Below are 106,874 nucleotides of genomic sequence, written 5' to 3'. Positions count from 1 at the left end.
TTTTATTAGAAGTAGGAGTTTTTAACAATTTTGCGCTTGGAAAGTACCTTCAACAATCCTTGTTCTTATTTTGGATGGCCTTCCAGGACCATGTATCATCCGATTCAGCCTGCCTAAGTATATATTATTGGGTTTGGTGTGGTTTCGAACTTGGATAGTTGGATTGATCAACAGTAACCAACTTCAGAATTCAGATGAACAGCAGGTGCATTGAGGCCATTCAACCTTGAAGCTCCCGAATCACCATTTCAGTGATCTGGGTAGTTCCCCTGTTTTGATGCTAAGTACCAAACCACTTAAATGTCCTGGTATGAGGATGGAGACCCGATCCAGGTCAGTATGGATTGGCTCAAGGATACTTCTATTATTGATTTAGACCTTTGAATTTGCACTATCACCAGGGAAGCGAAAGATTAAAAGAACTATTAGATTGGAATCCAATTGAAGCATTCACCTTTCTAACTGCACAAATGCACTTGCTCTGACAGAGCAGTTTCATTGTAAAAGAACTTGGATGTAGTAGCCACCTGGGGAAATCAGCTCCTCCCAGAATTAGGGAATGTATTATAGATTCTTACAAGTTACAATAAATGAGTTTATCAAAAAAAAAGTAGGACGTCGAAAGATTTGTCACTCACGAGCCACCGCGTTTGGTTGCGAAAATCTTTGGGAGCATGTATTGATTTTGAATGGGGATCTCTAGATGGATTTTTTGTGGATTCGTATTTCGGAAAAAATAAACTGTTTGGTTACCCTGATTCTGTGACATTATTTTTCCTGAAAAACTGTTTGATTACCCTGAGTTTGTCAGGTGGATTCATCTTGAATCTATCTGAAAAACTGTTTGGTTACCCTGATTCTGTCAGTTGCCAAATCTTAAATTTAAAAGTACAAGGTACTTTAATCAATAATTAAAAAATAATGTCATTACCATATTAATGTACCCAAATAGTTAATCATACTTATTTAACATCCAACGTAGTATAACCTAAAATTACAAATATGCCATTATTTACAAAAATCTCACATGTAGCCACAATATCCATCTGAAATATAAAATTCCACAAAAAATGATCATTTCTAATCTAAATCTTTCTCCTAGTCAGATTTGGAGTTTTGCTTTCAATATCTTTTCTTGTGTTAAAGCTCTATTTTGCCATATGTTGGAAATTTTCAAAATGAATAAGTGGGACTACGTGTCTATAGAGTTTTGAATGTGAATTAAGCGATCACATGGCAAGAAATAGTCCCATCAACCCATGCATTGTTGGATGTGGCCCCTCATCAATATGAGCCAAACTCCACAGGATTTTATCCATTATTTTTCCTGTTAGTAAGGTGGAGAAACGAACCAAGAATTCTCTTTCTTCATCATCAATTGGATCACAATTTGCAACCCAGAATTCTATTTCATCATCAATCCAATCACCATTCTTTTTTGTTTTATCCCTGGGAATAGTAAAAATTTCATACGTTTGATCATTTGTACCCGCTTCAAGCCCTAATGGAATGCACATTTTTCATTTTAGGTTTAATCCTTCCAAGTAATAGGCAAGGGGAAAGCATAACTATGTTTTTTGGTCAATTCCAAGTTTTAAATGTCAATTACTAAAGATAATGCTCATCCTCTTTCTAACCCTTTGTCTCCAATTGAATACCATGAGCTGCTTAAAGATGGATCTCATAGTATAATTTGTGGTGGGAGTCATATTAAGGAAACAAGTGCACTATATATGTTAGCATGTACATCTTAGATAATGAAGCCTCGTTCTCTTTGTCTCTGTTGCTGATTGGATTGCAATTTATGGATTGAGGCTTTCCTCAAGCCATGGTGAAAGAGCCTTCCCCGACGGCCATCGTTGGCCTTGGATGGGTGCCAGCAACAGTGAAGGGAAATTTTGGGGCAGAGATTAATAATGATCCTAGATTTGTAGGTTTTTCCTTCACCCAGAAAACTTTCTTCTAGATTGTTTTTTTGTTGCTGGAGTGGGTGGGTGGGGTCTTGAACCTGAATTATATAAAAAAACACACTCAAACTAAATAAACTAATCTAAGCCACGACCACCCGCCGTAATTTAGAGTCAACTTGTTATAATCCCACAAAACTGTGACTAAGCTCAAAAACTATAGAAATGGTCCAATATTCAAAATAGAACTCCAATATTCAAGAATAAAGGAATTTTTACACACACAATAGTTGTCAAGCATTAGTTTGTCAATTTCTGTAGGAATGCCAATCTACAGTCTCTGGAAGCCACCACTTAGAGCATATGTGAAATTTTGTTTTGGGGGGGGGGGGGGATAGAGCCACAAAATCACCAAAGATAAGCCATACATTTTGATTAATCAGTGGATTTGTGAAAAGAGTTTCACAAATATCAGATATTACTCTCTGATAGCATTGTTCTTGTAGTGATAGACTGTATGGCCACTGGGCAACATAAAATCCCCTTGGTATATGCATGCCTTGGTATATACCACCTTTATCCACATTGAACTGCAAATTCATCAAACAAAAAAAAGAGAAAAACAATTGTAGATAAAGCTAAATGGAATGATTAGGTAAAGTCAAACCATGCAAAATACCATCTTTATCCACATTGAACTACAAATTCATCAAAACACAATGCAAAGTATACTGTAATATAAAAATTGTTGATGAAAACAATTGTATATGAACAAGCATTTAAGAATGGACATCTCATGAGCAATACAATTTGATTTAAATTTAAAGGAAAACAAAATCTTTCTAGGTATATGAACAAGCATTTAAGTATACTACATCATCTTCAGCATCATCATCACTATAATGACAAGTGACATTCTTCCCCCACCCCCTGCTTTAAATTTTAAGGAAAACAGAATTTTTCAGCATCATCATCACTATTATGTTAATATGAAACACAGAAATTTAAAGTTTTACCCTTCCTAGCTATCTTAACCCCTTTGTTTTCTGTAGACACAAGGAAGATCATTACACCATTCCACCAGACAATGAGTAACCAGATCTCTTATTGATGTACAACTCACCTCAACTTGAAACTCTTGACCCATTTCATTACACCATTCCATAAAAAGAAATTAAAAATATGTATTAAAAATGAAGAAAGACCATTTAATAGTGTACACCAATGTCAAAAAGTGTCACCATGGACAATTAACAGGGATTTCCCATTCAAGCATGTTTACATATGTTTGAAGCATTAGATTGCTAAAAAGAACATCCAAAGTGATTATTTGGCTTTGGACCCTATGACATATGGCAACCATGTCATCCTAATGGGGACTATAGTCACTAAACAGTAAGCTAACAATCTAACCCAACGATAGGATCAATAGGACTGGTAAACAGCAAGGTAGGCTCTTTGTAATAGTAATAGATAGTAAACAGGCCTACCAGCAAGGATAATAGTTACGACTCTCACCACTAGGGTATCCCAAATAACAAGATCAATATGTTGTTCATAAAGGTGAAACAGCAAGTTGAGAACTCACTGCCAGCAGTAACAGATAGATCAGAAACTTAATGAACAAGTTACTCTCAAAATAGAAACTTAAGACAACAGTAATATCAACCCTAAAACAAACTATTGCAGCCTTCAATCCAGCAGTCTGATGGATTCCAGACCTGGATCAAAGGTAACAACAAGGGAGGGGAATAACATGCTTAAACTTGGCTTGATCTGGAATCAAAGACTAAAATTTAAGCAATGACGCTGTCAAAACAGGCCTATTGCAAACACTATTTGAACTGTTAAGGTTAGTTAACCAAAACTCCAAGATCAAGTTAACCAACTCCAATTTTGTAGAGAAGATCTCCCTGTTGGAAACCAATGAAACATGGTTTGGCTCTCGAGCTTGTTAAAGATGCTTGGATTTATTTAAGTGTACAAAAGTTTGTATATGAAAGTTGGGCGGTTGTTACAGAATGGGAATGCAGAAAATCATCACATGTTGTTTAGTCAAAATTTCAGTCATCCAATTAAAGATACAAGGAGAAGTTAGATGATATTTTTCCCCTCTAGTTTCCATGTTCAAAATATTCAAGGCCAAAACAAAGGCTTAAAAAGCCAATCCAAAGGGGGGAGGTTTAAATCAGTCCCCACTGAAGCAAGGATTTCACACAAATTTCCCATTAAAGAAGCAAGACAAAACAGAGTACTCACTGACAACAGAGTTGGTTATTTCCCTTTAAAATAAAGTAATTTCACCTGCATTGACTCAATCCAAGACAATACTAATTTATCATAGATAACAACTTAAAAATACTGCCCTAGAAAGTCACCTCCATACTCATTTATAGGGGAAATGGAAATGGCAATATAATCTGATGCTTTGGCTGAGTTGAGTTTGAGGGGGGGTTTTACCTGAGATTTAGGGCAAGAACAAAACCGTAGATTTAGGGTACACAAGAACAAAATCTAATGCTTTAGGGCAAAAAGAAATTCACAAGCTTGATTTGAAGGCCACAAGCTCAATTTGAAGGCCACGAACTCGATTTGTTCTTGAGCTTCAGTTTGAAGGTCACGAACTCCGTTTTTCATGGGGATGAAACGCTAGTTACAGGACAAAGATCCTGCAAAAAATGAAACAAATCTTAGAGGGATAGAGAGAGACAAAGCGCAGAGAGATAGAGGGACGGACAGAGAGAGCTAGAGAGCAGAGAGAGACAGACAGCGAGAGAGCGAGAGAGAGGAAGGAAGTACCTGCAGAAGATCTTCAAATGCAACTCTTCAGGTCTTGCTTGCAGAAGTTCTTCGAATGCAGTTCTTCAGGTCTTGCTTGCAGAAGATGAAGATCGCAGCTTTCAACCCTCACAATTTTTTCCCGAAATTTTGTAAATTTGAGATTTATGCCCTTTTATACCCTGCCCTAGATTTGTGTTTCAATTTTGATTTCACCTCATGAGGTGAACTCTCAAGATTTCACTTTTTACACTAAATTGATGATTCTCGAGAATTTTAAAATCTGTGGAAGGTCATTTGCCTTTTTCATCCAAACGATTTTTTAAAATGAGATTCATGTATCCGAAAAATTAAATCCCAAAGATTTACCCAACCAAATGCGGTGTTAGTAAATCAGGTGGGATTTCCCTTCCCCCCACCCCCTCTTTTTTTTTTTTTTTTTTTTTTACATAAGCAACAAGAAACAGAGGACTCTCATATCCATGATGATGAACTCATATCCCCCCTGATCATCACTTGTATGCTCTGCAAGAGCCTGCACAAGTAGTTAGCAGTCCACGATGCAAAATAACTTGAACTCGCTCTACATGAACGTGCTCTTTTTTTTTTGTGTGTGTGTGTGTGTGTGTGTGTGTGGGAAGAGAGAGCTGGAGTGCTGCCAATTCTCCCTTCAAGGAAGATGAAGGGAGGTTATGGTCACTCACTTTAGCTTTCATCATGCCACTCAGATTGCACAAAATGCTGCTCATACCCATCACTTCAGGATTCAATAAAATGGTTGCACCACTGTACAGAACCCAAAAACTAGGGGGAATAGGCTCAGAAGAAGTTTCATGCAATCTTGAGAAATGTGACTGACCTCCTTCAAAGAATCTTGCTGACCCATTTCTTAACAACATTGCTTTGGAGGATCAAAATTCACTCTAAATCACTACTCCCAAGATCTACCAAACAAGCCCTTAAAGTCTGCAGCCTGTATTTGGAACTAAGCCCAGCTAATTGGTCCAACTCAAATTAATGAGTTTAATATGAAAGACTAAACTAAATACCAATGTAGACAAAGCATGAAATGAACCAAAATCAATATCAATGCTATGATGGTATTATTATCAGCTGCCCTCTTGGTTCCACGTCATTTGACTACAATTCATTACGCCAAATAACATGAATCTAAATATTGAAAGCCGTTCATATTGAATATTCAAACCATTATTTAGAAAGCAAGACAAAATGACTCAATGACACTTAAAACTTCTAATCTATCTTCTGACAACCTCCATAGGAATAGGAATGAAAACAAATTAGTAACCAGAGTATGTCTCACCAGCAGGCCAGATGCTCCTGAAGATGGCAATGGCTAGCGGAAGAACACCCATCAGAGCAATCTGAAGTTGTTCCGAGCTACTTGTCCGAACCGTGATCTGCCCACTGAGTTTGTTGTTCAATCCAACACGAACAGCAACCTTAGAATTCCGCCCAATGGAGAACTGAGACTGCAGATTAGCCCCCAGGGCCAAGTCACCTCTCCACTTCATCAAAGAAAGCCCCAGCGTAGATTGATCCTGGTTGATTGGATAATCCTTATCTTTAAGGCGTGCCTCCAAGTTAGCTCCATAAGCAACATCACCTTGTGATCGGACAGCACCAGTACTACCAACAAAAACAAGGCGTTTTCCAATTGCTATCTGATCCTCAACTTTGAGTCCTGTGGCAACATTTTCACCTAGGAAAGTAACCGATACACCAGCAGCTGTCTTGTTCTTTTTAAAATTTTTGAATTTGGCTTCACCTTTGAGGATGTACGCAAGCTGCTTTCCAATGGTTTGGATGTCAAAACCAGCCAGTGTTGATCCATTATCCCCATGCCTAGCTGAAACAGATGAATCCAAGTGGATATTGAACTCCTTCTTATCTTTCGTCACCTGGACAGCAAACCCAGCTGGAAACCGGCCAGCTATTGCCAGATTCTCTTCAAGGCTGACACCATCATAACCACTATCATGGTCCCAACCATGGGTGTCCAAAACAGGCCTTGCCAGAAGCTGTGATGTTGGCTCCAAGAACCGGTACCTGTAAGCAGGATTATCTCCATCAAAAGAAGGGGGCAGGACCATGTCAGGTAAGGGAACTGGAACAGCCGCTGGAAGTCCATCTTCCTGATCAACATCTTCTCCCATGTAACCATAATCATCCTGACTATCCTTTCCCTTCTTTTTGGTCTCCTTCATTCTTTTCAACTCTTCTCTCCACTGTTTCTTCTGAAGGAGCTTCACCCGATAATCATACTCATCAAAATAAGCCTTTCTCTGCTCCTTGCTGAGCTTTGCAACCTGAGTCTTCCTTAGAGGTTTAAATGGTGGCAGCTGATCATACTCATCCTCCTCTTCTTCCCGGTCTGAATCTGATAAGTCCCCCAAGTCGATATCAGAGTCACCATTATCGCCACCCTGTTCGGTAGAGAGTTTTGGGTGTGCACGGGATTGCAACAGTGAAGACAATAAGTAGGGTAAAGGCGGTGAGCGAACACGGAAACCAAAGAGCTTTCGGTGGTCAAATGGGTCTTGAGGTTTCGACAGGGAACTAGCTTCAGATAGAATCTTCATAGAGTAGCACAAGAGCAATAACTGGGGTCTCCAACTCTGGCCATTGGGAAGAATTCTTTGGCCTTCTCTGTTCTTTCTGCATGAGGGATGGTTCTCAACAAGAGACACTGGATTCATCAGACTAGGATTCATCAGACGCATATCACCAACCGCTTGCCCAACACACTGCTGAACAACATGGGAGCGCTGAGCAACAAATACATCATAGCTTAAGGGTGACCCAGATGGTCCTTCTGGGGGTGCCGAAGCAGCATGAGTCAAAGTAACAATGGTACTACGCCAGATTGGAGAACCAAGTGTGCTGGTGATGGATCTTAATAATGGTAGATCATTAAGGTCTCTAGTCTGAGCATCCAGCCGATCAACATAAAGGACAATATCTGGCGGGAATTTCTTTGTGAATTTCTTTATGGATGATAAGACCTTCCTGTTGAAAGACTGTTCCATTGCAGACGGTCTGAGACCCGGTGTGTCTAGGAACCGGATTTTAACACCATCTATCACTCCAACGATCTCTTTTACAGTTGATGTGGCTGGCTCAAATGCATCGATCAGTGACTTCTCCTCGCCAAAAATGGAATTTATGGTAGCACTCTTGCCCACCCCAGTTTTCCCAAGGATCAGAATGTTCAGAGAGAAGTCCAAATCTTCTTTGCCTTCTGCTTCAAGCTGCATTGCTGTCTTTTTTGCACTTTCAAGGCTGAAAGCTTGATTGGTTTGCCTCCCAGCAACAAGGGCCAGCCGGTATAGAACCTGCGCGGCTATGGAGTCTTCAGGAGAATGGCCTAGCCTCTGAACAAGCCTCAAGAACTTCACTCTTGTAAGCTGTACATTCTCCAGCTTTTTCTTTTCTTCTTCACTCAGGTTGTTCTCTGATTCTTCCCCCACTGTGAGGTCTGAAGGAGCAAAAAGATTGGGACGGTTTGGTCTAGGAGCAGGTCTCATAGACCGGATTGAGGATCCTAAACCAGCTGGACGCTCAACAGAGAAAAGCCTTGAACCATCTGGAGATGTGATTGTGATGCTGCCACCATCTGATCCTGCATTAGTTGCTGCTTTCAGAAGAGCAGCCAATGCGGAAGAATCAAATAACTCCTTTCCATCTCCCTCCCCATCAGTGTCAGCTTCTTCATCAGAATCTGTGACAATCTGTCCATCAATTCTCTGAGAGAGGTCCTGAGAACTTTCAGCTCCCGAGTGAGAAGCTGATCCTTGTTCCAACTCCTTCATGATCTGCTTGGTGGTTTCAGAGCTTCCGAAGATCAGACCTTCAGCATCTTCATCTGAAATGGAAGCTCCATCATCATCATAATCATCTTCTTCTTCTTCATCATCATCATCTGGCTCTGGGTTAGCTTCATCATCAGCTTCCTGTTGTACTTCGGAGTCCACAAAGAAACTACGTACTACAGGTTCATGTTCCTCCAATTTGCTGGATATGCCATCCTCTAGTCCCCCACCATGAGCAGTTCCGCAAGCATCACCACTCTCTGAATTTTTGGACTCCCCAGCAACAATAAGCTGTGACTTTGCCTCCTCTGCTGAATCCAGTTCTGTAGATTTATTTTCCAGCTCAGGTCTAGCATAGTCCTTATCTTCACTGAGATAAACTCTTCCGTCAGCAGCACCACCATTGTTTCCTTCCTTCTGGCTATCTTCACAACCATCCACTATAGAATCAATAAAAGAAAATACTGCATCCGGATAGTCACCTTTCTCCCCTTCTGGAACTATAGGGTTCAACACCTGAGACCCTAATTTTTGTGCTTCAATGACAGAGTTTACAGTTTCAGGGTCCCTATCCAAACTGCTATGGTCTACAGAACCCCGCTCCTCTACCTCCACAACACCGGAATCCGCTTCAATGATTTGCAAGTTCCGAGGCTCTTCAATACAAGGGCTTGCTTGAACAGAACCAGTATCCAAACTCACGCTTTTCTCAACCTCCACTCGTTCAGTTTCCGAAGCCCTCTGCTCCTCAGGGTTCCCAGTGTTAGATTCCGAACTTGATAAAATTGGCTGTTCGGCTTCAACAACTGAATCACCTCCACTACCAGAATTTATGCCATCAGCATCCACAAGCTTTGGTTCATCAGGATCTTCAATGACAGAGGTTGTTTGATCGCCAAAAATTGAGCTCTCCTCCGCCATCTCAATAGATTCTTTAGCATCAACAACAGAATCTCCTTCCAAGGCAGGGTTCCCCTCAACAGCGTCATCACCAACCAGCACCTCACTCTTCTCCTCCACAACCTTGTCTTCCAACTCGGTCGCTTCCAGCTCCGAAGTTTTGATTGCAGCGCTTTCATGACATACATCCAGTTTCAGATTTTCAGGAAAAATATCCTGTTCGGTAGCCACTTTATCCTCGGCGGGAGACTCCGGGATGTTTTGGACTAATTCATTCAAAACTGGATTCCCGAGGGAATTCCTTTCAACAGAAGGCTCCTTTTCTTCAGAACCTGAAATTCCGTTTTCAGGTTTACGAATCTCTTCTTTGCTCATCTTAGAACTCTGCGTAGCAACCCACTGTGACTCAGGAATCCCGTCTTTCTCCCTTAAACCCGAACCCAACACCTCGCCAGGTGGTGAGTCCCCGTCTCCATGAGACTCCTCTTCTCCATCATCCCCCAGAACCCTAACTTGAGGAGCTTCTACCTCCTCCTCCACCCCACTGATCAACCCTTCGTCTCCAACAACATTATCCTCTTCATCGTCGACCCCTGACAACTGCGCAATAGGCCTCACAGTCTTGGAGGGCGAGAAAACCGAGGAATCCATAACAGGTTCGACAACAGGGACAATCTCGTCCTCCATGTCGCTTTTCCTTACGAATGGAACACCAATAACCTTCCTTTCAGTTGCAAAATCTCGGGTTTCTTCATCTGGGTCGGTAAAGAAAGGCCTCTCAGATGCGGTTACAAAATCTTCCTCACCACTCAAGAAGCCATCCGATTCGTAACTACCATCGGTACTATCAGTATTGTTGCCTTTCTTATGATTTTTTATAATGGGTTCAGTATCAGAATCAGAGGTAGGAGGAGCTCGGATAGGAAGAGAACCTGAAGAATTGGAAGGAGAAACCTTCAATGGGGATGATTGTTGTTGTCGAGACGCCTCCGTTGAAGCTGGGGTCGCTTGTGCTCCAAAAAGAGAGAGAAATGGGTTTGAATCCATGGAGTTAAGCTTTTGTTTCTTCTACGTAAAAAGATGCGAAGCTACAGTCGCTCTGGTGAGTGGTAAGAAGGATAGATTAGGGTTTCCCTCTCTTTCTTCCTTCTTTGGATAGGAATTTTGAAAGGCAGCAGCAAGGAGAGCCACTCACCACAGGGCTCTAAGGCCAGGGTTTTAGAGAGCAGGGGATAAGATAGGCAGTTTTTCTTGTTCCGCTATTCAGCTAAGACGACGGATTGTATGTGCAGGTAAAATGACGGCCACTGCCCTTCTATTAGATATTTCCCCATTTTCCATACCTTTGTCCTTTCTTTAATTAAAAATAAACCTTTTCCTGTAAAATATTATAATTATTATTTAAGTAAGGGAATATTAAAATAAGATAAATGTTTTTAAAGAATTTTTTTTCTAACATGAAAGAAATATTATATTCGTTTACCGAAAAAGTAAATATTATATTCAAGCCCCAACCATCTCCCTCCTCGATGAAGCCGGATCAAGTTCACGTACGAGAACCATTCTCGTATGCCTTTACGCGCACATATGGAATTTACTCACTCTCTTGGATTCCATTTGTGCGCCTAGGATGTACAAAAATGATTCTCATGCAAGAATCAGATCTGGACCCTTCTCTGATTGGAATAAGAGAGTTGAACCTATGACTTCTTGGGGATATCATCTAAAAACATCAGTATTCGATTACCAAAAAAAAAACAACAGTATTCGAGACTGTTGTCAATAAAAGAATCTCATTAACATTTCACCTAATTGTGTCACATGAAAGAGTGATTTGGCGGATTCAATTATTGTATATCTAAGAAGTAATTTATATGATCATCGCCAAATTTTATACTCAAATTTAATTTAATGCATCTTTTATTTTCATTTATCTTTGTATTTATAGTTGCCTATTTCTCTCCGATCATTTTCTAAATGGTGCATCTTGTTCTCACCAAAATGGTAAAGGGAGAAGTTATAACCTTCTTTTAATTGTCTTTTATCTTATTTCTAAAAGTTATTTAACGTACGAGTAAAACGGATTTTTAATGAAAATGAATTAATTGTCATCATGCCATTATTAAAAACTATAAAATTTTCAAGTATGTGAAATGATAGACTTTACGTTCATCGAAAACAAAAACTATGGTATCCTAAAAAGGCAAAAAACAAAGACTTAGGAATTTTTTTTTCACCCATCTTTGTTCCATCTTGATTTTCCCCTTTCTAAAAGTTCCATTTTTTTTAGTGAAATATTATTGTCACAAGGGTGTGTAAGTGTGTTCTCCCCCTCCACCCCCCCCCCCCCCCAAACAAGTCTCACATGACACATTCTACCACATGGATAAATATGTCCATTGTGACCGTTGGATAGAGAGAACATGGTCGAGATTAGTCACTTGTCGGATTTTTTAGTCTAATTCAATCAAATATCTCCCTCATAAATTGGCATGCTTTCCATGCATGTGTAGAGTGGACTGTAACCATTATCAAGCGTGCATTCTCCCAACTTCGATTAAGAACAAAAGATTTAGATATGAAACACCATAAAAACATTACAAATACTTGTGATACTAATAGCCACCCATTTTTTTCTCAATTTGAATTAAAAAACTTTATCTAATCGAAAATTTCATCAATTTTCACACCAGAAGACATGCGAGTAGGGGTCAATTTGTGCATGAAAGTTTGGCCTCATCCAATGCCTCTTTGATTGGATCATTAGATTTTAATTTTGATTTTTGTTCTAATTATGCAAAATAAATTTGAGAAACCAAATTATTATAAATTGAAATCAATTGGTTACTACTTACATAATTGACTCGAGAAAGAGAATAAATTTCATTGGAGTATTCACACAATGATTTTTTTGTGTGTGATAAGATATTTCATTTTTTTTCTTTATCTTTGGTGTGTGATAAGATATTTCATTGAGTTGGTACTTTGCAGGTGATGGTTGCTATCTTGCAGTTGAAGAAGCATCTCATTATTGAGTTAATAAACCTTGGTTACAAAACAAAACAAAAACAAAGGTTAGGTGTGCCTAGATTGACAAAGCTTAACTTTAGCTTTTAGCTGCATTGGGTTTGAGTTAGCATCAATCAAGGTACACCAATCAATAAGTTTCCTTAATGGATCTTGTGTCTGTGAGAATGGATCATGTATACTTTATACAAAATGACAATTATGACAATTATTGTTTGCTAATTGCTTAATCATGGGGATTAAAAATAAAATTTAGGTTATTTTCATTAGATGTAGTCTAAAAACTGATAAATCATCTAAAGATTATTAACTTAAGAATTCAACTCGAGAAAATCCAATTTATACTATGATTTGGCCACAAAAAATCCCATTGAAAGTTGAAATATGTTTATAGTGGTTTTATTAATAAATGTGTTTGGTTAAAGTAAAACGAGTGAAAATGGACAAAGCAAATGGGACATGAAGAAAACTTATGAAAATGAAAAGGAAACAAACACAACGATAGTGTGATTCATCCAACAAGAGCATCATTCAGAGCGAGGCACAAAACTATACATAAAAAAGCCGTTACTACAACAACAACAACTCAACTGTATCCCAACTAAAGGGGTCGGTTTATGGATCATTATCCTCCAATCAGTTCTAATCGATTTCATAGTTAATACAATGCCTAAGCTAAGCATGCCTTTTCTTACTACTTCTCCAAGGATCATTTTAGGTTGTGTCTTTGACTCTTGTAGTTCATTCAATTTGAATTAAAAAAATCATAAGTCTAGAATACTTTTTGAATGGACAATGGTGGCGAAATGGAGCGATGTTGGTTGATGGCAAATTACAGACAAAAATAATAGGTAGGCGCTTAGGTCTGCCACTCAGTAGATCATGCGGAACTGAAAATTTATGCACAAAGTAGAACACAAGGTCCTTTGTTTATATATCAAGCTTCAACTCAATCAAAATCAGCCATATTGCATGGAGTTGATGGAAGGGTGAATAATTGAAATTTGTGGTAGTAGATGGAGGGTCATAATGATCTTCTTACCCTTGCTCCGCGGAGAGGTTGTTTCCTAACTCGAACTCACGACTACTTGATCATAATAGAGCAATTTTACCGTGTCGTCAAGATCTGTTCTCCTCAAATTCAATTAAAAGTATAAAGGAGAGGAGTTCTCTAAGGAGGAGCATGGCCCCTCCATGCAGAGGGGCCAATGAAAGTGCACACAAAAGCTTCAACAGGGCATGCATTTTCGCCTTTAATGGGATGGGGCAGTCATTTCGCCCCCTCTATGTCTGGACGTAGATGGTATACTACCTCACAATAAATATTTCTTCTAAATATAATATTAAAAATAATTTCTCCATAATAAATAAATAAAATAAAAAAAAATACTCCTACAATCTTTAAAATGTGGGGGGCAATTTGGTGAAATGTAATCATAAGAAGGTGACCCTAAGTTGAAAGCCATAGAATGGGAGATCAAACGGTTAGTAGCTGCCGGATTTGAATTAAAGTTTTCTTGATTCTGAAGAAGTTTTGTCTGATTGTGTAAGATTAAAGATGGCAAAAGATTGTGTTTTGTCTTCTTTTGTTCGGAAGACAAATGTTATCTGTTCGTACACGCACTGTGTATCGTGTACGCACCGATTTCCTCATCTCAAACGCATGGTTAAAACTAACTCTTCCTTATCTTATCTTCAATTTCACGTTGCAATTTTCTTCTCACAATTTGAACCTAAATTTTGTGGTTCAAGCCCAAAAAAAAAAATGTTCAGTCTTAATTGGCCCAAAATTGCAAATTCAAATTGAAAAAAAAAATTATTCATTCAAAAATCGTTTATTAATTGTTTTCATTGAAATATTGGAACCGTTTAATAAATGTTTCGATTCTGATGTCTACCTTTCATACCTTAAACCGAATTAGAACTGAGGCAATTAACTAGAATCGAATCGAATTGAACCAAATCGAATTATACTCTCATGTTCAAATATTTCATATTTGGTTTCAATCTTAATTTTTCGTACTAATAAGAAGTTAGAATTGTACATGTTTGGCTTTGGTTATGGAAACTGAACATAATAGCCTAATTCTTCAATTATATGGATGCCCTAGAGAATAGTTTTGGAGATATGAAATTTGCAATTCTAGATAAAAAGAGAGATCAACATCATACACACCTTAGTTGTTAGTGGGGAGAGAGAGATGAATTTCGATAGTAAATGAAAATTCACATTAGTAAATGAAGAGTGAGAAGAGAGATTGTGAGGGAAATGTACATGCTTGCGTACCCGCCCGCCTTTTTTTCCTTCTTGCTACTATACGTTTTAGACATTTCATGTCCTCGGAGAGTGTTTATCTTGCTAGGTCACTGACATCTCCTTTTTTGTCTTTTTTTGGACCCCAATAATGGATTGGATCGAAACAACTTTCCTGTCGAACCCTTTTGTGCCTGTATGAATCTTTGATCACACTGAATTTCCATGGCCAATTTTCCATTTTTTATTTTGAAATCAGAGGGTGCCTTGTAAGGGTATTTATGTAATATCCCTTTATATGTTCTCATATAATCCTACTTGTATTAATGCCCAGGCTGTGAGGGGCAATCTAGTAATTAGCCCATCGACCTAAACCCTAGTTTTCCTATATATACTTTGTTTGGAAGCGTGATGCAGGTATTCCAAACTGATACTCGGGGTGTAATGCTTTAAGCAACCTTGTGCTTAAAACCCTAACCCTAACAATCTTAAAGCATTATGATTTTTATTTCTCTGTGATCTAGATCGACTTTGGATTTCGGATCAACATTCGGCTTTGGTGATTGATCGTTTTTATTTTGAGAGATCAACGTTAGTACATCTCACTTTTGGTTTGTTGATCGATTTGCGTGATCGGCTTCGGCTTTGATTTATCATTCACAAGTGACAGATGATCGATTTGGTCTCAGATTCATTGTTATGATCGTGCATTTGATCATGCGGGTTTGATCGATTTGTGTTTTCTTAGCCTGTGCTTTGAAAATCGGACCTGCAGAAGGTAATAAGAGTTTTGTATTCTCAAAACTTTTGATCGATTGATTTTATTTTAATAAAAAAAAAAAAAACCAAAAAGGTGGGAAAGCATTGATTGCTCTGGAAAGAGTTTTGTCATTATTCAAAGTTCATTAATTTCATTCAGAGTCCACTTCTCTCCTTGATTTGATTAATTATTAAAAAAAAAAAAAAAAGGAAAGGAGAAAGGGACAAGGAGACTTTGGATGAATGTTTCCGAATGTTTTTCACAAAGCACTGATTGTTACCAAAAAAAAAAAAAAAAAAGGAGCCAAGAAGGGAAAGTGCAATTCTTTGACTTCGGTTATCACAATCATACAAAGGGAGAGTACAGTTTTTTGCTTCGGTTATTATAACCGTACGGCATCATCAGTGATCAACACTTGTATCGACCAACATTAGTGTGCACGTTGTGAGCGTCGACACCACTGCAACTCCGCGATCTTTTTCTCCGTCATCTAAATCCAGGGTTCTCCATCTCTGGTGTGAATGTTCCTTGAGCATTTATTTTTTTTTATTTTATTTATTTGAACTTTTGTTTGGGCATATAAACAAATCACTTAATATGGAGAAACACGCTGTTCCAATTGAGATGATCAAATTGGAAAGTTTTAGTGGCTCTGAGTTCATTCTTGAAAAGGAAGACTCGGTTTGGGTGAAGTACCTTAATATTTTCTACACTGTAGTAAATACTTTTTCGATTGTACGGACTAAAGCCCAATGGATAAGTGATGAGGACTTTTGCAAAGACTACCTATTGAATGCGCATCGGATAAATTTGTGCAGAGACCTATAGTAAATATGAGTCTGCAAAGAGATTTGGAAAAACACAGAAGCCCAATTCAAAAAGGAGGAGGACCTATCAAAAACTCACTTGGTTGACAAGTTTATAGACTTCAAGTTTCAAGAAGATAAGGAGATACTTCCAAGTAACGACTTTGAGAACTTGAGAACAAAATTGAACCAAGAAAACATCCCGTTGTTGATGCATTCTTAGTGGGTGCAATTATCTTTAAGTTACCCTCTACCTGGCATTCCTTTAAAGCCGAGATGCACAGAAAGAAAACACAAGTGGGGCTGGATGATCTCAAACGGTTCATTAGAATCGAAGATGAGAACAGAGCCAGGAATAACTTGGAGATGGTGAAACAACAACAGGCATCCGCCAATTTGGTTTCACAACCCAAGAAATATCCTAGGCGAGTCCAAGCCACCTAAGAAAGAACCCCAGCATTGGAGGCCAAAAGCCTAATTTTAAAAAGAGGGGCAAGTGCATAATTGTGAAAGTGGGGTCACTATGCATCCGAGTATAGGGGTCCTAAGAAAGGGAACAACGACACACCACGAAAGGAAGTTCACATCTTTGGTGGACAAGACTGAGCCTACTAACTTTGTTGCCATGATTGGCAAGGGTAAGGGGTTGGCCAGTACATCTTCAGATTGGTGGTTAGACTCTGGAGCGACTTGTCATGTTTGCAATAGCAAGGACCGCTCACGATGTTGTTCAAGTAGCGGTATCCTCGCATTGCAAATGGAGACGTCGTGGAAGTGGCTCAACAAGGGACAATGAACCTGGTTCTCTCATCGAGTAAAATATTAACTTTGAAAAATGTTAAAATCTTTCCTGGTTTTGAAAAGAATTTAATTTCCATTGGAATTTTGCTTGATGCTGGCATGTCTATTACTTTTAGTAGTGGTAGAGTAACATTGTCTGTTAACTCCTTTTATTTTGGATGTGCTTATAATTTGAATGGTATGTTTAGGTTGAGTTTAGCTAATGAGACAATAAACCAGGTTAACCATAATTTACTTGATCCCAAAATACTACATTGTAGGTTAGGACATGTGAACTATAGGAAAATGCTCAAACTAGCTAAAACTCATAATTTACCATTAGACACTTCAATTAGATTTAACAGATGTGAAGTGTGTGCTCAAACTAAAATAACTAGAAAATCGTTCAGACCGATTTCTAGGAGCACTCAACTTCTTGAACTTATACATCCTGACATTTGTGACTTTAAAAGCTACACAACTAGAGGAGGTCGGAAGTATTTGATAACATTTATAGACGATTTTTCTAGATATTATCATTTATACCTGTTAAAATCTAAAGATGAAGTTTTGAAAAATTTAAAATTTTCAAGAATAGGGTAGAAAATCAGTTGAACTTGAAAATTAAAAGATTTAGAAGTGATAGGGGAGGAGAATACAAATTGAGAGTTCAAGGAATTACATGCCTCTGCGAGCATAATCCTTGAAACTCTTGTTCCTTACTCACCTCAATCAAATGGCATAGCTGAAAGAAAGAACAGGGCGTTAACGAGAGATGTTAAACTCCATGTTATTGACAGTGGTATGCCCTCTTGCTATTGGGGAGAAGCGATGTTATTGCAAATCACATTCTAAATAGACTACCATATTCAAAACGACTTCTACACCTTATGAACTATGGCATAATCATCCTGTAGATATGACACTCTTAAGGTTTGGGGCTGTGTAGCTTATGTTAGGATACAAGACCCTAGGAGACCTAAGGTGGGAACTAGAACAAACACTTGTGTATATCTTGGTTGTGCGAGAAGACAGTCTTTGCCAGATCGATTTTGGATCTATCAACCAATGTGGTGATAGAATCTAGGGATGCTATATTCTTTGAGGATAAATTCCTTAGAGATAAAGGCCTGACCTTGCCTGGTTTGGTAAGTGGTTACTGAGAATCACCTTTGGAATCTGAACTAATTGTTTCTGACACTACTCCCACAATGCTCCTTGAATCAGAATCTAGAAGAGTATCTACTAGAGATCGAGTACCCAAGAATTTTGGTGAGGATTTTGTGACCTACCATTTAGAGGCTGATCCATCCACCTATAAGGAAGCGATGAGATCTAGGGACTCCCTATTATGGAAAGAAGCCATTGATGAGGAAATGAGCTCTTTAATGCAGAATGAGACCTGGCACCTTGTTGATCTGCCTAGAGGGACCAAGACAATAGGGTGTAAGTGGGTACTGAAGAAGAAACTTAATCCGGATGGGTCTATAGCCAGGTATAAAGCACGATTAGTAGCTAAGGGCTATAAACAGGTGAGAGGGATAGATTATTTTGACATCTACTCCCCGGTCTGCCATTTGGCAACAATAAGGATTCTTCTTGCCATAGCATCTATTGAGCACTATGTTGTGCATCAAATGGATGTAAAACGGCTTTCCTTAATGGAGACCTAACGAAGAAATCTACATGAACCAACTTTGAAGGGTTTATCATGGAAGGTTACGAAAAAGAGTTTGTAAATTAAACAAATCTCTCTATGGTCTTAAACAAGCACCTAAATTGTGGCATGAGAAGTTTGACAAGACAGTAAAGAGCTTTGGTTTTCAAACCAGCAACTCGGATAAGTGCCTTTATTTTTTGTCTGAGTCAAACAAGGTTGCGATTATTTGCTTGTATGTAGACGACATGTTGATTCTAGGTTCTGATCTCTCTGTAGTGAGTGACATTAAAGAAACCTTGTCCAAAGAATTCAACATGAAAGATCTTGGTGTGGTAGACATCATTCTTGGGATGAGAGTAAGCTTCAGTGAGCAAGGGATCACCCTTAGTCAGACTCATTACATTGAGAAGCTACTTTCTAGTTGGGGATACAGTGATTGTAAACCGATTGAGACACCCTATGACTATAACAAACGGTTGAAACCTAACACAGGTGACACCATGAATCAGTTAGATTATTCTAAACTGATTGGTAGTCTCATGTATGCAATGAGTTGCACTAGGCCAGACATAGCCTTTACGGTAGGCATGCTGAGTCATTTCACTAGTAATCCTGGAAAAGAGCATTGGAATGCCCTATCGAGGCTGATGAGATACCTTAAAGGTACTCAAGGTTATGCTTTATGTTATAATGGACATCCTCCAACTTTGGAAGGATATTCGATGCATCTTGGTGCTCGATTTGGGAGACAGCAGATCCACCGGTGGTTATGTATTTACACTAGGAGGAGCAGGTAGCATGAAATCAAAAGACAGACTAGTATTGCTCTGTCATCTATGGAATTGGAACTTTATGCTCTAGCTGCGGGAGATGAAGCGAGTGGATAAAGGATCGATCATGGATATTCCATTGAGGAGTTTTAAGTTAAACTCTATATCTATATTCTGTGATAATCAAGCAACAAAGACGATTGTGAACAACTCACTCTTTAATGGTAAGAGGAGACACATCAGGTGAAACAGGCTATGCTTGAATTATAGAACGAACAAGGGATTATCACTTTGATTGATGTGAGATCGAAGGATAATACGGCGAGATGCCCTTACAAAGGGATTGAACAAAGATCGAACATTCAAAACTACGGGGAGATGGGGTTAAAGATCATTTAGTCGGTCTTAACCTAACCCAATATTATTTTGAATTATTCGAATCTCATCTAGCCTTAGTAAGCATTCGGGACGGTTTACATGTTTGAGATAACTTAGTTAGGTTACTAAGTATGGGGGTTTGTGAAACCATTCCAAACTTGATGGTGTAGCAAATTTTCATGTGAAGTCTCCTTACTTTGTTATTCCACAAAGGAATATGAAAAATGTCGATATGTTTCAATGATATTGTGCTAGTCTTTATGTCATTCCAAATTTGATGACATGTCTTTCATAGTATGGTGTACCATTCCAAATTTGATGATACAACATAAATCTATGCTGATATGACGAATCTGATATTCCAAATGGAAACATGGTATGGTCCTTATGATAGAGACTATATAGGATCGAGTTCTTGTAAAGAAACTTGATGATGATGCTTATTATTTTTGATTTACCTTCGACCATATATGAAATGTACTAAGTTCTTATTGTTGAACTAGATACTATTGTGCAAATGATTGAATTCATAATATCTTATGAAATTCATATTTGACAAATTACGAGAGAATGGCGAAGATGGAGGAGAACGGTTGAATCGGATCTCGATGAGGATGACTTACTTGATGAGTAAAGTCACATGGATTGCAAGGACTTTTTCTTTTGATTATTTCTTTTGGTTTAGCCACTTGCATGTGGAACTTGGATTTATTGTTGGGTTTAGTTTTGATCTAAAACCCTAGTTTTATTTCTTGAAGTCTACTTATTTCTTATTTGATTTATTGGATTATTGATATTCAATTTATATTGATTCAATTATTGATTGAACAATGGTTCCTATACATGTGTAATGGATATATGTAGAACATAGGAGGAGATTATAAGGGTATTTATGTAATATCCCTTTATATGTTCTCATATAATCCTACTTGTATTAATGCCCAGGCTGTGAGGGGCAATCTAGTAATTAGCCCATCTGACCTAAACCCTAGTTTTCCTATATATACTAGCTGGAGGCAGCAGTCTGGGTATTCCAAACTAGATACTCAGGGTGTAATGCTTTAAGCAACCTTGTGCTTAAAACCCTAACCCTAACATGCCTTTGGCACTACTCTTATTTCACATGATTTAGAAACTTCCATAACGCTGGTGTGATTCAATTTGAGCAATGGATCCTGATGTGAGACATCTTCATAATGAAAATAGAGTGAAAACATAAGTTGGCTTTTGTAGTATTTATAGAATGAAGACTATTTTTTATCTGCTTCAAAAAGATAGTGGTAAGAATGAAACTTCAATACGAAAGTCTGTCTTTAGTTTAAATTTGACCTCGAGGTTTTGGTTGACAATTTTTATTTTTTTAGTTGGAGTGCTCTTGAGAGGATAATGTTTTATTTGATTTAAATAACAATGCTATCGGGCTATAGTCTTTAACGATACAATTGTAAATAGAAGCATTTTCATCATTTAACCAATTAGAACATTGGAATTATAAAAATCTATAAAATTAAGTGTTTTTGTCATTGACCAAAGGAGAGGAGAAGGATATGCAAATAGTGCATTCAAAGGCAATTCTCCAATTTTGGACTTGGAGCTAGAATTACAATTTGAGAATTTTGCCCATAGGCAATGATAAGCACATTTATGTGTGAAATCTTAGGGCATAAATCATACATTTTACCACATTGGACAGAGTTACTCGGTGCTTTCTTGTGCTTTTCAGGTTTTAGGTGAATTCTTGAGAAAATGGAAGAGATGATGCTAAGGAAATGTTTTTAAGCTGTTTAAAGGTGTTAATGGCATGGATGCATAGCCCATCGAGTCAGCTTCGCAATGGTTCAAACGGCACTTAATTTCGAGTTGAAACGAAGAAGTTATGGCCGTTTCCGTAACGATGCGTGAAAATGGTCTGCAGGGGTTTATTTATAATTATTGACAGTCGAATGGGAACAAAGTGAAACGAAAGTTCGGATTTTAGGGGCCTTAATGAAATTATCAGAAGTTCCTGTAAAGATTCCATTTGGAAGGCTCTGGACAGTCCAACTTCAACTTGAGATATCTTGGGCTCCCCAACTCCGAATTGGATGAAATTTGGGTCTATTTTGTGTGATTTTTCGCAAGGAACACAATGGTGAGACCTATATAAGCACCCCATGCTCCACGTTTTCTGAAGGACAGAATGGGTATTTTATTTATTCTTGAAGGAATCCTAGTCATCACCCTTACTCTCTCTCTCCTCCAACTTCTCAAGGGCACTACGAAATTCTACTTGGGATAGATTTATATTTTCTCATCTATGGAAGGTTGAAAAATCAAAGATGCTTTGATTTTATTGCTTGGAAGATATCTACAAAGAAAAGGAACACTGTTAAAATTGGAAGTTTATTTTTCTAGAAATAGAAGCTCATGTAAACAATCTTCACTTCTTCTTCTTTCTATTTTTTCTTTTTCTTAGGATTCAGGCATTGTAAAGAGGAAAGAGAAGAGAATATTCTCTTTTCTTAGGAATATTTCTCCTACACTTCCATCTTCTCTCTTCTCCTCTCTTCCACCTATAAATACCCCCTACCTCTCTTGTAAAAATTTGCTCATTCACTTAGTGAAATTTCTTCTCTTCTTCTCCTTCTAATTTGTGATTTTTGGCTTTTCTAAGTTCTAGTTTGCTTTTATAATTTTTAGTTAATGCTTATAATAGGTTTAGTTTATGCTTTAATTTCAATTTAAGTCTTCAATTGGGTTGTAATTTCTTAATTCTAGTTTAGGTTTTAAGCCTTCTAGTCTAAGTTCTTAAGTTGATGACAAGACTTGAAGATTTAGAAGAGGAGGCCATGGTAAGTTTATGCAAGTATTCAAGCTTTTCATTTACATTCATGCAAGCACATCCAGGTTTTACTATCTAAACTCTCAATCTCATTCTCCATCTCCTATATCTCTCTCTATCTTCTTCTTCTTCCCCCTCTATTTCTTTTATTTTAATTTTATATGGTTGTGGTTTATGGATGCATTTTTATTCCCTTATTTCTTTTTATGTGGTTAGTATGTGTGGCTGTATTTTTATTCCTTTCAATTCGCTTTAGTTTGATAGGTTAGATGCTCATGTGTTAGGACGCCGATTTAATCCCTTAATTTTGTTAGATGCTTATGAGTTAGGATGCATTGATTTTCGTTAGTTTAATTAGTTTAATTTAACACTTTAATTTGGTTCATTTTGCATTACTTTTAAGTTAGTTAAATAGAGTGGCGTATATCTCCTCGTGTTCGACCTAGCTACAATTGACCGTACGCTTGCGGTTTATTTTAACTCAAACAAGTGTTTGGCGCCGTGCTTAGAGATTATTGTCCATTTTATTTATCCGATTTTTAGTAGTTCAAGTGTTTTAGTTTATTATTTTCTCTTTTTTTTTTTTTGTGAAAAAAAAAAAAAAATCAGTTTTTGCAAACCTCTTCTTGTTTCTCTTCTGTTTCAAATAGTGTGCGCCCAATCTAAAGTCCTTCATATGCTTCAACCCTCCATCTTTTGGTGTCCCTCATAGGATTAAGTTACCTATGACGCTACATCTTGACTTGGTTGGGTGGATTGACATGTGACTTATTCTTTGGAGGTGACCACTCTTGGTAACGAGAAAGCGACATAGTGAGAGTGTTGGAAACATAAACGTATAGTAGACCTCCATTCTACATCGAGAATCCATATTGGAGTCGCACGTAGGTGGCTATAGAAGACTATACGGGTTCCCTTCTTGCATCCCTATATGGCATCCTTACAGACTTTTGAACCATTGTTTCGATTTTTGAGGATAGAGATGCACTATCTACCTTGGGGTCCCTCTTGTTTCTAGTTTTTTTTTTTTTTTTTTAAGTGTTTTATTTTTCTTTAATTTTTCTAAAGGAGACCTCATCTATTTAGGTGGCTAAGGTGTGGACTCGTGATTCAAGTAATCGTCTTATTAGAAGACCACCTTCTCTACCACCTTTGACCATGGGTGACCAACAACCCAAGACTCTTAAGGATAGGTTTTACCCCACACCAGGGCTACACAACCCTCATGCATTAGTCTCGCCTTATTGTTACAGGGGAATAACTATGAACTCAAGACCAACTTCATCGACATGCTACCCCATTTCCATGGGATGGCTAATGAGGATGCATATCTCTTCCTTAGGGAATTTGAGGAGGTCCGTGTTCTAATTAAGGTCCAAATTTGATGATGATGCGATTAGGCTTAGGTTTATACCCTTTGCCCTGAAAGACTAGGCCAAGAAGTGGCTCTATGGACTGCCAACAAACTCCATTAATACATGGGATGAGTTCACCATTGTCTTTTTGAGAAAATTCTTCCCTCTTCACAAGACCAATAAGCTTAAAAGTGACATCCTCCGTTCAGCGAAACCACATGAGTCCTTTTCTAAATTCATGGAAAGATTCAAGGACCTCCTCTTAGAATGCCCTCACCATGGTTTTGACTTGTGGCGGCTATGCCAAATTATTTATGAGGGTATTGATTATCGACCAAGCAACTTGTAGAGTCTATGTGTCCAAGAGGCTTTACTTCTTTTACGAGGAGAATGATGCATGGACATTCTTAACCAACTTGGTGATAAGACTAGGGAATGAGAATCTTCCCAAGAGGCTGAAAGGACCACTAAGGGGTATCTCATTGAGGGTATGCCAGCCAAGGAGGCCAAACTTGATAGCCTCATAAAACGGTTGGAGTCCATAGTTCTTAAAGAGTCTATACCAGTTAATCCGGTCAACCAAGTCAACCATGTATCGGTATGCGATTGGTGCCAAACCCCTGGACACCTTTACGAGGAATGCCCCAACACCTTGGTGGGCAATTCCAAGACGAGAATGTAAGTGCTCTCTACCAAAATAACCCATATAGCAATACTTACAATCCAGGATGGAGAAATCACCCCAATTTCTCATGGAATCAAGGGAACCAAGCAGGCCCATCCAACTTTAACCATCAAGGCCAGGTTGGTGCCCAAAGGACCAACTATGCACCACAAAGCCAAGGAATGTCTCCTAACCCCTTTCCCCCTCGTCCTCATCCAGGACCTTCTATTAATTCTGCTAGGCCTCCTCTCCTTGCACCTTATCGGCAACCCCGTGGTTTACTAATATAGGAGAGGCAACAAGACTGAATGAGATGGACAACAAGATAGCTCTTCTCATGACAAGCCACAATAACATGGAAAAACAACTCACCCAGCTTGTCACAATCCTGCATGAGAGGGAAACAGGGAAGTTACCTAGCCACTGAGCCAAATCCTAGGCATCGGTTCATATTCAGACAGGTACCCAAGCTCCTCCAACCAATGTTGCACAAGGCCAACGACACCAAGGGCCCTCTAGATAGGTAAATGTTGTTTATGCTTTAAGGAGTGGCCGTGAGTATCAACAAGGCTAGTGCACCTCGGTCTTTATCATCTCATACCCTGTGACTCTCCCCTTCGAAGAGGCCATTGAAGTGCCTACGCTTCGGTTCGTCTGATGAACCTAAAGATATACCAGATGATTTGGTTGAGGAAACCAAAGAGGATTCGTTGAGGAAGTCAAAAAGACCAACCCTGAAAGAATTTATACCCCACCCGCCCCTTTCCCAAATAGGTTGGTTAGCAAGAAGTCTCCTTCTATGGAGAAGATATTGGATGTGTTCAAACGAGTTCGGTGAATATCCCCTTGTTGGATGCTATTGCCCAGATCCCCGCTTATGCTAAAGTCCTCAAAGACTTATGCACCCAAAAGCGGACCACCAATGTGCCCAAAAAGGCATTCTTGGTCGCTAACATTAGTTCTCTAATCTCACGCCAGATGTGCCAAGCATAAGGATCCGGAAGCCCCACCATCTCTTGCACTATAGGCCATACTACTATTGATCATGCCTTATTGGACCTTGGTGCAAGTGTGAACCTCTTACCCTTTCATGTCTAGCAACAACTGGGATTGGGAGAACTGAAACCGACCAAAATTACTCTTCAACTTGCAGATCGATCGGTTAAAGTTCCTAAGGGAATGATTGAGGATGTCCTGTTGAAGGTTGGGGACTTTATTTTTCCTGTAGATTTTATTGTTTTAGATACCCAACCTTGCCAACTTCAAGGACCAAATCCCAATCATATTGGGTAGACCATTCCTAGCTACCATAATGCTTTAATCAATTAGGGAATGGTCTCATGAAATTATCTTTTGGCAATACTTCGTTGACTTCAATGTGTTTAGGTTGGGCAAGCAGCCTGACATGGATGAAGAGGTGCATATGCTTCAAGGATTTCCCGATGATATTGATACGTTCTTTGAAATTGATTTTGATTCGGGATTTCAAGAATGTATGCAAGAATTGGAGGGTGTTGATGATACTCCCTTATCTGAGGTCTGGAGCATCCAACCACCTTTGGAGCCCCTTGGACCCCTATCCACTTCCATTCCCAAATCCTTTATTATTGAGCCCCCCACATTAGAGTTGAAGGCATTGCCCTCCAACCTCAAGTATGTCTTCTTAGGACATGATCATACTCTTCCTGATCATACTCTTCCTGTTATTATTGCTTCTGATTTGACTTCTATTCAGGAAGAAGAGTTGATTAAGCTTCTAAAGGATAATAAGGAAGCCATAGGTTGGACCATGTCTGACATCAAAGGTCTTAGCCCCTCCATTGTTCAACATCATATACATCTGATGGAGAGTTCCACACCTTCTAGGGAACCCCAAAGGAGGGCTAATCCTGTGATGAAAGAGGCAATCAAGAAAGAGATCCTAAAATGCTTGGATCATGGCATCATTTATCCTATTTCTGATAGCCAATGGGTGAGTCCTGTGCAGGTTGTGCCTAAGAAAGGAGGACTCACTGTAGTTGAGAATGCTAATAATGAGTTGATTCCAACCCGTATCCAAACAGGATGGAGAGTGTGCATTGACTATAGAAAATTGAATGCGGCAACTTGGAAGGACCACTTCCCCTTACCTTTTATTGATCAGATGTTAGAGAGACTAGCTGGCCATGAATATTATTGTTTTCTTGATGGTTATGCAGGCTATAACCAAATTCCTATTGCTCTAGAGGACTAACACAAGACCACTTTCACATGCCCTTATGGAACCTTTGCTTACCGGCGTATGCCTTTTGGGCTTTGCAATGCCCCTGCTACATTCCAAAGGTGCATGATGAGTATCTTTTCTGATATGGTAGAGCACTTCCTAGAGGTGTTTATGGATGATTTTTCTATTCATGGCTCTACTTTTTCTAATTGCTTGCATCATCTCTCTTTGGTTCTTAAAAGATGCATAGAAACGAACTTGGTCCTGAATTGGGAGAAGTGCCACTTCATGGTAAAGCAAGGTATAGTTCTTGGTCACATTGTGTCCAAAGAAGGGATCAAGGTTGATAGATCTAAGGTAGACCTTATAGCCAATTTACCACCACCCAAGAGTGTGAAGGACATTCGATCTTTTCTTGGCCATGCAGGTTTTTATAGAAGATTCATCAAGGACTTTAGCCAGATAGCTAGACCTCTCACCTCTCTTTTGGCAAAGGACTGCCCATTTGATTTCTCTTAAGTGTCATGATAGTTTTGAGCAATTGAAAAGAGCGCTGACTTCAGCCCCCATTATTCAAGCTCCAATTTGGACAGTTTCATTTGAACTTATGTGTGATGCCTCTGATTTTGCTATAGGGGCTGTTCTTGGGCAAAGAATCAATAAATTGCCTCATGTGATTTATTATGCAAGTAGGACTCTTAATGATGCACGACTTAATTATACCACCACCGGAAAGAATTTTTAGCGTTGTGTTTGCTTTAGAGAAGTTTAGGCCCTACTTGGTTGGATCACATGTGATTGTTTATACCTGACCATGCGGCTATCAAATATCTTGTGCGGAAGAAAGATGCCAAGGCTCGCCTCATTAGGTGGGTCCTTTTGTTACAAGAATTTGATCTTGAAATTAGGGATAAGAAAGGGTGTGAAAATTTGGTTGCGAGACCATCTATCCCTTGCCTAATTCCTTGATGTTGATTCTCCAGTCAACGAGAATTTTTCTCGATGAGTATCGATGGCGGTGTCTAGTGAACCTTGGTTTGTCGACATTGTTAATTATCTGGTTACGGGTGTGACACTGTACATTGGTCCACCCAAGATAAGAATCGTTTCTTTTCACAAGTTAAGTATTTCTTTTGGGATGATCCTTATCTTTTTAAGACTGCCCTGATCAAGTAATCCGGAGATGTGTCCCGATCATGAGCAACAATCATGTCTTATCTTTTTGCCATGATCGAGGCTTGTGGAGGCCATTTTGGGCCTAATAAGATGCGCCAAAGTTTTACAATGTGGATTTTATTGGCCTAGTCTGTTAAAGACGCTTTACTTATTGCGGGCATGTTCTTCATGCCAATCCTTAGGGCGTCTTACTAAGAGAAATATGATGCCCCTCAACCCAATTCTGGTGGTTGAGGTGTTTGATGTATGGGGTATTGATTTCATGGGGCCTTTCCTAACTCTTTTGGTAACTGTACATATTACTTCTGTGGACTATGTGTCCAAATGGATTGAGGCGATTGCTTGTAAGACCAATGACCACAAGGTGGTTGTGAAATTTACGAAGGAGAACATCTTCTCCCGTTTTGGTACTCCCCGGGCTCTCATTAGTGATCGGGGCAAGCATTTTGTAATTGACCTTTTGAGGCCCTCATGAAAAAGTATGGTGTCGTCCATAAGTTGGCCACACCCTACCATCCCAGACGGGCCGGTTGAGGTTTCAAATAGGCGAGATCAAGCAAATTCTTGAGAAAACCATCAACCCGAACCGTAAGGATTGGTCTAACCGATTGGTAGATGCGTTGTGGGCCCATAGGACAGCCTTCAAGACCGATCTTGATCAATCTCCGTACTGTCTGGTGTATGGAAAGGCATGTCACTTACCTGTAGAGATTGAGCACAAGGCCTTTTGGGCTATCAAGAAGCTTAACTTTGACCTACGCACTGCAGGTGCCCATAGGAAACTCCAACTATCTGAGTTGGAAGAGCTTAGAAATGAGGCATATGAGAATGCCCGAATTTACAAGAAAAAAACCAAGGCTTTCCATGATAGGCACATTTTGAGAAAATCTTTTGAGGTAGGCCAGAATGTTTTGTTGTACAATTCTCGTTTGCATATCTTTCCAGGTAAGCTACGTTCTAGATGGGATGGACCCTATATTGTTCAAAAAGTTTATCGTCATGGGGCTGTTGAAGTCCTCAATCCAAGTACAGGAGCTACTTTCAAGGTCAATGGCCAAAGATTGAAGCCGTACATAGAGATGCCTACTCCAGTTGACGAAGAGGTCATGCATCTCCATGAGCCTCTTTACCTTGACCCCTGATATCCTAGTATGTATCCCCTCCCTTGTCCTTATTCTTTCTTTTCTGCATGCATTGAGGACACTGCATGAATTAAGTGTGGGGGGGTGTGTTGGACTTTAATTGTGAATTTTGATTATGGCGATAGTTTTTGGGTATGTGCATAAGTCTCTTCAAATTACAAAGCAAGAGTGAGAGGGAATTAGGTGCCCTCCTAGCATGCGAAATAATAAAAAAATCCTTTTTCAAGGATGGTAGTTGGTTTGTATCCGGTGATGGGGATTGAGTTTGAAAATATGAGTGCTACTTCATGTGATGGTTAGATTCCTCTATGTGTTTTATGGACCCTTTGATCTTTTGGCTAGTAGTTGAGACCAATTTGTTTGTGGCAAGGCAAGGCATGAAAGTGGAAGTGAATGAAAAAAGAAAAAGAACAAAAACAAGGAACAAAAAGAAAGTGGAATTCCTTAGGACTAGACAGAGCACTGTGCCTCATGAAGCGGGGTGACTTGATCGAAACTCCTTGGAAGGAAACTCAAAAAAAAAAAAAAAAAAAAAAACTCTTGCATCAATGTCTCAATGTCTTATGGATATATGCAAAAAGCGAAGCTACCAAGTATTTGGGTGTCTGGTGTATGCTCCACCATGTCATTCAGAGAACAGTAGTGGAGTAGAAATCGAGTTTGTGGTTGAGAAAAAAAAACTTTTGCCTTAATGCCTGAAAAAAAAAAAAAAAGTATGGTCAACATTACTCAATGCCTAAGTCTTTGGTTCCATCGATGCTATGGGGGGTTTACTTGAAGGTGAGTAGTGTTCAGAAAATATGAGGAGATCCCTTGAACTTGATGCATGGTTGTTACTTGAATTGATGTGGGGTAATAAAATTCAAGTGTGGGGGAACCTTGGGCTCCTTGATCTTTAGTTGAGCACTTTTTGGGATTATGTGCACTGTCCTACTTATGCCATGATTAAAATTTACATCATTCATTTACAATTGAATTTTGGGTGTATATTCACTGCAAACACTCACGAGACACAACTCGTCCACTAGGGGTAACCTAGGGGTTAAAAGGCTTGTTGCACATGCTAAGTGCAACCGTGATTCCTACGAAAGTGAGTTAGGATTTTCTGCATTCTAGGTTAGTTTTTGTTTTTGCTTTACTTGAGGACAAGTAACATTCAAGTATGGGGGAATCTGATAAGCACATTTATGTGTGAAATCTTAGGGCATAAATCATACATTTTACCACATTGGACAGAGTTACTCGGTGCTTTCTTGTGCTTTTCAGGTTTTAGGTGAATTCTTGAGAAAATGGAAGAGATGATGCTAAGGAAACGTTTTTAAGCTGTTTAAAGGTGTTAATGGCATGGATGCATAGCCCATCGAGTCAGCTTCGCAATGGTTCAAACGGCACTTAATTCCGAGTTGAAACGAAGAAGTTATGGCCGTTTCCGTAACGATGCGTGAAAATGGTCTGTAGGGGTTTATTTATAATTATTGACAGTCGGATGGGAACAAAGTGAAACGAAAGTTCGGATTTTAGGGGCCTTAATGAAATTATCAGAAGTTCCTGTAAAGATTCCATTTGGAAGGCTCTGGACAGTCCAACTTCAACTTGAGATATCTTGGGCTCCCCAACTCCGAATTGGATGAAATTTGGGTCTATTTTGTGTGATTTTTCGCAAGGAACACAATGGTGAGACCTATATAAGCACCCCATGCTCCACGTTTTCTGAAGGACAGAATGGGTATTTTATTTATTCTTGAAGGAATCCTAGTCATCACCCTTACTCTCTCTCTCCTCCAACTTCTCAAGGGCACTTCTGAAATTCTACTTGGGATAGATTTATATTTTCTCATCTATGGAAGGTTGAAAAATCAAAGATGCTTTGATTTTATTGCTTGGAAAGATATCTACAAAAGAAAAGAAGCACTTGTTAAAATTGGAAGTTTATTTTTCTGAAATAGAAGTTCTATGTAAACAATCTTCACTTCTTCTTCTTTCTATTTTTTTCTTTTTCTTAGGATTCAGGCGTTGTAAAAGAGGAAAGAGAAGAGAATATTCTCTTTTCTTAGGGAATATTTCTCCTACACTTCCATCTTCTCTCTTCTCCTCTCTTCCACCTATAAATACCCCCTACCTCTCTTGTAAAAAATTTGCTCATTCACTTAGTGAAATTTCTTCTCTTCTTCTCCTTCTAATTTGTGATTTTTGGCTTTTCTAAGTTCTAGTTTGCTTTTATAATTTTTAGTTAATGCTTATAATAGGTTTAGTTTATGCTTTAATTTCAATTTAAGTCTTCAATTGGGTTGTAATTTCTTAATTCTAGTTTAGGTTTTAAGCCTTCTAGTCTAAGTTCTTAAGTTGATGACAAGACTTGAAGATTTAGAAGAGGAGGCCATGGTAAGTTTATGCAAGTATTCAAGCTTTTCATTTACATTCATGCAAGCACATCCAGGTTTTACTATCTAAACTCTCAATCTCATTCTCCATCTCCTATATCTCTCTCTATCTTCTTCTTCTTCCCCCTCTATTTCTTTTATTTTAATTTTATATGGTTGTGGTTTATGGATGCATTTTTATTCCCTTATTTCTTTTTATGTGGTTAGTATGTGTGGCTGTATTTTTATTCCTTTCAATTCGCTTTAGTTTGATAGGTTAGATGCTCATGTGTTAGGACGCCGATTTAATCCCTTAATTTTGTTAGATGCTTATGAGTTAGGATGCATTGATTTTCGTTAGTTTAATTAGTTTAATTTAACACTTTAATTTGGTTCATTTTGCATTACTTTTAAGTTAGTTAAATAGAGTGGCGTATATCTCCTCGTGTTCGACCCGTAGCTACAATTGACCCGTACGCTTGCGGTTTTATTTTAACTCAAACAGGCAATTCTCCAATTTTGGACTTGGAGTTAGAATTACAAATTTGAGAATTTTGCCCATAATTGATAGAAATTGAGAACTGTAATTGGATCTTAATGTGCCCTTCATCGTCATCGCTTTTGCTTTAGAGGGAATTAGACCTACTCACTCTAATAGGGGTTTGGCTCCTAGGAGCGTCCAAGGAGTGTCCAGTGAGGCATTCAATGACGTTAGGCTGCTAGGTGTGCGGGGATGTGTGCCTGTGTGGGGCAAACTCGCATCCCGACACACCCAACATCCTAGTGCTAATGGATGCCTCACCGGACACTCCCTGGGTGTTGGGATCATATGAGGAGCCTGATCCCTCTAATAGGACTTGCTTGTTGATTGTCATGGAACTTACTCCAAGCCACTAAATATGGTTGGGTCAAAATATGGACCCTATTGGGTACGGACTTGGAAAAGCTTAGTCGTCTTGGCCCAAACAAAGTGCCTTGTTGGCTTTCCTATACTTTTTCCTTCGAGAATGTGGAAAATAGTTGCAGAAGCGCTTGGTTTTTTAATGAAATTGAAAAAGGTTAAGATTTTAGGCAATGTTTGGTTGTAAGGAAAATTAAAGGAAAGGGAAGTGAAAATTTTTAAATCTAAAAAATAAACTTTTATAATCATTACTCGATGTGATTGTACAAACTACTTAAATTGTTTACTATATTTAGTAATGATACATTTTACATATAATATTTTTTTCACTTTTCAGATTAAAGGAATTTGGATGTAAAGTAAAGTGAAATAACCAAATATGGAATGCTTTAGAGTTAGTGATATGGTCACATGAGATGATGACTACAAAAGTTTCTTTTTTAGGTTTAAAAATTTTAGTTCTCTTCCCTCTAATTTCCCTTGCAATCAAGCGTAGCCTGAGGGAAAACGAAACTAACGACGTTAATGTATAGATTCATGCATAGATCCCTGTTGTGTCTCATCTGTGGACCCCTCACATTCTCTCATTAAACATCCCATATTGGATAATTCAATCACCCACCCCCTCATTAGTGGGAAACCACACTCTAACGTCGTGACAATCCATCCCATGCTTTAAAATCAAACGACATGTAGGCTTCATTTAGTTGCAAGGAAAATATAAATATTTCTCAAAAAAAAAAAAATGAAATATATTTTACAAGGAAAATTATTTCGGTTTTTAATTGTAAGAGAAATACAAATCTTTACCTAGGAAGTGAAATAGATTTTATATGAATTATAAATATTTTATTTATTTTTGTCGTGTAAACCGTGTATATGAGAGGGTGGGAGTTTCAAGGCATTAATTAATGGGTGAGTATTTATGACTTTTCCAACTTTTTGTGAGAGACCTTCTCATGTACATGATTTACACGATCGTGTACAAAACCTTTCCCCTTATTTTTTTTTATATTTCCTTTACAACCAAACAAAGCCATAGGGTTTTGGTTATTTACTACAACAGCTTTCTCGTAGTTTTTTATGACAAATTTTAGTTTTCAATAAAAGAGGAAAAAGAGGGAAAATGTACATGGTGGGCCATATTAAATGAGATGTGTATGGGGTTCTGTCAATTCAACAGTCAAAATACCAAAGCAAAATGGGGTAAGCATTGATGCTCATCAATCTGCTAGGAGGTAGAAGACCATATGCAGTCTTCATTCTACAATGTAATGGCACCTGAAATTGTTAATGAAGTAGTTGTACAAATCATAAGATGGGAATTTGATACTTCCAAGCTCAAACCTTATATGTTTTAAATGTCATTGTATAAATTTTGGGAGAGGGTTTTTGAGTGAGGCTATAAGGAAGCACATTAATGAGGTACAACAAAATGGTTTTATACATAAAAGGGCAATGAGATCATTTTGTGAGAGAGAGTGCTAGCAAAACTTTCCCCTAACAGCTCAAAGAAACTTATGAAAGAAACCTTTTGATCCTGATTATAGCATAGTTCAATTGAAATTTTAAGATTCACGCATCTGACCTATTCCGATTGAGTCGTAATCAAAATGGAACTTTGTGGAGGCCAATCCTGTTGTCAATTCCACTTACTCGAACCATGTGAGTGTCCTATAGAAAAAGTTTCACTGGCCTTAGCACTTATTAGTGTTTAAAAAAAAGGGATTTTCTTTGACAACCCTTGAGCTGATCCTGACTATTTTTTTTCTATTTTTTATATAACGTATTTTTTTAGTTGAGGATTTTTTGTTTTTTGGACTCTCCTACTCAAGGGCCCATAGGCCAACTACAAGCTAAGGGGAAGGCTAAGACAAGCCCACAATCTACAACTAGGGGGGGAGGGGGAGAAAGGTGCCTTTTTTTGGCACAATATGCAGTCCAGGAGAATCGATCCCTTGACCTCCTAGGGAGCATGCACCAACTTGTGCAATACAACGACAATTTGTGATGATGACATAACGATAAATCACTTTCAATTTATTTTTGAAAACCCTTTTGTATGCTGACTTAAAAAACTTTACAGAATATGACAAGGGACAATCAAATGAAGATATCAAGGTCTACATACAGTTGTAGATGTGTTATTTAGACAATCCCTTCAAAAAATCGAAATTGCGCTGAAAAATAGACCCAAGGAATTTTTTTTGGGTAGAATGGATCCAAGGATTTAAAATAGGGGATTGAATTAGTCCCAAAAACCCTATAATCGATCATCAGATCTGACAACTCAATGATTTTAGGGTTTTGGATCGAGAATCGATCAGATATGAGACTAGTCACAACCGATTCTGATCCAATATAATCAATTTCTAAAAATGATGAATGAACCGAACCCGGTTCGGTTTGCGCGTTCCAAATGGACCGATTCACATTACCGACCGCGGACGCTTTGAATCGGAACCACCCGTAACCCACCCGATTCCGATGCCGATTCTTGTTTTAAAACCCTGAACGCCCGGAGTCTCTAACAAGTACGAAAACGATGAAAGTTGGAAGGGACCGGCGACTCCTAACGGCTATACGATTCTCAGCCTCCCGCCAAATGCTCTGGTACTGTTAATGGAAAAATAAATGTAATTTCAAAGAAGAAGGTGGGTGACGTTATTGACTCTTCAACGCTGCTCAGCCCTAATCAGATCCAAAGAGCCTCAACGTGGATAAGTGATGAGATGAGGTGACGAAAACGACAACACTGTATCTCCCCACCTTGCCCAGCAATGGCGTGGGCGCTCTGCGCCTTCACCAACTTTCCCCCATCTGTTCACAAACCTATTACTATTACTAGTAAAACCCTAGCTTCTGTTTCTCTTCGCTCTCCATCAAAACGTGCGAAGAGAAAGAATCATTTACGCCCTAAGATTTTGAAAACCCTAACGAAGCCCTACAGCATAGAAATCCTCCGAGACCAGCAGCTTGAGTTTTACAATGAAGGGTTTTTCGAAGAGGTCTCACTCGATATGATTCGACAAGTAGAAGAAGAAAATGTTGAAATACAGTTGGAGTCACTCGTTTCTTGTGCTCCTCAGACTGCCGAAGCCGGAGTTTCTAATGCTATTGGTGTTGTTTCTTCAAGGTCAGTGCTTGAATTGGCATTTTATTTCCTCGGTCTTTTTATTTTTCAAACGGTATGTACTGTTTGGGTATTGGGCTCCGCTGATATGGGTCGGGAGACTGGAAATGGTGAAACGGAGGCTGAATCGTTGGTTTCTTTGCTGGAAATGCAGAACGGGAAGAGAAAGGACTTTTTGTTGAAAAGAATTGGCCAAAATTTTCTTGGCTCTAAACCTGGCGATGTAAATTATGTGGATAAGTCCCAATTCGAAGATAAAATAGTTGAAATTAGGGCTATGGCTAGGGAAGCTAAGGAATATGAAGCAAGGAAGTTGAGGGCCAATGGGGTGGACTCTTTTTTGGAAGATGCCTTGGGAAATGGTCTGGAGGAAGCTAAAAATAAAAATTCAATTCAAGAAGAAGTAAATGAGCGCTTGGTAAAGTTAGAAAAGAGGCAGGAGAAATTACCAATGGCATCCATTAGTTATTTGATTGGTTCAGTAAAGGTTGAAGATAGAAAAGATTCAGAGAAATCTGAAACAAAAGAGAAAGTTGGGGAACTTGTATTTAAGAAAAAACTCAAGTTCAGAAGCTCCCTGGCTGGCCATAAAAATAAAACAAAAGGTTTTAATGGTTCAAAGCACTCTAGTTTGCCTAATGATAATAGCAGAGGAGCTACAATAAGAGATCAATCTCCAATTGATGGAAATAATCGTAATAATGGTTTGGATTTATCAGGCCAAGAAAAGCAGCTAGACCTATCCCATAGTGATTCTTGGAAGACTGTGTCTCCAAAGATGGAGAAAGAGTTGCACTGCTTGACTAATGAGACATCGGGAGAAAATATGCGAGAGGGGCTTGAAACTAAGCAGAGGAGAAAAGAAACTCTAGTCAATGAGTTGGGTTCCTCCCAATCTGTTGGTAAGAAGTTGCAGAAAGAGGGGGGGAGTTCAAGAAGGGAGATTAGGAATGGAGTTGAGAATTCTGGAGCCGGGACTGGTAAGGTTCCTAAACCTTATTGAAGTGCTGAATGAGATCAGATCTGTTCAATTATCTTGTTGCTTATTCTGTTAATTTTTTACCCAATTAGCTTCCTTTAATGTTTTTCCTTAAAGTTATTTTGGTTACTCTTGTCTCAGTTTGCAAGTTGCTGTTGGCTATTGATTTCTTTCTTGAAACTTGATTAAACAGTCTCCATGTGAACTCATTGATAGAAAAGCTTGGGTAAACCTAAGAAGTCGTGTAGATAGAACAAATGGAGACATTATCCTACACTCTGTATTGTGTGAATCTTTATGGTTCAAAAATCTATTTTAAATTGATCAAATTTAGGAGAAGGATTAAAAATGCAGAGCAGACATAAATATTCAATAGTATGTTGTGAACGAATTGTTGGGCGAGTTACAAACATAAATAAATAAGTAAAGAGAAGTGCACACAAGCTTGTATTTGGTGATATAAGGTACATATTGTTCTCCCATTCTGTTACATTGCAATTATTTGTTTATTTATTTCTGCAATCGGAACGAGCTTCGGGGGCGGGGGTTATGGTTCTTATATCTGCTGTTATATTTTGGATGATCAATTCCAAATTAGGCTATTATAGTAAGACGCTCCAATGGTTATAAGAATGCAAGTGTCTTCTAACTCAAAAGCATGGTTGCACAAATGATTGTTTGAAGTTCTGCTTTCACTCCAATACATCATAGTTCCACATAAATTTGAAAATGATAAAATTGCTCATCTCATAAAGCTACTTGCTGTTGCTTCTGTCCTTATTTGGTAAGTAATTATAATTTGAGACTGATAGTCCATTGAGTTAAATGCCAGTAAACCTCTTTCCCGGGATTTCTCCCAATTGGCTGCTATATGCTTTATTGAGTTTATTCTCTTACAGAGTTACAGTCCATCTCATGATAATCCATATATTTTTGCATCCTTATCATTCACAGAGTTTGAAGAACTCAAAATATCACAATATTCTCAGTGGCTTCCGGTTACTTGTAAATTTTACAGGTGGCGTTCAAGAAACCAACTATGAAAAGCATTTCACTGGATTAACAAAACCAAGAGAATTGACTAAATTGAAGACACAAGCATCTCAAAGCTTAACAAAAGAAAACCAGAACATTTCCAGAGTGTGCTATAGCCGGGCTTCATTGAGTGGCAATGGCAATTCCAGTCTGCCTTCAGAAACTAGAGAAATTGAGAATGATTTTTGGTGGTTGAAGCTTCCTTATGCCCTAGTAAGTACACCACTGCTCCCCTGATCTGTTTTCCACCTTTTTTTATAATTAAATATTAAGTTACTCTTTGGGGGTTCTAGAAGGCTTCCTTATAATATTTCAGCTGTTATTTCTTCCAGGGTATTCTTTTAAATAGAGGTTCTGACTGTGAAGGACAAAGAGGACTTTATTCCCTAAAGATCAGTTCAAATCCACAGGACACAAGTTGCGCATCTTATACTGTTGCTTTTGAGGACCGCACTGATGCTACTAATTTTTCTTATCTACTGGAATCATTTTTTGAAGATCTCGGTGATTGCAGTGCCAACGTTGTTCCTTTATCAATAAAAGTGAGGATCTAAACTTGGTATTGCATTATAAATGCCAAAATTTTCTTGTCCATTTCATATCTTCACTCCCCGCAATTAGAACACTGCATTTGCTTGGTTGAAACATTATTGGACCCTGCCCAAACAAAGAAGGGCATTTTGGGGGGGGGGGGGTTATTACAGAGTGTTCGCATATGGGATTTCCTTGATCAATATCTGGAAACCCTCCCTTTTCTTTTTTATGGATTCAGGGGTTCAGTGAAATACTCCAAATATGCATTGTCTCGTTTGGATGTTATGCATTCCCAGGTGGACTTCTTTGCAAAAGAGTGAATTGCACTGCCCTACTTATCTGCCACTTTTTTTTGGCGCAGAATCCTCAAACTGCCCAACTGACCTATAGGTAGTAGGTACTCATGCATGTTAAGTTATCAAAGCACCAACTTACATCCCTTGTGAGAGAATCAAAATTTCTCTTATATCCTAACAAGAATGAACCCTAGAGAAATGAACGTGGGGCATATAGATTAATGCAACTCTCACCTAAGATTTCAGCTTGAGAGTCACTGGCCATACCATTACTCTTAATGCTTCATTGTAAAGGCAAACCAATCTATCCTTTGCTCTTGATTAATCTGAAACTCAATATCTATCTATCAATGCGCATGTGAATTTAGAGCCAACATGTGATCTGATAATTGGATTTCCTTTTTTTGAATACCTTTTCAGGAACTGAACGAGTCAGTCAAGTCAAATGTAAGGAAGGTTGTTGTTGTGAGGAAAGGACAAGTTAAGCTTTTTGCTGGGCAACCACTTGGTGAGGTTGAGATGGTTTTGCGTTCCTTAATACAGCGAACAGAAAGAGAAAGTGTTGATTGAGGGAGAGGGAGGGCAAGGGGAGCTGGGGAGATATATTACTCAGTTCCCTTTTTGCTGGGCCAGTTATCACTTCATGCTGACATAATCTCTTCATGAACATATTTCCCCTTTCTATGGGAAGTAGGGGTCTCTGAAGTGCCAATTGAATTCCCATCACTGGTGAGCTGTGAAACCACTTGTGTCACTACTTAAAAGAAATAACCCGAGTTCCATGATCTTGATAAGTTCACTCTGTGGTGACAACTGGCAAGTTTACTCTGGGTATTAATGTATGCTAGGATGAACTAATGCAGACAGGCTCGTTCTTGTAAGAGTGATCCTTGGATTGTATTTTGGAATTTATTTGTCTTCCATTTATATGTATACTTGAGCATTGTCTCTTCTTTTGGATGGTTCTTGGGTCTTTTGATGTAACATTGATGTCTTTATTAATAGCATGAAAAGAAAAACAACATAGACAATTTCAAGAAATAACCGAGACAACAGAAAGCATATTAGACTTAAGCACAAAAGGATATACACATTGCACAAACCCATTTGCCCCAGGAGGCTAAAGTTGCCAACTGAAATAAGTAGATAATTCCTGTGTATTTGCATTTTGCAGTAGCAGCTCAAGGTTTCCCATGGCCAATGGCTGTAGTTAACTCTGTCCTATAGTTAATGCTATGAACTTTTATCCTATAGTTCTACCTGACAGTTTAAAAAGATTATAGAACCACCACAAGAGAAAATGGGTTTGAAAATATAAGTCGGAAAAGGTTGCAAATTGAGACTTAAGTTGGAGCCGTTTCGATTGAAACACCTGGTTTTGCTACACGAACCACTCATATGTTCATTCTGGTTTTGCTGCATGAGCACTTAGAAGTTCAAAATGCAACCTTTGTAATTTTGGGCTACATGCAATTTTGGTGTTGGGAACTAATGAATTTTTAATGGAACAGGCTTGATTTGATACAATTTTTTAGTTCAATACCGGATTGATTTTTATAAAAAAAAAAATAGTTAACAAATAGATTTTTGGTCAAGAAATTAAAATTGTTTAGTTGTATTGATCTAAAATATTTCAAGAACAAGAAATCCATTTGGTACTTCAATTTCGGAGCATAAATTCTCTATATTTCTTTGGGAGAGGGTGGCGGCAGCGATGGTGGTGGGACTGGGAAAGGGGGGGGGGGGTGGCAGTGCGGGAGGGATGGTGGTAGTGAAACCATTATTATGATATACTTATATATATATATATATATATATATATACTTTGATGAACATATGATGATGGAATAAGAAGCCAAATACTATATGATATCATTTATTAGTTTCCCTATCCTGATAGCATATTTATGTTATTATATTTCCGCTGCGACTCTGATTACATCATACCATTGTGTTGGTATTCATGACACTGCAAAGAGTTGATCCTGGTGTTGGTGTGGAATACAAGAGTGTATTCCAGTCACATTGCCCGGTGTTAGGGAGTGGGGTGTGACAATACGTCTAACCATTGTTATTATTATATTCATGATTTGCTGCTCTTGCTCCTCTTATAAAAGGAACTATTGTTTCTCCTTCAAGTTTTGAATCATGGAAGGTTGTAAAGTTTTATCTTAATTTACTGAAACTATGGTCTCCTAACAGTGGTCTTTAGATACCACATAGGTGTCACAACAACAAAAATGACAAATATTACACTGGTTCATTTAGTCCGTTGAGTCTTGAGTCATGGGTAGTTGATAAATAAATTCATAGTTGATCTCTACTATACCATTGTTTTGTGGCAATTGTCTTCTGAGCATGAGGGAGCTCCACGCTGCTGCTGCTGTTGCTATAACTCTACTCGGAATAGCAGGGGTGCGAATGGGTACAAGAGTGAGTAGTTCCAGGGATGAGTGTTCAGTTGGATTCAGAGGCGTGGGTCTTCGAAATTCACAAAAAAATAGAGAGAAAGAGGGGTGGTGGAGAGACTAATCTTTGCCGGAGGGTGGCTGGACAAGGGAAGGTCCTTCGTCGGAGTTGGTGGATAGCAAAACCCTAAAAATCGATTTAGGGATTTTTGGTTTGGAGGAGGAGATGTAAATAAGGGTAAAATAGTATTTCATTTTAGTCACTAATGTAAAAAGAGTAAAACTGTCTTTTACCTTTCAAAACTAACACCTCGCTGACACAGCAAACCATCAGGGGGAAATAGGTAAAAGTTGAAATTGCAGGGTGTTTTGTTATTATTTGGAGCACCAGGGGTGCATGTAATTTGCTCTCTGGTTTTTGCTTTTGTTTTTTTTTTTTGTTTCAATTTGTTAGACAATTATTAAAAAGGTAAATTACATGTCACCCCTTGATTTTCAAACGAAACTCAGATCACCCTTGGTTTTTGAAAAAACTCAGATCACCCCCTCTATAGTATGGTGTTAGTCTGCCTGTTAGTTATTGGTGTGAAAAGATTATTTTACCCTTATATTAAAACATTAGAATTAAATTTACAATACTACTCTTCCTTCATCTTCAACATTGGTCGATGGTAGTTTAGAAATTTAAATTTATTTAATTGGCTGACATCATCACTTAACAGCATAAAACTAACGATAGGGATTAATTTGTCATATTGGGATATAAATCAAGAGGTGATTTGAGTTTTTTCAAAAACTACGGGATGATCTGAATTTCGTTTAAAAACCAGGAGGTGACGTATAATTTACCAAATCCGCGACACATTTGGATTTGATTTGGGATCAGAACTCTAATTCTGGTTTTCACCCACCTTGGAAACCATCCGAATTCCCTCCCCCCCCTGGTTATTACAAACCTATATATAACCCCTTCCTTCTCGTACTCTTCTTTTTTGTATTTTTTGTATTTTTTTGGTAAATCCTCTCGCTCTCTTCAAGATAAAGAACAGAAATCTCAGATAAAATTAAAATCGAAGCTCTATGTAACTTATGCCTCTTTAGGATCTTGAACTCCCATAGTATCTTCTCCATCTTCGTTTCTCTGCAACGAAATTCGGATCGAAGAAGGGAAGCCATGGTCGAGACTAGGCGAAGCTCAGCTACATCCAAACGTTCTCTTTCTACTTCAGGCACTTCTCCCCCACCTAACGGGAAACGCTCAAAGGTACGCTTTTCAGATTTTGGGTTAGGTATCGCCTTCTTCTCCGAGGGCGTGACGATAGATCATAGCCGCGAGGTGTTTGTACTGATTATTGTTGGAAGTCTAGGTGACGGAGGCGTCTTCAACAACAACCGAGGTTTCTTGTGCTTCGCCGGCGAAAATACTAGACTCGCCCAAAGACTCTGGGTCTGAATCTCATTACCCAGAAGTTCTCCCCTCTGATCTGTCGTCTACACTTGATCATTCCAGGGAATCCGATGCAAGTGATGCCACCGTGAAAGAGAAATCCCCAGAATTGGGCGGAGAATACAAGGCTCTGCCTTCATCTTCATCTCTAGGTGGTTGGCTTGGATCTTTATTCATGCATAGTTCACTGCGTGCACTGTAACTTGGTGTTTTTTTAACCTTTTTAGTTCTTATTGATTTGCTTCGTTGCTTCGTGGAGTTCAGACAGTCCCGATGCCGAGGCCGACAAGTTGGTGAAGTTAGTTGGCGAGGAATTGAATCGAGGGAGGAAAGGGTCTGCAAAGGGTCGTGCGAGTGTTCCATGGGGAAAGCTCCTCTCCTCGTGGTCGCAGGTGGGTTTAGATGTTCTATCTCATTTATGGGTTTTGGTACCTTGCCAAACATTATTTTTCTGTTTGGTCTTCTCAATGTTGATTTATTTGAGGCTACATTAGATTCTTTGGATATAAATGATTGGGCATTGTGGACCTCTGGTCTTGATGTCATTCCTACACGCTGAATGGTTTCTTGCTTCCCGCAGTGTTTATATAGTTTAACAAAAAGAGTGCGAGGCTATGTCAAGAACTAGGTTTCAACTGCAGACGAGGAGGCATAGTTGTTAGGATTACCAAAAGTGATGTCCTCTGTTGGTCCACTGTGTAGATAATGTGGGGCATATATGTGCTGCTATTGCCTATGGAAAATGATGGACTAGGATAAATATTTGCTCATAATCATTTGGATTACAATGAAGTATAATTTTTCCCTTTGAGGGAACACAATGAGAAGTACCAAGTATATATTTTCTTTTTTTTCTGGGAGGTGGGGTTGGGTATGGATTATTGGTTATGTTCATGTTAGGTTTGGAAGAAGACCCAATATTCTTGATATTTTACTGATTGGGTGGAGAGTACTTCATCATTGACAATAATAGTTTATGGGGAACTTGATCTTATATCTGAAGGAAAGCATGGGAACAAAGTCACCAATTCTTATGAATTCCATGGTTTTCGAAGACATGTTTTTGAGTCTTTTGACTTCTGGGAGTATCTTGATATTGAAAAATGGGAAATGATATTTTAATTGAATGGAGTGATTCAAAGGAGCAGGAGAACTTCTCACATGGTTTAAAATCGTTGTTGCAAAATTCCAAGAGTCAGAATGTCAAGGGTGCATTATTTGGAAAGCCTCGTAAGTGCAGATATCCGCAAGAATAAGATTAATTTAATATTAGTTATATGTGTGATCATCTCCCCTCCCTTTTGTCTATAAAGATGACTTATTATAATTGATGTTTTATACCTAGATATGATTTCTTCTGCCATCAGAACAAAGAAATGCTCTTGGATGTAATTATGAATTTGATAACAAAGATTGTGTGGTGCATTTTGTAAAATGGAAAAGTTTGAGTTAGACTTATGGATGGATTATTAGATAAGCTGGAGTAATGCATTTTTAGAAGATACATAAGTAGGCATAAGAGACAGTTAAAATCGATTGCAAAGAGATGGTCAATAGCAACCTTTTCATTGATTTGGCTTGATGGTTTGTGAGGAGAGAGAGACTAACAATGTTGCCCTAAGAATTAGAGCTAGGTTGATGAATTGTGGTGGTGCTGTTGATTTGTTGCATGATCAATGCATACCCCGATCAGATTCAGGGTGAAACCTTCTAGAACAGTTATAATACACACCATGCTCCATGGAAATAAAATGTTGGGGAATAAGAAATGACACTACAATGCTTCATAAAACGAGCATAACATAGAGGAGAATCTTGAGACAGATGAGTGGACAGATAAGTGCTCTTATCCATGGTATAAAGTTCATTGACGCAGAAGTAGTAGCTAGCAATTTATTGGATTCTAAACCAAGGAGTGAGCCAAGGATCTGATCTTTCTTAAGATAAGTTGAACAGGCATATTGTCATGTAATTTGCAATTTGCCTTTTATAATTGATATGGACTTTTTTGGAGCTAAATGGCGAGACTCGAGAGTGCATGAAAATTTGTATCCTGGTTGCCTTTTTTGTTGTCAGTAAATGGAGTGCCACTATGTCACCTGGATGTTTCCATATTCAAAGAGCTTTGAAACTGGGAGATCCTTTGTGTCCCTTCTTATTTGTCATCTTTACTGAGGTTCAGAGCCATCTCTATATGGAGGCAGAAAGTTTGTGGTTATTTATTATGAAACTCGGAATTCTTAGCTGTGTCCTGAATAGCTCTCATTTACTGTTTGTGGAGAAAATACTGATTCTTTGGTAGGCGTTGCTTGTGTAGATGAGAATTAGAGATTGATTTTGGATTATATTTATTGTTGTTTCTGGTCTCAGAGTAAATGCGGAGGTAGCATCTTGTTTGAGGTGCAGGATTGGGTTGGTTCAATATGCTTATTTAGGGCTTTCTTTGGTGATGTCTATCATGCAAAGCTTTATGGGTTCAGGTGTTGAAAAGTGTTAGAACTGTAGGGTTATACTAGTCATTATTTTTGTTTTTATGTGGTGTTTAGTCCTACATTGCTAATTTGTATTTTTTTCCTTTCTATTCAATATTATAAATAGAAGAGCCTTGGATGGTCATAGATCATTCAAGCATTATTCTCCAAGACTGTTTTGTTAACATGGTATTAGAGTCAACTCTGATCTAAGTTATTAAAACCTCCCACCCTCCCATTGAATTTTTTTTTCTTTCCTCCTCTTTTCTCTCTTCCATCGTTTTTTCTCCTTGGTTCTCCCTCTTCCCTAAGGGCAGCACTACAAGAGGTGGTCGTATGATCTAGTTGCTGCCCCTCCCTACCTCTTTTCCTTTTTTTTTTCTCGTGAATTAATACCTGCTCGATAGCTGCTGGACATCACTTGCCGTATTGAAGCTTTCAAGTTTTTTTGGGAGATCAGCCCCTACCATTATTGCAAGCTGTTTTCACTTATTGGAGCTTCTTCAGCACCCTTTCCAGCATCTATCCAGCCTTTTTTCTCATTGATTGAAGACCCCCACTCCCAATTGATCTCCATCTTCAGGTTTTTTTTCCAAAACCCTGACAATTGTCGACTTTGGGTGTGGGGCTGCTTGTTGCTGCTATTTTTTGGAGGAAGTTTCTTCATCGAAGAGGCCTCTAATAACTACTGGACAACAGATTTATTGCTCTACCTGCAGATTTATTTTTGAGGCACAAATCCCATCATCGATCTCCACTTTCAGGTTTTTTTTTTCAAAACCCTAACATTATCGATTTTTGGGAACAGGTTCTTCTTTGTTTCTGATTTTTTTGGAGGTGTCTTCCCCTTCCAAAAAGGGCCACTCGACCTTGCTTTCAGCCCCTGTTTTGGAGTTTTAGTGGGGTTTCTCTTCACAGTCAGCCCTTCCCTGCCATAATGGGTGATTCTACGACTTCTACTGCAACTTCTGATCAAGATGGTGCAGGCAAATCTGAATATCATACTTTTCTTCCAAATTCCATCAAATTAGATGGCACAAACTACCTACTATGGTCTAGGTCTGCTTCTTTTGCCATTGCTGGCCGGGGCCTTACTGGCCATATTGATGGCACAAGTCTTAAGCCAACTGCCCCTGGTGCTTCCCAGACTCGATGGCTTGCCAATAATGGAGTTCTCATGTCATATTTGGTTGGTTCTATGAATTCAGACCTTGCACATGGTTTTTTGCTGTTTGATACAGCGTTTCAGATTTGGACAGCTTGCAAAGAGACATATGGGCAGCTTGGTAATGATGCTCAGGTTTATGAACTGCAGCAGAAGGTTCTTCATACCATTCAGGGGGACTTATCAATCTCTAAGTATTATGCTACTTTGCGCAGCCTTTGGCAATAGTTGGACCACTTCTCTGATTACCAACCTGATAATCCCACTAACCTGGCTGCCTATAAGAAACATATTGACAAGATCAGGGTCTATGATTTTTTGGCCGGGTTGAATGTTGAGTATGACCAGATTCGTGTTCAGGTGTTGGGCCATTCTCCTTTTCCCACACTTGAACAATCCTATGCCTTGGTCTCCTTTGAAGAAAACCGCCGGGCTGCTATGTTATACCCTACTGTTCCTGACAGGTCAGCCCTCCAGACTGCTGCCCAGGCCCCTCCTACAGCTGTTGGAACTCTCTCTGTTGGTAGTACTACTGCAGGCACTATTACTTGTGAGCACTGTCACAAACCTTATCACACCAAGGACAAATGTTGGAAACTCCATGGGAAGCCTGCCGACTTTGAGGCTAAACGGGCTGCCAAGAAGAAGCCGAAAAATAAGGCCAATCACTCTGAGTCTGTTACTACAGCCCTTACTAATGACATTGGCTTATCTCAGGAGGATCTACAGACATTCCTACGTGTGTTCCGGTCTTCCGCTGCCGCTGCCTCTACAACATCCGCTACTGCCACTTCGTCTACTCCCTCAGGTTCACACCTTGCTCGGTCAGGTATTTCGTTTGGTGGTCATTGTGCCTCTGTAGCTTCCCATCCTTGGATCATTGATTCTGGAGCTACAGATCACATGACCGGGTCCTCTAGCCTCTTCTATCATTATTCTCCTACCTCTGGAAAAGACAAGGTCAAGGTGGCTGATGATTCCCTTTCCTCCATCTCTGGAAAATGAATCATCAACTGCACTTCTTCCCTTCCTTTGTCAAATGTTTTACATATTCCGAATTTTACTACTAACCTTCTTTTTATTAGTAGTCTAACTCGTGATCTTAACAGGAAAGTAGCATTTTTTCCTTCCCATTGTGTTTTTCAGGATCTGGACTCTGGGAAGACTATTGGATTGGGTAAAGTGCATGGTGGCCCGTACCTGCTTGACGATGGTCGTCTTACTCCACCTCCATTACCACCACTACATCAAAACTCCTTAGTATCTTCTGAACTTTATCAATGGCACTCTAAATTAAGTCACCCTCCCTTAGGCATCTTAGCATCCTTACTTCCTGCTTTGGTCAAACCTTTTGATAAGATTGATTTTTTTTGTGAGACTTGTGTTTTGGCCAAACATACACGTTCAACTTATTCTGTTTCTAATAAAAGGAGTTCTTTACTTTTTCAATTAGTACATTCTGATGTTTGGGGTCCCAGTCGTAAGACTTCGGTTTTCGGTCACCGTTGGTTTGTCTCTTTTATTGATTCTCATTCTCGACACACATGGGTTTATCTTTTACACACCAAAAGTCAAGTTTTTTCTTGTTTTCAGCATTTTCATAACATGGTCAAAACTCAGTTCAATGCTACTCTCAAAATCTTGAGAAGTGATAATGGGACTGAGTATACAGAGACTCAATTTCAGAAATACCTTGTTGATAATGGGATTGTTCATCAGACAAGTTGTGTTGATACCCCAGCCCAGAATGGTGTGGCTGAACGGAAGAACCGACACTTGTTAGACGTGGCCAGGGCGTTGATGTTTTCGCGCCATGTTCCCTCTCAATATTGGGGGGATGCTATTCTCATTGCCACCTATCTTATTAATCGGTTGCCTTCCTGTGTTCTTGAATCCCGCAGTCCGGCCGATATTTTACATGGGAATTCCACCTTTGTGGTTCTTCCCAAAATTTTCGGTTGTGTATGTTATGCCAGAGACACTAAACCTCATGGCAAATTTGATCCCCGTGGGTTACGGTGTATTTTCTTGGGTTACTCTTTAACCCAGAAAGGTTATAAGTGTTACCACCCTCCTCCTCGTTGTACTTTGGTCAGTATGGATGTGGTTTTTCATGAAAGTCTTTCATTTTATCCGTCTACACATCTTCAGGGGGAGAATTCTGGTTCCAGTGAAGATGTGCTTGTGTTTCCTCCCCTTGATGTTCCTCCTGTGGTTGCTGTCCAGCTTCCTGTTCCTCCTGTGACTGCTGTCCAGCCTCCTACCACTGCTGTCCAGCCTCCTTTGGCTGTTACCCCTTCTTCTGAAGGGACTCCTTTACAGGGGGAGCATGTAGAAAATAATGGTGGTAATGATCCTTGTCAGGGGGAGATGACTCCAGTCCAGAGAACCATTAATGAATTTCAGAAGAGAATTGATAACTCTAATATCCTTACCTACAAGAGACACTCCAACAGAGGGCAGCATCAGTCCATTGTGGCACCAATACCTATCCAATTGCCGACCCAGGAGTCAGATCCTCCTCCTCCTTATGGTGAGACCTCTCCTTCTGATCTACCTATTGCTCATCGTAAAGGTACCAGGACTTGCACCCTGCATCCCATTTCTCGCTTTGTTTCTTATTCTCTTTCTCCATCTTTTCGTGCATTTGTATCCTCTCTTTCTTCTGTTTCTATTCCTCAAAACTGGCAGGAAGCATATACAGATGGAAAGTGGAAGGCAGCTATGTTGGAAGAAATGAGAGCTTTAGAAAAAACCAACACTTGGGATCTTGTACCCCTCCCACTAGGGAAAAAACCAGTGGGATGTAAGTGGGTGTTTGTGGTCAAACAAAAGATGAATGGGTTTGTGGATCGGTATAAGGCACGTTTGGTTGCAAAGGGCTTCACCCAGACATATGGGATTGACTATTAAGAGACTTTTGCCCCTGTTGCAAAATTGAATACAGTTCGGGTTTTGCTATCTTGTGCAGTTAATCTTGGATGGGATCTCCAACAATTGGATGTGAAGAATGCCTTCCTAAATGGGGAACTTTGTAAGGAAGTATACATGGATATTCCACCAGGTTTTTCTTGTGACAATACTAAAGGCAAAGTGTGCAAGTTGAAGCGAGCACTGTATGGGCTGAAGCAGTCACCTCGAGCTTGGTTTGGTCGGTTCCACAAGGCAATGACATCTGTTGGCTACAAGCAAAGTAATGCTGATCATACTCTCTTTATCAAGAGGGCTGGTGAGAAGCTCACTGTTCTTATAGTGTGTGGATGACATTGTGGTTATAGGTAATGATGGGAATGAGATCAGCCGGTTGAAGAGGTTTCTTGGGTAGGAATTTAAGATTAAAGATCTAGGGCCGCTACGATACTTTCTTGGGATTGAGGTTGCTAGATCTTCTAAAGGCATCTTTCTCTCCCAAAGGAAGTATGTCCTAGACTTGTTGGCTGAGACTGGTCTGTTAGGATGTTACCCTTCAGATACTCCTATGGAGGCTACTATTCGTCTCAAAGAAAAGGAGGGTGAACCTGTTGATAAAGGCCGGTACCAACGCCTGGTGGGGAAGCTGATTTATCTCTCACACACTCGTCCAGACATTGCTGTCGCTGTGAGTACTGTGAGTCAGTTCATACATGACCCCTATTCTTCTCACATGGAGGTTGTTCTTCGGATTCTTCACTACTTGAAGTCAGTTCTTGGAAAAGGCATTCTTCTGTCTCCTAATGGTCACCTATGGGTAGAGGCGTATACCGATGCTGACTGGACTGGCTCTGCAGATCGGAAGTCTATCTCTGGGTATTGTTCTTTTGTAGGAGGCAATTTGGTCACTTGGCGTAGCAAGAAGCAGAATGTGGTGGCTTGTTCTAGTGCTGAAGCAGAGTTTCGGGCTATGGCACAGGGCATTTGTGAGTTACTTTGGTTGAAAGGCTTGCTACAAGATCTTGGTGTTCCTATTCATCTTCCCATGATGTTGTACTGTGATAACAAAACTGCAATCAACATTGCATACAATCCAGTACAACATGATCGCACTAAACATGTTGAAGTGGACAGACATTTCATCAAGGAAAAACTGGAAGAATGATTGATTTGTGTTCTCTTTGTGAAGTCTGCTGATCAGGTTGCTGATATCTTTACTAAGTAATTATCTGGGAAATTGTTCCATCCCATTCCTGTCAAGTTGGGCATGATTGATATATTTGTTCCAACTTGAGGGGGAGTGTTAGAACCGTAGGGTTATATTAGTCATTATTTTTGTTTTTATGTGGTGTTTAGTCCCACATTGCTAATTTGTATTTTTTTCCTTTCTACTCAATATTATAAATAGAAGAGCCTTGGATGGTCATAGATCATTCAAGCATTATTCTCCAAGACTGTTTTGTTAACAAAAACATATACTAGAAATCTTGCCTTGTGGAAAAGTGGCTATCCATCCACATTATGCAGTTTGCCCATTTCCCCCCTTCTTGTTGTTTCCATTTTCCAACTATGGCAGCAGAGGATGGAACTGGATTTTCTCTGGCAAGATAATTTTTTTTACACATTATGATCTGGTGGCATGAAAGCTAGTTAGTATGATGTAGATAAAAGGAGGTGGAAGAGAAGAAAGGTCCAGCAAGCCCCCATCGAGCCCAGCTTTTGGTCCACTATCATGGGCCAGATTCAGGCCCATTACAATGTTTTAGTTAGTCCTTATATGGGCCTATGGGGGACCTTTAGTAGCTTTATTTAGTTTCTATTTCAGTTAGTTTCCATTATGCTTGGTAGTAGTTACGACATCTTTGTATTGTTTCTATTGTTGAGTTGTATCTAGAATATAGATCTTATACTAGGATTAGTCTCTAGTTTTTAATGGTTACTGTTTTGTAGGAGTTTCCTTCCCCACACAAGGAGGGACTCTACTGTTGCTTATTATTGAAAGAAGGGGCTGCTACATACACCCTCGATGAATTTTGAAGTAAAAAAAAAAAAAAAAAAAAAAGACTGGCTTGAGCCTTTGTGTGCTCTGGGAGACAGTAGGGGGGGGGGGGGAGGTGAGAAGAGGCCTTATTGGTTGGTGAGAGTTTCAGTCCTACGCATACCAGCACTCAGGAGTTTTTTGCCTTGATTTATCACTGTTTGAGGATTGCTGAGATGACCTCTTAGTGTGGCACATGTTCTCTTATATCTGAGTTTGGGTTCAAAGGAGGAGGCCTGTGGTTGCTATTTACTGCTCTTATTGGCCAGCATTAATGAGATATTGTTTATGATTCAACTAGCTAGCGGATCATGGTGAATTTTTTTGAAGTGTTGTTTCATCAAACATAGTCTCCTTCGACTGTAACATGGGAATGATCTGACCTGCGGATTGCTTGTTTTGGGCAGTTACTATTTCTGATATTAAGTTGCTATTTTGAAGTATTACTGTTCTGGAAAATCTAGCCTTGGAATGGATTAATCTTCAGGTATGATGTTCCATTTGTTGGGTAATGAATATGGTTATGTTGATATGCTGTTCTGCCTTGGGGATTTTGGAGTTATATTCTGAGATTTCTTTCCTTTGCTAAGATCTTGGAAACCAACCGTTGGATCTTCATCCTACTTTGAGGGATTGACAAACTACTACTACTAGCTACCTACATGTGACCTGAGTTTGGGGTTAATCTGAACTCTCGATTGGGAATAATTATGAGGTGTTTAACCTGCTGGTTGGGTAGGATTTTGAAATCTATGATGATGTTTGATTGAATACATCAATTTGTTACCAGAGCTATGGCAGAGGGCAGATTAAGGTCCTCGAATCAGACCTATGATCCTTGGAGTCAAATACTTGAGATGATGCAACAGATTTTTGCAGAACAGAGGCAACCATCAGACAGGATAATTGCTATGGAACAACGGATGTGTACTCCTTTTCCTACACTACGTAGTTTTGAATATCTAGGAGTAGGAGGGGCCAACCAACTCATTTTACATCCAACAACACCCAAAGATTCATGGGTAAAGGGCCACAAAGGGTTCCCACACCCCAACCACCTTTGAGGACTACATGGGATCATATTTTGAAGGTAGTAATGGTGTACGTCATAGGTACTTTGATGATTCCCAAAGGATTCGATTAGAATTGAAAGAAAACAATGGGAACTTTGACCCACAAGTTTTCTATGATTGTTTAAATGCTTTGGATGATTATTTTGAGTGTTACAAGTTGATAGAGCCAAAGAAGATGAAACTAGCATGGCCAAAGCTTATTTGGCCAGCAAGGGAGTGATGGAACAATCAAGAACGAAGGTTGCATATACGAGGTACAAAACCCACTACTTGAGATGAGATGAAAGAACTAAAAGCACATACTTTCCACAAATGTTTCAGGAACGACATTCTTTCTGTCATTGTGTACATGCAACAATTTGACTCGCTAGTTTCGCAGACAGGAATTAAGAAGAATGATACCCAGCTTTTGTCTCGATTCAAGTTGAGGTTACGATTAGAGATTCGGCGAGAGCTTGGCGTGGTTGATATTTATGATATGCAAGGTTGCTTTCATAAGGTTCTACAAACCGAGGAACTATTGAAACCACCTGTGAGAAGACCTGGTTTTCAAGATGTACACTAGGGCACCTAACAGTATTGCTTCGGATAGTCCCATAGTTCGACAATATAGTTGTCAAAGTGACAAGGCAACCAAGCCATTGGAGGCCTGACTAAGCGCTTAGGCGACAAGTCACCATCCTAGGCATTTTAGTAATTTTTTATTTATCCATTATATCTAGTATAGCAATGAAATAAATCGCCTTGTATGCTACATAAGAATCAACATTTAAGGCACATCAAGAATCAATAAACAAGCCATAACAATGCAATAAGGTACTACAAACTACATCAATATCCTATCAAAGAAACCTATTGGAATATGTAATCTAGAATACCATGGGGGTATTCTGGTCTTTTTGGGGTAATTTTATTCTTCTTATATTATTAAGTTAATGTCGGCCATGTGGGTTTTAGTCCCACATCGCCTAGTTTAGTCACTTTGTAATTTCTCCTCTATTATAAATAGAGGGGCTTACCTATCAATTAAAAAACTCAAGCATTACAATCAATTCTTCTTCCATCTTCTCTTCTCTCTCAAGTTACTGGTTACAAGTCCTAGGTTTTCTACATGGTATCAGAGCTAGGCAACCAGTGACTGATTCTCTCCAAGATTTGTAGCTTTGAGAGTCGTTTCAAGGTTCTCCGATTTATGGAGAAACCCTAGTTTCATAGAAAGAAAAGAAGAACTAGGGTTTCCTGCTCATTTAATCTTTATCCTTTTTTTTTTAATCTTCGACAGTCGTTTGTTGGTCTTTCCTGGTTCAAAGAATTGTTCGATGGAGTCAATGGCTGCTACTTATTTGGATTTCTGGTTGAAGAATCCTGCTGCTGATTTCTGATATTTGTGGAATCAAATTCTGGTTTGCTGCTGGTTTCCTTGGTTGTCAAACCCTAGTCGGTTTCTGATTCTTAATAGTGGTTTGGTTTGCTGTTCTTCTGTTGCTTGCTACCTATTTGAATCGATCCCTGGTTCTCGTTTTCCTCTTGTGGCTGGTTCTTGGAATTTGTTGAAGAGAGGTTGAAGATGCAGCTTTTGTTCCGCCTCCTCCTTTCCCTGCTTTCTGATCTCAGTTTTTGGAGATCTATTTTCTGCAGTGTATTTTTCGGAATCAATTGCTGTTCTGTTTGAAGATTCCTTGGAAATCGATCAAGGTTATTATTGGGAACAGCTCTATTTTTTTCTGGCTTTCAAATCTGGTTTTTTGTTTCCTGCTGCAAAAGTTTGTTTGATCCATTAAAGGTTGAAGATTGATATGTTGCATTGCTTTTCTCCATGAGCTGCTGCTGTTTCTGATCGAAGCATCAGTTTCTGCCTTTCGATTTGTCTGATATTGTTATCAATAGCTTCATGTGCTGATTTTTGCTTCGATTGTTGGTATCGATTTGCTCCTTATCTCGTTGCTAGTTTGTCGGAGGAGGAAGACAGGCCACAATATTCTTCTTCCTGTTTTTTGCAAAGTCCGCCAGCAACTCCTTGAACATAACGTGACTGACTAGGTTTAAAAGACAGCCACGTTACCTTTTTCCACCTTTCTCTTTCGTGGTTCTTCTTCCATTCTTTTATTTATTTTGTTTTTCCCACTTATCTTATTACCCTTTAGTCTTTCCTAAATTACATATTGCCATTAGTTCGTTTCCTCTTCCTAGTTTACCCTTTCTATTAGGGAGTTGATTTATTTTCCAATTTAGTCCCCTTTCAGTAATTTTAATTCCCATTATGTCCCACTGCTTCTTCAATTATCCATAGCCCCCTTGAAAATTCTGGTTATTTACCAAATTGCCACTCTCCATAGCCATTATTTTACTTATTGCATCCCATTGCTTTTTGTTTACCAAAAAGCCCTTGCAAAATTCTGATTATTTACGGAACTGCCATTACTTTTTCATACATTCCCCTATTTGACTACCCTTGACCCTTGAAAATTCTGGTTTATTACCAGTTTGCCCTTTGGCTTGTATTTAAAAGTGGATTTCCACCAAATTACAGCCATACCATCCTTTTTTCCAACATCGTTCCCTTTCAATAATTCTAATTCCCTTCATATCCCATACCTTTGGTATTTACCCATAACACCTTTGGAAATTTCTGGTAAATTACAATTTTGCCATTCCTTCCTTTTTAATTACCCATAGTACTTTTAGAAAATTCTGGAATATTATGTTTTTGTCCTATCTTTTACATTATCTCTGTTATGTCCACGTGAGGGGGGGATTATGTACAGTACACTTGCAGACATTGTAGAAGCAGAACTTGTAGGAACACTTGGTGCAAAGCATAGAAGATCAGAGTTTTCACCATTGCCAATGGGTATCTACTTTGTTATTGAGTTGAGTTTGCCGTAAGGGCAGACTGAAGTATTGAAGTATTGAAGTATTGAAGATATTTGGTTGTTGCCTATTTGAGGACTTTCGATTGGGTTGATACAGTTATTTTTCGCTACCTGATTCAGTTTGTTTTCGTTGCTTGCTGCTCTAGTTATTTCACTTCAAGATTCTATGTCACTATAACAATCTGAGATTCATCACTGGATAGCTATTGAAGATCGTTGAAAGCTGCCTTTTTTGGAAGACATTCCAGTCCCGGTTTGCTAATAAAGTCTGTCCAAGTTTTGAAGATCTATTTTTTCAAGTTCTTGAAGGTTTATTTGGGAGCTGCATTCATATGTCAAGCTGGATTCGGCTGCAACTTAGTTTTTCCCATTTTGTTCAAGTTGGGCATTAGTACCTTGTATGCGCCGACTTGAGGGGGAGTGTTAGCATTATTATGGAGTTCTTTTTTTATTTAGTTCAAGCTGAATTTTTCTTCTTCTCTTATTTGTATAATCCAGCTTGAGGGGGAGTGTTGGAATATGTAATCCAGAATACCACCATCTTTTTGTGGTAATTTTATTCTTCTTATATTATTAAGTTAATGTCGGCTATGTGGGTTTTAGTCCCACATCGCCTAGTTTAGTCACTTTGTAATTTCTCCTCTATTATAAATAGAGGGGCTTACCTATCAATTAAAAAACTCAAGCATTACAATCAATTCTTCTTCCATCCTCTCTTCTCTCTCAAGTTACTGGTTACAGGTCCTAGGTTTTCTACAAAACCATTTACCATTAAATTAAACATTCATAAAAAAGAATCATAAAATTAATTATATAATAATTGAACAGTCAACAATGAACTGGAAACATCATTCACTAGAAACCATAATCCATCATAAATCAGAACTGACAAGTGACAAACATAATTTGAAGAAAAAACAAATACTTGGAATTAACACTTGACAAATAGGCACTTAACAGAATTGAAATACGCACAGCTAATGACAAACTTTGCTGGAACTAACACTTAAGTATGTAGTGTACATTCCAATAGTCAACTCACAATCGTTGAACAAAATTTTCTTTCATTCTCAAAAACATGAAGTGGCAGTGACAGTGCCACCCTTAAGAAAGGCTGATTTAATCGTTTGATCATGATGAACAACCAAATATACGAATGTAAGAAATTCTGTAGGCAACCATACTTAAAACAGAAAAAAAGAAAAAAGAAAAACAAAACAAAGAAGAAGACAGAAAAAAATAGAAAACATAAAACCCGAGAAGAAAAAGAGCTTCTTGCCTATATACCAAGGGGAAAACCAGAGAAGAAGAAAAAAAAGGGCTGGGAAGAACCGAGTAGAAGAAGAGTAAGAAGGGAAAAAAGGGAGGATTTGGGAAGAACGAATAGAAGGGGAGGAGGAGGATGAGGAAGGTGAAAAAAAAAACCCCTTAAGAGCTTCTCCATGACACATCCAATTCCATATCTGCAATCTTCACTTCCATCTGATGGATTAGAATTTTGTAGACAACCTTTGGACAATGAAAAATTTTCCACATGACCATCTCCAATTGAACATTGCTTGAGCATTCATACCTCATACGGTTTAGCTAAAGCCTTTAAGAGCTTCTCAGTGGCTTGGATAGTAGATCCACAAAGCACAGAACCGATAGCATTTTGATCTCTCTCCTACTGAAAAGAGGACAGCTGAGAAAATTCTGAAGAGAAGCTACTGTAGAGCCTGTACCAACCAGAATGGGGAAAGAGCCCAAACAACCATGATGTTGAAGATCAGAGCAGCTTTGCTCGATAACAGAGACAACATGTTCTAGTAGTTGAAATAAATTCTGGAACATCTTGGCAAGAAAGGATGAGTAATTCATCTCTTAGCCTGAAAAAAATGAAGCATGTGATGAACAAAAGGCAAAAGGAGGATATGATGCTTGCTTTTAGTCCTTTCCAGGGTTAACCTTCTACCTGCCTTGCCTTTAAGGATATGATGCTTTTAATTTTGGTTTCTTGTATCTCGTGTTTTTGAGTGGAAGGGTCAATAGGAATTCTCTGGTGCACCTCTAAATGATCTCATAACAACATACATACTTAAGCGTCTACTTTTGCTTCAAGTGTTGATGATTCTTTATTGAATTTAAAGTCTTGATTGCTTTATACTTCTCTTTCATTTGATACGTATTTCTTTTAGTGTGAGTTGTCTGTGCTGTAACAAGATGAAAGTCAGTCCATTGTTAAGCTGCATTTATTGGCCATCTGATCTTACTAGGAGCCAGTGGTATTTTGTATTTGTTGTTTGTTAATAATATCCTCATACTTTATTAATTATTTTGCCCCAGAAGAAGCCCCTGCTCATTTCTGGATCTACTTTCACAGTTGGTCATGGCCACAATTGTGACTTACAGCTGATGGATCCATCTGTCAGCTCAATTCTGTGTAAACTGAGGCACAAAGAGGTACATCATTGTATCACTGAACTCTACTAAACAAGGCTGATGTTGAAATAAGTGTGAGCAATGTGGGTTTTAATTACCCCCCCCCATTTTTTTTCATTTCCTATGGACAGAAAGGAGGTTCATCTATTGCTTTACTGGAAATCTCAGGGAGAAAGGGTGTTGTCCAAGTAAATGGCAAAATTATTAAGAAAAATTCCCCGGCCATCCTTAGGGAAGGGGACAAGGTGGTTTTTAATTCATCCGGTAAACATACGTATGTATCCTTTCAATTAGTTTATAGCGCAATTTATGATGTAGGTGTTGCAGTTTCTCCAACATAATGTGGAGAGTGCACACTTTCTTTTTATTTTTTGGGTGAATGCAGTGCATCAACCAGTTTACCTTGTTTTTGGAGAAGCAATTTCCCTTAATCTATTCTCAGATTTTCCAGTTGCTCACAAATGATAATGTAGCTATTACTCCTCTGCGAACTTCTGTTAGCATTTCACAATCTCAGAGTGCTCCAGTTAAGGGAATCCATCCTAGGACGAGGTCTGGAGACCCATCGGCTGTTGCAGGAGCATCAATATTAGCATCTTTATCAAATCTCAGAAATGATTTGTCACTTATTCCATCATCTGTGGAAGATGGGGAGGATGTAGAACAGCAGGGTGGGGAAAAGCCTGCACTTCCTTCTGCCTCTGGTTGTGTAGAATTGGAGAACCCTGATCCTGATCTTGATGTCAGTTGCCATGCTAGAAAGAGTAGTCCTGAACATAATGAGAAGGCTGGTATTTCATCAAGCGAGAAAGCTGCTGTTCTGTCTCCTGACCTTGCTGCCAATGACTCCTTGCATGTTGATGAGATGGACTTGGATACTCATCTTGCCTCAGAGATTCAGAAGATTCCTGGGACAAGTTATGAACGAAGGACACTTTTGCAGATGCTTGCAGGATCATCTACTTCGGAACTTTATTTGAGTGGAGGCATTTTGAAAACACTTTATGAGCTAAGGAGAAATGGAGAACTTCCCAAGGATTTGGATCAAACTACAACTTCATCCTCAGCTAGGCGGCAAGCATATAAGGACAGTTTACAGCAAGGAATTCTTACTTCTAACAACATTGAGGTCTCCTGGGATAGTTTCCCATATTATTTGAGGTAAGGTGTTTGTTTTTGTTTTAATTTTTTACTTAGTTGCTTTTAGTGTGCTGTTTAGGTCCTGCTTTGAGTTAGAGCTGGTTCCATAAAATTGTCATGTATGCTTATATTAGTTTCTTCTTGCCATTATACAATGAGTCTATTTAACCTTTACATCAGCACTGATGTAGATTTTTTGATTGAGGTCGATAGCCTAATATGTTGTAAACTTGTAATAATTGCCTTGTGTGAATCTTGATGCTTAATTCTCCTCATCGTAGAACCAGCTTGATACTGGATTCTCTGTGCAATTCCAATATCAATATGCATTGCAGGTTTTTTTTAATTTTACTTCTCTCCCTCCTGCAACATGGTTACTTTATCTGCATAACGAATCTTTAATGACTGTCCTTAAAAAATTTCATCATGGTGGAAAGAGATTGGTGGTGAACTTTGTAGGTTTATCTTAGGGAATGCTTGTCCTCTATTTTTACTCTGTAAGGAAAATAAGAAAGAAAGAAAGAAATGAACACAACATTGCCGTTTCAATTGATGACACTGGTGAAGTGTGCACAGTGGGGGTTGAAGGCTTTTTGAATACGAGTGGAAGTCCAAAAGGATATTTAAAGATACTAAAATTCATTGAAAACATGCTCCTGAGTAGAATGTATGATGGAATCTGATCCCGTAGCTGAAGGCTAATTGGAACAAAGACTTGAGTGATGATATCGTTTAAATATCCATGCCCTTTGTGGTTTTTGAAGGTAGTTCTGCACTTTCAAATCTTTCAACTTCCATTCTCAGTTCTTAGCCTCGTAAATGCGGGAATAGAGAATCTATTGTCAGGAACCGAGAGAGATTGCGAGGACTGCTAAGTTGCATCTTTATTTATTTATTGGGAGAATTCCAGTTTCTCCCCTAAATTTATCTATAATGTCAGTTCTTCTTGGAGTAACTTCCTTTTAGTTGTACACAGAAAGAAGTGTTAAGTGTTAGGTGTTATCACTATTCTAAGGGTATATTTTGTAGTATGTATTGAATTAGGGTAAAGTTGTAATTAATTTATTTAACTCATGTTCTTTATTGAAATTGCTCTTGATTAGACATACCGTCTAGCCGAGACTCTCATTCTCTCTCTCTTGTTTTCTCCTCTCTTTGATTTCTGTTCTTCACTGCTGGTTCTCTAAGATTTGATATTATTAGTTTATTACATGGTGTCAGAGCTTATTCTTCACCACCTCTTTATGGGGAAAGTTCTAGTGAAGATGTGTTTCCTTCACTTGAGCCTACTATTCTTGAGATTTCTCCTCCTTTGGCTGCTGCCCTTACTGCTGCCCCATCTCCTTTGGCTGCCCCTTCTCCTTTGGCTGGTTCCCCTACACCTTTGGCTGCTGCCCCTACTCCTTTAGCTGCTGCCCCTCTAGCCAAAGAGAATCCTGTACAGGAGGAGACTATGGAAAATGGTGATGGTGAAGTTCCTGCTCAGGGGGAGTTGACTCCAGTTCAGGGAACCATTGGTAAATTTCAGAAGAGACCAATGAGTTTTGGTGGAGTGGAGAAGGTAAGGTTGGTGGAGAAGGACGACCACCATCAAGTAGGTACAACCCACCTTGCACTTTACCACATCCAATCGTCTTCCCTGTCACCAGATCCTGAAAAACATAGTGAGAAGGAAAAAAGGTTACTTTGCAATTAAGATCATGAGTAAGACTACTAATGGAGAGAAGATTAGTAGTAAAATTAGGAATGTGTAAAACCGAAGACAAGGTAAGGGAAGAGGTACAGTTAATGGATCGTTTTCCAGAGATGGAAGAAAGGGAACCATCAGCTACCCCGACTTTGTCCTTCCCAGAGGTGGGAGAATAACGATGAAAAAGACTAGAAGATCCAGTTACGTGGTCTGTAGCACCAGAATCTATGATCCATGGATGGGATGCTACAGAAGCACAGTGACCACCAAATGGGATACGTGACCGAGCAAAGTATGAACCTGAAGGAGTAGAGGAATTGGCAGTAGTTGATGTAGTAGAAGCGGCAGCAGCAGAAGTCTTTAGCACACGTAGGAATGCCTATAGATTATCCTAGGATAAATCAATGTCAGTAGCAGGGGCTGTGGTAACAGTCTTAAGGCTACGTTTGGTAAATGTCTGAACAATGAACACCTGTTCTTGACTAGAAACGTTCTTTGGCGTTTCTGGTCTGGAATGGCGTTCTGAGACCGAAAATGACCGTTTGGTAATGGTCTCAAGAACGCTGTTCAGAATGAAAATGGTGTTTGGTAAAACCTGTTCTTCCCTATTTGATATTAATTACATTAATACCATTTCCTTGTCAATTATACCAAAAAAATACTTGTAAAATCCTTTTCTCTTACCAATCTTAGCATAAAATTAAAATATCTCATTAACATAACCAAAGTATATATAAAAATATGTCAAATTTCAAAGGTGACATTAAAATTGGGTTCTTGTGTGGATTACTTGCATAACTGACTATGCTATGAACAGTTGAATAAAAAGGGCCTTGGTGGACTCGAACCACCATCCCCTTGGAACATGCTCATGTTCCAAGTGCTCTACCAATTTGAGCTAAAGACCCATCAAGTAGTATTCAATCAGTGGAGACAAAAGGGTATTTCAGCAGCTAAGATGAAACAGGGAAAGAAGCACTCAACAGATGAATTTGGCTTTAGGTTCTAAGCACACAGCAGATCAAAGAAGCACACAACAGATGAATTGAGATAACAATATGATGGGAAAATGATTCAATTCACAAAAGCCTAGACTTTCAATTCATGACTACTCCAAATGAGTCAACTACTCAACCCAAACTAGAAGAAATCCATGTTTCTTGCAGCAATTTAAAGATTGGAATGGGGGTGGGAAAGAAAAATAACAATGCCCAAATTCATGAATGGGTACAACCTCACTAGTTTGCTATTACAGAAAACACTAGTGGTAGGATACTCTGATAGTTGCACTCTTGTAAATTATTCATCAATTAATTATGATGTGCCTCCCCTTCCCCTTCCCTCAATTGTTAATTTTTTTAAGTTTCCCATTCATTCTTTGGTTCAGAGTCAATACCTACCCCTAGTAGACTCTTGGGTAACCTTCCTTCTGCTCCATCTCATTCTATTTCTCTAGCCACATGGATGATTGATGGAAGAATTTAGTTGGTTTGGTGGGAAAAGAAGGAGAATGACTTACAACCATTTAATCACCTTGAAGGTGCATAACTTCTGATTTTCAGGCACCTAAAGTTGGAAATCATATCCTATAATTTTGTAGCCTTCTATTTCTGATAAAATAGGAATTACACATACAGTAATTATCTAAAATTTTTAATCAACCTTCTATAATGTTTGTTAAAATGAAGCAACCATCCACAGGGTCCTCAAATCTTGCATCCTTGATGCTATTTGTTTGAGAGAACCCAGCTCAATAACATAGAAAAATTGGAGGGTGGGGAAGAACTAGCTTTGCATCGACTTAATTAATTAAGGACAAGACAGAATCCTTCTCTAGCTAACCCAAATCCTGCTTCTGGACTGATTAATAAGGGAGCTGCAAGTCATCATCATAGCATCACATTGTAAAGTTAGACTTAATTAGGGGGCAAACATAAGAAGGGCACTTGTAAATCAAAGCCATCGAACTGGTGTGCCATGACCCCTCATCAAAGTCCAGGAACCGATGTGGGAGACAGAACTACAGTTGTTGAGAAAAAGAAACTGGTTGATTGTCTATGTAGGAGAACACAATAAATGAAGGAAGGCATCAACCATAAGTAAAAGTAAAGGCAAAAGTAAATGCCTGCAATAATTTGGGATGCTTGAATCATGAGAGTTTGTCGATCTAGCTGCCAGGAAATAATCTGAGATTGTTTTTGTAAGTCATTTCCATTGTGGGAGGAGGGAAGACAGGAAGGATGAAGGGTTGAGACATGGACAAAGGAGGCAAATTTTTCCCTGTTTCTGGATTTGGGATCATTTGTCTCTAAGGTCATCACTGCAAACCATTCTTGTTGAAGCAGGATGGAAGATGGGAGAGTCTTTGCAACAGAGGATCCAAAATGAAAAGCAAAATATTTAACATCAAAGTGCTTAGATGAAACCCATCCCTACTCCCACAGAGAGAAGGATATACAGTAGGCTAGAGAAGCAATAAAATGAAATTTGAAAGGTTAATTTCTCTTATTAATGTTTCTTCAACCATGAGATGCAGAAACTTATAAAGTAAAGTACTGTAAACAAGGATATAAAGACAAACCTGAAATGAAATTGAAGATGATGATGATCGGCTACTTTAGTGCCTTCCTGACATTTTACAAATCTTTTTTTGATCTTTAAGTTACTGGAAAATAAGAGGTGGAAGAGATCGAAGAAACTTGCTTCTCCTGGCTTCAAGACAAGATAGTTTTCACAGAATCCATCATTGAATGCCATGGACAGACCGATAGAGAGAAGAAAGGGAGCAAGGCAGAACAAGATGAAGAAGAAGAGGTGGATACATATGATGGTTCTGACTTCAATGTCCATACCTAAAAATCAATTTCAGATAACAGTACCTAACAATAAAATCCCTAAAATCCATATAAAAATCAAATTTGCTCAAGAAATCCCTAAACTCCAAGACAGATGAAGTTCCTCCAAGTTCCAATTTTCAAAGTTAGAAATGAAAAGCGCATAATTAAATCTAAACCACTGGAGAAAATTGGGGAAAAGGAGAAATAGAAAAGCGAATGAAGTTGAATAGATCTTTCGTACCTGGTGGAGGGTATGACTCTTGAGGAACCCTTTCGTAACTCATGCTTGCTCTTTTGCTGACCAACTCGGCTTCGGTTTCCCGATAGAAATTGCAATAGATACTCGCATAGGACTTGGTTGGTTAGGTAGGTTTATATACTACCCCATTCATTCAACGTAACGAGACTATTGTAGAGATCGAGAGAGAGAGAGAGAGAGAGAGAGAGAGAAACTCACCTTGAAGCTTGTTGGAGTTGCAGGTCTCCTCCTCTTCCCCACTTGATCGCAAGAGAGACACTTCAAACCAAGGTTCGAAAACTCGGGTCTCGGAGCCATCTCGGCCCAGCCAAAAACCGAGTTGGGCCGAGATCTCGGCGAGTTTGTGCACTTTTTTTTCCCCCCGACTCGGAAGCCCATCTCGGTGGGTTTTAGACCTCTTTTGGGTCTGAAAATCGGTATACAGCCTATTTTAGGCCATTTAAACACAATAGCATTATCAGATTTTGCAAAAACTTTGTCCAAATAGGACTTTTACATTGGACCCTTAGTTGGTAGGCGAAGACGTATTAAAATAGCATACTATATACATTAATGACATAATTTATGTATATAGGACTTAAACAAAACATTCAATTAATAGGAAAATAACTTAATAAGCATTACAAATGTTAAAGTGAATAAGTGATACATCAAATTGCTCAAGCTTAACAATGTTACAAGTTACAACTATCATCACATAAAATTAGGTTGAATCACATATTCATTCCCCATTTGTCCCACGTAATCTTCCCATGACATATTGTTGCTCCATTGTTGCATATAGTTCTCCACAGCATTCATATAAGAGTTCTCATCCACATATGCCAAGATCCCTATCCTAGGGTATAGCTGTTCCACAGTGGCGTTAGACCGTTGCTGTGAAGGTTGATATCCACTGCTTGTGCTACTGTCATATTGAGGAATGTATGGGACTGGGAATGTGGACCCAAAGGTGGACCCAATGCTAGAGCCAGACTCACTACTTTGATAGTCATACGCATGTGTTGACTGGCCAAACTGACCATAGGCACTATATTCAGAACCGGTGCTCTGCTGGCCATAATCATAGTGATGATGAGGTTGATATGATTGCCACGACTGATGCTCACTACCAGCATCCATAGTCATGCTTCCAAAACTTGCTAGCATGGTGTTCATACTCATGTCATCATACTGAGGTTGGTTGTGTTTGCGACCCGTCCTTCTCTTGTACGTTTTGCTGTGGCCACCATGGTCTTGATCTTGTGTGGCATGTGTAAACTGAGACTCACCTGTGAAACGTACAGGGTCCTCCTGGGTTCCCACTTCATGCTGGTATTGCTCGTGCATCCCCTCATGACGATCATCATAATAACCACCACTCTGCATGCCACCAGTACCACCACCACCACCATCACCACCACCACTACCACCAGCATCACCACCAGTAGGGTCATCACCACCAGCAGGGTCATCACCATCACCATCACCCTCACCCCACCATCATCATCATCATCAGGAGCAGTTCTTGTTGCATCCTCAAAAGGTCTCTGTGACTGAGAATGTGCACGCCCCTCTTGCGACATATAGTCGTCAACATCTGTACCGGTTACGGACGCAATGGTGTAGTCGGCCTACCTCCAGGCTCATCCATCTCTGGTGCACCACGATCCCTCACCCACTGGAATAGGGGATCCTCATCCTCATCAAAGTCCTCCTGGAATATGTTGGCTAGCTCGATGGGATCTTTGTCATTGTTCTCAAATTCTTCACGTATGTGCCTCATTCTTAGTCTCATATTATAATGCACATACACCAGTTGCTCCAGTCGTTGACTACCCAATCTGTTCCGCCTCTTTGAGTGTATCAATGCGAATGTACTCCAGTTGCGCTCGCACCCAGAGGATGAACAAGTTTGTGAGAGCACTTTGATTGCTACCTTCCTCAGGTTGGGTGAACTTGTACCATAAAGCACCCACCAGTCAGCTGCATTATAAACATAGAATATTAAGAATATGTGCATTGTAAAGGGATAAAATTATAATTCATAAATGTAAAGTCATGCCAGATTGCCACCTACCAGGGTCTGACTTTTGTCTACCCTCCACTGCAGCTTTTCAACTGAAAGTTGCTGAAGAATTTGATCTATTTTCATTTTAAATTTCAAATAGTGTTAGAGGCATTAGTATTTGCTATTTAGTAATTACATTCCTTTACTGACTACCAATGTACCAAAGTCCCATAGTCTCACCTCATCATTGCAGTCAGATTGTGTCTTGGGATTGACCTCCAACTTCTCAATAACAGCTTCAACTGCCAGTAACAAATTCGTATCCAGCCCAAGATTATGCGGGTACTGGTACTTTGGATTCAAATAGTAAGCTAGTAAAGGGGAAACCACAAATATAAGTTGTTAGTGACTTAATACTTTCGAGTTTTGAATATATAAATGTAAAAAGTTATATAAAGTGTAAAGTATGTTGAAGTGTTGAACTCACTAGCTTTATGCAAGGGATGACTCAAGTGCTTCTCCCATCGCTCATTAATGATGTTAATGTATGAGCGAGCATTTCGGGGTATTGCAGCTCGGACCATTTCCTTCATCTTCTGCAGCGCAGCATATATGTGGGGCAAGGTAGGCTTCTTCTCCGTGTCAACCATCCTTAGTACTGCCACCACTGGCTCGAATATGGCAACAACTTTATACAAGTCCTTCCAAAATCCATCACTTGCAATAGTCTCTTGTGCTGCCTTCCCTTCTTCTGTCCTAGTACCTGGCCAACTAAACCATTGCTCACTTGCAAATATTGACCTCAGACTTACCACCTTCGACTGAGTGCTCTTCAATGCAATGTAATTGGTGGCAAATCGAGTGACACTAGGCCTCACTAAATCCCCCTTGCATTTTTCCCTCATCATGGCTTAAGCATAACCATGGTTATACACAAAGGTGGTCACTTGCCTTGCCCTATTGACCAAACCAGCCACTAAAGCTTTTTTCCCCATGTGCTTCAGCATTAAATCAATAGAATGGGCTGCACATGGAGTCCAAAAGAGGCGGATCCTCTTACTCTTCTTGTTCATCAATTTCTCTCCAGCCTTCTTAAAATTAGAACCGTTATCTGTCACAATTTGGATAACGTTCTTTGCTCTTATATCTTCCTCCACCACTTGCTTTAGTAGCTTATACAAGTATAATGCATCCTTGACATACTTTAATGCATCAACAGACTTCAAGAAGAAAGTCTTCCCATTATAACTCACCATGAAATTTATAATGGACTGTCTAGTAGGTCCAGTCCAACCATCAGCCATAAGAGTAACCCCATATGTGTCCCACCTTGGCTTCAGACTCTCTATGTACTCTTTCAGCTCCTCTCCCTCTTTAGGCAAATATACATTATACAACTCATATAGTGTAGGCCCCTTCCATCATGGGCCAGCCCTCCCTGCAGCGTCAAGGAATGCATTATAATATGTTCCTTGTGCTACATTAGCTGGAATGCCATTGTATAGCATGAACTTGCTGAAGGCTTTCCGTGCTTCCTCTTGTTTACCACCAAACACTTGCGGGATGGTTGGCTGGAAGGCATCTTGTTGCCTAAAGGTAGATGGATCTTGCTAAAAAATGGTATCTGGGGAACGTGCTTGGGGTCGGGCGTGGGGCTGTGGGATATCTCTTGTGCCAGTGCTTCTCCTTTTCTCATCTTGTTGCACTGGTGCAGCTGAGCCAGATCCATCAACTCCTCTTGCTTGCTCATATGCTCTTATATTCTCAAAATGAAAACTTTGTCTACTCTCTGCCAAAGTCTGCTGATAAATCCTATATTCAGCCTCTGATTCGAACTCACCAGGTGTAGGCCTATATTCAGTATCATCTCCTACTCCTCCAAGGATGTCTACACCAGGCCTCTCTAGAACTGCCTCATCGAAAGCTATTTGTTGTCTTTCCCTCTCAGCTTTCTTTGTTCGTACTCCTCTCAAGTTTTGTGCCATTGCCAATTTCACTTGGCTCGGAACATTTCGGCATTTGGCAACATCCTTGCCCAGACCAGACAAATGTTCCTTTAACCTAGTTGCTCCTCCAGAATTTAGAATCTTTCCACAGTAGTTACACTTTGACTTCATTTTGTCCTCAGACATCGGGACTCCATGTAGCCATGCTATATCCCCTATTGTGTAAGAAATATCTTATTTTTTATACTGTTACATAAAAAAACATGTATTAGTAACTATTACAGACTTAAAGTAAGGTATTAAACACTTAAAGTATTGTATTCATAACTATTAAACATAATATGAAGCTACTAGAACAATCAAATACCTATCTCTTATTTATTCCCTAACCCTAGTATTTATTTATTAATTAAAAATGATTTTTATAATTTTTATTAAAAATAATTATACCTTCAAATATAAAATATTATAACATAATGATGTATTTGACATCATTTGAAGTTGGACATTATGTACAAATGTTGTGCATAATTTTCCAACTAAAACAGGTATTTTTTCTTAATTTTATATATATTTTAACTATTTTAATAATATTATTATTAAATCTGCAAAATAAAATTTTTTTTTAATGGGTGAAAAAAAAAAATGACTCCATGAGGCTGTAGAGCATGCAAACTTGTTTAACATACATCAAGATCACATCCAAACAATAAGTATTTATCCTATTTGTTTTAATTTTTTTTTTGAAAAAAATCATTTTTTTTTCAGAAATTATAATAAAAAAATTAATAACCCAAAAAAAATTCGGCCTCCATCAAGTGATAGATCGGCCAAACTTGTATAACATAACTCAAAATCACACCCATCTACCAAGATTTAATCAATTTTAAAAAAAAAAAAAGGTTTAGGGAAAATGGGTTACCTTTAAAAAAACCTTCAAAATCTTGATCAATCTTGCAAAATTAAGCTTCAATCTTTAGTTTGGCACCAAAATCAGCTTCCAAAGCTTTGAATCCAACCAAAAAATGATGAAGGGAAGAGAAGAATTGAGACTCTGAGAGAAGAGAGAGCAAAATAGAGAGGAGTAAGAATGATTCTGTCGAGCTGGGGCTGTTAACAATCTGTAGATGGCTTAAATGAAGTTAAAGGGGTTAATTGACCCAAGCCCATACCCGAAACCAGCAATTCGACCCGAGATCTCGGCGAGATTTTGCATTTTCTCTTCCTGGTTTCATCATAAAATCGAGCCAAAATCGAGACGAGATTTCGCGAGATCTCGGCGAGAAAGTGCACTTCTGAGTTTCGTAAGCCATCTCGACTCGGTAAATGAAAAAACCGAGAATCTCGGCGAGATCTCGCGAGATTTCGGACTATGCTTCAAACCCATGAGAAATCACGGGTTTTTTCCCCTTTCTCTCGATGATAGCTTCACGATAATTGTTCTCGTTCTTTACAGACAGTCTCTGAGACGGTCTGTAAAGAACGTTCTTTGATGGATAGATTCCTCCGGTTCGTTCTAAAAAAACAATAAAACGACCTGGCAAGCCAAACATGATTTGATGTTTTTTTGTTCTCAAAGAACGGAAAAACAGTTCAGAACGGCGTTCAGACATTTACCAAACGTAGCCTAAGTGTGATGAGCCTTGTTCTTTGATTTTTTCTTGGCGTCCCATTTTGCTTCAAAGTCAGCTGGTTTCCCATGAACCTTCCAACATTTCTCTTTGGTGTGGTAGGGCTTGTGACAGTGCTCACAAGTAACAGTGCCAATAGTAGAATTACCAAGAGAAAGATTTCCAACAGGTGTAGGAGTAGCCGGGGCAGCAGTCTGGAAGGTTGATCTGTCAGTAACAGGAGGATGTAGCATAGCAGCCCTACGATTTTCTTTAGAGGAGACCAAAGCATAAGACTGTTCAAGTGTGGGAAAAGGGGAATGGCCCAACACTTGGACACGAATCTAGTCATACTCCACAATCAAACCAGCCAGAAAATCATAAACTCTTATTTTGTCCACATGCTTCTTATATGCAACAATATCAACAGCCGTAGTGGGGTGAAAATCAGAAAAATGGTCCAATTGCTACCAGAGACTGCACAGGGTAGCATAATATTTGGAGACAAATAACTCTCCCTAAATACTATGAGTGGCCTTTTTCCGGAGTTCATACATTTGTGCATCATTACCAAGCTGTCCGTATGTTTCCTTGTAGGCAGACCAGATCTGATGAGCTGTATCAAGGAGAAGAAAACTACTTTCAAGTTCTGGTTGCATTGAGCCAATTAAATAAGACATGAGTACACCATTATTGGAGTTCCACCTATCTTGAAGAGGACCAGGTGCAGTTGGCATAACGGTGGTACAATTAAGATGGCCAGTAAGCCCACGGCCAGCAATGGCAAAGAATGCAGATCGAGACCATATCAGGTAATTGGAGCCATCCAGTTTGATAGGATTAGGAAGAGAGTCACAGTTTTCAGTCCTACCATGCCCATCAGCAGCAAAAGTGCCAGTAGAGATTTCAGAGTCACCCATAAGTGTAGTAGAGAAACCCAAATCGTAGAGAAGGGCTGTTGTGGTGAGAAACCCAGTAAATACTTCAGGAGAAGGGCCAAAAGTTGAGGGAGAGACCTTTGTAATGGTGATAATAGATGTCTCCAAAAATCAGCAGCAACAGACAGTCCAATCCCCTAGATCGATTTTTTCAGGATTTTGAGAAAACCCTGATTGTGGTGAGATCGATGTAGGGGAGAATCCTTCAAAAAAATCACTGGATGAGGCTGAAACTTGGCTCGAGTGTGGTTTTATAAGGGCTTGATCACTCTTCCAAATATCAGCACCTATAGAAATTAGCAACCCCAAGATCGATATTTGTCAGGGTTTTGAGAAAACCCTGTTTTTGGATAAAATCGATCTGCGGAGGTCTTCAATATGGTTGGAGATAGGAACTTATCCAGAAAAAAATCCTGCTGTAGTTCTTGATCTTCAATAAGGGAGATTGGTTCCTTGTAATTGAGATGGAATCAATCCAAAAAACTTGAAGCTTCAAATATCGCAGGCAGGGTGCTGGTTCCTATCGATCAGAATTCTTTAGCATTGAATGAGGTGATGGAGGGCAGCAACTGGATCTATTAATCACCTCATCAGTGCAGCCCTATTGTGAGAATAGAGAACAAAAGAAGAAAAGAGAGGAGAGTGGAGGAAGATCGAGAGAGAAGGGAAAGAAGAAGCCGCGAATAAAAGAGAGGAAAGACCCTAATTCGAAACTTGCTCTGATACTATGTTAACAGATTCAGAATTAGAGTATGGCTTGGATGATCAAAGACTGATCCCAAGCATTGTATTTATAATAAAATAGAGACAACTTACATGGACAGAATTGTCCCTCATATAACCGACTCAGTACAAAGCATAATAAAAGGTGAAAAGACCAGAATACCCTCCACGGTATTCTGTCCCATACAAACCAACAACCCTTCAAGCCATGAGAATCCCTTGAAAAAAAGGAAACAAATGTTTCAAATCAATCTTCATTCATTCAATAAATCGTGGGAGGTGGCTGAGAACAGCCTTACACATAAATAGGAGCAAAACTTGCTTCCCAAGAAAAAACAGAAATAGAAACTACTTATTGACTAAATCTTCAGAAATAGAAACTAACTTAATAAACTAGTAACACGCAAATAGAAACTTTCCTAAATAATTAGGACTGAAATAAAAATAGCAACATAATTAAATCTTAACACTCCTAAAGGTGCAGCCGAAATTTTCATGTGGTCCCCACCAAAAGGTAATATCGGCCAGCAGTGCACTTCAAAATTTGTCAATATAAACTGACATTTATGCCCTTCACTTAAAGACTGAATTCTCTAATAAATAGAAGACTATTCTGCCCCTACAGTTCTTCTAGTAATATTCTTCCCAAGCCAAGGGGCTGTGACACTGTTCACGTGAACAGTAACGTTCACGAACAGTGTTTTGGCCTTTTCTTCAAGCTCTGATCTGCATCAAAGTAAGAAACTTCATCCTTTATACATAATCAATTGAATGCACTTGTCTTGTCGTATTTTGTTCTCCTCTTTATCCTTTATACATTGTACATGTTTCTTATTTTTACATATTTCTTATTTATAGTATTTTATGATTCAAAACTGTATTTCACATGTATCCTAAACGTTTCCATGTATATCTTTAGTGTATTTTGCATCTCTCCGATACGTTACAATACATTTCTTAAAATCACTTCTCTGATGCGATACCCGATACCGATACTTTAAATAATAAATGTTAATTTTCTATCAATCTTTTCCTTCTTCGAATTTCTGCATACATTTGCATCATAATTCAGCTTGTCATGAAGTTGTGTCTATAATGTTCTTCTTTGACTTGTGCAATCATATAGTGAGACCACAAAAAATGTTTTAATTGCATCGACATATATTCACTTGAGGAGTACTAAATTCGTGAAGTATACATCAAATCTCCCTACTGTGAGCCCGCGGGTGTTGTTGTCAGGTCCTGCAGGTACAATTTTTTTCTTGTTTGTTTCTTTCTAGATTATGTGCTGTTCTTGTTGCTCTTCCTTTTTTCGATGTTGTCTGCTCTAAATATTTTCCTTAACCTACTTGTAGGTTCTGAAATATATCAAGAAACGTTGGGAAAGGCACTAGCCAAACATTTTAGTGCTAGGTTGCTCATAGTTGATTCTCTTCTGTTGCCTGGTGTAAGTACTGGGATTCCTATTTCCAAAGATTTGAATTCCTTCTTTATTACATCAGCTTTGCTTAGATATTTATGCTGGTAAATTTTCTTGACAATTTGTGCACCAGCTTGGGCGGGGAACTTATGGCTGATTCAGTGTTAGACATAATGAGCTGCGGAAACTTTTATTAACATTCAAATGGTTTCAGGAACTGGCAACAAAGGAGTCAGAATCCGTAAAAGAAAGCTCAAGGTCTGAAAAATCAAGCAAAAGTGTGTCTACTAAACAGGGGGTTGCCTTATCACACAGGAAACCAGCTTCTAGCATTGAAGCTAATATTATTGAGACATCTACTTTTAGCTCCCAATCTCTGCCAAAGGAGGCATCTTCTGCATCATCTAAGATGTGCACTTGTAAAACAGGCATGTTACCTCTGTCTGAGTCCTTTGTGTATATTGGTGATTAGCTTTTTAATATTTTCTCATTTCAATGTATTGATGATCATCTCATTGGTCCTTTATTTTCTCAATGCCATTTGCTCGTCCCTTGATATCTTGCTCTTCAATTTCTTAGTTACATTAGCACTTTGTGAACTTGGCAGGTGATGGAGTAAGGTTTGTAGGTTCCACACCATCATCTGGGTTATCTCTCCCGGCTCCTTCAAGGTATTTTCAATTAATATAATTTATGGAAGCTGTGAATGTCATTTATTTTGAACATTTGATGTGTGGATGCTGAACCATAGTAACGTACATGGTTTTGACTTTTTGATTCCATGCGAAAGCATTTAGAAATATTGAAGGAATTTCTTCATGATGTCCATTTTCCTTGACATTTGGTATAGTGAACATTGTGCATATACAAAAGTGTGTCTTCACCCTACCCATGGTTCTAGCTTTGATGTGATTGTTCTCTTGCATACAACTCTTATGCCTACATTTTTTAGTTGATTGTGCGTCATGCTCCTTGGGCATCAGGGACATGCAAAATGTATGCTGTCACATATATAATGTTCATGATACAGGCTCCCTTGAGCTAACACCTTTCTTCTCCCCCCCCCCCCCACCCCTTTTTCTGTTTTTAAGTTGGTGGTTAGACCATTCTTCAACAAAATTATTTGAAGGGAAGTTGAAATATGCACCTGAGCCGACCCCATTAAGTTGGGATAAGGGCCATAAGGCTAAGTTTGTTGTTGTTGAAGTTGAAATATGCCTGATCAAGTCACATGTTTGGCTAGCCATGCAATTTGAGTATGTTCAGTTCCTAGCCGACCAAAACTCGATCTATGACCAGTTGTAAATTTGAGACTCTGTTAATCAACTGGTGCTGGTTAACCTGAGTCATATTGACACTTTTTTTTTTTAATGATTGGCAACAAGAAAAGGGGGGGGGTGTGTGTATAAATAAAGAGAGAAGGATGACCAACATGGTGGTATCACAACCATATCATGTGTGAAAGAGGAGGAGGGGGAGGACCAAATTGGTGCTATCACAATCATAGGTCGACCCCGAGGCTGGGCACATGCCCTCTGTGAAATCCATAATGATAACCCACCCCTAAAACTTAAACCAACAGGACAACTAAAACCGGAGAAAAGAGAAGGAAAAAAAAAAACTGCCGCATCCATCAAAACCATCCTACTGTATCCCCCAGCAATAGAAACCAGTGATAAAAAAGAACAAGAAAAGCAGAGGGGGCTGGGGGAAGATCTGATGAATTTGTTTAAGCTGAAAACACAAGGTCACATTCTTTCATCTTCTCAAATGTTGACGTGTTTCTTCTATTACATGACTTTTTGCTGTGAAGAGTTTATGCATACTCTGTTACAGGGGACCAAGTAATGGTTGTAAAGGCAAGGTATCCTATGCTTTTGAAGAAAATGCATCGTCGAAAGTTGGAGTAAAATTTGACAAACCAATCCCAGAAGGTAACGATCTTTGGGGTCTTTGCAAATGGCAATTCCCTTCTTACGCATTCTTTCTCTTTTCTCTAAACGTGTGGTCATTTCTTATTGCTTCTAAGTGTTCTTAAGTTTTTGTTATTATCAACGTGAAGTTTATGCCATTTCCCTTTCTTCCACCCCCCTTCTGCAGCTGATTCATTTTGTTTAGACAGCTCTGGAAGTGATGAGATTGACAAACTTGCTATCAATGAACTGTTTGAGGTGAAATCCTTACTTTGTAATCTGTGTATAGATAGTTTTAGTATATGTTGGAGTTAGTTGCCTACATGTTTATCTGAACCATCTCATCATCCAGGTGGTTTCTCTTGAGAGTGGAAGTAGTCCATTGATATTGTTCATAAAAGACATAGAGAAGTCTATGGCAGTAAACCCAGAGGCCAATGCCAATTTGAAGAGTAAGCTGGAAAATCTTCCAGAGAATGTAGTTGTTTTTGGCTCACATACTCAGATGGACAACCGTAAGGAGAAGGTACGAAATGATGCCTATCCTCCTGTTACTTCTTTCAGATTGTTTTCAAATAACTGGGAGATGCTTGGAGAACACGATTGTGTTCAAGTCATCTTCCCTCAGTGCTGACATCTGAAGTGATTGTCCAGTCACATCCTGGTGGTCTTCTGTTTAGAAAGTTGGGAAGCAGTCACACAGCTCTACTTGATTTTGCTTTTCCGGTACTGCAAAAACTTAAGTTTTTCTTTATTTATTTAAAGTGATTATACAATTGAATTTCTTCATGTAACTGACTTATTGCTATTGCCTGTGAAATTTCTTACTCAAATAGTTTTATATATATAAATTTGCATTTTGTACCTGTTATACCATTTAGGTGATATTTGTCATTAAACTACCTGTATGGGAAATCAGCCATAAAACAATTCAGCACTTTCAGCTGTGCTTAAAAAAGGGGTTGGGGAGGGGGAGGATGAATTGTAGTCTCCTTCCTAATGATAGTAAATCTATTAATAATTTACTAAGAAAGTGGTGGAGCTTAAAAGGAGATACCTTGAAATCATTTATTGAGAAATTGGTCAACAAGGAAAGTGGGACTTTGAGGGAGGCACTAGTACGATGTGAAGCGAGATGACTACTGGTGTTAAGAAGGTTGCTAAAGATGTCCTAGGTGAATCAAAAGGAAAATGTCATTCCTCTAGGGAGACTTGGTGGTGGGATGATGGGGTTAAAGCAGCCATTAAGACTAAGAAAGTGAGTTTTAAGACATGGCAAAAGACTAAGGATGTAGAGTAGGGGTGTCAAAACTTGCACCGAAATGGCCAACCCGATCCGACCCGAACCGCTAAGGCCCGAGCCGAGCCCTTATAGGGCAGGTTTCGGATTCAGCTGTTTTACAAGCATCGGTTTAGGCACGGTTCGGGCTACACCGAGTCACCAACGGGTCCCTGATAGGCCCGAGTGCCCGACCGACAGGACCAAACTGAAAACCGAACAACAGCCCTGTAAGTAGAACCCGGCCCGGTATAAACCAATACAATCCTAACTATATAATATCTGATCTGATTTCTCTTTTCCCCCCAACCCCAATCTGTGTGACTGCGACGCTGTGAGAGTTGAGAGTTGAGACGGTGAGACTGAGAGTCTCGATTACCCTAACTCGGTAACTCCATCAGTCCATCTCCTCTTTCTTTTAATCTTTGCTCATCTCTTCATCTCTATTCTCTTCCTTCACTGAGTATTTCACGCCTCAAGCGACCAGTAGCAGCGGCTACCTTCAATCGCTCAAATATATAGGCAGCCTACTTCACTCCTTACGTTGACTAAATGGTTTTGAAATGCCTTTTTATCCGATATGCCTTGCTGATCATTCTGCTCTTCTTATACAACCTTAAAAGTTCATACTTCATACCTCCTAAATTTGCACACACAGTTAGCTCCATGCTTGGTCGGAAAACTTATTTGGAAGACTCGAATGGACAACGTTGGACGGTTGGAGGGTCAAGGTATCCTCTATTGAGGGCTCCTTAGCTTTTCGACAAGAGTGGGATGAATTTGCATCGGATCATTTTCTTTCTGGAAGATGGACAGTTTTTACTTTTTAGCATTCACTTACATTATTGGATTACACTCTGGGTTTTTTTTTTTTGTCCCTGGTGAGAGATTACACTTTGTGGTTCAAATATATGATAAAAGTGGATGTGAAAAGTTAAATTCTCTCAGAAGATAAAGTGGTGGAAAATAGGCTATGCCTAAGCTTTTCTTTGATCATTTGCCTTCAGATGGCAGAAAATCTGTTCCTATGGTATGGAGTATGGAGGTCCATTTGTAAAGGTTAAAACTAAAAATGGAGCCTAGCCCGTGTGACAAGTTTCGGTTTAAAATCGGGATGGTATTGGTTTGATACCGCTTTTAAAACCAACCCAAACCGTTTCAGACCCATTATCACAAACCGAACCCGAACCAAGACCAACCTGAACCAAAACCGGAAAAACCTTATAAGTGTTGTTTCGGATTCAGTCATTTCCACGCCGAAACCGAAAAAACCAAACCGACCATTTGACACGCCTAATGTAGAAGACCTAAAAAGGTATAAATTTGCCAAAAACGAAGCTAGAAGATTATGGAAAAAGAAAGAGCGAAGAAATATGAAGATCTTTATATCAATCTGAGCACAAAGGAAGGGGAAAAGGCTATCTATAACATAGTTGTCAAGGCGGCTAGGTGGCGACCCAAGGCGGTGGAGGGGGAAAAAACCAAGGCGCCTGGGTGACACCTTGACAACTATGATCTATACAACAACAACAACAACTCATCCTTATCCCAACTAAATAGGGGTCGGCTACATTGATCCTTGCAAGACAAAGTAGGGAAAATTGAAGTCCATACAAAAGGGAAGTGAAAAGAAGAAGAATGAAGAATAAAATGAAGAAATGAAAGAAGAGAAGTGAGAAATGGGAAATGAAAGTAACAGAAAAGAGGTACAACCCAGGAAGTCAGGAAAATCTCAGCTAAATAGGGTCGATAACATGGATCCTTGCCCACCAATAGGCTCTATCCAAAGTCATACTTGGCACAAGACCCAGGCTATGCATGTCATTCTTCACAACCTCTCCTATGGTCATTTTAGGCCTGCCCCTAGCTCTTTTAGCTCCTTCAATCGGGATCAGATCACTCCTTACTGGGGTGTCCCGAAGCCTCCGTTGGACATGTCCATACCTCCTCAAACGACACTCTCGGAGCTTGTCATTGATCGAGGCAACTCCCAAGTCAGCTCTAATACATTCATCCATCTTAACATCCTCATCTCTGCTACGCATAATTTCATTATATGACACTTCTTAACTGCCCAACATTCCGCTCTATACATCATAGCCGGTTGGACAACAGTCCTATAGAACTTTCCTTTAAGCTTTAAAGGAATATGTTGGTCACACAATACTCCGGTCGCACCTAATGTAAGACTAGGTTACTAGTCACAAAAACCCACAAAATTCAAAAATTGGAATAAACTCAGTGTTAGAACATCAGAATATTATAACCAGATTAGAGGAATCAAAGAAAGAAGAAGAAGAAACAGAAAAGGAGAAGAGAGAAAATGCTCACAAATCTCAAGTGATGGGAGAGAACCTGCGGCTAGAATAGAATGTTCTGCCGCAGGTCTGTCCCTATTATATTTATAATCAAAACAAAATAAAGGTAAGGACAATAATGCCCCTTCTACTAACCGACAGTACATAAGACTTAAGTACTGAGAGAAAACAAGGGAAAAAGACTAAACTGCCCCTAATATCAACACTTCAACACTCCCCCTCAAGCTGGAGCATATACATCACCCCATGCTCAGCTTATTACAATATAGGTGCAACAAGAGACTTGGTAAATACATCAGCTAGCTGATCGGACGAAGAAACAAACGGCGTCTCAACCAAGCTTCTTCAACACAATACTACGAACGAAGTGACAATCCACTTCAATATGTTTGGTCCTCTCATGGTAGACCAGATTACTAGCAATATAGATTACTGCCTGGTTGTCACAATACATCTTCATAGGAGTCGGTACCGGAAAACCCATCTCAAGAAGTAATGACCGAATCCACATCAGCTTAGCTATAGTATGTGCCATAGCTCTATACTCAGCTTCAGCACTAGACCTGGCAACCGTTGCCTGTTTCTTGCTTCGCCACGTAACCAGGTTCCCACCAACAAAAGTACAATACCCTGTGGTAGACCGACGATCACTGGCTGAACCTGCCCAATCTGCATCAGAGTACGCAAAGTTAACTCCATATGTCTATTGGGACGATAAATAAGCCCCTTCCCAGGAGCATCCTTCAAATATTGAAGAACCTGAATAGTTGCATCCCAATGAGACTTACAAGGAGATTGCATGAACTGACTGAGAACCCCAACAACAAATGATATGTCCCAGCCTAGTGACAGTCAAGCATATTAACTTCCCAATCAAGCTTCTATAGGAGTGAAACTCCTTGAGAGGTCCCCATCATCAATCCCAAACTTTTTATTAGGATCCATAGGAATATCCATTGGTTTGGCAGCAAGCATACCAGTATCGGTCAAGAGATCTAAAGAGACAGGCTGATCCCCTTTTTGCTTTTAATAACTTCAATCCCAAGAAAGTAATGAAGCTGGCCCAAGTCTCTGGTCTGAAAAGGTTGTTGTAAGTAATCTTTTACCTCCTTAATGCCACCCTCATCATTTCCTTAGACAATGATGTCATCGACATAGACAACAAGAACAATCAATTTCTCTCCTTGGCAATGAACAAACACTGAATGGTCAGAAAAGCACTGAGAAAAACCATAACCAGTCACAATAGCACTGACTTTCTCGAACCATGCCCGAGGAGACTGTTTCAGCCTATAAATAGCCTTGTGCAGCCTACACACACGTCCACCTTTCTCCCCCTGAGCAATATACCCTGGAGGTTGCTCCATATAGACTTCTTCGAGTAAGTCACCATAGAGGAAGGCATTTTTAATGTCTAGCTGAAATAAAGGCCAATCAAAATTTAGAGCCATAGAAATAAGAAGGCGGACTGAATTCAATCGTGCCACAGGAGAGAAAGTCTCAAAATAGTCTACACCATAAGTCTGGGTGTATCCTTTAGCTACCAGGCGAGCCTTTAGCTGCTCAACAGAACCATGAGAGTAATACTTGATAGTATACACCCACCTACACTTCACCAGGTCTTTACTAGGAGGTAACTCCACTAACTCACATGTATGGCAAGTCAATAAGGCATCCATTTCCACATCCATGGCTTTCTTCCAAGTAAGGATAGAAAGGGCTTCAGTGTGAGTACGAGGAATAGTATAAGTGGATAGAGAGTGAGCAAAACTATGATAACAGGATGGAAGATGTGAGAGAGACACAAACTTACCAATGGGATATGCAACTAAGGATTTTTGGGTATATGACCTCTTACCTTTATGAGTAGCAATTGACAAGTCATCTGGTTCATTTGGTAAATCAGGAAGAGCAAGTAAGGGAGGATCCGCACCAGAGGTTGAGGATGGTATAGGAAGAGATGGAGATGGACCACTAGTATCTGTATTGTGCTGCCCAATATGCCTCTTACGCCAATACACCTGCAGTGGAGGGTTAGATAGAGGAACGACCACTGGGATGGGAGGAGGGTCAGAAATAGTCAAAGGATCATCTGACAAGGTGGGCTGATCAAAGAAGGTGACATCAATACTAACAAACTGTCTCCGAGTAATTGGGTCATAACATTGGTACCCCTTCTGAGTACGGGAGTAACCCAGAAAAAAACACTTAGTTGACCTAGGATCTAACTTATCACCTGGTTGATGGAGATTATGAACAAAACAGACATCCAAAAACCCGAGGTGGTAAGCTAAAAAGCAATTAGTCCGGAAATAAAACAGAGAAGGGAGACTTATTGGCAAGCACAGAAGAAGGCATTCGGTTAATTAAGAAACAACCAGTAAGAACTGCATCACACCAAAAATGTTTAGGCACTTGCATATGAAGCATCATAGCACAGGTGACCTTAAGTAAATGTCTATTTTTCTTTTCCGCTACCCCGTTTTGTTGAGGGGTATAAGAACAACTGGTTTGGTGAATCATGCCATTATCAACACAAAAGGAAGAAATTTCATTTTGAACAAATTCTAAAGCATTATCAAAACGAAACACTTGAATAGCGGGTTTAAATTGGGTCTTTATTTCATTGCAAAAAGTGCGAAATACATGTAAAAATTCAGAACGATCCTTTAAAAGATGTAACCATGCAAGTCTGGAATGGTAGTCCACAAATGTGACAAAATATCAAAAGCCATGTCTATTAGTTGCACGACAAGGACTCCATACATTTGAATGCACCAAAGAAAATAAAAAAGAACTACGGGGCACAGTTTGAGATGGATAAGAAGCACGATGATGTTTACCCAACTCGCAGCCCTTATACTCTAACCTATCTAAAGACTTAAATTGCGGATACAAAATTTTTAACCTAGACAAGGACAAATGTCCTAACCGACAATGCCATTGGAATGGCGACTCTCCACCAACAGTAGTTGCAGCTGCAGAAGCACATGGGGCAGCATCGTAAAGATAATATAGGCCATCTTTCTCACGCCCTCCACCAGTCGTCTTCCTCGTGTGAAGATCCTGAAAAAGACAGTGAGAATGAAAAAATGTTACTGAGCAATTCAGATTTTTAGTGAGTTGACTAACTGAAAGAAGGCTTGAGGGAAATTGAGGTATATGTAATACGGAAGAAAGAGAAAGGTTAGAGTTAAGGCAAACCGTACCATGCCCAGTAACAGGTGTAGAAGAGCCATTGGCAAGGATAACAGGTGGAGTATGAGAATTATTTGAAATGGAACTAAAAATAGATGACTTACCAGTCATGTGAGCGGAAGCCCCCGAATCAATGATCCAGGTAGTGGAAGTGGTGGAAAGAAACAGGTGTACCTGCATGGGCCAATGTGGAAGCAGAAGTAGATGCCTCAGTAGTGGAAGTGGATGACTCAAGACTCTTTACGCGGCGCATCAGCTGATGAACCTTGTCACGAAGAGCGGTGGAGGATTTTGCCATGGTTGAACCTGATTTAATATCACTGGATGCAACCATGTTTGTACCTTCTTCAGGGGCTGCATGATTGGCCAAATGTTGAGCCCATTCTGGTTTCCCATGCTTGGACCAGCATGTATCAACAATGTGATTGGATTTCCCACAATAAGCACACTGTCGGGCAGCTTTGTCAATATGCTGCCCACCAGATCCACAGTCTCCAGTACCACGTCCTCCCCTTGAACCACGACCTTTACTAGTAGTGAATGCTGAGTTTTCCTTGGGGGTGGTGTCTGGTTTGGAACTAGGAGAGACAATATACTGTAGCCTAGAATAAGTATCATTAAGAGTGGGAACTGAATCACCAGCAAGTAAGTGACCCTTCACAGCCTTTAGATTAGGATTCAATCCAGCCAAAAATTTTGAGACAAATAATTCATTCTGTTGGGCCTTCAATTTTTCAATATCAGTGATAAGGGGCTGAAACACGTTCATTTCTTCAACGATCCCCTTAAAAGCACTGTAGTACTCCTGAAGAGATTTATCTGACTGTTGGAACTGAAATAGCTTCTCATAAAGCTCATAAATATGGTCATACTCTTCTCTTGAGAATGTCTCCTTCAAGTCATCCCACACTCCCTTAGTAGTCGTGTGAAACATGACATTAGCTGCAATGTCGGGTTCCATGCTAGTCCACAACCAAATCAGAATAATTGCATTTTCCTTCACCCAGGTGCGGTAATCCTTAGAATCTGGAGCCGGAGGGTCAATGTAGCTAAGTTTGTCCTTAACCATAATATAGACACGGACAACTTGGGCCCACAGTAGATAGTTAGAACTCCCCTTGAGTTTGATAGATGTAATCTGAACATTGACATTGTTTGTAGAATTCTTTGTATCAGCCATTTAGTTTGATAGATGTAATCTGAACATTGACATTGTCTGTAGAATTCTTTGTATCAGCCATTTAGAAGAGATGGATCTTCAAAAAAAAACAGTAAGGGGAGTAGCAACTGGTTCAGGAAATTTTTCATACACCAATAAGGCAGCAGTAGTAGATGATTCGAGGAGCAGCTAACACAACTAACTCCAGTATTGTAGAGGTAAAAATTGAGCTACAACTGACTCCAGTAGGTAGAAGAGGTTGAATCTCCAATCAGCAAGAACAAACAACTAGCAGAATATAAGGTAAAATCAAAGAGACCAGCCAAGGGGAGATCGATATCAAATACCACCAACTTCAAATATGCAGCATAGGGATGAAAATTGATTTGCTATCAATTGCAATCACCAACTAGAAACCATAGCATCACAACCTTGAATTAGCACAGCTCCAAAAACCTCCATCCAAAGAAAGTCGATTTTGTCAATGTTTTGCTAGAGATCGACATTGGCAGTCCAGTTGGATTTTAGGTTAAGAATGCAAGTAAGAGAAGAGGGAGAAGATGGAGGAGAGGAAGAGAGGAAGAGAGGAAGAGAGGAAGAAGAGAACAAGGGAATGGAAGAGAGATATTTCGGTTGTAATGCTTGTGTGTTGGAGAGACTTCTCCACACTCTATATTGCCTAAATAGAACTAATAGACTTATTACATCCACCTCCCTAGGGAGGTAAAAGGTAAAAAGAGACAAACAAGATAAAATACATAATAAGGCAACTAGTCCACAGTCTAGTTCCCAAACTACCCCTGTTTCATATCTACTAACAACTCTAACACTCCCCCTCAAGCTGGAGAATATATATCATGCATTCCCAGCTTGCTTAGGAGAGAACTAAACTGAGGAGAGGCAAGGGCCTTGGTGAGGATGTCTCGGTGATCATCACCGATCTGCACAAAAGGAGTACAAATGCAGCCGAGTCTATCTTCTCCTTGATGAAGTGTCTATCAACCTCAATATGCTTAGTTCGGTCATGCTGAACAGGGTTGTGGGCAATACTGATGGCAGCCTTGTTATTACAATAGAGTCTCATAGGGCCTTCAGTGTCAAATCCCAATTCCTGAACAAGTCTTTTCAACCATATGAGTTCACATGCTACTTGGACTGTTCTTATGAAACATAAAAGTGATGTTTGTGATGCATTTAAAACCTTTTATCAAATGATTCTTACTCAGTTTGACACTCGGATCAAAGTTGTTCGATCTAATAAAGGGGGGGAATACATGTTTGGTGGCCTCCAAACCTTCTTTACTGATAATGGCATTCTCCATCAGCTAGCGTGTGTTGACACACCCCAACAAAATGGGGTTACTGAGAGGAAGAATCGCCATTTATTGGAGGTCACCCGTAGTCTCTTGTTTGGCATGCATGTCCCCAAGACCTTTTGGTCTGCTGCTCTCCTCACTGCCTCTTTTCTCATCAATCGCATGCCTACCAAACTTCTTGATTTCAAATCTCCCTTGGACATCCTATCTCCCAAGGTTTCTGCTTTCTCTCTTCCTCCTAAAGTCTTTGGTTGTGTTTGTTATGTGCATGTAAACAAATCTGCACGCACTAAACTTGATCCTAAAGTGAGGCAATTGTTTCCTCATTACAACAAAAGATGGATGGCCAAGACGACAATGCCATAACACAACAGACTCCACAATATGTGTATGCACAATATGAAAAGGAGCAGCAGTTCTATTACCATGATAAGGATAAGAGGAACGACAATGTTTGGCAAACATACATGGTTCACATTGAAAAACATGAGAAGAAGCAACAGAAAAAAATAAGTGAGGCAATTGTTTCTTCATTACAACAAAAGATGGATGGCCAAGACGACGATGCCATAACATAACAGACTCCACAGAGCTACTATCATTATGTCCACACACATAAGACTGAGTTGTGGGCAAAAAAGGGTAAAAAAGATAAAGGCCTTGCTCTTCACATCCGCTACCAATAATCCTCTTCGTCACCAAATCCTGAAAAAGACAGTGAGAAAGGAAAAATGTGACACAGCAAGTCAAAGATTTAGTCAAGTGACTCAGAGATAAAAGATTAACTGTAAGGTTAGGGACATGGAAGTAAGAGAAATAGATGAGGTGATAGGAATACTACCCTTACCAGATATGGAGGATAGGGTGCCATCAGCTATCCTAACCTTATCCTTACCAGAGCAAATGGTATAGGAATCATAATTATGGGACGTACGATCGTATATGGTCGGTGGCACCAGTCATGACCCAAGACCAGGCGGAGCTGCGGTAGAGGCGAAGTGGAGACTGTAAGGTTGAGGATCATAAGGAGTTGGCTATAGTAGGTGTAGAAGATGTGCTAAGTTGTGACATGACCCGGGGAACCACTGTATCCATAAAGGTGGAGTCATCCTGTGTAGCATCTGCCTCAGTCATCACAGAGTGAGCTCGAGCTCCCCCTCTACGGCCACCACGACCACGTGTACCAGGAGGACGACCATGAAGAGACCAACACCTATCCTGGGTGTGTCCAGTTCTCCCACAATGATCACATTTAAACCGGTCCCGACCAACTCCACTGGCACCAACTGTCTCCATTGTATCGGCTACCCTCTCGGTTAGGCCCCGAGCCTCTAGCACCTCCACGAGTGTCTCTGGAAGAACTGGAGTTGAGGGCTAACCTCTCAAGAGAGGATACTGGAGCTGGCTCCATAGCAACACGCCGAGTCTCCTCACTCTGTAAGTAACTATAGACCTCACTAAGAGATGGAAAGGGAGATCGGTCTAAGATATGAAGCCTGATGGGCTCATAGTCAGGGTTCAGGCCACCAAGTAAAGTGTAGACACGTTCTTTTTCAAGAGTCTGATATACCTTAGCTTCATCCTCTGGGTCCTTCAAGTGGAGATCCCTATAGTGGTCATATTCTTCCAAGAGGCCAAGAAAGGCATTGTAGTACTCAGAAATGGTCCTATCACCCTGATTCATGGAGTTAATCTTTTGGTGAAGCTGATAGACCTTGGCAGAGTCACCCACTCTATCAAAAGTCTGTGAAACACTGTCCCAAATTGCCTTGGCAGTTTCCTTTCTTATAAACCTTCGTCCAATCTCAAGAGTCATAGAGAAGATTATCCATGTCATTACTGTAGAATTGTCGGCCTCCCATTGGTCATAGGTAGGTGAACCAGGCTCTGGAGCCGTAATAGTACCTGTAATGTACCCAAGTTTCCGTTTGCTCCTTAGTGAAAGCCTCTCAGAGTGTGACTAGTCCAAATAATTAGTGCCATCAAGTTTCACAAAGGAGATCTGTGTAGGTATGCTCTCATAAACAACTGGCGGAGCTGTGGGAAGAGGCTGTGAGGCAGCTGAACCAAGCTCAGATGTGGCTGTATCAACCATAGTGTATGGGAAAGAACACTTGACCATAAATAGGTAACAAACAGCAAATAGGGGGAGTGGACACTCAACCCAGATAGAGGATCCCAACACAAAACAGAAAAATTCCAGCAAGGAAGAAAACGAGTACCAGCTGAACAAAGCTTCACTCTCACACTCTTCAAGGACTAAAAAACAGCTTACACAAGCTCCAAGACTTCAAATACAGGTGTACATAATCACCTCTCTACCAAACAAGAAGCCCAATGTACCCTAAATGCAAGAACAAGAGAAGGACAGCATTAGCAGGTTTACCTGGGCAGAAAAAAGACACCACGAAACTGATTAATGCTCAAAGAAGGCCTCATCCATCAATCGGGAACACAAAAGGCAGAAGAAGGACCCTTGTACGATCCTAGTGGGCTGCTCCAACAACCAAACCCATGCCAAAATGGAACTGAACCATGAACTCAACCTGCAACTGGCGGAAATCTGGGTAGACGAACAGACCCAACGAGGCTGAGCTATGCTCAAACAGTACCTTCATTTATCAAGGAGGCACCCTTGGAGCATAAGGAGAACACTTGTACGATTCTATTGAGCTATTCCAAGCTCCATACACATGCCGAGAAAGAGAGGGACATGGCCTGCAATCTTGAGCTGGCGGAAACCCTAGCTGCAGCTTGGTTTGCTTCAAAGCAGCTTCAATGGAGCTTCAAAATAGCTCAAGGACCATCTTCAATCACCTAAATAGGCTGTAGAGAACCTATTTCATATCCCTTCAGCAAAAGGTTTACATAGGAACCTCTTCCTTGAAATCCTTTGAGTTTTAGGATTTCAAAGAGAGGGAAAGAATGGGGAAAAGAGGGATGATACGACTCTCAAACCTAAAGCTCTGATACCAAGTTGGATTTTAGGTTAAGAATGCAAGTAAGAGAAGAGGGAGAAGATGGAGGAGAGGAAGAGAGGAAGAGAGGAAGAGAGGAAGAGAGGAAGAAGAGAACAAGGGAATGGAAGAGAGAAAATTCGGTTGTAATGCGTGTGTGTTGGAGAGACTTCTCCACACTCTATATTACTTGAATAGAACTAATAGACTTATTACATCCACCTCCCTAGGGAGGTAAAAAGGTAAAAAGAGACAAACAAGATAAAATACATAATAAGGCAAATAGTCCACAGTCTAGTTCCCAAACTACCCCTGTTACATATCTACTAACAGTTAGATTTAGGTTAGGGAGATAAGTAGGAGAGGAGGAAGAAGTTGGAGGAAGAAGAAAGAGACAAGAGAAGAGAGAAGAGAGAAGAGAGAAGAGAATATGTTAGGTTGTGAATCGGTTGTGTTGGAGAGACTTCACCATACACCTATATTACTTCAAACATAATAAGGAGAGAATTACATCCACCTCCCTAGGGAGGTACAAGGGAAATAAAGAAGAAAGAACAGAATTACATAATGAGGCAACTAGTAATGAGACTAGTTCCTAAACTACCCCTATTACATGACTTCTAACACTCCCCCTCAAGTTGGAGAATATATATCATGCACTCCCAGCTTGCTTGGGAGAGTACTAAACTGAGAAGAGGCAAGAGCCTTGGTGAGGATATCTGCCAACTGATCACCAATCTTCACAAAAGGAGTACAAATACAGCCAGAGTCTATCTTCTCCTTGATGAAGTGCCTATCAACCTCAATGTGCTTAGTTCGGTCATGTTGAACAGGGATGTGAGCAATACTGATGGCAGCCTTGTTGTCACAGTACAGCCTCATGGGTTCTTCAGTGTCAAATCCCAGTTCCTGAACAAGTCTTTTTAACCAGATGAGTTCACACACTCCATGTGCCATAGCTCTAAATTCTGCTTCTGCACTAGATCTGGCTACAATATGTTGTTTCTTACTCCTCCATGTGACTAAGTTACCTCCCACAAAGGTGCAATAGCCGGAGGTAGATCTCCTATCTGTAATGGAACCAGCCCAATCAGCATCTGTGAAACCTTCCACTCTCAAGTGATTGTGCCTTGCATACAACAGTCCTTTCCCTGGAGAAGACTTCAAATACCTTAGAATGCGATACACAGCATCCAAGTGGCCACTCTTGGGAGCATGCATGAATTGGCTGACCACTCCCATTGCATAGGAGATATTTGGCCGAGTCATAGAGAGATAGATAAGCTTCCCCACTAGCCTTTGATACTTCCCCGCATCAACAAGAGAAGGACCACAATCCTCTCCTAGTTTGTGATTCTGCTCAATAGGAGAGCTTACTGGTTTGCAGCCTAACATCCCTGTTTCTGTCAACAAATCAAGAATAAACTTCCTTTGACATATGTTGATTCCTTTCTTGGTCCTTGATACTTCAATTCCTAAAAAGTACTTCAAGGGACCCAGATCTTTGATCTCAAATTGCTGTGCCAAGTAGCTCTTCAATTTACTTATCTCAGTTATATCATCTCCTGTGACCACGATTTCATTAACATAGACAATGAGAGCTGTGATAGTACCATTACTCCTTTTGGTAAAGAGAGTGTGATCGGCTTGGCTCTGGGAATATCCATTCTTCAGAATAGCCTGTCGGAAGCGCTCAAACCATGCCTTTGGTGACTGTTTAAGACCATATAGAGCCTTCTTATGGAAGCACACTTTCCCTTCAGCTGAAGGCATCTTGAAGCCTGGTGGGGTTTGCATGTACACTTCCTCTTCCAAGTCGCCATGAAGGAAGGCATTCTTCACATCTAACTGATATAAAGGCCAATCTTTATTGGCAGCTAAAGATAAAAGAACTCTTATTGAGTTATGCTTAGCCACAAGGGCAAATGTCTCCTGGTAGTCAATTCCATAGACTTGACTGTACCCTTTGGCCACCAACCTTGCTTTGTATCTCTCAACATTGCCATCAGATTTATACTTGATTGTGTAGACCCATCTGCATCCAACTAGGACACGTCCCTTGGGGAGGTCTACAAGTTGCCAAGTACCATTCTTCTCAAATGCCATAATCTCCTCAGATATGGCTTGTCTCCACTTTGGGTCAGACATAGCATCAATGACATTCTTGGGAATGGAAGCAGTAGAGAGAGCAGTAATAAAGGCAAGACCTGTAGGAGAAAATGCATCATAGGAAACAAACTGGGATATAGGATAAGTACAAGCTCTTTTCCCTTTCCTAACAGCAATAGGAAGGTCCAAATCAGATGGAGGAGAAGGAATGTCGCCTGATTGAGAAGAATGAATCTCAGGATGTGGATCTGGATCTGAGGAGGACTCTTGGTAGGTCTTCTTTCCTGTATTATGCAAGCCTTCACCTCTTTTGTATATAATGTGGTAATCCTTCTTCTTACCAGAACCACTTTCAACAACCCTCTTTTGTATATAATGTGGTAATCCTTCTTCTTACAAGAACCACTTTCAACAACCAATTTTGTATTCCCCCCTGGTTGATCATCAGCCTTAACCGCATCTACAGTCCTGTGTTTTCCTATGTCAAGCATAAAAGGAGATGTAGGTAGAGGAGAAAGGAAGAAATCATTAGTAGCCTGTTCACTCCCACAATTCTCCCCCTGAAGAGGATGATGAGAAGGGACAAAGAAAGAAACAGACTCAAGAAAGGTAACATTCTTGGAAATGATACATCTGCGGGAAGAGGGGTGATAACACTTGTAACCCTTGGTAGTAGAAGAGTACCCAAGGAAGAGACATTTGAGAGCTTTGGGGTCAAATTTAGTGCGAGCAAATTTGTTTACATGCACATAACAAACATAGCCAAAGACTCTAGGGGGAAGAGAAAAAGCAGAGGCCTTGGGAGATAAGATGTCCAAGGGAGATTTGAAATCAAGAAGCTTGGTAGGCATACGATTGATGAGAAAGGAGACAGTGAGAAGAGCTGCGGACCAGAAGGTCTTGGGGACATGCATGCCAAATAGGAGACTACGGGTGACCTCCAATAGATGGCATTTTTTCCTCTCAGCAACCCCATTTTGTTGGGGGCGTGTCAACACACGCTAGCTGATGGATAATGCCATGAGTAGTAAAGAAGGTTTGAAGGCCACCAAACATGTACTCTTCCCCTTTATCAGATCGAACAATTTTGATCCGAGTCTCAAATTGAGTAAGAATCATTTGATAAAAATTCTGAAAGGCATCACAAACATCACTTTTATGCTTCAGAAGAACAGTCCATGTAGCACGTGAAAAATCATCAACAAATGACACAAAGTAACAATAGCCAAATAAAGAAGTAGTAGGGGAAGGACCCCAAACATTAGTATGCACAATATGGAAAGGAGCAACAGTTCTATTACTATGATAAGGATATGAAGACCGACAATGTTTGGTCACATACATGGTTCACATTGAAAAACATGAGAATAGGCAATAAAAGAAATTAAGTGAGGCAATTGTTCCCTCATTACAACAAAAGATGGATGGCCAAGACGACGATGCCATAACATAACAGAATCCACAGAACTACTATCATTACGGCCACACACATAGGATTGAGTTGTGGGCAAACAAGGGTAAAAAAGATAGAGGCCTTGCTCCTCGAGTCCACTACCAATAATCCTCTTCGTCACCAAATCCTGAAAAAGATAGTGAAAAGGAAAAAATGTGACACAACAGTTGAGAGATTTAGTCAGATGACTCACAGATAAAAGGTTCAGTGTAAGGTTAGGGACATGAAGAACAGAAGTGAGGGAAATAGATGATGTCACAGGGATATTACCCGTACCAGATATGGAGGAAAGGGAGCCATCAGCTACCCTAACCTTATCCTTACCAGAGCAAATGGTATAGGAATCATAATAATGAGACGTACCAGTCATGTGGTCTGTGGCACCAGAGTCAATGACCCAAGACTGGGCGGCAGTAGAAGCTGAGGTGGAGACCTGTAAAGCTGAGGATGATGAGGAGCCAGCCACACTAGGTGTAGAAGATGTGTTCAACTGTGACACGACCCTGCGAACCACTGCATCCATAAAGGTGGAGTCATCCTGTGGAGCATCAGCCTCAGTTGTCGCGGAATGAGCTCGAGCTCCCCCTCTACGGCCACCTCGACCACGTGTACCAGGAGGACGACCATGAAGAGACCAACACCTATCCTTAGTGTGTCCAGTTCATCCACAATGATCACATTTAAATCTGTCTCGCCCAATTCCACTGGCACCAACTGTCTCCATGGCACTGGCTTCCTCACGGTTAGGCCCTTGGCCTCTACTACCTCCACGGGTGTCCCGAAAAGAGCTGGAGTTGAGGGCTGACCTCTCATGAGATGATGCTGGTGGTGGTTCCATAGTAAGCCGCCAAGTCTCCTCACTCTGTAAGTGACTACAGACCCCACTAAGAGAGGGAAGGGGAGACCGGCTTAACAGCTGGAGTCTAACGGGCTCATAGTCAGGGTTCAGACCACCAAGTAAAGAGAAGACACGCTCCTTTTCAAGAGTCCGATACACCTTTGCTTCATCCTCTGGGTTGGTCAAATGAAGGTCCCTGTAGTGGTCATACTCCTCCACAAGACTAAGAAAATCATTGTAGTACTCAGAAATAGTTCTGTCACCCTGCTTCATTGAGTGAATTTTTTGATGGAGCTGATAGACCTTGGCAGAGTCACCTACTCTGTCAAAGGCCTCAGAGACACTATCCCATATAGCTTTGGCAGTTTCTTTCCTTATAAACCTTCTCCCAATTTCGGGCTTCATGGAGAAGATCAACCATGTCATAACTGTAGAATTTTCAGTCTCCCATTTATCAAAAGTAGGTGAACCAGCTTCTGGAGCCTTGATAGTACCTGTGATAAATCCAAGTTTTCCTCTACTTCTAAGGGAAAGTCTCACAGAATGTGACCAATCCAAGTAATTAGTACCATCAAGCTTCACAAAGGAAATCTGTTGGTGAGTACTCTCATAAACCAACTGAGGAGCTGTTGAAGGGGGCTGTGAATCAGCCGAACCAAGCTCAGAAGACTCTATACCAACCATCATGTAAGGGAAATGGTACTTGACCATATACTAGGGTACCAATCCAAGTGGGGAGTACACACTCAACCCAAAGAGAACCAAATACAAGGAAAAAACAGAGGCATCCTTGAAAAAACTGCACCCTAATACATTCCAATAGATAGCATCAATCTCAAACAAGTTCAAACTGCTTCGCAAAAGCTGTGCACAAGCATCACTCACCAAAGGAGATAGGGTATTACAGTCCAAATATGAGAAAACCTGAAGTTGAACATTCTCGGCTTTACCTGGGCAGAAAACAGAGCTCCACGAAAAAAGATTGTACTCTTATGGAGTCTCCAAGTAGCAAGAAGGAGCACAAGGGTCTTCACCAGCACCCTTGGGCGATTCTAGTGACATAGTCCAAGCTCCAAAACCATGCCGAGATAGAGAGAGACAGAAACTCCAAGGTGGAGCAGGCGGTAACTCTAGCAGTGGCTAGAGAAGCTTCAAAACATCCAAGGAGCTTCCTCCAAGCTCAAATAGCAGTTGCAAACCTGAGAATAGGTTGTACTAAACCTATTTCATTCTCCTTTCAATAGGTTTCTTACATATGGAGCTTCTCCTTGAAACCCTTTGTTCCCTAGGGTTTCAAAGAGAAGAAAAGAATGGGAACAAGGAGATAGATTCGACTCTCAAACCCTTAGGCTCTGATACCAAGTTAGATTTTGGTTAGGGAGATAAGTAGGAGAGGAGGAAGAAGTTGGACGAAGGAGGAGACATGAGAAGAGAGAAGAGAGAAGAGAATATGTTAGGTTGTGAATCGGTTGTGTTGGAGAGACTTCACCATACACCTATATTACTTCAAACATAATAAGGAGAGAATTACATCCACCTCCCTAGGGAGGTACAAGGGAAATAAAGAAGAAAGAACAGAATTACATAATAAGGCAACTAGTAATGAGACTAGTTCCTAAATTACCCCTATTACATGACTTCTAACACTAACAACTCTAACAAGTCCTTGGCTGTAGATGATTGAATCTTCAAATCAGTAAGCACCATCAGTGTAGGTATGGATGAAAAACTCTGTTAATATTGAGAGGAGTGGTTTTAACTCATTGCAAAAGCAGCAGTAGGTGGCTGCACACAAGGGAAAATCGAGAAGGAGAGATCAGCAGAAAATCATGGGAGGGTCCTCTAATCTGATTATAATTGCTCTGATACCATGTTAGAACATCAGAATATTATAACCAGATTAGAGGAATCAAAGAAAGAAGAAGAAGAAACAGAAAAGGAGAAGAGAGAAGATGCATGCAAGTCTCAAGTGATGGGAGAGAACCGTGTCTAGAACAGAATGTTCTGCCGCAGGTCCGTCCGTATTTTATTTATAATCAAAACAAAATAAAGGTAAGGACAATAATGCCCATACTACTAACCGACAGTACATAAGACTTAAGTACTGACAGAAAACAAGGGAAAAAGACTAAACTGCCCCTAACATCAACATTTCAACACTCAGAATTAGAAACTTAGGCCCTGCTTGTTTGCCGGATAAAAAGGGGTGGTAAACTTGTGAGGATGGGTCCCACATGTTGTGGGTTGGGTTGACAAGGAAAGGAAAGGAAAGGAAAAAAAATGGAATATGCATTTTGTAGTGGGGTGAGATTTAGGGGGAGAGAGATGAAATGGACATGGGGTGGGATTCCATGGGAAAGAAAGGAAATAGGAAGAAGAGAGAGATAGACTCAAAAGTAACTTTTCCATGAATAGTGCCAAAGTCCTACCAATTTGGTAGGACTTTGAAAGTGAATTGGGTGGGATAAAGAGGGGTGCCACCTCACCAGACAAGAATAAATGCATTTAATGAGCTTGTCTGGAAGTTTCCCACCCCATCTAACCAAAGTCACATTTGTGGTAATCTGTGGGAAACAAGTACAAGTTTCCCACCCCTTTTATCCTTTTCCACTTTTCTCCGTCAAACAAACAGGGCTTTAGGGTTTCCAGCCAAACCAGCCATCTGATGGTGATCAAACTTGGATCGAGTGTAGAGGTTGGTAAGAGGATCCTTGGCTCCAAATCTCATCCAATGGTGATTGTTGGATGTTCAGATATAAGAGACACCAAATTAGAAGGTTGTGGAAAACCTTCAAAACAGAGCTGATCTTGGGCTCCAGTGGCAACCAAATGTAGACTTTGATAGTAGGAGCTTTGTCTGCAAGTTTGGGTCAATCTTGGTGGTCAGAAGTGGAGATGGAGGAAGGAGAATGAAAATAGAAAGTTAGTGGATATGGAAGGTTTCAGCCTGTGTAGTGGGGTGAAATAGGAGATCAAGTAAAGGGAATAGAAGGGGGATGTTGTGTTTCAAAACCCAGCAGGGTTGGTGAAGGATTGGGGAAGTTATGGATTTAGTAAACTTGCAGCCAAAGGGATTTGCAGAGGTGAAGCAACAGTTGAGGTTGAGGGATGTCTTCAGCCTTCAGGTGGTGATCTTCAGTAGCAGCATAAGTCACAGGCAGCAGCAGGTACTCGAACAGGGATGGAGAGAATGGGGAAGAAGAGAATTAGAAGGTTGGGGGGGGGGGGGATAGGTAGATTTGGCTCTCTCAGCCAGGCTCCTTCAGCCCTTCATTGTCACTCAATTTGACAAGAAGAATTCAGTGCTCAAAAGTGATCTTTCATTCATCTTCTTAAAATCGTGGGGAGCTTCTAAAAACCATTACAATATATATTATATAGAGGGCTATGCTTGCACCTCAAGTTAAAAGAAAGTAGAAATTTAACATAATAGACTTGCAACATGAAAATAGAAACTACTTTAAATAACTAGGACTGAAAGAAGAGAGCAACAAAATAAAATCTTCACTCTCCAAAAGGTGCAGCCGAAATCTTCATGTGGTCCCCACCAAAAATGCCATTCGGCCAGCACTTGCAATTCAAAATTTATCAATTGAAATTGACATTTATACCCTTCACTTAAAGACTTGAAGTAGCTGATAATTAAAGATTGATCTGCCCCATGATTCATCTAGCAATATTCTCACCAAGCCAAATCAAGGGGCTGTGACACTGTTCACGTGAACAGTGTTTTGGCCTCTTCTTCTGATCTACATCAGAACCTCTCCACTTCGTCCATCCCACTTTGATTCTCTATGAAACATTATCATCTATGTCACTTTCTTTATTGACCCTAGATATCTAAAATAGTCATTTGGCGATATTTCTCTCCTTAATTTTCACAATGTCATTATCCATCATAATGTGACTAAAGTTACACATTATATACTCCGTCTTTGATCTACTAATCTTAAAGCATCTTGTTTCCAAGGTTGATCTCCACATCTCTAACTTAGCGTTAATCCTTGCTTTTGTCTCATCCACTGATCCACCAAAATGATATCATCGGTGAAGAGCATACACCATTGGACCTTGTCTTGGATGCTCTTGGTTAATTCATCCATGATAAGTGCAAACAAATAAGTGCTTAGCATTGATCCCTGATGTAACGACCCCAAACCCGGACAGGGTAAAAAGTCTGCCCTCACGGGCATTGATCAGAAATCACCTTTCACATTTGTATAAATAACCCAACTCCCATAGAATTCATACATACACAGCAGAAGACTTAACACTACTGGAGTTGGGATTAAGACTAATACATGACATATATAACACTGGTGGCAATTGAACAAGTATTACAAAGCTCTGTGAATTTAAACCTTATTGCAAAACATGCTCTTTGTCTTTCTCACATCATAACTCCTATTGTTCACAAACACTTCTCTCAATCCTGCTCCCTAGGTTGGTTTACCATGTACACTCACAATCAAAGAGTTTGGAGTTGTACACACCTCTCCTCTGAACTCATCATTTGAAAAGAATATTTATAACAGGGATGAGCCAACAGCTCAGTGAGGAAATCATGTTACAATATATTCAAGTGCTCATGTGCTTCATTAAAGTGTACAAATAAGCATACAACGTTTTACTATCGAGTTAGGTCTTTAGTCATTATTGTGAAATACCGATTGTGCACATAACAATTGAGGTTAGCCTGGCCTCGTATCATCTATTCAAATCTTTACCCCAGTACTGCAACTCGGGAGAGGAATGACACGGCTTGTACTCGTACTCATGTTCTTGTAGTCCCGAAGGACAGCTTGTGAGAAACCTCCTCCAGTACCTAATCCCCTACTGGAAAGGGACAGTATTCACAAGGTCATGTTCTCTTAGTACTACTCTTACCAATCTCATACACTTGATTCACATATCTTGTACACTTGTTCAAATAACTCGTACTCTTGTTCGCATATCTCAATACACATTTGCATTTTTCATTGTCGAGCTCATTTCACTTGTATACAAACATATACTCATACAACTTGTCATCTAGCATTCAATATAAACTTTTATCATTTCATGTTACTTATAACCATATCATTTAATACATATCATAGCAAACTCTTCAATTAGCAAACATATTTCCTTCTTTCATAACATCTCATCTACACATGTCATTCATACATAGATCTTTATCATGCTCATACATTACATTTATTCATTTTGTAGCAATACTAGTATGATTCCCTCACATTCTCAACATAAAGCTATTAAATCTTATGAAACAGAATTATATATAAAGATTCTTATAATTTTTGCTCTTAAATATGTAACAACACATTCATACAAATATTGAACATTACATTATATGATCCCTCACATAACTCATATTTACAAGATCGAAACAACAATAACACATATAGCAGTATGTTATAAGTAATAATACAAATCAGTTATACAGTTATACAGCAATACTAGTATGGTTCCCTCACCTTGCTTGATACATCGATTCACAATTTCAACCCGATTATCCTACCACTTAGGTCTCCCAAGCCCTTAAATCTTGTTGATGATTCAATTGCATTAAAAGGTTCAGCAACACCTCCTCCTCTTCTCTAAATCTATTGGCCCAAAAGCAACTTCCCTTTTCTCCTAATCATTTACTGATCTCAATAGCTCAGTCCTTCCAATCAACTACAAACCAACTGATTTCCAGATTCAATAGCAGCTCCTCTTCTCTATTCTCTTCTTCTACTTGGCTCTTGGCTCAGCTCTTCAATAGTACAGCAATGACTCAACCAATTGAGTCACTTAGCCTAATTAGGAAAGGCTTGGTCAAATCCCAGCTAAGGCCAGCTCCTCCTTGCATGTGTTAGGTGGCTAAGTCCACCAAGACACCTCGTCATTGTCATGGGAAGGTGGCTTTGACCAAGTCACCTCCTCCTTCAGCCATGTGGCTGGGTTCCTATTGCCACCACCACCTTGGCCATGCAAATGGTTAGACTTGGTCAAACAAAGTGGTTGACCCTTGATGACACCTCACCCTTATGCCATGTGACTACTAACCATGCCACCACCTCATCCTCTCCATGCACCATGTGGCAGCCCTGAAGTAGGACACATGGTCCAATCATGCTATGCCACCTCTAATCCGTCATTAATCACCCTAATAATAGGATTAACTTAATTAATCATATTAATCAAATACTAATCAATATTTAATTACTAAGATTAACATAAGCATGCCACCTCGTGCTTGCACTATTCATCATAAATAAAATAAATAAAACAATTCAATAGAAACTAAAATATTAACAAGTAATCTAATTAATTATTGATGACCTGCTTGCTGGGTATTACATTCTCCCCCTCTTATAAAAATTTCGTCCTCAAAATTTGGTATGTGCTTAGTCACCAACAAATAAAAACAACCAACCTACCGTCCTAGAGGGAAGCAGATTGATAAGATATGCTGCTAGAAGTACAACATCACTCCTTAACCGAGGTGGAACAAACATGGCAAACATGAGAGATCTGACCACTTCCAAAAGATGTCGATTCTTCCTTTATGTGATGCCATTCTGAGCTAGAGTGTCCACACAATTTGTCTGGTGTATAATATACCATGACTGGATTGATAGGTTTGAAGAGAACCATCAGTGTATTTGTTTGAGTTAAAATAATACCGCAAGCGTACTGGTCAATCGTAGCTACGGGTCGAACACGAGGAGATATACGCCACTCTATTTAACTAACTTAAAAATAATGCAAAGTGAACCAAATTAAAGTGTTAAATTAAACTAATTAAACTAATGAAAATTAATGCATCCTAACTCATAAGCATCTAACAAAATTAAGGGATTAAATTGGCATCCTAACACATGAGCATCTAACCTATCAAACTAACGTAAATTGGAACGAATAACAAAAACGCAGCCACACTTCATAACCACGTAAAAAGAAATAAGGGAATAAAAGTGCATCCACATACCAGAACCATATAAACAAATAAAAAGAAATAGAGGGAGAAGAAGAAGAAGATAGAGAGAGATAGAGGAGAGGGAGAAGGAGATTAAGGGTTTAGAGAAAGAGATATCTTGATGTGCTTGAACCGTATTGAACTTGCTTGCATGAATACTTGAATAAACTTACCATGGCTTCCTCTTCTAAATCTTCAAGTCTTGTCATCAACATAGGAACTTAGACTAGGAAGCTTTAAACTAAAACTATTTCAACCATATTGAAGATATTTAAGCAAAACCTATTACTACCATTAAACTAGACTTATGAAATCAAAACTAAGAACTTGAAAGAACTAATCTTATGAAATCAAAACTAAAAACTATAAAGAACTAATCTTATGAAATCAAAACTAAAAACTAGAAAGCCAAAAATCACAATTTAGAAGGAAAAGAAGAGAAGAAATTTCACTAAGTGAATGAACAACATTACAAAGGAGAGGGTAGAGGTATTTATAGGGGGAAGAGAGGAGAAGAGAGAAGAGGGAAGTGTAGGAGAAATATTCCCTAAGAGAGAGAATATTCTCTTCTCCTTCCTCTTTTACATTGCCTTGAATCCCAAGAAAAAAAGAAAAAAATAGAAAGAGGGAGAGAAGAGAATATTGTTTACATAAACCTTCTATTTTTAGAAAAGTAAATTTCTAATTCTAACTTGTGCTTCATTTTCTTTGTCGATATCTTCTCCAAGCAATAAAATCAAAGCATCTTTGATTTTTCAACCTTCCATAGATGAGAAAATATCTTTCAAAATAAATCTATCCCAAGTGAAGTTCCAAGAGTGCCCTTGAAAAGTTGGAGGAGAGAGAGAGAGTGATGACTAGGATTCCACTCATAATTATTGAAATGCCAAATCTGTCCTTCAAAAAACGTGGAGCATGGGGTGGTTATATAGGCCTCACCATTGTGTTCCTTGCGAAAAATCACCCAAAGTAGACCCAAATTTCGTCTAATTTGGAGTTGGGGAGCCCAAGATATCTCAAGTTGAAGTTGGACTGTCCAGAGCCCTCCAAATGGAATCTCTTGGCTAACAGAAAAACTTCTCAGAATTGCGCTAAAGCCCCTCGAATCCGAAGTTTCGCTTTACTTTGTCCCCGGCCGACTGTCAATAATTATAAATAAGCCCCTGCAGACCATTTTCGCTCGTCGTTACGGAAATGGCCGTAACTTCTTTGTTTCAACTCGGAATCAAGTGCCATTTGAACCATTGCGAAGCTGGCTCAATGGGCTACGCATCCATACTATTAACACCTCTAAAGAGCTTAAAAACATTTCCTTAGCATTATCTCCTCCATTTTCACAAGAATTCACCTAAACCCTGAAAAGCGCAAGAAAGCACCGAGTAACTCTGTCCAATGTGGTAAAATATATGCTTTATGCCCTAAGATTTCACACATAAATGTGCTCATCAGATTCCCCCACACTTGAACGTTACTTGTCCTCAAGTAAACAAAAACAAAAACTAACCTAGAATGCAGAAAATCCTAACTCACTTTCGTAGGAATCACGGTTGCACTTAACATGTGCAACAAGCCTTAAACCCCTAGGTTACCCCTAGTGGACGAGTTGTGTCTCGTGGGTGTTTGCATTGAATTTACACCCAAAATTCAATAAAGCAAAAAGAATGATGTAAATTTTTCTCATGGCATAAGTAAGATAGTGCACACAGTCTCAAAGAAATACTCAACTAAAGATTAAGGAGCCAAAGATTCCTCCACACTTGAATTTTATCACCCCACATCAATTCAAGCAACTAGCATATATCAAGATTAAGGGATCTCCTCTTATCTTCTGGACACTACTCACCTTCAGGTAAACCACTTATAGCATCGATGGAACCAAAGACTTAGGCTTTGAGTATTTTTTACCATACTTTCTTTTCAGGCATTAAGGTAGAAATTTTTTTTTTTTTTTCTCAACCATAGACTCTATTTGTACTCCACTACTGTTCTCTGAATGACATGGTGGAGCATACACCAGACACCCAAATACTTGGTAGCTTCGCTTTTTGCATATATCCATAAGACATTGAGACATTGATGCAAGATTTTTTTTTTTTTTGGAGTTTTCTTCCAAGGAATTTCGATCAAGTCACCTTGCTTCATGAGGCACAGTGCCCTGTCTAGTCCCAAGGAATTCCACTTTTCTTTCTGTTTCTCTTTTTTTTTTTTCCTTTCACTTTCACTTTCATGCCTTGCCATAAATAAATTGGTCTCAACTACTAGCCAAAAGATCAAAGGGGTCCATAAACACATAGAAGAATCTAACCACCAAATGAAATAGCACTCATATTTTCAGACTCAATCCCCATCACCGGATACAAACCAACTACCGTCCTTGAAAAGGGATTTTCTATTATTTCACATGCTAGGGCACCTAATTCCCTCTTTCTCTAGCTTTGCAATCAAAGAGACTTATGCACAAAACCAAAACTACTGCCATAATGAAAATTCACAAAATTCACCAATTAAGCCCAATACACCCCCCACACTTAATTCGTGCAGTGTCCTCGATGCATGCATAAAAGAAAGAATAAGGACAAGGGATGAGATGAGGGGGCTTACCAGATATAATCAATAAAGAGGATCATGAAGAGTCATGACCTCTACAAGAAGTACTAGGGGCAGCAACAGAAATCTCAATCCATGGCCAGTAAATGTAGAAAGAGCTTCAGAACCAGAATATACTCGACCATGAATTTTAGTAAAGTAGACATAAGATGGAAGTTAAGCACAAATGAGAAATACCCAACAGGAAAATCTATCCTCATGGGACAGTGAAAAATGAAGGCATTGAAACTCAGGCCATAAATCCTCCCATTCTCTCCCGTTTGCAATGTAGAACACATGTCATTATCGCACAAATCGACCAAGAATGGATCACAGTAAGCATAAAAAGGATTATGAATAACCTTATCCAAATAATCATAAAAAATTGGAGGTTTACTCAAATCAATCCTAGCAATACAACTATCCGCCCTTTGCATAACTTGGTTTGCCAAATAAGAATCACGATAATATGCTTGGGGAGCATCATGACTAACATTGTCCTCCTCAATAAAATCATCATACCTAGGAGGTTTGGACAAATCAACATATAGGACAATCATGGGAGAATCAAATATGAAGGGTTGAGGAATGGAGGTGGATAAGGGTCCAAGGGGCTCCAATGGTGGTTGGATGCTCCAGACCTCAGATAAGGTGGTATCATCAACACCTTCTAAATCCTCCCTACAGCCCTGAAATTCCGAATCAAAATCAAAAAAGAAAGTCTCATCATATGGGAATTTCTAAAGTAAATGTACCTCTTCATCCATATCAGGCTGCCTGCCCAACCTGAACACATTAAAATCCACAGAGGTATTGCCAAAAGAGAGCTTCATAAGACCATTCCTGCAATTGATCAAGGCATTACTGGTAGCAAGGAAAGGTCTACCCAATATGATTGGGATCTGGTCTTTGAAGTTGGCAGTAAGTTGGGTATCTAAAACAATAAAGTCCACAGGAAAAATAAATTCCCCAACCTTCAACAGGACATCCTCAATCATTCCCTTAGGAACTTTAATCGACCTATCTGCAAGTTGAAGAGTAATTCTAGTCGGTTTCAGTTCTCCCAATCCCAGTTGTTGGTAGACATGAAAGGGTAACAGGTTCACACTTGCACCAAGGTCCAATCAGGCATGATCAATAGTAGTGTTGCCTATAGTGCAAGAGATGGTGGGGCTTCCAGGGTCCTTGTGCTTGGCTGCTATTGGCTGTGTGATAAGAGAATTGATATTGGCAGCCAAGAATGCCTTTTTGGGCACATTGGTGATCCGCTTTTGGGTGCATAAATCTTTGAGGACTTTAGCATAAGCGGGGACCTGGGCTATAGCATCCAGTAAAGGAATGTTCACCTGAACCTGTTTAAAAACATCCAAAATTTTCTCCACAGAAGGAGACTTCTTGCTAACCAACCTATTTGGGAAAGGGGCAGGTGGGGTATAAACTCTCTCAGGGGTGGTCCTTTTCTCTTTCTCAATAGAATCATCTTTGGTATCCTCAACCAAATCATCTGAAATCTCTTCAGGTTCATCAGACGAACCAGGAACAATAGGGACTTCAATGGCCTCATCAGAAGGGGGAGAATCAACAAGAGTATAAAATGGTAAAGACTGAGGTGTACTAGCCTGTTGATACTCACGGCCGCTCCTTAAAGCATATACAGCATTAACCTGGCTGGAGGGCCCTTGAAGCTGTTTGCCTTGCAAAGGGTTAAGTGGGGGGGCTTGGGTACCTTGCTGAATACGAACCTGATGCCTAGGATTTGGCTTTGGTTGGCTAGGTAACTTTCCTGTTTCCCTCTCATGTACGATGGTGACAAGCTGGGTTAGCTGTCTCTCTATATTATTTTGGTCTATCATGAGAAAGGCTATCTTGCTCTCCATCTCACTCATTCTTGTTGCCTCTCCTGTATTGGTAAATCCTGGGGGTTGCTGATAAGGTGCAAGGAGAGGAGGCCTAGCAGAATTCACAGAAGGTCTTAGATGAGGACGAGGGGGAAAGGGGTTAGGAGACATGCCTTGGCTTTGTGGTGCATAGTTGGGCCTTTGGAGACCAAGCTGGCCTTGATTATGAAAGTTGGATGGGCATGCTTGGTTTCCTTGATTCCAGGAGAAGTTGGGGTGATTTCTCCATCCTAGATTGTAAGTATTGCTATATGGGTTATTTTGGTAGAGAACACTTACATTCTCAGTGTTGGAATTGCCCACTAAGGTGTTGGGGCATTCCTCCAAAATATGTTCAGGTGTTTGGCACCAACTGCATATTGACACCTGGCTGACCTGGTTAACCAATACAGACTCTTTTAGAACTATGGACTCCAACCTTTTTATGAGGCTGTCAAGTTTGGCCTCTTTTGCTGTCGTACCCTCAATAAGATACCCCTTAGTGGTTCTTTTAGTCTCTTGGGATGATTCCCACTCCCTAGTCTTATCAGCCAAGTTGGTTAAGAATGTCCATGTATCATTCTCCTCAGAAAAAGAAGTAAAGCCTGCTGGACACATGGACTCTACAAGTTGCTTGGTCTGATAATCAATACCCTCATAAATAATTTGGCATAGCTGCCACAAATCGAAACCATGCTGAGGGCATTCTAAGAGGAGGTCCTTAAATCTTTCCATGAATTTAGAAAAGGACTCATTTGGTTTCTGCCTAAACTGGAGTATGTCACTCTTGAGTTTATAAGTCTTGTAAAGAGGGAAAATTTTTCTCAAGAAGACAATGGTAAACTGATCCCATGTGGTGATGGAATTAGTAGGTAGCCCATAGAGCCACTTCTTGGCCTGGTCTTTTAAGGCAAAGGGTATAAACCTAAGCCTAACTGCATCATCAGTCAGATTTTGGACCTTAATTAGAACACAGACCTCCTCAAATTCCCTAAGGAAGAGATATGCATCCTCATTAGCCATCCCATGAAAATGGGGTAGCATGCTGATGAAGTTGGTCTTGAGTTCATAGTTATTCCCTGTAACATCAGGCAGACTAATGCATGAGGGTTGTGCAGCCCTGGTAGGGTAGAACCTATCCTTAAGAGTCTTGGGTTGGTCACCCATGGTCAAAGGTGGTAGAGAAGGTGGTCTTCTAATAAAACGATTACTTAAATCACGAGTCCACACCTTAGCCACCTAAACAGATGTGAGGTCTCCTTTAGAAAAATTAAAGAAAAATAAAACACTTAAAAAAACTAGAAACAAGAGGGAGCCCAAGGTAGATAGTGTATTTATCCCTCAAAAAGCGAAACAATGGTTCAAAAGCTGTAAGGATGCCATATAGGTTGACAGCAAGGGAACCCGTATAGTCTTCTATAGCCACCTACGTGCGACTCCAATATGGATTCTGATGTCGAGTGGAGGTCTACTATACGTTTATGTTTCCAACACTCTCACTATGTCGCTTTCCTGTTATCAAGAGTGGTCACCTCTAAAGATAAGTCACATGTCAATCCACCTAACAAAGTCAAGATGTAACGTCATAGGTAACTTAATCCTATGAGGGACACCAAAAGATGGAGGGTTGAAGCATATGAAGGACTTTAGATTGGGCGCACACTATTTGAAACAGAAGAGAAACAAGAAGAGGTTTTCAAAAACTGATTTTTTTTTTTTCCCAGAAAAAGAAGAGAAAATAATAAACTAAAACACTTCGAACTACTTAAAAATCAGAAAAATAAAATGGACTATAATCTCCCCGGCAACGGCGCCAAAAACTTGTTTGAGTTAAAATAATACTGCAAGCGTACGGGTCAATCGTAGCTACGGGTCGAACACGAGGAGATATATGCCACTCTATTTAACTAACTTAAAAATAATGCAAAGTGAACCAAATTAAAGTGTTAAATTAAACTAATTAAACTAATGAAAATTAATGCATCCTAACTCATAAGCATCTAACAAAATTAATGGATTAAATTGGCATCCTAACACATGAGTATCTAACCTATCAAACTAACGTAAATTGGAAGGAATAACAGAAACGTAGCCACACTTCATAACCACATAAAAAGAAATAAGGGGATAAAAGTGCATCCACATACCACAACCATATAAAAAAATAAAAAGAAATAGAGGGAGAAGAAGAAGAAGAAGATAGAGAGAGATAGAGGAGAGGGAGAATGAGATTAAGGGTTTAGAGAATGAGATACCTTGATGTGCTTGAACCGGATTGAACTTGCATGCATGAATACTTGAATAAAGTTACCATGGCTTCCTCTTCTAAATCTCCAAGTTTTGTCATCAACATAGGAACTTAGACTAGAAAGCTTTAAACTAAAACTATTTCAACCATATTAAAGATATTTAAGCAAAACCTATTACAACCATTAAACTAGACTTATGAAATCAAAACTAAGAACTTGAAAGAACTAATCTTATGAAATCAAAACTAAAAACTATAAAGAACTAATCTTATGAAATCAAAACTAAAAACTAGAAAGCCAAAAATCACAATTTAGAAGGAAAAGAAGAGAAGAAATTTCACTAAGTGAATGAACAACATTACAAAGGAGAGGGTAGGGATATTTATAGGGGGAAGAGAGGAGAAGAGAGAAGAGGGAAGTGTAGGAGAAATATTCCCTAAGTAAGAGAATATTCTCTTCTCCTTCCTCTTTTACAATGCCTTGAATCCCAAGAAAAAAAGAAAAAAATAGAAAGAGGGAGAGAAGAGAATATTGTTTACATAAACCTTCTATTTTTAGAAAAGTAAATTTCTAATTCTAACTTGTGCTTCCTTTTCTTTGTAGATATCTTCTCCAAGCAATAAAATCAAAGCATCTTTGATTTTTCAACCTTCCATAGATGAGAAAATATCTTTCAAAATAAATCTATCCTAAGTGAAGTTCCAGGAGTGCCCTTGAAAAGTTAGAGGAGAGAAAGAGAGTGATGACTAGGATTCCACTCATAATTATTGAAATGCCAAATCTGTCCTTCAAAAAACGTGGAGCATGGGGTGGTTATATAGGCCTCAACATTGTGTTCCTTGCGAAAAATCACCCAAAATAGACCCAAATTTCATCCAATTTGGAGTTGGGGAGCCCAAGATATCTCAAGTTGAAGTTGGACTGTCCAGAGCCCTCCAAATGGAATCTCTCGGCTAACAGAAAAACTTCTCAGAATTGTGCTAAAGCCCCTCGAATCCGAAGTTTCGCTTTACTTTGTCCCCGGCCGACTGTCAATAATTATAAATAAGCCCCTGCAGACCATTTTCGCGCGTCGTTACGGAAATGGCCGTAACTTCTTCGTTTCAACTCGGAATCAAGTGCCATTTGAACCGTTGCGAAGCTGGCTCGATGGGCTACGCATCCATACTATTAACACCTCTAAAGAGCTTAAAAGCATTTCCTTAGCATCATCTCCTCCATTTTTCACAAGAATTCACCTAAACCCTGAAAAGCACAAGAAAGCACCGAGTAACTCTGTCCAATGTGGTAAAATATATGCTTTATGCCCTAAGATTTCACACATAAATGTGCTCATCAGTATTCCTTCCCATTGTCAATCTAGAGTATCTTAACCGTGGCATCAAATTGGGTTTGGACCATTCTGTGGAACAATTGAAAGCAGGAAAATACATCGCTTTTCTGATGCATAAGATATACTCAAGTGGTAGGACTAAAACAATTAATAAACGTTACAAACCACCGATAACTAGACGTAGAAACATAACGGGCAGGGCCTCACACGTTAGAATGAATTAAACCAAATGGAACCAATCTGCGATTATTTGAAATTGGATAAATAGCTCTAGTTTTAGTTTGCTTTGCCAAAGTGCAAGCATCACAAACGAAACCGTTGAGGTTACAATTTTTCACTAAACTGGGAAAAGAAATAAAAAAAAATGCCTAAAGGAGGGTGGCTCAAACGACGATGCCACCGATGTAATTCAGCCAATGCAGATGCAGACGAGTCAGGGAGAGTAGCCTGAGAAACCAGTGCTGATGGGGAACTACCAAGCAAGTAAAGACCACCAGCCATGTTACCATTGCCAATCGTAAGACCCGCCACCAAGTCCTAAAAAAGAAAATGACCAGGAAAAAATGTTACTTTGCAATTTAGGTCTGTGTAAGACTACTAATAGAAAGCAAATTAATAGAGAACTTGAGAACATACAATACAGATGTGAGAGACAATGATGGAGTGCACTTGATGATGCCCTTTCCAGAAACAGAAGAGAGGGAACCATCAGCCACACGAACTTTGGTATTACCTTACAAAGGAGAGTATTGGAAAATTTGAGTGGGAGAACTGCTCATATGGTTAGTAGCCCTTGAGTCAATTATCCAAGGAATGGATATGACTGAGATACTATGGCCACAAAAGGAAATACCTGGGTGGGCAGACGAAGAAGAAGGCGGTTCAGAGTGCCCTGACAGGGAGGTGGCCAAAGTTGCAGATGGAGCTAGTGAAGATGAGGAGTCCAGCCGAGTCATCATACTGACGCAGGGCATGGAGTTCCTCCTGAGAAAGAGATTGGTCAGTAGTAGTGTCCTTAAATGAAGTATGATGTGCTTTGGCAAAAGAGGGATGACTCTGCCCACGACCTCGAGTATCAGTGGGATGCCCATGTAATTTCCAGCACTTGTCTCGAGTGTGGCGTTCCTTGCCGCAATAATCACACTTCACTGGAGCCCGATCAGGAGTAGGATGATCACTAGTACCACTAGAGAGCCCTCCACGGGATGAACTTTAGGAACTAGTGGCAAGGGCTGATCATTCCTGGGAAACTGGGTGAACCATGGCATTGCGATGACTGTCCTCTGATTTCACCATGGCATAATCCTGCTCAAGTGTGGGGAAGTGATCACGATTCAGGACATGGGCCCGAATCTGATCAAACTCAATGTTGAGACTTGCGAGAAAGTCGAAGACACGAAGACCATCCTCCCATTTTTTAAAGGCAGTAGCATCAGTATCACAAGTAGCGGTAAAGGGCCTATAAAAATCCAAATGTTGCCACATGCTACGCAGAGATGAATAGTATTGGGAAAGAG

General features: G+C 39.7%; 3 protein-coding genes and 1 non-coding gene across 4 annotated transcripts; 3 read left to right on the top strand and 1 right to left on the bottom strand.

Annotated features, from left to right (window-relative positions):
• Positions 1-5,755: 5,755 nt before the first annotated feature.
• LOC122658831 (translocase of chloroplast 159, chloroplastic-like) lies at positions 5,756-10,563 on the bottom strand. The gene has a single exon (XM_043853959.1). It carries the CDS (start codon positions 10,463-10,465, stop codon positions 5,987-5,989), a length of 4,479 nt encoding a protein of 1,492 aa, XP_043709894.1. The 5' UTR covers positions 10,466-10,563; the 3' UTR covers positions 5,756-5,986.
• Positions 10,564-35,018: 24,455 nt separating this feature from the next.
• On the top strand, positions 35,019-39,452 carry LOC122660436. The gene is made up of 4 exons (XM_043855744.1): positions 35,019-36,588; positions 37,606-37,835; positions 37,955-38,164; positions 38,873-39,452. Exons 1-4 carry the CDS (start codon positions 35,256-35,258, stop codon positions 39,020-39,022), a joined length of 1,923 nt encoding a protein of 640 aa, XP_043711679.1. The 5' UTR covers positions 35,019-35,255; the 3' UTR covers positions 39,023-39,452.
• Positions 39,453-41,887: 2,435 nt separating this feature from the next.
• LOC122659609 lies at positions 41,888-74,492 on the top strand. Its single transcript, XM_043854707.1, has 14 exons — positions 41,888-42,124; positions 42,228-42,459; positions 42,572-42,699; positions 57,163-57,279; positions 57,390-57,536; positions 57,701-58,419; positions 71,518-71,639; positions 71,747-71,838; positions 72,026-72,239; positions 72,419-72,482; positions 73,648-73,745; positions 73,912-73,982; positions 74,077-74,250; positions 74,379-74,492. The coding sequence occupies exons 1-14, from the start codon at positions 42,035-42,037 to the stop codon at positions 74,490-74,492; spliced, it is 2,382 nt and encodes a 793-aa protein (XP_043710642.1). The 5' UTR covers positions 41,888-42,034.
• Positions 74,493-102,463: 27,971 nt separating this feature from the next.
• On the top strand, positions 102,464-102,570 carry LOC122660648. Its single transcript, XR_006332754.1, has one exon. It is a non-coding gene; the product is annotated as a small nucleolar RNA R71 (small nucleolar RNA).
• Positions 102,571-106,874: the final 4,304 nt, after the last annotated feature.

Source organism: Telopea speciosissima, chromosome 4 (assembly GCF_018873765.1).
Source record: "Telopea speciosissima isolate NSW1024214 ecotype Mountain lineage chromosome 4, Tspe_v1, whole genome shotgun sequence".
Classification (NCBI taxonomy): domain Eukaryota; kingdom Viridiplantae; phylum Streptophyta; class Magnoliopsida; order Proteales; family Proteaceae; genus Telopea; species Telopea speciosissima.
This window is presented reverse-complemented; position numbering and strand designations above follow the sequence as displayed.

Excerpts from the sequence above, each read along its gene's own strand:
- LOC122658831 (XM_043853959.1), bottom strand. The coding sequence starts at position 10,465 with ATGGATTCAAACCCATTTCTCTCTCTTTTTGGAGCACAAGCGACCCCA.
- LOC122660436 (XM_043855744.1), top strand. The coding sequence starts at position 35,256 with ATGGCGTGGGCGCTCTGCGCCTTCACCAACTTTCCCCCATCTGTTCAC. Across the intron at positions 36,589-37,605 it reads GAATTCTGGAGCCGGGACTG|GTGGCGTTCAAGAAACCAAC; the intron begins GTAAGGTTCCTA and ends TAAATTTTACAG. Across the intron at positions 38,165-38,872 it reads TTGTTCCTTTATCAATAAAA|GAACTGAACGAGTCAGTCAA; the intron begins GTGAGGATCTAA and ends ATACCTTTTCAG.
- LOC122659609 (XM_043854707.1), top strand. The coding sequence starts at position 42,035 with ATGGTCGAGACTAGGCGAAGCTCAGCTACATCCAAACGTTCTCTTTCT. Across the intron at positions 57,280-57,389 it reads GTAAACTGAGGCACAAAGAG|AAAGGAGGTTCATCTATTGC; the intron begins GTACATCATTGT and ends TCCTATGGACAG. Across the intron at positions 58,420-71,517 it reads AGTTTCCCATATTATTTGAG|TGAGACCACAAAAAATGTTT; the intron begins GTAAGGTGTTTG and ends GCAATCATATAG.